Genomic DNA, 141724 nt, shown 5'->3' with positions numbered 1-141724 from the left:
CAGAGGCATTAACCCACTGAGCCACCCAGGCGCCCCCATCTGTCTGTCTTTTTTGTGCGAGTACCATACTGTGTAGATGACTACAGCTTTGTAATATAACTTGAACTCCAAATTATGAGGCTTCCAGATTTGCTATTTTTTTACTTAAATTTTATGAGGCAACATATAGTACATCATTAGTTTCTGAAGTAGTGTTCAATGATTCATCCATTGTGTATAACACCCAGTACTCATCACACCACATGTGTTCCTTAATGTCCATCAGCAGGTATCACATCCCTCAGCCACCTCCCTTTCTACAACGGTCAGTTTGTTTACAAGAGTAAAGAGTCTCTCATGGTTTGTGTCCCTCTCTTAATTTAATTAATTTCTTCCAATTTAATTTTCCCTCACTTGCCACATGATATTCTGCAATATTTCTAATGTTGCACATATGAGTGAAAGCATATGAATATTGTCCTTCTCTGATTGACTTATTTCACCTACCATAATACTGTTGAGTTCCATCCACAATGATAGAAATGGTAGTTATTCATCCTTTTGATGGCTGAGTAATATTCCACTGCATATATGGATGACACGTTCTTTATCATTAATCTGTTCAAGTGCATCTCGGCTCCTTCCACACTTTGGCTTTTATGGACATTGTTGCTATGAATATTGGGGTGCCTGTTCCCCTTCTTTTCACTACATCTGTATCTCTGGAGTAAATACCAAATAGTCCAATTGCTGGGTGATAGGGTAGCTATATTTTGAACTTCTTGAGGAACTTCCATACTGTTTACCAAAGTGGATGTACCAGTTTTTATTCCCACCAACAGTGTAAGAGGATTCCCCTTTCTCCACAACTTCTCCAACATTTGTGGTTTCCTGCCTTGTCAATTTTTGCCATTCTAACTGGTATAAGGTCTATCTCCTGTGGTTTTGATTTCACTTCCCTGACAAGTGATGTTGAACATTTTATCATGTGTCTGTTAGCCATTTATATATCTTCCTTGGAGAAGTGTCTGTTCATGTCTTCTGCCCATTTCTTGACCGGATTATTTGTTTTTTGGGTGTTAGTTTGAGAAATTCTTTATAGATCCTGGATATCAGCTCTTTCTCTGTAATGTATTTGCAAATATCTTCTCCTATCCCAAGGACAACCTCTTAGTTTTATTTTCTCTTTCATTTGCTGTGCATAAGCTTTTTACCCTGAAGAAATCTGAGAACTTCATTTTTGCTTTTGTTTCTCTTGCCTTTGAGATGTGTCTAGCAAAAAATGCTGTGGCTGATGTCGAAGAGGTTACTGCCTATGTTCTCCTCTAGGATTTTGATGGATTTCTGTCTCACACTGAGGACTTTCAACCATTTGGAGTTTATCTTTGTGTATGGTACAAGAGAATAGTACTGTTTCATTCTTCTGCACATGGCTGTCCAATTTTCCCATCACCATTTATTGAGGAGAGTTTCCTCAATAAAACTCTCTTTTTTCCATTGGTTATTTTTCATTTTTATTATTATTTTTTACTATGTTATGTTAGTCATTAGTTTTTGACTAATGACATAGAGTACATTATTGGTTTTTTATTTTTGTTTATTTTTTTGATTTCTTTTCAGTGTTCCAGAATTCATTGTTTATGCACCACACCCAGTGCTCCATGCAATACATGCCCTACATAATACTCACCACCAGGCTCACCCAACTACCATCATTGGTTTTTGAGGTAGTGTTCTAAGTTTCATTGTTCAGGTATAACACCCCGTTGTCTATGCAATAAGTGCCCTCCTTAATATTCATCACCAGCTAACCCAGCCCCCAACCCCTCCCCTATAAAACCTTCAGTTTGTTTCTTGGAGTCCACCAATGCATTGAAATAAACATAAAGAAAAAGGTAAAGGAGCGATACTCAAGGAAATACAGAACACTCATGAAAGAAATTGAAGAAGACACAAAAAAGATGGAAAAGCATCCCCTACTCATGGATCAGAATACTAAACATTCTTAAAATGTCTACACTGCCCAGAGAAATCTATACTTTCAATGTCATCCCAATCAAACTTCCAACATTTTTCAAAGTGCTAGAACAAATAATCCTAAAATTTGTATGGAACCAGAAAAGACTCCAAATCACCAATGAAATTTTGAAAAAAAAAAAAAAGGCTGGGGCATTACGTTGCCTGATTTCAAGCTTTATTACAAAGCTATCACTGCCAAGAAAGCATGGTACTGGCACACAAAAAAACAGCAACATGGACCAACGGAAGAGAGTAGAGAGCCCACATATGGACTCTATGCCCACATATGGACACATATGCAACTCTATCAACAAATAATCTTCGACAAAGCAGGAAAAAAATATCCAATGGTAAAAGGACCATCTAATCAATAAACAGTTACAGGAAATGTAATATATTTTCTCGCTTAGAACCACCTTTGCTGTATCCCATAGGTTTTGCACCAAAGTGTCTTCATTCTCATTGGTTTCCATGAATTGTTTAAGTTCATCTTTGATCTCCTGGTTGATCCAAGCATTCTTTTTTTTTCCGATTTTATTTATTTTTTTTCAGCGTAACACTATTCATTGTTTTTCCACAACACCCACTGCTCCATGCAAAACGTGCCCTCCCTATTACCCACCACCTGTTCCCCCAACCTCCCACCCCTGACCCTTCAAAACCCTCAGGTTGATTTTCAGAGTCCATAGTCTCTTATGGTTCCCCTCCCCTCCCCAATGTCCATAGCCCCCTCCCCTTCTCCCAATCCCACCTCCCCCCAGCAACCCCCAGTTTGTTTTGTGGGATTAAGAGTCATTTATGGTTTGTCTCCCTCCCAATCCCATCTTGTTTCATTTATTCTTCTCCTATCCCCCTAACCCCCCATGTTGCTTCTCCATGTCCTCATATCAGGTAGATCATATGATAGTTGTCTTTCTCCGATTGACTTATTTCACTAAGCATGATACGCTCTAGTTCCATCCACGTCATCGCAAATGGCAAGATTTCATTTCTTTTGATGGCTGCATAGTATTCCATTGTGTATATATACCACCTCTTCTTTATCCATTCATCTGTTGATGGACATCTAGGTTCTTTCCATAGTTTGGCTATTGTAGACATTGCTGCTATAAACATTCGGGTACACGTGCCCCTTCGGATCACTATGTTTGTATCTTTAGGGTAAATACCCAGTAGTGCAATTGCTGGGTCATAGGGTAGTTCTATTTTCAACATTTTGAGGAACCTCCATGCTGTTTTCCAGAGTGGTTGCACCAGCTTGCATTCCCACCAACAGTGTAGGACGGTACCCCCTTTCTCCGCATCCTCGCCAGCATCTGTCATTTCCTGACTTGTTAATTTTAGCCATTCTGACTGGTGTGAGGTGATATCTCATTGTGGTTTTGATTTGTATTTCCCTGATGCCGAGTGACGTGGAGCACTTTTTCATGTGTCTGTTGGCCATCTGGATGTCTTCTTTGCAGAAATGTCTGTTCATGTCCTCTGCCCATTTCTTTTTTTTTTATTTTTATTTGTTTATTTACAGCATAACAGTGTTCATTGTTTTGGCATCACACCCAGTGCTCCATGCAGTACGTGCCCTCCCTATTACCCACCACCTGGTTCCTCAACCTCCCACCCCCCCACCCCCCTGCCGCCCCTTCATAACACTCTGGTTGTTTTTCAGAGTCCATAGTCTCTCATGGTTCATCTCCCCTTCCAGTTTCCCTCAACTCCCTCTCCTCTCCATCTCCCCATGTCCTCCATGTTCTTTGTTATGCTCCACAAATAAGTGAGACCATATGATACTTGACTCTCATTGCTTGACTTATTTCGCTCAGCATAATCTCTTCCAGTCCCGTCCATGTTGCTACAAAAGTTGGGTATTCGTCCTTTCTGATGGAGGCATAATACTCCATTGTGTATATGGACCACATCTTCCTTATCCATTCATCCGTTGAAGGGCATCTTGGTTCTTTCCACAGTTTGGCGACCGTAGCCATTGCTGCAATAAACATTGGGGTACAGATGGCCCTTCTTTTCAGTACATCTGTATCTTTGGGGTAAATACCCAGCAGTGCAATTGCAGGGTCATATTGAAGCTCTATTCTTAATTTCTTCAGGAATCTCCACACTGTTCTCCAAAGTCCTCTGCCCATTTCTTGATTGGATTGTTTGTTCTTTGGGTGTTGAGTTTGCTAAGTTCCTTATAGATTTTGGATACTAGCCCTTTATCTGATGTGTCGTTTGGAAATATCTTCTCCCATTCTGTCAGTTGTCTTTTGGTTTTGTTAACTGGTTCCTTTGCTGTGCAAAAGCTTTTGATCTTGATGAAATCCCAATAGTTCATTTTTGCCCTTGCTTCCCTTGTCTTTGCCGTTGTTCCTAGGAAGATGTTGCTACGGCTGAGGTCGAAGAGGTTGCTGCCTGCATTCTCCTCAAGTATTTTGATGGATTCCTTTCTCACATTGAGGTCCTTCATCCATTTGGAGTCTATTTTCGTGTGTGGTGTAAGGAAGTGGTCCAATTTCATTTTTCTGCATGTGGCTGTCCAATTTTCCCAGCACCAATTATTGAAGAGGCTCTCTTTTTTCCATTGGACATTCTTTCCTGCTTTGTCGAAGATGAGTTGACCATAGAGTTGAGGGTCGATTTCTGGGCTCTCTATTCTGTTCCACTGATCTATGTGTCTGTTTTTGTGCCAGTACCATGCTGTCTTGATGACAGCTTTGTAATAGAGCTTGAAGTCCGGAATGGTGATGCCACCAACTTTGGCTTTCGTTTTCAATATTCCTTTGGTTATTCGAGGTCTTTTCTGGTTCCATATAAATTTTAGGATTATTTGTTCCATTTCTTTGAAAAAAATGGATGGTATTTTGATAGGGATTGCATTAAATGTGTAGATTGCTTTAGGTAGCATGGACATTTTCACAATATTTATTCTTCCAATCCAGGAGCATGGAACATTTTTCCATTTCTTTGTGTCTTCCTCAATTTCTTTCATGAGTACTTTATAATTTTCTGTGTATAGATTCTTAGCCTCTTTGGTTAGGTTTATTCCTAGGTATCTTATAGTTTTGGGTGCAATTGTAAATGGGATTGACTCCTTAATTTCTCTTTCTTCTGTCTTGTTGTTGGTGTACAGAAATGCAACTGATTTCTGTGCATTGATTTTATATCCTGACAATTTACTGAATTCCTGTACAAGTTCTAGCAGTTTTGGGGTGGAGTCTTTTGGGTTTTCCGCATATAGTATCATATCATCTGCGAAGAGTGATAGTTTGACTTCTTCTTTACCAATTTGGATGCCGATCCAAGATTTCTTAAGCAAGGTGGTCTTTAGCTTCCAGGTGTTTGAGTTCCTTCTGAACTTTTCCTTGTGATTGAGTTCCAGTTTCAAAGCATTGTGATCGGAGAATATGCAGGGAATAATGTCAGTCTTTTGGTATCGGTTGAGTCCTGCTTTGTGACCCAGTATGTGGTCTATTCAGAAGAAGGTTCCATGTGCACTTGAGAAGAATGAGTATTCTGTTGTTTTAGTGTGGAATGTTCTGTATATGTCTATGAGGTTCATCTGGTCCAATGTTTCATTCAATGCTCTTATTTCTTTATTAATTTTCTGCTTCGATGATCTGTCTATTTCAGAGAGAGGCATATTAAGATCTCCTACTACTATTGTATTCATATCAAAATGACTCTTTATCTTGATTAATAGTTTTCTTATGTAATTGGGTGCTCCCATATTGGGGGCATAGATATTCACAATTGTTAGATCATCTTGGCGGATAGTCCGTTTAAGAATTATTTATGTAGTGTCCCTCTGTATCTCTGACTACAGTCTTTAGTTTAAAATCTAATTTATCTAATATGAGAATCGCTACCCCGGCCTTCTGTTGAGGCCCATTGTCATGAAAGAGGCTTCTCCATCCCTTCACTTTCAGTCTGGGTATATCCTTAGGTTCAAAATGGGTCTCTTGTAGACAACATATGGATGGGTCTTGTTATTTTATCCAATCTGCAACCTTGTGTCGTTTTATGGGCACATTTAGGTCATTCACATTGAGAGTGATTATTGAGAGATAGGTTGTGATTGACATCGTGTTGCCTTTGAAGTCTTTCTGTCTGTAGATTGTTTCTATATTTCTGTTCAATGATATTCTTAGGATTTGTTTCTCTTTTATAGGACCCCCCTTAATATTTCCTGCAGTGTCAGCTTGGTGGTTGCATAGTCTTTTAAGCCTTGCCGGTCTTGGAAACTCTTTATCTCTCCATCCATTTTATTTATTTTTTTAAAGATTTTATTTATTTATTTGACAGAGAGAAATCACAAGAAAGGCAGGCAGAGAGAGAGGAAAGGAAGCAGGCTCTCCGCTGAGCAGAGAGCCCGACGTGGGACTCGATCCCAGGACCCTGAAATGATGACCTGAGCTGAAGGCAGCGGCTTAACCCACTGAGCCACCCAGGCACCCCTCCATCCATTTTAAATGTCAGTCTTGCTGGATAGAGTATTCTTGGTTGCATGTTCTTCTCATTTAGTACTCTGAATATATTTTGCCAGCACTTTCTGGCTTGCCAGTTCTCTGTGGAAAGGTCTGACGTTTTTCTAATGGGCTTTCCTCTGTATGTAAGGAGTTTCCTTGTCCTAGCTGATTTTAAGAGGGTCTGTCGTGAAACATAGTTCTTCATTCTAACTATAAGGTGTCGTGAGGACTTTAGAGAATCTAAAATCTTGGCAGGAAATCTCTCCGCCTCTAGTACATGAACGTTGTTTCCATTCGTGAGATTGGGAAAATTTTCATAGACAACTTGTTCCACTCTATCTTCTACACTTCTTTCTTTTTCCTCCCCTTCAGGGATTCCAATAATTCTGACGTTGGAACGTTTCATGGCATCGTTTATGTCCCTGATTCTGTTTTCGTGGCTTCTGAGCTGTTTGTTCCAGGCTTCCTCCTGATCCTTTCTCTCTATCTGTTTGTCCTCCAGATCACTAATTCTATCTTCTGTCTCAGTTACCCTAGCTTTTAGAGAATTTAGATTCGATTGGAACTCATTGAGAGCATTTTGAACATCATCCCTGGTGGCTTCAGTTCTTCCCAAACATTGTGAACATCATCCCTGGTGGCTTTCAGGTCTGCCCTAATCAATTCTGTTTGGTCATCCATGGCTTTCTCCAACCTAGCTATTGCCTGGATAATTGTTAGTCTGAATTCCTTTTCTGACATATTGTCTATGTCGATAGCCATTAGCTCTGTTGCAGAAGGCCCATTCTCTGTATTTTTCTTCTGTTGGGTATTCCTCCCCCTAGTCATTTTGGTAAGAGATGACTGAACAGATGCAGCTGGACGTATCGATTGTGGTGTAGTCAAGGTGCACCGTGGAACGCTTCTGTGCAATCAGGATTCCGCACCCAAATTAGAGAAAAAAGAAACGAAAAAGAAATATAGAAGAAGAAAGAAAAAAAAGGGAAAAGAAAAAAGGAGAGAGAGAGAGAGAGATAGGAAAAAAGGGAAGATAAAAGGGAAGGCTCAGCCCAAATGGGCCACAAGGTAAGATTTGTGAAGTATACAAAGAAAAACAGACAAACAAAAAGACTGATAAACGTATATGATAAGAGAAAAATATATATATGTATAAGCAAAAAAAAGGGAAGAACCTCAGCAGAAAGAACCCCAAGTATAAGATTTATATATTATTAGGACAAACACAACTTCACAGAAACACTGACAGAAGGAAAAATTGGGAAAGTGGTTATAAATTCTCAGTGTGGGTGAGGAAGGTTATTTTGATTCCTCCTGAATGTATCTTGATTTTTTGTTAAGGGACTCAACTTTCCAAAGTTACAGGGGGATTAGAAACTGGTTTGCCTATAGGGGCAGCATTGATTGGGGAAAGGGGATTACCTTGAAGTTTAACTCTATATGTATAGTAGAAAATAAAAATTAAAAAAGAATAAACTAGACTAAACTAAGTTAAAATTAAAAAAGAATTAAAAAAATAGAAAAGCAAAAGTTATCAAAAAGTTCAGGTTAGAAGGTTATTAAAGAATTTGATGAACTGGACATCTCAGTGTGGTTGTAAATAGGTTAAAAATTATCTGTATGTATAAAAAAAAAGAACCAGAATATTGGTAAAGAGTTAAAAATAAAAGTTGTATTTAGGAAGTAGTGGTGGTTGCTCTCTTGTAGTCTTTTTTTTTTTTTCTTCCTTCCTGGTTGGTTTTCTTTGGGAGGGGCCTGCCACGTGGGTTTTCAGACAATGATGTTCCCTGAGTTAGGTCCTCCCGCTCCCCTCAAGGGGGTGGGCTCTGAGGAAACTGTTTTTCTCAGGCTTCTGTTTTCTGGGGGTTTTTATGTTCTTTCATCTGCTTTCTCTCGCCTTGACAGCTTTTGATGGTTTTTGGAGGTTTAGAGGAGAGCAAACTGCACCCAGACCTCCCTCTCAGAGAGAAGCCTCAGAATGTTTTGCAAGAGCTGCTGGCAGAGTCGGTTCTGAGTCACTGTCCCTGGGGATGCATGAGCTCCTTCTTGTACCCAAAACCAGGGCAGCGGTGGCTGTCTAGGCAGCTCCAGACCCCCAGAGAGGTTCCGAGCAGAGGTCGCACACTGAGATTTTCCCGCTGTCCCAGGCAGGGAATGTCTGGATTTTCTGGATGCCAGAGCTCCAGGCTAGCGCCTATGAGCACCTATCCCAAGGGAGGGTGTGGGACGTGCGTGTTTCAGGATTGCCATCTGGCCAGGCTCCCTGCCCCTCACGGGAGCCAGACCCCACTCGTTCTTGGGCGCACTGGCTTTCAGGTGCACTGGCGGCTCAGGGACGGAGACCTGATTTCTCCGCCGCACTCTCTCTGGCTCAGCACCAGGGGAGGCTGTCCTGGGTCCGGGAACTTAGGTCCCTGACCCTAACCGCCCAGGTTCCCACTATTTCCCCCCGCGATCCTTTGCTCTTTGTTTTTTGAGTGCTTTCAACCAGACTCCAAGTTAATGCTGGTCCCCAGACGCAGGGCACTCTCGTATTGGGGTATTACTTTCCAATCAGTCACCTCTGGTGGCTCCCTCCCCCTTTTGTTTATCTTCCGATATCAGTCCGATGCTCCCAGTCTGCTTTACCTAACACTGGCATCTTCTGCTCCTGTAGAGATCCAGACGTGTATAATTTTGATCTCAGGCTGATTTCATGGATGGTCGGAGTTCTTTGGTAGGTAATCAGTTCACTTTAGTGTACAGGTTGAAATGGTGCCTCCTCCTACTTCCCCGCCATCTTGACTCCCCCCTCAAGCTTTTTTTTAAAGATTTTTTTATTTATTCGACAGACAGAAATCACAACTAGGCAGAGAAACACAGACAGAGTTAGGGGGAGGCAGCCCCCTAGGGAGGGGCCAAGCAGTGAGCCTTTGTGGGGCTCGATCCCAGGACTCTGGGATCATGACCTGAGCTGAAGGCAGAGGCTTTAACCCACTGAGCCACCCAGGCGCCCCTGTATTCAAGCTTTTAAAATTTAGGACATTTGCAACACCAGACACCTAGGAGAAGGTAAAGATGCTACAGGTTTTCTTTCACCTGCATAATGGTATAGAATCTTTTTTTCCCATTTACTTTTTTTTAATTTTATTTTTCCGGTGTTCCAAGATTCATTGTTTATGCATCACATCCACTGCCCCATGCAATACGTGCCCTCCTTAATACCCACCACCAGGCTCACCCAAGCCCTCATCCCCCTTCCCTCCAAAACCCTCGGATTGTTTCTCAGAGTCCACAGTCTTTCATGCTTTTTCTCCCTCTCTAATTTCTCCCAATTCACTTTCCTTTCCTTCTCCTAATGTCCTCTGTGTTATTCTTTATGCTCCACAAATAAGTGAAGCCATATGATAATTGACTCTCTCTGCTTGACTTATTTCACTCAGCATAATCTCCTCCAGTCCCGTCCATGTTGATAAAAAAGTTGGGTATTCATCCTTTCTGAGACTCTTTTTAAGTGTGTATTTGGACATGACAAAAACAGGAGAAATAAAAGAAAAAGTTTCTCATTATCTCATAACCTAGAAATAATTACTGCTAACATTTTAGCTGATTTCCTTTTAAATTATTCCTTTCCATACTAAATTTTGAGTCTCACTGGGTAAGCTGATTTATTTCTCCCATTAATATCAGTTGTATCACTCCCAAGGGAGAAAAACTTGGCCCCTACAGGAGTGGAAAATGTCTCAGCTAGTACAATGATTGGTGGTCCTCCAAAGACTACTGTACATGAACAGAGACACCATATAACTGTGATGTGAAAAATGTCACTGGGAGGAAGATACTGACAGTGACAACAAGACTAGAAAACCAATGTCTCAGTTTTATAGAACATTCTTGTCCCTGTCTGCAAAGATAACTGAGCTCTCCCTTGAGCCAAGACAATTCACAAGGAAACATTCCCAGGTTCTAGCACCTGAAGAAAGCATGAATGGTGTTATAGGTTGGTGACTGGTAGCTTGGGCCCAAGGATGGCCTCAGTCAAACGGGTTCAAATTCTGGAGATTGCCTGGAATACCATTAAAAAGTTTGGTGACACAATGTACTCTCAGGAAGATAAATCACTCTTTCCTGTGTATTAGTTTTCTTACTGCTACATAAACATTTTTTAAAGAAACAAACAGGACTGCTAGAAATGACAAACATAGATTGAAAATACCTTATCCAGAATTCTGTATCTTAAAGTGTTAATAACTCTGCTGGCAACAAAGTGTCCTAAGTGGATGTGAGGCTGTTTCTGCTTTCAGTTCTTTAAAGAAAAGATGGGGTGGGGGGATAGAGTTGTATTACAAGAAAAAAGATAAAATCACAAAGCAGACTTTGCTTTCAGAACCATTAAACAAATAAAAATAAAAATAAAACTAGTTCCTTCTTCTTAAAAAGGAATTCCTCCGTAAGAGCAAATAATATAAGCTATTTGTCATTTGTCAGAAACAGTAGCTCCGTTTTAGGGAGGACACTCACTATTACCATACCTACCATACATGTACTACCATAAAACTATACATTGTCTTAGGAGTTAAGGATTCAAGAAAAATTAAATTCCTTTAGGAGGCAGTGGCGGCATCAAAGGAAATATCCTAAAGAATAAGTTATCTTTCACATATTTTTATCAACAGTTATAAAAGTCCACATTTATCATAACCACATGAAAATGATGGGTCATATTTCGTGTTCCTGTTGTCAATGAAAATATCAAAACAAAAGTTTCTGTTCCTCATATCATTGTATCTTGCTGACAAGAACTGTCCCATGAACAGAAACAGATGTAGTGAAGAGAAGGGCCACCTGTACCCCAATGTTCATAGCAGCAATGGCCATGGTCGCCGAACTGTGGAAAGAGCCAAGATGCCCTTCAACGTAAGAATGGATAAGGAAAATGTGGTCCACATACAGGACGGAGTATTATGCCTCCATCAGAAAGGATGAATACCCTACTTTTGTATCAACATGGACGGGACTGGAAGAGAATACGCCGAGTGAAATTAGTCAAGCAGAGAGAGTCAATTAACATATGGTTTCACTTATTCATCGAGCATAAGGAATAACACAAAGGACATAGTGAGATGGAGAGAAGAAGGGAGTTGAGGGAAATTGGATGGGGAGATAAATCATGAGAGACTGTGGACTCTGAAAAACAACCTGAGGGTTTTGAAGGGGCAGGGGGTGGGAGGTTGGGTGAGCCTGGGGGTGGGTATTGTGGAGGGCACAGATTGCACGGAGCACTGGGTGTGGTGCAAAAACAATGAATTCTGGGACACTGAAAAGAAATTTTAAAAATTAAATTTTTTTTAAATTTAATAAATAAATAAATAAGAAATGTCCCATGAACTCTGAGTACAAATATGGTCTCTTGATTTTCTCTATTCCCATCATCCCCAATTCATGCATCAGCCCCACTGTAGTACTACCATACAACCTGTGTCTGCATTTTGGGCCCCAACCGTGAACGACCTCCAAATATCAAATTCCAAAACTAAGTGCCTATCAGAGGGCTTGATAACCCATAAATTTACCCTGTATTAAGTGCCCTACTGCCATGTCGACTCAGTGCCACACGTGCCAGCGCTCCGATTTGGGGATGATGCTACAGGAGCTGCAGGCACTATGGGAGGCGATAGTACTTCAGGTATAGGCCCTGATCACCCGTATCATAATGAGGGCTAGTATTTGAGATCTCTGCCTTGGGAGGCACAATCCCCTCTCTGCTTTTTCGTGACAGATGGGTTGCTGTGAGCCCTGCATTTAATCTCTCAGTTGGTTGATACCACAATATTTATTTTTTTAACATGTTAGTTAGTTAGCTAGCTAGTTAGTTAGTTAGTTGAGAGAAAAAGGGAGAGAGAGAGTACACAGGAGTCAGAGGGAGGGTCAGAGGGAGAGAGAGAGAGACAGACTCCCCACTGAGCAGAGAGCCTGACATAGGACTTAATTCTGGGACCCTGAGATCACGACTTGAGCTGAAGTCAGACACTTAAACCAACTGAGCCACCAAGGCACCCCAGCACCACAACATTTAAAGGCCTATGTAATAAGCCCACAGCAAGCATCAGATTTGCTGGTGGTTGTCCCTCCTCACCACTTCAATTCAGCACAGTACTAAAAGTCCTAGCCGGAGCAGCTGGGCAAGAGAAAGAAATAAAGGCTTTGAAATCAAAAGGCAGAAATAAAAAATGTCTGTATATGCAGATGTCATGATATCATATACAGAAAATCCTGAGGGGGGAGCCACGGTGGCAGAGTACAAGGATGACCCTAGGCTTCCTTTTCCCTTGAACACAGATGGAGAGATATCAAATCAATTACAAAAACCAAGAAATCTACCTGATGGCTGACAGAACAATCTGCACAACTAGAGGGAGAAAAGAGGCCTTATCTTTGGCATTATCTCACTGCCAGATCCATGGGGGTTCGTGGGTACTGTGAGGTACTGTGGGTACCATGAGGGTTGCTGTGAGAGGATCGTGGGTACTGTGAGAAAAGGGAGCCCCATTCACAGAGAGAGGTGAGAGAGAGACAGAGAGACAGAGAGACCACACAAGTAAAACACTTCCCCCCAAAACAAAGATTTTTGTGAGTTTTTACAAGAAGTGGGGCTGTGAGACTGGAGTTTTAGAGTCTGTGGCATGTCTGGTGTGGACCCCTGAGGGTGCTGAAGTGCTCCTGTGGAGGACAGCAGACAGCAGATAGCCTGGGAGCAAACTATGTGACCTAAGGATCCCCTGGGACAAACTGGGAGGGACAGTAGCCCCTCTCCATAAAGTGCATCTGGAGGACTTTGCAAAGTCTCACCATGGACAAAAGAGCTGGTGGGTGCCATTACCTCCCTGCCCCACACAGCATAAGCATGAAGACACCTGCTGTGTGTGGCTAACCTGACTCTTCGCTGGGCTTTACTCCATGCTCCCAATACCTGTACTCTGGTGCAAATGTGGGCAGTGAGACCCACCCCACAGAGGACCAGTATGGGTCCAGCCATGCCAGATCCCTGAAGTTTGGAGTTTTAAAACTCAGCCAGCCTGCCTGAGAGAGAAGACAAGTACACTGTGCTGCCAAGCAGGCAGATGGCCGGGACACAGACAGGGTGAAGGTATGGATCTGAGGGATGCCTGGGACACAAAAGGGGAGACTGCTCACTCCTTGGGAGGGTTTCCTGGATACTGGTGGGTGTGAAATCACCTCTCCAGGACAAGGGAAGGGGCTGGTACTATTGCTCTGCCCTGCCCCTTAGCATAAACTGACTTCAGTAAGCAGCAAGCAGCACAACGCCATGAGGAGTGGCCTAAACCACTTCAATCAAACTCAGCCACCCTGAACTCTGCAGGTGCTGCTTTTCCCAGGCAAGTGTGCCTGAGAACCACAGAAGTGGGCCACTCCCCCCAGGATTCCAGCACGAATCCCCTGCACGCACCACTTCTACTGACCAGGGCTCTACAAAGCTTCAGCTCTAGAGGAAATAGCACCAGATCTCTTTTAACAAGCAGATCAAAGCACACATAATTAAAATGTGCCACACCCTAGCCAAAGTCCAATATACGCCCCACTGCCGGCAAAGAGAAACTCTGCAGGTGACTGACCTGAGGGAAAGAACAGCCAAAAACAGCAGCAGAGTGCATGCAGCACACAACCCACACACCCCGAAGTGCCAGGCCCTGGACCATATATGACCTCTTCCTACAAAGCCATTACTCTCAGGAGCAGGGAACATAACAGGCTTTCCTAACTCAGAGAAGAAAACAAAGACCTAGACAAAGTACAAAGACAGGAATTCAATACATACACACACACACAAAACACACACAATGAAAGAGAGAAGGCCACAGCCAGGGATCTAATAGAACCAGATATAAGCAATATGCTGATACAGAATTTAAAGCAACGATCATAAGGATACTAGCTGGGCTTGAGAAAAGTATAGAAGACATCAGGGAGTCCCTTATCACAAAGATAAAAGACATAGAAACTAGTTAGACCAAAGAAGAAATGCTACAACTGAGACTCTGAACTGACTGGATGTAATGACCGCAAGGATGGAAGAAGAACAGGAATGAATAAGGGATATTAAGATAAAATTATGGAAAATAATGAAGCTGAAAATAAAAAGGGAAAAGATATTGGATCATGAATATAGACTTAGGAGAGTCAGTTACTCCATAAACCAAAATAACATTCTAATCACAGGAGTCCCAGAAGAAGAAGAGAAGGAAAAGGGGATAGAAGCTTTACTCAAGGAAGTTATAACTGAAAACTTTCCTAATTTGGGGAAAGAAACAGACATCCAAATCCAGGAGGCACAGAGATCTCCCAACAAAATCAACAAAAGCAGGCCACCAGTGAGACATATTATAAATCAAAAGTGAAATATAGAGATTTTAAAAACCCCAAAAGCAGCAAGATATCAGCCCCAACGGAGAAAAGGTGAAAGTTTCCCTCTGTGCTCAGGAACAAGACAGGACTATCCTCTGTCACCATTGCTACTTAAGAATACTGAAAGCCCTAGCCTCAGCAATCAGACAACAAAGAGAAATAAAAGGCATCCAGATTGACAAGGAAGTAGCCAAACTTTAATTATTCACAGACAACATGATACTCTATGTAGAAAATGCAAGAGATGGGGCACTTGGGTGGCTGTCAATTAAGTGTCTGTCTTCAGCTCAGGTCATGATCCCAGGGTCCTGGTATTAAGCACCACATTGGGCTCTCTGCTCAGCAGGGAGCCTGCTTCTCCTCTCCCCCTGCCTCCAGCTCTGCCTACTTGTGCTCTATCTATCTATCAAATGAAATTTTTTTAAGGAAGGAAGGGAGGCAGGGAGGGAGGAAGAGAGAGAGACAGAAAGGAAAGAAGGAAGAAAGAAAAGGAGAGAAAAAAAGAAGGGAAAAGAAAACATTAAAGACTCCACCAAAAACTTGGTAGAACTGATAAACTGAATAACACTACAGTTTGCAAGATCAAACTAAAGAAATCTATTGCACTGGGTGTGGTGCATAAACAATCTTGAAACACTGAAAAAAATAAAATTTAAAAAAAGAGAAATATATTGCATTTCTATGTAGCAAAATGAAGCAGCAGAAAGAAAAATCAGGGAAATTCAAATCAAAACCACATTGAAATACCACCTTACACCAGTTTGAATGGGAAAAATTGACAAGGCAGGAAACAACAAATTTTGGAGTTGTGGAGAAAGGGGACCCCTCTTACACTGCTGGTGGGAATGCAAGTTGGTGCAGCCACTTTGGAAAACAACGTGGAGGTTCCTCAAAACATTTTAAAAAAGAGCTACCCTAGGACCCAGCAATTGCACTATGGTGTGTTTACCCCAAAGATACAGATATAGTGAAAAGTAGGGGCATGTGCACCCCAATGTTCATAGCAGCAATGGCCACAGTCGCCAAACTATGGAAGAAGCCAAGGTGCCCTTCAGCGGACAAATGGATAAAGAAGATGTGGTCCATGTATACAATGGAATACTACTCTGCCATCAGAAAGGATGAATACCCACCATTTCATCAGACATGGATGGAACTGGAGGGGATTATGCTAAGTGAAATAAGTCAAGCAGAGAAAGACAATTATCATCTGGTTTCACTTATATGTGGAACATAAGGAATAGCACAGAGGACATTAGGACAAGGAAGTGAAAAATGAAGGGAGGGGAAGTCAGAGGGGGAGACGAACCATGAGAGACTATGGACTATGGGAAACAAGCTGAGGGTTTCAGAGGGGAGAGGGTGGGGGGATGAGTTAATCCAGTGATGGGTATTAAGGAGGACATGTAGAGCATGGAGCACTGGGTGTTATATGCAAACAATGAATCATGGAACACGACATCAAAAACTAATGATGTACTGTATGGTGACTAGCATAACATAATCAAATTTTAAAAATTAAAAAGAAAGAGGGGCGCCTGGGTGGCTCATTAGTTTAAAGCCTCTGCCTTCGGCTCAGGTCATGATCCCAGGGTCCTGGGATCGAGTCCCACATCAGGCTCTCTGCTCAGAAGGGAGCCTGCTTCCTCCTCTCTGTCTCTGCCTGCCTCTCTGCCTACTTGTGATCAAATAAATCTGTCAAATAAATAAATAAAATATTTATTAAAAAATTTAAAAAGAAAGAAAAATCAAGGAATTGATTCCATTTACTGTACATTAAAAAAAACCATAAGACTGCTAGGAATAAACCTAACCAAGGGGTAAATGATCTGTACTTTGAAAACTATACACTTATGAGAGAAATTGAAGATGACACAAAGAAATGGGAAAACATCCCATGCTCATGTTCTGGAAGAACACATATTGTTAAAAGGACTATACTGTCATAAGCAATCTACACATTTAATGCAATCCTGATCAAAATACCACTAGCATTTTACAGAGAGTGAGAACGAACAATCCTAAAATTTATATGTGACCACTAAAGATCCCAAATAACCAAAGCAAAATTTTGAAAAAGAAAAGAAAAGCAAATCACAATTCTGGACTTCAAGACACATTACAGAGCTGTGGAGATCAAGACGGTAGGATACCAGCACCAACACAGACATATAGATCAATAGAACAGAATAGACAGCCCAGCAATGAATGCACAACTCTGTAGCTAACTTATTTTTGACAAAGCAGGAACATCCAATGAAAAAGGACACTCTTGTCGAAAAATGGTGTTGGAAGAACTGGATGACTTCTTACACCATATACAAAGATAAACTCAAAATGGATGAAAACCTCAATGTGAGACAGGAATCCATCAAAATCTCAGAGGAGAACACAGGCAGTAACCTCTTTGACCTAAGCTGCAGCAACTTCTAGCAAGACACATCTCTAAAGGGAAGAGAAACAAAAGCAAAAACGAACCTTTGGGATTTCATCAAGACAAAAAGGCTCTGCACGGTAAAGGAAACAGTCAACAAAACTAAAAGGCAACCTTAGGAATCGGTGAAGAGTTTTGCTAATGAGATATATAAAAGGGTTAGTATCCAAAATATATAAAGAACTTGTCAAAATCAACACCCAAAAATAAATAATCTACTTAAGAAATGGGCAGAAGACATGAATAGACATTTTTCCAAAGAAGACATCCAGATGGTTGACAGACACTTGAAAAGATGCTCCACATCACTCAGCATCAGGAAAATACAAATCAAAACCACAGTGAGATACCACCTCACACCAGTCAGAATTGCTAAAATGAAGAAGTCAGAAAACCACAGATGCTGGCGAGGATGCAGAGAAAGGGAACCCTCCAACACTCTTAGTGGGAATGCAAGTGGTGCACCCACTCTGGAAAATGTTATGGATGTTCCTCCAAAAGTTAACAGCAGAACACAGCAACTGTGTTACTAAGCATTTGTCCAACGGATACAAAAATACTAATTCAAAGGCATACATGCATCTTAATGCTTACAGCAGCATTAGCTGCTATATTTAATTTAGATACAATAGTTAAATTATGGGAAGAGTCTAAACATCCATCAGCTGAATAGTAATAACCCATGAAAAAGAATCTTACCATTTACAATGACATGGAATGAGGTAGAGCATATTGTGATAAGCAAAATAAGGCAGTCAGAGAAAGACAAACACCACATGAGTTGATTCATACGTGGAGATAGGAAGCAAACCAAATGAACATAAGGGGAAAAGGGGAGAGAGAGGCAAACCAAGAAACAGAATGTTGACTACAGAGAACACACTGACGGTTACTATAGTGGTGGTGGGTGGGAGGATAGATTAAGTAGGAATATGAAGGAGGGCACTTGTGATGAAACACACTTGATGTGTGTTGTATGGAAGTGCTGAATCACTAAACTGCACACCTGAAACTTATTGCAGTCTAAGTTAATTAGATGGAATTTAAATACAAAATTTTTTGAAGAAAGAAATAAAGGGGAAGAGGCAAGATGGGAGAAGAGTAGAGGACTTCATTTCAACTGGTCCCCAGAATTTAGCTGGATATCTACCGAACCAGTTTGAACACCAACAAAATCATCCTGAGATGCAAGAATACATATCTTGATCTCTACAAACAGAAAAGCGGTTGTGTTTTGCAAGGTAGCATGTGCAGAGTCGTGAATCTGCGGGGAAATATTGGAAGATAAACAGAAGAGGGAGGTAGCCTTCATAAGCCGGCTCCTGGAAAGTGACAGAACACCAGAGCGCAAAATCAGAGCCCATAGACATCTGCTCTAGGACGGACATCCCTCTCTGAAAGGGGCTCTGGAAATGAAAAAGCAGAATTCTAGATAGAGCACTGTGGTCTCAGGATACCAGGAGCCACAGAGTGGAAGGGGGTGTCTGAACCAGTGCACTGCCCCAGCAGACAAGCCAGGAAGCAGGTTGTGGTCAGTGAGCCCAGGAGGGGGCTGTCAGCTCAGACTGCCATAAACCTCGAACTGCACTGGTGGATAATCACCCTTTTCCTGAGCAGCCTGAAAAAGTCAAGAACCTGTGCCCAACCAGGCAATAGCTACCAGGTGGTAGCAGCCCAGACAGGACATTAGAGAGGCACCCAGACATGCTCCAGGAGTCAAAGGTGCCCATGCACGCAAGCCCATTGCCACTCATGGTTTCAGAGTCACAAAAAGCAATGGCACTCCCAGGGCCCTGGGACTACCTCTGAGGGAGTTGCAGTGGGCACGCACTACAAGAGGCTATGGTTTGGAGCACCTACAGCCGTGGAGACTGTTGGCAGACAGAATTTTCGGCTCTGGGCCAGCGGTTTGGTTATGGCCACCCTTGTTCTGATCTCTAAAGAAGCTCAGAAAGACTCCAGGGAACAAAAGCCACACAGAGGACTGGTTTCCACTGAGCCCATCCCCTGACACATCCCTGACAGGGTGTGGGGCAACTCTGCCCAAGCAGGGATACCTGAGAAAGAGCGAGGTAGGCCCCTCTCCCAGAAGACAGGCGGGAAGAACAGGTTGACAAAAATCCAATGGATCCCATAAGACTGTAAAATTCCAACACCATGGGAAAATAGTATATTGAGCTCCAGGTCTTGCCTCACAACCCATTTATTTTTCAGACAAAATTCTCCTATTCTTTTTTTTTCTTTTTCTTACCATTTTCTTTTTCATTTTTACATTTTTTCTCATTTCAACTATTTCTCATTTCAATACTTATTATACCAAGTTATATTTCACAGTAGATTTTTAATTTGTATTTTCTCACACTTACATTTTTATAGATATATGCTTCATTAGTCTTTTCTTCACTCTATTCAATTTTATCCATATATATATATATATATATATATATATATATATAAGTTTTACTTTCCTTGCAATTTTGGGATGTAGTGCCTTCTGACACACAGACCAAAATTCACTCAGGAAAAAGTGGAACACCCTTCTTTGTTCACACTGTGAGATTATAGTTGCTCTTCCACTCCTTTTTTTAAATTTTATTCTTGTGTTTCACTTTGGCTTTATTATTCTGTGATGGCGTCCGACCACTCTGGATTTTGCTAGGGTGCATCTTGCTTGGGTCATGGTTAATATATTGGACTCATTCACCCACCCATCATTCTCTGGACAGAATAACAAGAGGGAGGAGCTCACACCAAAAAAGAACCAGAGGCAGTGTTCTCTGCCACAAAGCTAATTGATATGGATATAAGCAAATGTCAGAGAAAGAATTCAGGAGAGCAATCATAAAGTCAATAGCTAGGCTTGATAAAAGCATTAGTGACAATACAGGGGCGCCTGGGTGGCTCAGTGGTTTAAGTCTCTGCCTTCGGCTCAGGTCATGGTCTCGGGGTCCTGGGATCGAGCCCCGCATTGGGCTCTCTGCTCAGTGGGGAGCCTGTTTCTCCCTCTCTCTCTGCCTGCCTCTCTGCCTACATGTGACCTCTCTCTGTGTCAAATAAATAAATAAAATATTTTTTTTAAAAAGCATTAGTGACAATACATAATCTCTAATGGCACAAATGAGACCTAATCAGGCCAAACCTAATAACTCTATGAATAACCTGGTTACCCAGAGCCCAGAGTCTCTCACGGATTGTCTCCTTCTCTGACTTCTTCCCATTCAGTTTTCCTTCTGTTCCACATATAAGTGAAAGCATATGATAATTGTCTTCACTGGTTGACTTATTTCACTCAGCATAATCCCATCCAGTTCCATCCATGTTGATGCAAATGGTGGGTATCCATCCGTTCTGATGGCTCTGTGATATTCCACTGAATATATGGACCACATCTTCTTCATCCATTTGTCTCTTAAAGGACATCTCGCCTCCTTCCCCCATTTGGCGATTGTGGACATTGCTGCTATGAACATTGGGGTGCACGTGCCTCTTCCTTTTACTACATCTGTGCCTGGGGTAGATACCCAGTAGTACAATTGCTGGGTCATAAGGTAGCTCTATTTTTAAGTTTTTTTAAATTATGTTCAGTTAGCCTCTATATAGTACATCATCAGTTTTTGATGTAGTATTCAACAATTCTTTTGTTATGTATAACACCCAGTGCATATATTTTTTAACTTTTTGAGGAACCTCCATGCTGTTTTCCAGAGTGGCTACACCAGATTGCATTCCCACCAACAGTGTAAAAGGGTTCCCCTTTCTCTGCATCCTCGCCAACATTTGTTGTTTCCTAGCTTGTTAATTTTTGCCATACTGACTGGTGTAAGGTGGGATCTCATAGATGTTTTGAATTGTATTTCCCTGATGGCTAGTGATATTGAACATTTTTCAATGTGTCTGTTAGCCATTTGATTGTCTTCTTTGGAAAAGTATCTGTTCGTGTCTTCTGCCCATTTCTTGACTGGATTATTTTTTTTAAGTGTTAATTTGAGAAGTTCTTTAGAGATCTTGGATACCAGTCCTTAATCTATTATGTTATTTGCAAAAATCTTCTCCCATTCCGTGGGTTGCCTCTTGGTTTCTGACTGTTTCCTTTGCTGTGCAGAAGCTTTTTATCTTGATGAAGTCCTAAAAGTTCATTTTTGCTTTTGTTTCCCTTGCCTCTAGAGACATGTCTTGAAAGAAGTTGCTGTGGCTGATGTCAAAGAGGTTACTTCCTATCTGATGAGCACTGGGTGTTATATGCAACTACTGAATCATTGAACACTTTATCAGAAATTAATGGTGTACTATATGTTGGCTAACCGAACATAATAATAAAAAAGAAAGTTATAAACTGTCCAAAAAATTTAATTAATCAGTTAATTATTTATATTTTTTAAAAAGAAACAAAAAATTAGAAAAATGTTCTATGTTTATGGATTAGAAGAACAAATTTTGTTAAACGTCCATAATATCCAAAGCAATCTACACATTTAATGCAACCTCTATCAAAATATCATCGACATTTTTCACAGAGCTGGAACAAACAATCCTAAAATTTGTATGGAACCAGAAAAGACCCCAAATAGCCAAAGGAATGTTGAAACAGAAGCTAAGCTGTAGGTGTAACAATTCTGAACTTCAAACTATATTATAAAGCTCTAGTCATCAAGACAGTATGGAACTGGCACAAAAACAGACACATAGATCAATGGAATAGGATAGAGAACCCAGAAATGGACCCTCAACTCTATGGTCAACTAATCTTCAACAAAGCAGGAATGAATAGCCAATGGGGGAAAAAAACAGTCTCTTCAATAAGTGGTGTTGAGAAAACTGGACAGCCACATGCAGAAGAATGAAAGTGGACAAACTCTCAAACACACAAAAAAGTTAATATACAAAAAATATATTCAAACGGGGTGAAAGACCTAAATGTGAGACAGGAATCCATAAAAATCATTTACCTCTTTATCCCAGTCACACCAACTTCTTTCTAGACACATCTTCAGAGGTAAGAGAAACAAAAGCAAAAATAAACCATTGGGACTTCATCAAGACAAAAAGCCTCAGAATACCAAAGGAAATATTAAACTTAAAAGGCAACCTACTGAATGGGAGAAGACATTTGCAGATGTTTTGCCAGATAAAGGCTAATATCCAAGATCTATAAAGATCTCCTCAAACTCAACAACCAAAAAACAAAAAATCCAATCAAGAAATGGGCAGAAGACATGAACAGACATTCTCCAAAGAAGACACTCTGATGGCCAACAGAAACATGAGGAGATGCTGAACATCACTTGGCATCAGGAAAATATGAATCAAAACCACAGTGAGATACCACCTTACACCAGTGAGAATAGCTAAAATTAGCAAGTCAGAAAGCAACAGATGTTGGTGAGGATGCAAAGAAATGGGAAACCCTTACATTGTTAGTGGGAATGCAAGATTGTACAACCACTCTAGAAAACAGTATGCAGGTTCCTCAAAAAGTTAAAAATAGAGCTACCCTACCACCAAGCAACTGCGCCACTGGGTATTCTTCCAAAGCATACAAAAATAGTGACTTGACTGGGCATATGAACTCCCATGTTTATAGGAGAAATGTATATAGTAGCCAAAATATGGAAAGAGCCCAGAGGTCCACCAGCAGATGAATGGACAAAGAAAATGTGGCATACGTATATACAATGGAATATTATAAAGCCATAAAAAAGAAAGAAATCTGGTCATGTGCAACAATTTGGATGGAACTAGACACTACAATGCTAAGCGAAATAAGTCAGTCAGAGAAAGACAAATACCACATATTTCAATCATATGAATATAAAGGAAGGGAAGGAAAAATAAAATAAGATGAAAACTGTAAGGGAGGGGGAGTCAAGATGGCAGGGAAGTAGGAGGAGGCGCTGTTTCAACCTGTACCCTAAAGTGAGCTGATTACCTACCAAAGAACTCCGATCACCCATGAAATCAGCCTGAGATCAGAATTGTACATGTCTGGATCTCTACAGGAGCAGAACATGCCAGTGGCAGGTAAAGCAGAGTGGTAACATCAGACTGATATCGGAAGATAAACAAAAGGGGGAGGGAGCCACCAGAGGTGACTGATTGGAAAGTAATACCCCAATACGAGAGTGCCCTGCGTCTGGGGACCAGCATTAACTTGGAGTCTGGTTAAAAGCACTCAAAAAACAAAGAGCAAAGGATCGCGGGGGAAATAGTGGGAATCGGGGCGGTTAGGGACAGGGACCTAAGTCTGCGGACCCAGGACAGCCTCCCCTGGCACTGAGCCAGACAGATTGCTGTGGAGAAATCAGGTCTCGGTCCCTGAGTGGCCAGCGCCACCGAGAACGAGTGGGGTCAGGCTCCCATGAGGGGCTAGGAGTCTGGCCAGACGGCAATCCTGAAACGTGCGCCTCCCACACCCTCCCTTGGGAGAGGTGCTCATAGGCGCTAGCCTGGAGCTCTGGCATCTGGAAAAACCAGACATTCCCAGCCCGGGACAGCAGGAAAATCTCAGTGTGCGATCTCTGCTTGGAACCTCTCTGGCACTCTGGAGCTCCCTAGACAGCCGCCACTGCCGTGGTATTGGGTACAACGAGGAGCTCCTGCATCCCCAGGGACCGTGACTCAGAACTGACTCTGCCAGCAGATCTGCAGAGCATTCTGAGGCTTCTCTCTGAGAGGGAGGTTGGGGAGCAGTTTGCTCTCCTTTAAAACTCCAAAAACCATCAAAAGCTGTCAAGGCAAGAGAAAACAGATGAAAGAACATAAAAACCCCGAGAGAACAAAAGCCTGAAAAAAACAGTTTCCTCAGAGCCCACCCCCTTGAGGGGAGTGGGAGGACATAACTCAGGGAATATCATTGTCTGAAAACCCACGTGTCAGGACCCTCCCCCAGAAAAACAACTAGGAAGGAAGAAAAAAAAAAGAAGACTACAAGAGAACAACCACCACTACCTCATAAATACAACTTTTATTTTTAACTCTTTTCCAATATTCTGGTTCTTTTTTTTTAATACATACAGATAATTTTTTTTAATTTTTTTTTCTTTTTTACAGATTGAGAGAGAGAGAGAGAGATTACAAGTAGGCAGAGCAGCAGCCAGAGAGGGGAGGAAGCAGGCTCCCTGCCAAGCAGAGAGCCTGATACGGGGCTCGATCCCAGGACCCTGAGATCATGACCTGAGCCGAAGGCAAAGGCTTAACCCTCTGAGCCACCCAGGCGCCCCCATACAGATAATTTTTTAACCTATTTACCATCACACTGAGATATCCAGTACATCAAATTCCTTAATAACTTTCTAACCTGAACTTTTTGATACATACACCCGTGTTTTTCTTTTGCATTTCTTTTTTTTTAATTTTAACTTAGTTTAGTCTAGTTTATTCTTTTTTAATTTTGCTTTTCCAATATACATATAGAGATAAACTTCAAGGTAATCCCCTTTCCCCAATCAATGCTACCCCTATAGGCAAACCAGGTTCTAATCCCCCTGTAACTTAGGAAAGTTGAGTCCCTTAACAAAAACATCAAGATACATCCAGGAATAATAAAAAAAACCCTCCTTGCCTGCACTGAGAATTGAAAACCACTCTCCCAACTTTTCCTTCTGCCAGCGTTTCTGTGCATTTGTGTTTGTCCTGATAATATATAAATCTTACACACGGGGTTTTTTCTAATGAGGTTCTTCCATTTTTTTTTTTTTTTTGCTTATATATATTTTTTTTCTCTTGTCATATACTTTTTTTATTTTATTTTTTTTATTTGTTTATTTGCAGCATAACAGTGTTCATTGTTTTGGCATCACACCCAGTGCTCTATGCAGTACGTGCCCTCCCTATTACACACCACCTGGTTCCTCAACCTCACACCCCCCCCCGCCCCTTGAAAACACTCTGCTTGTTTTTCAGAGTCCATAGTCTCTAATGGTTCATCTCCCCTTCCAATTTCCCTCAACTCCCTCTCCTCTCCATCTCCCCATGTCCTCCATGTTATTTGTTATGCTCCACAAATAAGTGAGACCATATGACACTTGACTTTCTCTGCTTGACTTATTTCGCTCAACATAATCTCTTCCAGTCCCGTCCATGTTGCGACAAAAGATGGGTAGTCATCCTTTCTGATGGAGGCATAATACTCCATTGTGTATATGGACCACATCTTCCTTATCCATTCATCCCTTGAAGGGCATCTTGGTTCTTTCCACAGTTTGGCGACCGTAGCCATTACGGCAGTAAACATTGGGGTACAGATGGCCCTTCTTTTCACTACATCTGTATCTTTGGGGTAAATAGCCAGCAGTGCAATTGCAGGGTCATAGGGAAGCACTATTCTTAATTTCTTCAGGAATCTCCACACTGTTCTCCAAAGTGGCTGCACTAAAATGCATTCCCACCAACAATGGAAGAGGGTTCCCCTTTCTCCACATCCTCTCCAGCACACGTTGTTTCCTGTCTTGCTAATTTTGGCCATTCTAACTGCTGTCAGGTGGTAACTCAATGTGATTTTAATTTGAATCTCCCTGATGGCTAGTGATGATGAACATTTTTTCATGTGTCTGATACCCATTTGTATGTCTTCGTTGGAGAAGTTCTGTTCATATCTTCTGCCCATTTTTGGATATGATTATCTGTTTTGTGTGTGTTGAGTTTGAGAAGTTCTTTATAGATCCTGGATATCAACCTTTTGTCTGTACTGTCATTTGCAAATATCTTCTCCCATTCCGTGGGTTGCCTTTTTGTTTTGTTGACTGTTTCCTTTGCTGTGCAGAAGCTTTTGATCTTGAAGAAGTCCCAAAAGTTCATTTTCGCTTTTGTTTCCTTGGCCTTTGGAGACATATCTTGAAAGAAGTTGCTGTGGCTGATATTGAAGAGGTTACTGCCTATGTTCTCCTCTAGTATTCTGATGGATTCCTGTCTCACGTTGAGGTCTTTTTTCCACTTTGAGTTTATCTTTGTGTACGGTGTAAGAGAATGATCGAGTTTCATTCTTCTACATATCACTGTCCAGTTTTCCCAGCACCATTTATTGAAGAGACTGTCTTTTTTCCATTGAATAATTTTTCCTGTTTTGTCGAAGATTATTTCACCATAGAATTGAGGGTCCATATCTGGGCTCTCCACTCTGTTCCACTGGTCTATGTGTCTGTTTTTATGCCAGTACCATGCTGTCTTGATGACCACAGCTTTGTAGTAAAGCTTGAAATCGGGTAACATGATGCCGCCAGTTTTGTTTTTGTTTTTGAACATTTCCTTAGCAATTCGGGGTCTCTTCTGATTCCATACAACTTTTAGGATTATTTGCTCCAGCTCTTTGAAAAATACCGGTGGAACTTTGATCAGAATGGCATTAAAAGTATAGATTGCATGTCTTCATTGGAGAAGTGTCTGTTCATATCTTCTGCCCATTTTTTGATATGATTATCTGTTTTGTGTGTGTTGAGTTTGAGAAGTTCTTTATAGATCCTGGATATCAACGTTTTGTCTGTACTGTCATTTGCAAATATCTTCTCCCATTCCGTGGGTTGCCTCTTTGTTTTGTTGACTGTTTCCTTTGCTGTGCAGAAGCTTTTGATCTTGATGAAGTCCCAAAAGTTCATTTTTGCTTTTGTTTCCTTGGCCTTTGGAGACATATCTTGAAAGAAGTTGCTGTGGCTGATATCGAAGAGGTTACTGCCTATGTTCTCCTCTAAGATTCTGATAGATTCTTGTCTCACGTTGAGGTCTTTTATCCATTTCGAGTTTATCTTTGTATACGGTGTAAGAGAATGGTCGAGTTTCATTCTTCTACATATCGCTGTCCAGTTTTCCCAGCACCATTTATTGAAGAGACTGTCTTTTTTCCATTGGATATTTTTTCCTGTTTTGTCGAAGATTATTTGACCATAGAATGGAGGGTCCATATCTGGGCTCTCCACTCTGTTCCACTGGTCTATGTGTCTGTTTTTATGCCAGTACCACGCTGTCTTGGTGATCACAGCTTTGTAGTAAAGCTTGAAATCGGGTAACGTGATGCCGCCAGTTTTGTTTTTGTTTTTGAACATTTCCTTGGCAATTCGGGGTCTCTTCTGGCTCCATACAAATTTTAGGATTATTTGCTCCAGCTCTTTGAAAAATACCGGTGGAATTTTGATCGGAATGGCATTAAAAGTATAGATTGCTCTAGGCAGTATAGACATTTTAACAATGTTTATTCTTCCAATCCAAGAGCATGGAACGGTCTTCCATCTTTTTGTGTCTTCTTCAATTTCTTTCATGAGTGTTCTGTAGTTCCTCGAGTACAGGTCCTTTACTTCTTTGGTTAGGTTTATGCCCAGGTATCTTATGGTTCTTGGTGCTATAGTAAATGGAATCAATTCTCTAATTTCCCTTTCTGTATTTTCATTGTTGGTGTACAAGAAAGCCACTGATTTCTGTACATTGACTTTGTATGCTGCCACATTACTGAATTGCTGTATGAGTTCTAGTAGTTTGGGGGTGGAGTCTCTGGGGTTTTCCATATAAAGAATCATGTCATCTGCGAAGAGAGAGAGTTTGACTTCTTCCTTGCCAATTTGGATACCATTTATTTCTCTTTGTTGTCTGATTGCCGTTGCTAGAACTTCTAATACTATGTTGAACAAGAGTGGTGAGAGTGGGCATCCTTGTCGTGTTCCTGATCTCAACGGGAAGGCTGCAAGCTTTTTCCCATTGAAGATGATATTTGCTGTGCGTCTTTTATAGATAGATTTTATGAAGTTCAGGAATGTTCCCTCTATCCCTATACTTTGAAGCGTTTTCATCAGGAACGGATGCTGGATTTTGTCAAATGCTTTTTCTGCATCAATTGAGAGGACCATGTGGTTCTTCTCTCTTCTCTTATTGATGTGTTCTATCACACTGATTGATTTGCGAATGTTGAACCAACCTTGCAACCCAGGGATGAATCCCACCTGGTCATGGTGGATAATCTTTTGAATGTGCTGCTGGATCCTGTTTGCTAGGATCTTGTTGAGAATCTTTGCATCCATATTCATCAGGGATATTGGTCTGAAATTCTCCTTTTTGGTAGGGTCTTTGCCTGGTTTGGGGATCAGGGTAATGCTGGCTTCATAAAAAGAGTTTGGAAGTTTTCCTTCTGCTTCAATTTTTTGGAAGAGCTTCAGGAGAATTGGTGTTATTTCTTCTTTGAAAGTTTGGTAGAATTCCCCAGGGAATCCGTCAGGTCCTGGGCTCTTGTTTTTTGGGAGGTTTTTGATCACTGCTTCAATCTCGTTACTAAATATCGGTCTATTCAGGTTGTCAATTTCTTCCTGGTTCAATTTTGGGAGTTTGTAGCTTTCCAGGAATGCATCCATTTCATCTAGGTTGCTTAGCTTATTGGCATATAACTGTTGGTAATAATTTCTGATGATTGTTTCTATTTCCTTGGTGTTCGTTGTGATCTCTCCCTTTTCATTCATAATTTTATTAATTTGGGCTTTCTCTCTTTTCTTTTGGATTAGTGTGGCCAATGGTTTATCGATCTTATTGATTCTTTCAAAAAGCCAGCTTCTAGTTTCATTGATACATTCTACTGTATCTCTCATTTCTACCTCATTGATCTCTGCTCTAATCTTGATTATTTCCCTTCTTGCATGTGGAGTTGGTTTGATTTCTTGTTAATTCTCCAGTTCTTTAAGGTGTAGAGACAGCTGGTGTATTCTGGATTTTTCAATGTTTTTGAGGGAGGCTTGGATGGCTATGTATTTCCCCCTTAGAACCGCCTTTGCTGTATCCCATAGGTTTTGGACTGAAGTGTCTTCATTCTCATTGGTTTCCATGAATTGTTTAAGTTCATCTTTGATCTCCTGGTTGATCCAAGCATTCTTAAGCAAGGTGATCTTTAGCTTCCAGGTGTTTGAGTTCCTTCTGAAATTTTCCTTGTGATTGAGTTCCAGTTTCAAAGCATTGTGATCTGAGAATATACAGGGAATAATGTCAGTCTTTTGGTATCGGTTGAGTCCTGCTTTGTGACCCAGGATGTGGTCTATTCTGGAGAAGGTTCCATGTGCACTTGAGAAGAATGAGTATTCTGTTGTTTTAGGGTGGAATGTTCTGTATATGTCTACGAGGTCCATCTGGTCCAATGTTTCATTCAATGCTCTTATTTCTTTATTAATTTTCTGCTTCGATGATCTGTCTATTTCTGAGAGAGGCGTATTAAGATCTCCTACTATTATTGTATTCATATCAATATGACTCTTTATCTTGATTAATAGTTTTCTTATGTAATTGGGTGCTCCCATATTGGGGGCATAGATATTCACAATTGTTAGATCATCTTGGCGGATAGTCCCTTTAAGAATTATGTAGTGTCCTTCTGTATCTCAGACTACAGTCTTTAGTTTAAAATCTAATTTATCTGATATGAGAATCGCTACTCCGGTCTTCTTTTGAGGCCCATTGGCATGAAAGATGCTTCTTCATCCCTTCACCTTCAGTCTGGGTGTATCCTTAGATTCAAAATGGGTCTCTTGTAAACAACATTTGGATGGGTCCTGTCGTTTTATCCAATCTGCAACCCTGTGTCGTTTTATGGGCGCATTTAGGCCATTCACATTGAGAGTGATTATCGAGAGATAGGTTTTTATTGACATCATGTTGCCTTTGAAGTCTTTCTGTCTGTACATTGTTTCTATATTTCTGTTCAATGATATTCTTAGGATTTTTTCTCTTTTATAGGACCCCCCTTAATATTTCCTGCAGTGTTGGCTTGGTGGTTGCATAGTCTTTTAAGCCTTGCCAGTCTTGGAAACTCTATCTCTCCATCCATTTTAAATATCAGTCTTGCTGGATAGAGTATTCTTGGTTGCATGTTCTTCTCATTTAGTACTCTGAATGTATTTTGCCAGCCCTTCCTGGCTTTCCAGGTCTCTGTGGAAAGGTCTGACGTTATTCTAATGGGCTTTCCTCTGTATGTAAGGAGCTTTTTTGTCCTAGCTGCTTTTAAGAGGGTCTCTCTTGAAACATAATTCCTCATTCTAACTATAAGGTGTCGTGAGGACTTTCGAGAATTTAAAATCTTGGGAGGAGATCTCTCTGCCTCCAGTACATGAACGTTGTTTCCATTCGTGAGATTGGGAAAATTTTCATAGACAACTTCTTCCACTATATCTTCTAGACTTCTTTCTTTTTCCTCCCCTTCAGGGATTCCAATAATTCTGACGTTGGAACGTTTCATGGCATCATTTATTTCCCTGATTCTGTTTTCATGGCTTCTGAGCTGTTTGTTCCAGGCTTCCTCCTGATCCTTTCTCTCTATCTGTTTGTCCTTCAGATCACTAATTCTATCTTCTGTCTCAATTACCCTAGCTTTTAGAGAATTTAGATTAGATTGGAACTCATTGAGAGCATTTTGAACATCATCCCTGGTGGCTTTCAGTTCTGCCCTAACATTGTGAACATCATCCCTGGTGGCTTTCAGTTCTGCCCTAATCAATTCTGTTTGGTCATCCATGGCTCTCTCCAACCTAGCTATTGCCTGGATAATTGTTAGTCTGAATTCCTTTTCTGACATATTTTCTATGTCGATAGCCATTAGCTCTGTTGCAGAAGGCCCATCCTCTGTATTTTTTTCTGTTGGGTATTCCTCCTCCTAGTCATTTTGGTAAGAGATGACTGAACAGATGCAGCTGGCCGTATCGATTGTGGTGCAGTCAAGGTGCACCCTGGAACACTTCTGTGCAATCAGGATTCCCCACCGAAATGAGAGAAAAAAGAAAAGAAAAAGAAATAGAGAAGAAGAAAGAAAAAAAAGAGAAAGAAAAAAGGAAAAAAAAAGAGAGCGAGAGAGAGAGAGATAGGAAAAATAGGGAAGATAACAGAGAAGGCTCAGCCCAAATGGGCCACAAAGGAAGATTTATGAAGTATACAAACAAAAACAGACAAACAAAAAGACTGATAAAAGTATATGACAAGAGAAAATAATATATATATAAGCAAAAAAAAAAGGGAAGAACCTCATCAGAAAGAACCCCAAGTATAAGATTTATATATTATCAGGACAAACTCAAATTCACAGAAACACTGAGAGAAGGAAAAATTGGGAGAGTGCTTATAAATTCTCAGTGTGGGTGAGGAAGGTTATTTTGATTCTTCCTGAAGGTATCTTGATGTTTTTGTTAAGGGACTCAACTTTCCTAAGTTACAGGGGGATTAGAAACTGGTTTGCCTATAGGGGTAGCATTGATTGGGGAAAGGGGATTACCTTGAAGTTTAACTCTATATGTATAGTAGAAAATAAAAATTAAAAAAGAATAAACTAGACTAAACTAAGTTAAAATTTAAAAAGAATTAAAAAATAGAAAAGCAAAAGAAAAACACGGGTGTATGTATCAAAAAGTTCAGGTTAGAAGGTTATTAAAGAATGTGATGTACTGGACATCTCAGTGTGGTTGTAAATAGGTTAAAAAATTATCTGTATGTATTAAAAAAAAGAACCAGAATATTGGTAAAGACTTAAAAATAAAAGTTGTATTTATGAAGTAGTGGTGGTTGTTCTCTTGTAGTCTTTTTTTTTTTTCTTCCTTCCTGGTTGGTTGTCTGGGGGAGGGGCTGGCCACGTGTGTTTTCAGACAATGATGTTCCCTGAGTTAGGTCCTCCCACTCCCCTCAAGGGGGTGAGCTCTGAGGAAACTGTTTTTTTCAGCCTTTTGTTCTCTGGGGGTTTTTAGGTTCTTTCATCTGCTTTCTCTCGCCTTGACAGCTTTTGATGGTTTTTGGAGGTTTAGAGGAGAGCAAACTGCACCCCGAACTCCCTCTCAGAGAGAAGCCCCAGAATGTTTTGGAAAAGCTGCTGGCTGAGTCGGTTCTGAGTCACTGTCCCTGGGGATGCGGGAGCTCCTCATTGTACCCAAAACCAGGGCTGCAGTGGCTGTCTAGGCAGCTCCAGACCGCCAGAGAGGTTCAGAGCAGAGATCGCACACTGAGATTTTCCTGCTGTCCTGGGCTGGGAATATCTGGTTTTTCCGGATGCCAGAGCTCCAGGCTAGTGCCTATGAGCACGTATCCCAAGGGAGGGTGTGGGAGGCGCACGTTTCAGGATTGCCGTCTGGCCAGGCTCCCAGCCCCCCCCCCCGGGGAGCCAGACCCCACTCGTTCTGGGGCGCGCTGGCGTTCAGGCACACTGGCGGCTCAGGGATGGAGACCTGATTTCTCCGCCGCACTCTCTCTGGCTTAGCGCCAGGGGAGGCTGTCCTGGGTCCGGGGACTTAGGTCCCTGTCCCTAACTCCCCAGGTTCCCACTATTACCCCCCACGATCCTTTGCTCTTTGTTTTTTGAGTGCTTTCGACCAGACTCCAAGTTAATGCTGGTCCCCAGATGCAGAGCACTCTCATGTTGGGGTATTACTTTCCAATCAGTGACCTCTGGTGGCTCCCTCCCCCTTTCGTTTATCTTCCTATATCAGTCTGCCGCTCCCAGTCTGCTTTACCTGCCACTGGCGTCTTCTGCTCCTGTAGAGATCCAGACCTGTATAATTCTGATCTCAGGCTGATTTCATGGGTGGTCGGAGTTCTTTGGTAGGTAATCAGCTCACTTTAGGGTACAGGTTGAAATGGTGACTCCTCCTACTTCCCCGCCATCTTGACTCCTCCGATGTACACTCTCCTGGATAATCTTTTTAATGTGCTGCTGGATCCTGTTTGCTAGGATCTTGTTGAGAATCTTTGGATCCATAGTCATCAGTGATATTGGTCTGAAATTCTCCTTTTTGGTAGGGTCTTTGCCTGGTTTGGGGATCAGGGTAATGCTGCTTCTGCCCATATTTTGATATGATTATCTGTTTTGTGTGTGTTGTGTTTGAGAAGTTCTTTATAGATCCTGGATATCAACGTTTTGTCTGTACTCTCATTTGCAAATGGTTAACTTTAAGTTATTCTTTCACATATTTCCTTTGATTCCACCAGTGCATTTAAAACAGAGTCTATTTTCTTTTGAATCCTCCAAATAAAATGTATAGTTTTATAAAGTGTTAATAATGAGTATTCTCTGAAGAAAATGACAAATGACATGTAGCTAGTATTATTCTATATTTCAAAGGAATTGTTTTAACACTGATCTGACTTTGTTTAACAGAACTGAAAGCTGGGAGCTGAAATAGGCTCATATCTTGTTAGGACAGGTTTGCTGCCAATAGAGTTATGAACAGAATTTTAGTTTCAGAATTGTGGGGAAGGGATATTCAACCTATTCTGTCATTGCTTTTTTTCCCTAATTAAAAAATTATTTTAAATCCAGTATAGTTAATACCCAGTGTTATATTAGTTTCAGGTATACAATATTCAACAATTCTATACATTCCATAGATTCAAAAATTCTATGCATTTCTCAGTGCCCATTAAGACAAGTGTACTCTCCATCTCCTTCACCTATTTCACCCATCCTCCCCCCTCCTCTCTAGTACACATCAGTTTGTTCTCTATAGTTTGGTTCTTAAATTCCACTTCAAGTGAAGTCATATGGTATTTGTCTTTCTCTGACTCTCATTTTGCTTAGCATTATACTCTTGAGCTATCCACATCATTGCAAATGTCAAGATTTCCTTCTTTTATATGGCTGAGTAATATTCTATTACATATGTTGTATGTTATAACATAATACTAATATATAATAATATATTTCTAGCAGTCCTGCTTTATCTTTAAAAAGTATTTTTGTGGCTCATAGAGTAGCTCTATTTTTATCTTCTCGAGGAACCGCCATGCTATTTTCCAAATAGAGCTACCCTATAACCCAGCAGTTATACTACTAGGCATTTATCCGAAGGATACAAACATAGTGAGTTGAAGGGCACCTGCACCCCATTGTTCATAGCAGTAGTGTCCACTGTAGTTAAGGTATGGAAAAAGCTCAGATGTCCATTGAGATGAACGGATAAAGAGGATGTGGTGTCTATAGATAATAAAATATTACTCAGCCATCAAAGAGAGTGAAATCTTGCCATTTGCAATGATGCGGCTGGAACTAGAGAGTATTACTCTAAGTGAAATAAGCCAGTCAGAGAATGACAAATACCATATGATTTCATTCATATGTAGAATTTAAGAAACAAAACAGATGAACATAGGAGAAGGGAAGGAAAAATAAAATACAATAAAAATAGGGAGGGAGTGGTGCAGCCACTTTGGAGAACAGTGTGGAGATTTCTCAAGAAATTAAAAATAGAGCTTCCATATGACCCTGCAATTGCACTACTGGGTATTTACCCCAAAGATACAGATGTAGTGAAAAGAAGGGCCATCTGTACCCCAATGTTTATAGCAGCAATGGCCACGGTCACCAAACTGCAGAAAGAACCAAGATGCCCTTCAACGTACAATAAGGATAGATAAGGATAAGGAAGATGTGGTCCATATACACGATGGGGTATTATGCCTCCATCAGAAAGGATGAATACCCAACTTTTGTATCAACATAGATGGGACTGGAAGAGATTATGCTGAGTGAAATAAGTCAAGCAGAGAGAGTCAATTATCATATGGTTTCAATTATTTGTGGAACATAACAAAGAACATGAAGGACATGGGGAGATGGAGAGGAGAAGGGAGTTGAGGGAAATTTTAAGGGGAGATGAACCATGAGAGACTATGAACTCTGGAAAACAACCTGCGGGTTTTGAAGGGGTGGCAGAGGGGTGGGGGGGGTGGGAGGTTGAGGAACCAGGTGGTGGGTAATAGGGAGGCCACGTACTGCATGGAGCACTGGGTGTGATGCCAAAACAATGAACACTGTTATGCTGTAAATAAACAAATAAAAATAAAATAAAAAAGTATAGATTGCTCTAGGCAGTATAGACATTTTAACAATGTTTATTCTTCCAATCCAAGAGCATGGAACAGTCTTCCATCTTTTTGTGTCTTCTTCAATTTCTTTCATGAGCGTTCTGTAGTTCCTCGAGTACAGGTCCTTTACCTCTTTGGTTAGGTTTATGCCCAGGTATCTTATGGTTCTTGGTGCTATAGTAAATGGAATCGATTCTCTAATTTCCCTTTCTGTATTTTCATTGTTAGTGTATAAGAAAGCCACTGATTTCTGTACATTGACTTTATATCCTGCCACATTACTGAATTGCTGTATGAGTTCTAGTAGTTTGGGGGTGGAGTCTTTGGGGTTTTCCATATAAAGAATCATGTCATCTGGGAAGAGAGAGAGTTTGACTTCTTCCTTGCCAATTTGGATACCTTTTATTTCTCTTTGTTGTCTGATTGCCATTGCTAGATAATACTATGTTGAACAAGAGTGGTGAGAGTGGGCATCCTTGTCGTGTTCCTGATCTCAACGGGATGGCTGCAAGCTTTTTCCCATTGAGGATGATATTTGCTGTGGGTCTTTCATAGATAGATTTTATGAAGTTCAGGAATGTTCCCTCTATCCCTATACTTTGAAGCGTTTTCATCAGGAACGGATGCTGGATTTTGTCAAATGCTTTTTCTGCATCAATTGAGAGGACCATGTGGTTCTTCTCTCTTCTCTTATTGGTTTGTTCTATCCATTGATTGATTTGCGAATGTTGAACCAACCTTGCAACCCAGGGATGAATCCCACCTGGTCATGGTGGATAATCTTTTGAATGTGCTGCTGGATCCTGTTTGCTAGGATCTTGTTGAGAATCTTTGCATCCATATTCATCAGGGATATTGGTCTGAAATTCTCCTTTGTGATAGGGTCTTTACCTGGTTTGGGGATCAGGGTAATGCTGGCTTCATAAAAAGAGTTTGGAAGTTTTCCTTCTGCTTCAATTTTTTGGAAGAGCTTCAGGAGAATTGGTGTTATTTCTTCTTTGAAAGTTTGGTAGAATTGCCCGGGGAATCCGTCAGGTCCTGGGCTCTTGTTTTTTGGGAGGTTTTTGATCAATGCTTCAATCTTGTTACTAGATATCGGTCTATTCAGGTTGTCAATTTCTTCCTGGTTCAATTTTGGGAGTATGTAGTTCTCCAGGAATGCATCCATTTCATCTAGGTTGCTTAGCTTATTGCAATATAACTGTTGGTAATAGTTTCTGATGATTGTTTCTATTTCCTTGGTGTTAGTTGTGATCTCTCCCTTTTCATTCGTAATTTTATTAATTTGGGCTTTCTCTCTTTTCTTTTGGATTAGTGTGGCCTATGGTTTATCGATCTTATTGATTCTTTCAAAAAACCAGCTTCTAGTTTCATTGATACGTTCTACTGGATCTCTCCTTTCTACCTCATTGATCTCAGCTCTAATCTTGATTATTTCCCTTCTTGCATGTGGAGTTGGTTTGATTTGTTGTTGATTCTCCAGTTCTTTAAGGTGTAGAGACAGCTGGTGTATTCTGGATTTTTCAATGTTTCTGAGGGAGGCTTGGATGGCTATGTATTTCCCCCTTAGAACTGCCTTGGCTGTATCCCATAGGTTTTGGACCGAAGTGTCTTCATTCTCATTGGTTTCCATGAATTGTTTAAGTTCATCTTTGATCTGCTGGTTGATCCAAGCCTTCTTAAGCAAGGTGGTCTTTAGCTTCCAGGTGTTTGAGTTCCTTCTGAACTTTTCCTTGTGATTGAGTTCCAGTTTCAAAGCATTGTGATCAGAGAATATGCAGGGAATAATGTCAGCCTTTTGGTATCAGTTGAGTCCTGCTTTGTGACCCAGGATGTGGTCTATTCTGGAGAAGGTTCCATGTGCACTTGAGAAGAATGAGTATTCTGTTGTTTTAGGGTGGAATGTTCTGTATATGTCTACGAGGTCCATCTGGTCCAATGTTTCATTCAATGCTCTTATTTCTTTATCAATTTTCTGCTTCGATGATCTGTCTATTTCTGAGAGAGGCGTATTAAGATCTCCTACTATCGGTGTATTCATACCAATATGACTCTTTATCTTGATTAATAGTTTTCTTACGTAATTGGGTGCTCCCATATTGGGGGCATAGATATTCACAATTGTTAGATCATCTTGGCGGATAGTCCCTTTAAGAATTATGTAGTGTCCTTCTGTATCTCTGACTACAGTCTTTAGTTTAAAATCTAATTTATCTGATATGAGAATCGCTACCCCCGGCCTTCTTTTGAGGCCCACTGGCATGAATGCCAATGAAAGATGCCAATGAAACATGAAAGATGTGTCTCCATCCCTTCACTTTCAGTCTGGGTGTATCCTTAGGTTCAAAATGGGTCTCTTGTAGACAACATATGGATGGGTCCTGTCGTTTTATCCAACCTGCAACCCTGTGTCGTTTTATGGGCACATTTAGGCCATTCACATTGAGAGTGATTATTGAGAGATAGGTTTTTATTGGCATCGTGTTGGCTTTGAAGTCTTTCTGTCTGTACATTGTTTCTATATTTCTGTTCAATGATATTCTTAGGATTTTTTCTCTTTTATAGGACCCCCCCCTTAATATTTCCTGCAGTGTCTGCTTGGTGGTTGCATAGTCTTTTAAGCCTTGCCGGTCTTGGAAACTCTTTATCTCTCCTTCCATTTTAAATGTTAATCTTGCTGGATAGAGTATTCTTGGTTGTATGTTCTTCTCATTTAGTACTCTGAATATATTTTGCCAGCCCTTCCTGGCTTGCCAGGTCTCTGTGGAAAGGTCTGACATTATTCTAATGGGTTTTCCTCTGTATGTAAGCAGCCTCTTTGTCCTAGCTGCTTTTAAGAGGGTCTGTCGTGAAACATAATTCCTCATTCTAACTATAAGGTGTCGTGAGGACTTTCGAGAATCTAAAATCTTGGGAGGAAATCTCTCTGCCTCTAGTACATGAACGTTGTTTCCATTCGTAAGATTGGGAAATTTTTCATAGACAACTTCTTCCACTATATCTTCTAGACTTCTTTCTTTTTCTTCCCCTTCAGGGATTCCAATAATTCTGACGTTGGAACATTTCATGGCATCGTTTATTTTCCTGATTTTGTTTTCGTGGCTTCTGAGCTGTTTGTTCCAGGCTTCCTCCTGATCCTTTCTCTCTGTTTGTCCTCCAGATCACTAATTCTATCTTCTGTCTCAGTTACCCTAGCTTTTAGAGAATTTAGATTAGATTGGAACTCATTGAGAGCATTTTGAACATCATCCCTGGTGGCTTTCAGTTCTGCCCTAACATTGTGAACATCATCCCTGGTGGCTTTCAGTTCTGCCCTAATCAATTCTCTTTGGTCATCCATGGCTTTCTCCAACCTAACTATTGCCTGGATAATTATTAGTCTGAATTCCTTTTCTGACATATTGTCTATGTCGATAGCCATTAGCTCTGTTGCAGAAGGCCCATCCTCTGTATTTTTCTTCTGTTGGGTATTCCTCCTCCTAGTCATTTTGGTAAGAGATGACTGAACAGATGCAGCTGGACTTATCGATTATGGTGCAGTCAATATGCACCCTGGAACGCTTCTGTGCAATCAGGATTCTCCACCGAAATGAGAGAAAAAAGAAAAGAAAAATAAATAGAGAAGAAGAAAGAAAAAATGGGGAAAGAAAAAAGGAAAAAAAAAAGAGAGAGAGAGAGATAGGAAAAAAAGGGAAGATAAAAGAGAAGGCTCAGCCCAAATGGGCCACAAGGGAAGATTTGTGGAGTATACAAACAAAAACAGACAAACAAAAAGACTGATAATAGTATATGACAAGAGAAAAAAATATGTATATATAAGCAAAAAAAAAAGGGAAGAACCTCATCAGAAAGAACCCCAAGTATAAGATTTATATATTATCAGGACAAACACAAATTCACAGAAACACTGACAGAAGGAAAAATTGGGAGAGTGGTTATCAATTCTCAGTGTGGGTGAGGAAGGTTATTTTGATTCTTCCTGAAGGTATCTTGATGTTTTTGTTAAGGGACTCAACTTTCCTAAGTTACAGGGGGATTAGAAACTAGTTTGCCTATAGGGGTAGCATTGATTGGGGAAAGGGGATTACCTTGAAGTTTAACTCTATATGTATAGTAGAAAATCAAAATTGAAATAGAATAAACTAGACTAAACTAAGTTAAAATTTAAAAAGAATTTAAAAAAATAGAAAAGCAAAAGAAAAACACGGGTGTATGTATCAAAAAGTTCAGGTTAGAAGGTTATTTTTTTTTCCATTTTATTTATTTTTTCAGCATAACAGTATTCATTCTTTTTGCACAACACCCAGTGCTCCATGCAAAACGTGCCCTCCCCATTACCCACCACATCTTCCCCCAACCTCCCACCCCTGACCCTTCAAAACCCTCAGGTTGTTTTTCAGAGTCCATAGTCTCTTATGGTTCGCCTCCCCTCCCCAATGTCCATAGCCCGCTCCCCCTCTCCCAATCCCACCTCCCCCCAGCAACCCCCAGTTTGTTTTGTGAGATTAAGAGTCATTTATGGTTTGTCTCCCTCCCAATCCCATCTTGTTTCATTGATTCTTCTCCTATCCCCCTACCCCCCCATGTTGCTTCTCCATGTCCTCATATCAGGGAGATCATATGATAGTTGTCTTTCTCCGATTGACTTATTTCACTAAGCATGATACGCTCTAGTAGGTTAGAAGGTTATTAAAGAATTTGATGTACTGGACATCTCAGCGTGGTGGTAAATAGGTTAAAAAATTATCTGTATGTATTAAAAAAAAGAACCAGAATATTGGTAAAGAGTTAAAAATAAAAGTTGTATTTATGAAGTAGTGGTGGTTGTTCTCTTGTAGTCTTTTTTTTTTCTTCCTTCCTGGTTGGTTTTCTGGGGGAGGGGCCTGCCACGTGGGTTTTCAGACAATGATGTTCCCTGAGTTAGGTCCTCCCGCTCCCCTCAAGGGGGTGAGCTCTGAGGAAACTGTTTTTTTCAGCCTTTTGTTCTCTGGGGGTTTTTATGTTCTTTCATCTGCTTTCTCTCGCCTTGACAGCTTTTGATGGTTTTTGGAGGTTTAGAGGAGAGCAAACTGCACCCCGACCTCCCTCTCAGAGAGAAGCCTCAGAATGTTTTGCAAAAGCTGCTGGCAGAGTCAGTTCTGAGTCACTGTCCCTGGGTTAGCAGGAGCTCCTTGTTGTACCCAAAACCAGGGCAGCGGTGGCTGTCTAGGCAGCTCCAGACCGCCAGAGAGGTTCGGAGCAGAGATCATACACTGAGATTTTCCTGCTGTCCTGGGCTGGGAATGTCTGGTTTTTCCAGATGCCAGAGCTCCAGGCTAGCGCCTATGAGCACCTATCTCAAGGGAGGGTGTGGGATACACGAGTTTCAGGATTGTCGTCTGGCCAGGCTCCCAGCCCCTCACGTGAGCCAGACCCCACTCGTTCTGGGGCGCGCTGGCGTTCAGGCACACTGGCGGCTCAGGGATGGAGACCTGATTTCTCCTCCGCACTCTCTCTGGCTCAGCACCAGGGGAGGCTGTCCTGGGTCCGGGGACTTAGGTCCCTGACCCTAACCGCCCACGTTCCCACTAATACCCCCCACGATCCTTTGCTCTTTGTTTTTTGAGTGCTTTCAACCAGACTCCAAGTTAATGCTGGTCCCCAGACGCAGGGCACTCTCATGTTGGGGTATTACTTTCCAATCAGTGACCTCTGGTGGCTCCCTCCCCCTTTCGTTTATCTTCTGATATCAGTTGGATGCTCCCAGTCTGCTTTACCTGCCACTGGCGTCTTCTGCTCCTGTAGAGATCCAGACGTGTATAATTCTGATCTCAGGCTGATTTCATGGGTGGTCGGAGTTCTTTGGTAGGTAATCAGCTCACTTTAGGGTACAGGTTGAAATGATCCCTCCTCCTACTTCCCCGCCATCTTGACTCCCTAATCTCATTTTTTTTAAAGATTTTATTTATTCATTTGACAGACAGAGATCACAAGTAGGCAGAGAAGCAGGCAGAGAGAGAGGAAGGGAAGCAGGCTCCCCGCTGAGCAGAGAGCCTGATGCGGGGCTCGATCCCAGGACCCTGGGATCATGACCCGAGCCGAAGGCAGTGGCCTAACCCACTGAGCCACCCAGGCGCCCCCCTAATCTCATTTTTTGTATAGGTTTTATTTTCTTTAAAATTTTGGCATACAGTTTCTTCTAATAGATCAAAATATACCCTAAATCTAGTGCACAGCTCTGTTCTAGTCCAGCCTGATCACATGCTTTCCTCTCTTTTTTTATTCTTTTTTCAACCAACTTATCAATTCCTTTTTCAGAATCTTTTTAAATTTTCATCTTTACAGTCATATTCCATTGCTTCATCACATTCACCCTTATTTTTGTGTGTGAGTGTATATATACATCTATAAGTTTTTCTTTCTTTAAAATTTTGGGAGGTAGTTTCTTCTAACAGACCAAAATACACCCAAAATCAAATGTGTGGTTCTGTTCTATTCACTAGTCTAATATATATTTTTTTTCTTTTTTCCCCCTTTCTTCTCCACTCAGTTTTGGGTCTCTTCTGATTTAGTTAGTGTATATTTTCCTGGGGTCATTGCTATCCTTTTAGTATTTTGTTCTCTCATTCATCTATTCATATCTGGATAAAATGACAAAGCAGAAAATCTCACCTCAAAAAAAAAAAAGGACAAGAGGTAATACCAATGGCTAGGACCTAATCAATATGGATATTAATAAAATGTCAGAACTAGAGTTCAGAATGATGATTATCAAGGGGCTAGCTGCACTTGAAAAAAGCATGGAAGATACTAGAGAATCCCTTTCAAGAGAAATAAAAGAACTAAAATCTAACCAAGTTAAAATTTAAAAAGCTATTAATGAGGTGCAATCAAAAATGGATGCTCTTACTGCTAGGATAAATGAGGCAGAAGAGAGAATTAGGGATATAGGAGACCAAATGATGGAGAATACAGAAGCTGAGCAAAAAGAGACAAACAACTACTGGACCAGTAGTAGTAGTAGAGTAGTAGAGTAGACCAGTCCTCTCTGGGGAGATAATTCGAGAGATAAGTGATACCATAAGTATTAGAATAATTGAGATTCCAGAAGAAGAAAGAGAGAGCGGGGCAGAAGATATATTGGAGCAAATTATAGCAGAGAATTTCCCTAATTTGGTGAAGGGAACAAGCATCAAAATCCAGAAGTCACAGAGAATCCCCTTCAAAATCAATAAAAATAGGTCCACACCCCATCATCTAATAATAAAACTTACAAGTCTTAGTGACAAAGAGAAAATCCTGAAAGCAGCTCAGGACAAGAGGTCTGTGACATACAACAGAGAAATATTAGATTGGCAGCAGACCTACCCACAGAGACCTGGTAGGCCAGGAAGGACTGGCATGATATATTCTGATCACCAAATGAGAAAAATATGCAGCCAGGAACACGATATCCAGCTAGGCTGTCATTGAAAATAAAAGAGATAAAAAGCTTCCAGGACAAACAAAAATTAAAGTAATTTGCAAACACCAAACCAGCCCTACAGAAAATATTAAAAGAGGTCCTCTAAGCAAAGAGAGAACCTAAAAGTAACATACCAGGAAGGAACAGAGACAATATACAGTAACAGTCACCTTCTAGGCAATACAATGGCACTGCGTTCATATCTTTCAATAGTTACCCTGAATGTAAATGGGCTAAATGCCCCAATCGAAAGACACAGGGTATCAGATTGGATTTAAAAAAAAAAAAAAAAGACCCAGGGGCGCCTGGGTGGCTCAGTGGGTTAAAGCCTCTGCCTTTAGCTCAGGTCATGATCCCAGTGTCCTGGGATCGAGCCCCGCATCAGGCTCTCTGCTTGGCAGGGAGCCTGCTTCCTCCTCTCTCTCTCTCTCTGCCTGCCTCTCTCCCTACTTGTGATCTCTGTCTGTCAAATAAATATATAAAAAATCTTAAAAAAAAAAAAAGACCCATCAATAGCTGTCTACAAGAAACTATTTTGGACCCAAAAACACTTCAGATGTAAAGTGAGGGTGTGAAAAACAATTTACCATGCTAATGGACATCAAAAGAAAGCTGGGGTGGTGATCCTTATATCAGAAAATTAGATTTTAAGCCAAAAACTATAATAAGAGATGAGGAAAGACACTATAACATATTTAAAGGGTCTGTCCAACAAGAAGATCTAATAATTTTATTTTTTTCAAAGATTTTATTTATTTATTGGACAAAGAGAGATTACAAGTAGGTAGAGAGGCAGGCAGAGAGGGGTGGGGGAAGCGGGCTCCCTGCTAAGCAGAGAGCCTGATGCAGGACTCTATCCCAGGACCCCGAGATCATGACCACAGCCAAAGGCAGAGGCTTAACCCACTGAGCCACCCAGGCACCCCTAAAGAAGAATTTTTAAAATTCACAGAAAGAAATGAAAATGAAAACACAACCGTTCAAAATCTTTGGGATGCAGCAAAGGTGGCTAAGAGGGAAGTATATAGCAAAACAAACCTTTCTAAAGGAACAAGAAAGTTCTCAACTACACAACCTTAATAAGTAATAAAGATTAGAGCAGAAGTCAATGACATAGAAACCAAAAGAACAGTAGAATAGATCAATGAAACTAAGAGCTGATTCTCTTTTTTTTTTTTTTTTTTTAGGATTTTATTTATTTGACTAGAGACAGAGAGCACAAGCAGGAAGAGCAGCAAGCAGAGGGAGGGGGAGAACCAGACAACCCACAGAGTAGGGAGCCTGATATGGGGTTCGTTCAATCCCAGGATCCTGAGATCATGACCTTAGCTGAAGGCAGACACTTAACCAACTGAGCCAGCCAGGCACCCCTAGGAGCTGGTTCTTTGAAAAGATTAAGACTCACCGTTTAATCCCAGCCAGCTCCTCTAGATCTGAGGGAGACTGCTGCAGAATCTCATTGCACACACTCCATCAGAAATAATCTTTTCGGGGCGCCTGGGTGGCTCAGTGGGTTAAAGCCTCTGCCTTTCGCTCAGGTCATGGTCCCAGGGTCCTGGGATCGAGCCCCGCATCGGGCTCTCTGCTTGGCTGGGAGCCTGCTTCCTCCTCTCTCTCTCTCTCTGCCTGCCTCTCTGCCTACTTGTGATCTCTATCTGTCAAATGGATGAGTAGAATCTTAAAAAAAAAAAAAAAGAAAGAAATAATCTTTTCCTTCAGCATAAACAAAGCAGCCCAGTAAAATGTGCCTTTGCCTTTCTGGGACCAGAAAGCTGATTCTCTGATTTAGTTCCCTCTTGCTACGACATGTTTATATATTTGTGGGAGTTTTTGGGGGTGGGGGTGAAATCATATTGGGTATAAGGTGTGCAGAAAAGTGTGCAAATGGTTAAACGTCCAGCGGGATGAATATTCATGAAGCAGAAGCACCCACGTGACTACACTCTGTGCACCTCGGTTGCTTACTCCTCTGTGCCCCCTTCAGGCAGTGTCTCCCTGCCTCCCACCTCTACCTGAGGTAGTAATTTTCCTGGCTTCTAACCCAATTGGCTACTTTTGCTTGTTTCTGATCTTATATGAAGGGAACAAAGCAGTATACATGCTTTTGTGTTTGGCTTCTGTCACTAGTCACAGCTATTTGTGCATGTGTTGTGCCACGTGGTAATATTACACTTTGTTATTTCACCGATGGACATTTGAGTTATTTCCCGTTTTGCTTATTAAAAGGGTGCTGCTGTGAACGGTGGGAACCTGTCTCGTGGTGAAACGATGTACGCATTTCTGCTGTGCTCGTCACTAGGAGCTGTTGGGCTGGAGAGGGTGGGAGTTTCCCGAAGCCGTTGTATGGTTTGCAGTCCCAGCAGCCATGTTAAAATATACCATTGCTCGGCAAGCCTGCCAACACTCAGAGCGCCCTGTTCCTTTTAGACACCGCAGTACGCATGCAGTGAGGGCTCCTGAGGTTTTCACTGGCACTTCCCTGTTCACCAATGCAGCTGAGCCTCTGGAAATATTCTCTGGCTATTTAGATTACTTTGTGATGTGCCTCTCATTTTGCCACACTTCTACTCAGTTGTCTGCCTTCTGGTGATTAATTTGTAGGAGTTATTTATAAGTTTTGGATACTCAGAATATTTTAAATCCATCTGTCATTTTGTCTCAGCTTATTTATTCCCCCTGATCTCTATGGACCTCTTACTGACCAGAAGGGTCGGACCAGGCTTTGAGGTGGCTTTATTTTACTCTCTAGGTAATCATGCCCCATTCCCTTCCCTACAAGGAGCACTGCAGTTTCCCAGACATACTATGACCTCCCCAATGGAGTGAGGTCAGAGGTCTTATGTTTCTGATCCGTGAGCAGCAGATTTGAGAAAGCCCCAGAAGCTTCTGTGCACCAGGTGAGTCCTAAAGACTCAGAGTTTCTACTTTCTGTTGTCTTCTTTCTTTATCTTAGCAACTTCAGGACATTTCAAGAGTACTCCCAACTATGAATCTTAACTTAAAATCTTCCAGAAGAAAAAATACAGAAAAACTGCACACCAGATTACAACCTATCCTTCAAAGAGCATGTGGATCCCTTCTACTTGGATCCATTTTATTTTTATCACCATAGATACAAGTGTGCAATCCCCTCTTATCACACTCTTAACCCACAACCTTCGTCTTGCCACAGGCTTGGTCAGTCACTGTGGTACAGTGGGAGTTTCATGCCAGTCTTCCTTGATGTCCTCTTGGCTTTGTTTTCAAAAGGCATATTGATCAACTGGAGAGTATTTCCCTAGTGATGTGGAAAGACCACTTGAAACTGAGTCAGTGGAGTGCTCATCACAAATACAGATTCCTGAGCAGCACCTGGACCTCCCAGTTAACACCAGGGCAGGACTGAATCTGCACTCTCAGTAGCACCCCAGTTCATATGCCCACTAATGTTTAGGAAGCACTGTACTAGACTGTGAGCTTCCTGAAGTGAGGGACTAGTTATCCCTAGAACACAGTGGCGTGGACTTCATGATACATAAATATTTGTTATGTGAGCTCTGAAAAGCCCAGGGTATACTATTCCCTTATTTCAGTTGGCACGACTGTATCACATCTACTGACAGCTTCCTCACTGGGGGATATATTTTATATCATACAGATACTGAAGGTAAACTCTATTCTGGATTTTGATGAAGACATTATTCATAGAATAGTGGAATCTATGCTAGAAAAGACTTTGCATTCATGTTAGGGAGACAGAACAAATATATTCTCACCTGATTCAATGAGAATTAACAAAATAGCATCTGTAAAAATTCAGATATTAGTGCAGAGTGAACAGTAATTTCTTTTTTTCTTCTTGGGGGGAAATCATTTTTAATTTAAATTCAATTAATTAACATATAACATATTATTGGTTTCAGAGGTAGAGGTCTGTGATTCTTCAGTCTTATATAACACCCAGTGCTCATTAGTACATCAGGTGCCCTCCTTAATGCCCATCACCCAGTTACATCACACCCACCACCCCCCCTCCTGCAACCCTTAGTTTGTATCCTGTAAGAATCTCTTATAGTTTGTCTCCCTCTCAAGTTTCAACTTGTTTTTTTTTCTGTTTCCCTATGATCCTGTTTTGTTTCTTAAATTCCACATATGAGTGAGATCATATGATAATTGTCTTTCTCTGATTGAGTTATTTCACATAGCATGATACCTTCAGTTCCATCCATGACATTGCAAATGGAAAAATTTCATTTTTGATGGCTGTGTGATATTCTACTGTGTGTGTGTGTGTGTGTGTGTGTATGCGCGCGAGCACATCTTTATCCATTCACCTATCAATGGACATCTGGGCTTTTTAACAGTTTGGCTATTGTGGACATTTCTGCTATGAACGTTAGGATGCATGTGCCCCTTCTTTTCACTACATCTGTATCTTTGGGGTAAATACCTAGTGTAATTCCTGGGTCATAGGGTAGCTCTATTTTTATCCTCTTGAAGAACCTCCATACTATTTTCCAGATTGGCTGCACCAGCTTGCATTCCCAGCAACAGTATAGGAGGGTTCCCCTTTCTCTGCATCCTCGCTAAAATCTGTTGTTCCCTGACTTATTAATTTTCGCCATTCTGAGTGGTGTAAGATGGGATATCACCGTGGTTTTGATTTGTACTTCCCTGATGCCAAGGAATGTGGAGCATTTTCTCATTGTCTGTTGGCCATTTGTATGTCTTCTTTGGAGAAGTTTCTGTTCATGTCTTCTGCCCATTTCTTGATGGATTATTTGCTTTTTGGATGTTGAGTTTGAGAAGTTTTTTATAGATCTCAGATACGAGCCCTTCATCTGTAATGACATTTCCAAATATCTTCTCCCATGCATAGGCTGCCTTTTAGTTGTGTTACTTCCTTCACTGTGCAGAAACTTTTTATCTTGATGAAGTCCCAGTAATTCATTTTTGCCTTTGTTTCCCTTGCCTCCAGAGATGTACGTGTCTAGTAAGAACTTGCTATGGCCAAGGTTAAAGAGGTTGCTGCCTATGTTCTCCTCTAGGATTTCAATGGTTTCCTTCTCATATTAAGGTCTTTCATCCATTTTGAATTTATTGTTGTGTATGGTATAAGGAAGTGGTCCAGTTTCACTCCTCTGCATGTGGCTGTCCAATTTTCCATACCATTTGTTGAATATCCACTGGATATTCTTTCCTCCTTTGTTAAAGACTAGTTGAGCATATTAGTTGTGGGTCCATTCTGGGTTTTCTATTCTCTTCAATTGATCTTTGTGTCTGTTATTCTGCCAGTACCATACTGTCTTGATGACTACAGCTTTGCAATAAAGCTCTAAGTCCAGGATTGTGATACCTAATCTCCTCTGTCTGAATAAACAGAAACCCTGATTGGGTTGGACAGACTCTGTTTCTTTTTTTTTTTTTAAGATTTTGTTTATTTATTTGACAGACAGAGATCACAAGTAGACAGAGAGGCAGGCAGAGAGAGAGAGGGGGAAGCAGTCTCCCTGTTGAGCAGAGAGCCCAATGCAGGGCTCAATCCCAGGACCTTGGAATCATGACCTGAGCTGAAGGCAGAGGCTTTAACCCACTGAGCCACCCAGGCGCCCCTAGACTATATGCAAAATAACCTAGGTTTGAGATCCGAGACTCTGGAGTCATTGGTTTCTCTTCTTTTCTTTATCCTCCTATGTAATTTTTGAACATTTTTTAATGTCTTGAGCCTCAATCTTCTCAAATGTGAAACGAAGGAATTGTACTTATTCTTTTTTTGTGATCACTATGTACCATCCAGACTTGCAATTCTATTATCCTAATCATTAAATTTGATGCCAGGCAACATATTAAGTGATTTCAGTACATGACCTCATTTAGCCTTCAGAACAACTCTAAAAGTTAGGTACTTAGACAGGATCCAGTTGACAGATGAGGAAACTGGGACATGAGGTACAACTTGGTCAGGGTCTCCCACACACAGGAACCAAGTGCGTTAACCTGAATTCAGTCCCATGGTTAAGTAAATTTGGTTCAATTTTGACGTGCTTTAAGTGAAGTTAATTGTGACCATTCACAAAGATATGCAGTCATTGGACCCACTGAAAGGAACAAAGACTCCTAGAGAAATTGATTCTGCCTTGGAGAAATGAGGCAGGAAATATGCCAAATAAGTTTGAAGTATCTTGTCCTGCTACAGAATAAAAAAGCTAACAAAGGCTTTCAGAGTTACATAAAAAGGACACAGGAGACAAAACAGAGGCACTCCCACACGCCAAAGAGGAATCATCTGAACATCAAAGATAATGACTCGAATGTGTTTTTTTAAAAAATCCATGAGTTTGCAGGGGCACCTCGGTGATTCAGTTGGTTAAGTGGCTGACTTTGGATTTTGGCTCAGGTCACGATCTCAGGGTCCTGGGATCAAGTCCTGCATCAGGCTCTGTGCTCAGCAGCAAGTCGGCTTGAGGACTCTCTCTCTCTCTTCCTCTTCCTCTGTCCCTCACCCCTGCTCGTGCTCGCTCTCTCTCTCACTCTCTTCTTCTCTCTCTCTCACACATAATTAAACCTTTTTTAAGATAAATAAGTAAAAATTAAAAACCCATGAGCTTGTAATGAGGTTCAGAAGGAGAAACCAAACCAAAAAAATTAGTTATCAATTGCTGCATAAAACCGTACCCTCAAAGCTTAGAACCAGACATCGACTATTTATGACCTCCCAGTGTCTGTCGAGCAGGAACCTGAGAGCAGCGTAGCCGTTGGTGCGGGGTCTCTGCGCTGGGCTGCGGTCATCGGAAGCCTTGCTGGGGGCTGGAGGATGCAATCCTCAACTCGCTCCTATGGCCGCTGACGGGGGGCTTCAGAGGGAGGGAGGGAGAGAGACAAAGCTGGAAGCCACAGTCTCTTTCATGACTTAACGTAACGTCACTTCCGCCACAGTCCGCTGGTCGCACACAGCAGCCCCGGCCGCGTGCACGGGAGCGACACGGACGGAATCCTGAAGGCTCGTTGCTGGCCACCTCCACGGAGGGCCAGCCGTGGCTGGTCACGGCCCGCGGGGCGAGCGACGACTGACTCTGAATCCCGGCAATTAAACTGAAAAGGAAACATTCATTGTCCTTCTGTTCGTACTACATTTCAGGACAACCAAATAGCCCTCCACTTGTGTGTGGGTGAGGAAAAACCCCTTCAAAAGAAACGCCTGTTCATCGATAAGACAAAAACCACCAACGAGAAACATCCCCATTTTGCAAACCCGAATGAATGGCTGATTTGGGCAAAGATCCGTGGGCGAGCCCCGCCGATGAGGGGGTGGTGGGGACTTCTCCGCAAGGGTGCGGCCGTCGCGCGGGGCTTCGCGGCGCACGGAGCGAGTCAGACGTCCTGTGCCTCCGACGCGCAGCGAGGACGCGCCGAAGGGCAACCCGCGCCCGTCGCGGTAAACCGGCCTCGAACCGAGCTCTGGGGCCGACTTCTAGTTCACGGGAAACTCAAGGCTGGCGGAGTAAGCGAGGATGCAAACGGACAACACCGGCCCGCGCGATTCAGGACACACCGCCCAGTCTGTTCCCGGGGCAGGAGGAGCTGTTCCAGCTCTGAATTAAAAGATTACGAGAAACGACCCCGAACAAGCACGGAGACTGTGTGTCTTGTTCGGAGACGCGTGTCGCGTGCGTCTGGGGCCCGGCGACAGCGGCCCCGCTCCGGGCCCTCGGCGAGCAGTACGCCCGCAGGACTGGGGTCGTCAGCGCCCAGGTTTAGTGGAAACGGCCGGAGAGCGCCCATGACGCAGTCCGGGGCCACGACGCCGGGACCACGTCTCCGGGTTTGCGGTCAGAGGCTCCCGCCCGAACCCCGGGGCTGCGGGCGGCCGGCGGGCTGACGGGCCGCCTCTCCGCGTTCGTGTCGGCGGCAACTGCTCGGAACCTCGTTTATAACTCCTTAGAAAGCACTGCGTCATTTACCTCGCGGTTTGGGCTCACATTTAAAGTGACTTTTTCCCGTATTTACGTCAGAAAACCCCGCGCGCCGCAGCGGGAACGCGAGCCCGCGCTACAACGGGCTGCGGCGCTGACGCACGCACGCTGCGACCCCGCGCCCCTCGCGCCCTCAGACACTCGCGCGAACTCCCGGGATGTGCGCGCGCGAGAGCCCGGAGGAATTTCCGGGGAGGCCCGGACCAGCGAGGGGTCGCGTTTCCTAGAAAGCCACCGGAAGTGGGTGGTGGAGGACTGGGAAGCGGCGCAGGCGCAGAGGTCCCTGGTTTCTGGTTGCTTGAAGGAGGAGGGGCGGGAAGGCCTGTGCCTGCAGCCGGTGCGCGACGGGCGCTCCCCCGCGGGCTCGCGAGCGGCCAGCGGGCACCGCAGGGTCTTCCGCGGGAGGGGCGGGCTCCGCGGCGGGCTCGCCCCGCAGATCGGGCTTTCCCGCAGGTGCTCCGGCCCGCCCCCTCCCTTCTTTCATCAGGTCGACTGTCCCCCCCCCCCGGCGTCCGCGCAGGCGCTCATTCCTTGAGCCGCTGGTGCAGGCGCTGTTTGGGGCGTTGCAAGCACAGCCGTGCACACAGTGGCCAGAACTCCCTGCCCTCCAGAGCCTAGGAGCCTAGAGTTAGCGAGGGAGGGACGGACCAGACGGAACAGACGCGGGACTAGAGTAATTTACCGTGTTGGGAAGTGGGCGAGCGCTGTTGGAAAAGAGAGAGGAAAGGTAAAGCCAGGTAAGGCGTCTGGGTTGGAAAGAGAGAGCAGGTGGCGACCTTAATAGGGCACCTAGAGTCGATCTCGGAAGAAGACAGACCATTCGCCATGAGGATTGCTTGAGGTGCAGGGACAGCTGGTGCAAAGGCCCTACGCTGGAAGCCAAGGGTCTGTGTGCGTGAGGTCGGCTGAACAAGGAGACTAGCAGGACCATCTGTAGACGTGTATGCCCCTGGAAGACCAGCTTTATTCTGAATAAGCGACAGAGATGGCCAGAAGGAATGGGCGCATTTATACAGCTTTGTACCACTGCTTTGAGTAAACTGGAGACTGGGAGGCTTTAAACAGAGATGAAATAATCCAGCTTAGTTTTAAGCCTACCCGTCCAACCGTTGTATTGAGAAGAGGCAGCAGGGAAGGACAGACGCAGGGAGACCAGCTAGTAAGAATGGAGAGCAAGGCAGTGGGTGGCGGCCTGGACCAGGATGGTAGCTGTGGAGGTTCTGTTCCAGATACGTACCATTTTCCGCTTGTCTTCCTGTGCTCCCTCTTCCACAGATAATCCCCGGCGACTCCTCCCTGTGTTCGCGGGCCTCTCTTTTCCTTTTCACGGAATATTCAGGAAGACAAGGTGTGAGACCACAGCTAGCTCAATGCTGCTGAGAAACTCCAAATCCAGGGCACTGTGTGACACATCGGGCCAAATAGCAGCTGCCCTGTGGGTCAGCAGGGCCACTGGCATCCCACAGGCCACTTCCAGACTTGTCTGGGCAAAGCCAGAACTGACTCGGATTTTGACCCAAACAGCAGGGAAGAATCTGGACTGTGGTGGAAAACTAAAGAAAGCTGAGTAAAAAGATGCAGCAGGTAAGGAAAGGAGGATCTGCGACACTTCTCCAGGAGGAGGAAGGAGAAGCGAGTACAGAAAAGGAAAGCAGTGGGGGACGTGGTGGAAGTTTCCCGCTTCAAAATATTTTTGCTGGACGGCCTTGTGACCATGAGAGCTTTCGAGTGATAGAGAGGAATTGGAAGTCTTCTCTGTTTTTCATAAAGTGTATCAGGGACTGAGTCCCTGAATTTCTCTCCCCCTCCCCTGCCCGGAATGTCTGGGAGTTGATTTCCACGGACAAAGCTTCATAGTTGGTTAGAGCTTGTTTTCCTCCCATCTGTAACTTCCCTGAGTTTTTCTGTGCTTTGTAATAGGTGATGGAGTCACATGAGAGTCCAGGCCCTCCACGCCAGCTGCCTGGGACCCCTGATGCTGAGCTCCTGCGGGAAAGAGGTGAGGCGCACAGGGTATTGTGCCAGGAGGACGGCAGCTTAAAACAGCTGGGACGTGGCCTGGGCGGTGGGTGGGGGGCAAGGAGGACATGCTTCCTGGAGTCTGGAAATCCACTCATTACTGAGCATTTGCTGGACATCTTCTCTTATTTCTAGGCTTGGGTCAGTATTGAGAGGAACTATATTCCGTTTCTGCCCTCATCCTATATCCAATTTGGAAAAAAATCAGAATCATAAGAAAAGATCCTATAAAGCAACTTACCAAAGAATAGTATTCCTTATTATATATACTTAACGACATGTACAACTTGACACGTATGATAGATAACTTACATGTGTGTACATGTGTGTACATACATGAAACGTATGGTATCATTCAGTAACTCCTACCCCACCAGTTTTGCCACCATGTCCATGTTAAGCGTATATAATTTTACTTCTGTAGACCTTTTTGGAACCTTGAGATTTTAAAAGTATAGAATGAGTCCCTGAGAAACAAGATAAAATAGCGGCTTTAGAGCAAAGGTTTAGTCGTGAAGCTTTTGGAAAAATAAAGGAAGATGGGGAAAGGTGAGGCTGGGCTTTAGAGGTGCTGAGTGGTGACTTGTGAAAAGCAAAGTGGTCTAGACTGTGGAGAAGTGGCTGATGGAGCTAAAACCCAGGAGACGCCATTCAGCAGTTCTGGAGTCCCAGTCAGACCCTAAAAGGCACAGACTTTTGGGCAGAGGACTAGGCACTTGGGAACCCCAAAAGTAGGCTTTTAGTATATATTATCGAAAAAGAAGAAAAGTATATTATTGGAACTTCCAGAAGAGATATCCTGAAATTTCCACCGTATAAGGAATCATAAATGAAAATTAAAAATACAGAACATCTTCAATATAAATTTAGGTAGAAGATAATCAACATTGCTTAACTTGGGTATTATTTCTTTTTTAAAATATAAAATTATACACACTTCTTATGGTTCACATCAGACCTGAGTCTCCCGGTCCTCCTTTTTCATAAGATCTTAAATTTTCTTCCCATTGGGAATTGCGGGGACCATAAAGTTCACAGTCATCTGACATAAAACATAAGTGGATGAATGTCATCCTAGATTATATCCATACACTGCTTTAACAAATAGTTGCCGACTGAATGTTTGTGTCCCTCAAAATTCACATGTTGAAGACCTACCTCCATTGCGATATTTAGAGGTGGGGCCTTTGGTAAGTAATTTGGTTGAGAGAAAGACATAGGGGTGGGGCTGCATGAAAAAATTAGTGTCCTTGTTAGAGGAGGAGACCAGAACTCCCATGGGGTCCCCCAGGTGAGGACAGAAGGATAGCAAGCCAGGCAGAGCCCGTGCCGGCTCCTGGATCTCAGGCTTGCAGCCTCCAGAACCATGAGCACTAGGTTTCCAGTATGTAAGCCATGCATTCTGGGGTATTTTGTTATGGCAGCCTGAATTGGCAAAGGTAGTTTTATGCCATTTGAGCACATAGCCTGTCTCCCAAGTTCATGTTTAACTTGAAAGCAGAAACTGACCTTTCAAAATCTGAAGCTAAAGAACAAAGCCTAAGAATCACTGTAGTGACCAGGGATTGAGGAGGGACAAACAACGACTATGTAACGGGTATAGAGTTTCAAGTTTGTTTTTCTTTTTAAGATTTTATTTATTTGACGGAGAGAGATCACAAGTAGGCAGAGAGGCAGGCAGAGGGGGAGGGGGAAGATCCCAGGACCCTGAGACCATGACTTAAGTGGAAGGCAGAGGCTTTAACCCACTGAGCCACCTAGGAGCCCCTAGAGTTGCAGTTTTGCAGGATGAAGAAGTTCTCGAGATTACACAACACTGTGAGTGTTGTCAACGCTGCTCAACTGTACACTTAAAAATGGTCAATGCAGTAAAATTTGTTACATTTTTTCCCCACAATTCAAAAGAATTCTTAGTGTGATGAGCACTTAGAAAAGAAGAAAAAGAAGAACCACTGAGCACAAAACTCCCAGTCTGTGAAGGGGGTATAGTAGAAATGCTCCTAGGATATATCCCAAGGGCAGTTTGGGTTACATAGGGGTGTTGGTCAAAGCTCATCCAATGGGTTACTCAGGACTTGTTTATTTTACTGTAGGAACTTTCTCCTCAACAGGAAGGTAAACAGATAATGAACTCTAGTTCATGGTACGTGCCATAAAGTGTTTTGGGGTGCAGTATGCTGGTATCTTCAGTTACTTTGAAATGCAGCAAAAAATAAAGTGGGCTAATAGAGGGCTAGTTAGATGGACAGATGTGTGATCGAGCACGCACTCTGAACATTTAGGTGAGTGTGTAGCTGCTTACTAAACAATTCTTTCAGTTTTTCTCTATACTTGAAAATGTTCGTAACAAAATGTGGATCGAAAAAAAAAAAAAATACAGTTGGAGGGTTTCTGTTTTTGATGCCACGAGGAGCCGAGCAGAACGAGCAGCTGCCAAGAGCTGTGCACAGGCCTGGCGGGTGTGGGACGGTGTGCGACCAAGAATTGCAGAGCGAGTGACGGGGGCACCCACAAGGACTAAAACAGCCCAGGTCTTGGTCAAAAGCTGAGAGTAGCCTAAACCGAAGAAGAATTGTGGGAAGTTTCTCTGGGGAAAAAACCAGTTTGCTCCCAAATTGAAGTTTTGGTAAAACTGGAATGAAATTTGGGGGACCTAAGGCCACAAGGTAATCCTCAGTTCTCACCAACTGGTGACTAACCCCACTGGAACCTTCCGACCCGGATTTGGGATGTGCTGATGAAGGTTCTGGGAGGCGTGGTTGCCGCCGACACTGAAGCCGGGGAAAGGCCGAGCTCGCCCCGGGAAGGACTGAGGGCCGGGCAGTGGGCTGCGCTGCAGTGCTCTGGGCGGGAGGGCTCCTGCTCGGGGGTTGCTAGGACAGATCCCGTCACGCAGGGGGAGGCGGTGTCCCTCTAGGAACTGACTGCAGGTGGAGCAGCCGTTAAGTTAGTGAAAGGAGTAAGCTTCGGGCCTGCCCCGGGTGCGGCCGCTCCACACCTTCCTCCTTTCCGCTGCCCCGCCCCGTCCGCGCCTCAGGTCTCTCTGGAAGAAGTGACTGGAACGTTCAGATACTAGAAGAGAGGTTATCCCACGAGCCAAGAGTCAGTGATGTGCTCGGGGAGGGGTGAGGCCATTCTAGGAAACGCGCAAGGTGAGGGTGGGCGCTGGCCATGGGCCCGACTTGGTGCCACGGCCCGCTGCCCAACACCGAGCCGAGGCTGGAGAAATAACGCGGAAAACGGAGCTTGAGACGCTTCTACGTCGGGGAAGACGGGAGGAAAGCGGAGGTTTCGAGATTACTGCGCCGCATTGACCCGCCTCCTTTCTCTCTCAGCCCCGCGGGCGCGGCAGCACCGGGCGTCTGCCCTGGAGGGAGGCCGAGCAGCCCCGCCAGGAGCGAAGAGCAGCGCACGGGTGAGCCGCAGCCCTCCCCGCCCTCGCCCCTCCTGACAGCGGGCATCCACGGGGTGACACGTGTTTCCCTCTGGTTCCTCTGCCGTGTGTGGCCTGTCCTCTCACCTCAGCCCGGGTGCACGCACAGGCATCAGCTCTCGTTTCTGCGAACCCTCTCGCGCAAGGCCTCCCGTGTCCGTGTCTGAGTGCACGCGGGGTTTCCTGCAGGACCGCCGGCGCGCGCGGCCTCGGGACTCGGTGACGTTTGAGGACGTGGCCGTGCGCTTCAGTGGCGGGGAGTGGCGGCGTCTGACCCGCGCTCAGCGGTGCCTCTACGCGGCAGTCATGCTGGAGAACTACGGGCTGGTGGTCTCGCTCGGTAAGGACGTCCCCGCGGGGCTCGGCGCCGTTCCCTCTCCTTTCCCTCCAGTCGCGTTGTTGGGCGACGCCTGTCGGGCCCCCTGACCCGCCTCTGTCACCGAGCAAGACAATCGCCAGGGCAGGGACTGCTCCCCGGGGTCTCCCCCTCTGCCTCCTGAGAACGACTCTTTGTGAGCGTCCATACATGCGTCTCCATGTGACCAGACCCCTGAGAACCTGCTCTCCACACCAGTGGCCATTTCTTTCCTGTTTTCCCTGCACACGCAGAGGGGTCAAGGCTGGGTGCTAGGACCCTTGTCATGCCGCTCTACGCGCTCATTCCTTCTCCACAACCAGGCTTTGCCGGCCCCAAGCCGCCTCTCATCTCCTGTCTGGAGCGGGGCACTGAGCCCCGCGTTCGGGATCTGCAGGACTGGGGGCTCCTGAGCTGCTCCTTCCCGGGTGAGTGATGGAGGCGCTCCGGCCTCCTGCTGGGTGCCCTGGGGACGATGGTCAGACAATGTTCTTGGTGCTGGGTCATCCGTCCCCACCTGCCCAGGCACCCGAACACAGAGAAGACGAACAGCAGCAAACTATTCAAGCAGTTACTCTGTCCGTCATCTAATTGCCTCTTGGCACCTATCTAAAGGCCGTGCAGTTTGGCCCCAGAAACAGCTCAGCGAATTCATCTCCCTGCTGGGTATCAGTCACCCCAGTGCTCAGGGAACGCTGCTTTTCTGCGCTGAGTTTTTGCTCAGGACCTTCCCTACATTGAGCCTCGTGCCTCTGACCCTTTTCCCTTTTCTGTTCCCTCATGGCCCCAGCTCTTAGCTCCGCATGGACACGGCTCACTTCTCCCCTTTCCCGGCCAGCACTCTCGCTAACCCCTGGTGTTTACTGGATAGCGCATTGCCCTCTGAAGAGGCAAACTCGTCTCTCCCCGCAGCCGGTCTCCACGGAGCCCTCCCTGTTTCTGTACTTGGGTCTACCTCCTTCTCATGTTGCCTCTCACACTCCCTGACCCGCCTACTGGGTCAGCTGTGAAACAGTACCAGCTCCTCATTCAAACTGTTTCCCTACTAGTCCATCAAAAAAGCGTCCCTTATTTGTAGACCAGCCCAACTGCCCTATCACAATAACGGCTCTTCCTTTCTCCTCCCTCCTGCCATCCTGCAAACATTTACTGAGCAACTACTGTATACCAGTCACTAGATAAGGAACTAGAGATGGCGGCAATGTTATTGCCTAGTAGGGAAGGCAGGTAGTGAGTGATGGCACGGCACACAATAGTGAGAGCCACAGATATGTGCCTGGGACATGGAACACAGAAGAGAAGCATCTGTCCCTGACCTGGGGCCCAATGACTGTGGAAGGACGGACCATGAACTAAGCGTGCTGCATAAGTGATATGGTTTAGTGGAAGAAGGGGAGAGGCATTCTGGGAATGTGGGCCGGTGTCGAGGAGGGAAGACATGAGTGTGAGCTGCATGACCAGAGCAGAGGGCCCTGGGAGGCCAGGGTGGGGAGCCGTGATTCAGAGGGGTTTTTGCAAACTGCCAACTTTGAACTTCATCCTGACAGCCGTAGCTGACGCTGCTGAAGCATGCACGTCCTTGTGGCAGTGCTTCACACACATGAGCTTCGGTACTGATCCCGTCTCACAGACGACTGCTGAGGCCCAGGGTCCTGCAGTCGTCCTCCCAGGTTGCACAGCCAGTAGGAGTCAGAGCTAGGATTTCAGCCCGGAGGGCCACTCCAGAGCTGGGACTCTGGCCTACACACGGCTAACATACAGTGCCATTGAGATATTTAAGCTGAGGCATGTCATAAGAGGATTTGATTTTTAGAAAGAAAAATCTGGAAGCAGAGTAGAGCATAGATTCAAAGGGAGCCAGGTTAAAGGACACTTAAAGGGGGTGGGGTGGCAGTTAGGGAGCGAGAATGCCCTGGCAGGAAAAAGAGAGGAAGGGGTAGAGCTGAGATTAAGAGAAGACTGATTTAAACTCTGGTTGCCGGCAGTAGAAATTGACTCAAGCTAACTTGAGCAAAACAATGAGAATTTATTATTTGGGATGTCCTGGAAGCTAAGAGCAGGGGGACATCAGGCCCCTCACCCCACCGTCCCCTCTGCCTCTTGGTAGGTCTGCTGTCTCGCTGGCTGCTAGGCTGCTAGGGGCTGGGGCAGAATGTTCCCTCCCCTGAGCCGTGTGCCATCCCCCCAGCACCGGCTGTTGGCAGAACCTGGGTCCAGAGTCTAAGCAGAGAGAACCTGGCCTGTTTGGGGGAGGGACAACCCAGACCAGATGTGCCCTGCACCCCGGTGGGCAGAGCTACACTGCAGAGCAGGGCAGACGGGTCCCTGGGGTGCTAGACCGGGTCCCTGGGGTGCTAGACCGCAGGCCATGTCTCAGGTGGAATTTGTGAAAGGTCAGCTGAGCAAATCTGAGGGAGGGAGAGGGTTGGGTGTGACTCAGTCTCCTGACCCGGGTGACCAGGGTATGAATTTGCCATTCACTACCCCAGGAGAGTCTCGAGAACATGCAGGTTGCTAGGGGCGTCTGTAAAGTCTGCAGAGTCCGAGCTATCCTGTTACTTCTCACTATGCCAGCTGCCCTGGCCTTTGGCCATGACGTAGGGCTCTTCCAGCCTGGGAAAGTCACGAACTCTTCCAAGGGCTACACCCTTTCCCCTCCCCGATCTGCCGTGTTTCTTTCCTTAGTGTCAGCGGACGGGACCCAGCCCGGGACTGAGAGGGCAAGTTCAGAGCAGGAGGTGTCTGAGGGTGGGGAAGTCGGCGGCGTCCTGTCCAGGCACCCTGAGGCTGGAGGAGCTTGTGTCCAGGATGTCAAGTCGGAGAATGCACGGGACCCGGACGGGGTGGAGACACTGGGAGAGAAGAAGGGGACCCGCCAGGAAGGAAGGGCCCGGGCGGTGCTCACCAACAACTTGAGCGCAGACTCCAAGTGCACCCCGCGCCCCCGAGGCCTGCCCGCACGGAGCCCCCGCCCAGGTGCCGCGCGCAGCCAGAGCTTCCCGCTTCTCCACGGGCGCGTCTGTGCTGGCGAGAAGCCCCATGCGTGTCACGAGTGCGGGAAAGCGTTCAAGACTAGAAAGCAGCTGTGTGTGCACCGCGTCACGCACACGGGGGAGAAGCCCTTCCGCTGCGCGCAGTGCGGGAAGGCCTTTAGCAGCCCGTCGGCGCTCTGCCGGCACCGCAAGGCGCACGGCGGGGAGAGGCCGCACGGCTGCAGCGCGTGCGGGAAGGCCTTCAGCAGCGCTAGCCGACTGCGGCGGCACCAGCGGGTCCACAGCGGCGAGCGGCCGCACGAGTGCGCGGTGTGTGGCAAGGCCTTCCGCTTTCGGCACTGCCTTACACTGCACGGCCGCACGCACACCGGGGAGCGGCCATACACGTGCGGGCAGTGCGGCAGGGCCTTCCGCGGCAGCTCGGACCTCGCCAAGCACGGCCGGATCCACAGCGGCGAGCGGCCGTACCCGTGCCGCGCGTGCGGGAGGGCCTTCCGCCGGAGCTCCGACCTGCGCAAGCACGTGCGGACGCACGCGCGGGAGCCGGCCGCGGGCTGCCCCCAGTGCGGCGGCCGCGCGGGGCCGCGCCGCCCCCCAACAGCCCACGCCCCCGAGAAGCCCTATCCGTGTGGGCGGTGCGGCCGGGCCGGTCGCCCCCGGGGCCGGAGCAGGGCTCCCGGGCGCGCGCGCCGCAGCGAGAAGCCGCACCCGTGCGCGCACTGCGGCAAGGCCTTCCACGACCGGCACGGCCTGGCCGTGCACCAGCGGCTGCACACCGGCGAGAAGCCGTTCGCCTGCCCCGAGTGCGGGAGGGCCTTCCGCGGGAAGTCCAACCTGACCAACCACCGCAGGATCCACACTGGCGAGAAGCCGTACGCGTGCGAGGCGTGCGGGAAGGCCTTCCACCACCGCTCAGGCCTGACGCAGCACCGCCGGATCCACAGCGGGGAGAAGCCCTACCCCTGCCGCGAGTGCGGCGCCGCCTTCCGCCAGCGCGCCGCCCTGGTCGGGCACCAGCGGGTGCACACGGGGGAGAAGCCCTACGCGTGTGAGCAGTGCGGAAAAGCCTTCAGGGTGAGCGCGAACCTCACGGGACACAAGAAGAGGCGACATCGAGGATGGGGAGGGTGGGAAGGCCCCCTCCCCAGGACCGGTCCGACCTCCTCCGTAGGCGGGGTTTGACCCGCAGGCCCTGCGGATGCCGTCTGTGTGGGCGCTTTCCGTTCTCCTTCCGCCCCGGAGCCTGGTTCTATCCGGCTTGCTGCCTCCGGCTGAGCTCCCTGGAGCCTGACCGCCCTGGGTAGTGCTGGGGCGAGCACCTGCACTGCCAATCGGGAATGCCAGTCAGTGATGATACCAGATCCCTCCTGGCCTCGGAGCATGCCAGCCACTCTTCTAAGGGCTGTGCAGTGCTAACTCGTTGACTGCATAAAACAGCCCTACAGGATGGGGAAATTAGGGCCTAAAAAGATGAAACCTGCTCAGAATCACTTAGCTACTAAGTTCTGCACACACACCTCCAAGCCCCGCCAGGCTCCAGCCTGCACCCCTCCAGTACGCCTGCGGTACATCTCTTAGATGTGAGGTTACAGCTCAGTTCAGCACGGAGCACGTTTTAGTTCATAAAATATTGATCAATTTTAGCAAGGTTTTGGTTTGGTTTTAACTTAAAGACTGAACAGTACTTTTCCATGTGGGATCAGAATTGCTGAGACCCGGATGGGAAAGGAAGACAGGATGGGGCAGATTTAGAAATCAGGTAAGTGGGATCTAGCTATGCGCTGCTCCAGTAACAGTTTACATATGGAAAGACCATGAAGCCCATCTCACTTTGTTATAAATACATCAAAGTGCCAATGTGTTGATTTCTTAAAATTTGCTGTATTTATTTGCATGACATATGAAATGCTCTTTCAAATGTATGAGAAGTTTGCATCTATCTTTCCAGGTCTTTCAGTATCTCTTAGCAGACACCCTTTCTCTTTCAAACATTACAAGTATTTTTTACAGACAGAATTAAAATAAATAACCACAGCCAACAAGGCTGTTAGACATTGAAAATCCCAGGGGCACCTGGGTGGCTCAGTTGGTTAAGTGTCAGACTCTTGATTTCAGCTCAGATCACGATCCCAGGGTTGTGAGATTGAGTTCGCTGCTGGTGGAGAGTCTACTGGAGATCCTCCCTCTCTCTCCTCTCTCTCTCCCTTCCTCCCTCCCTCTCTTAAAAAAAAAAAATTGTAAATTTTTAACCTCATCACCTTAATGCAAAATCTGAGAAATATGTCATTCTGAACATTGATACAATGAGACTGTTTTCACTTTATCTTCACAACTGAAGTAGGGAATGTACACTTCATTCAGTTTTCAGAAGTGGAATAAGATCCAGGTGTCAGATTTTGAACCACCCATGAGCAGAGATGTGTCCTACAGCTTCTACACGCGGTGCAGTTGGGTGCCCTGCCATCCCCACAGAGCGAGTTTCACTCACTGCCCACAAAACAGTCTTTCAAAATTTTTAAGACAAATCAAGCACTTCTTTTTCCACAAGGCAAAATACCTGAAATTTCTTTAATGCTTCCTCACTGTTTATTTTAAAATGTTCAGAAAACAGCTGAAGATTCCTGGAGCTGAAGCTAGCCATCTGGGGTTTCTCACTGCAGACCCGGGAGCCCACTGGCAGTCTCCCCGGCGGGTGTCTGGGTCACAGCAGTGTTCTAGGAAGACAGTGGCCAAGTGGAAGACGGGTTTGTGAGGGTCATGTCTCGAAGTTGGCCTTTCCTTCTGTTCCCTTGGTCTACTGTCTGTCCTTACATGGCGCCAACCTGGTTAATTACCACAGCTTTAAACTCTGTAAGTCCTATTTCTTTTTCTTCAAGACCGACTCTACTGCTCTTATCAAGGCTGTATGTGTCTGTGCAGGGGAAGACTCGGTGTTATAAGGATGTCAGTTCTTCCCAGAATTGATCAACAGCTTCATTGCAACCTGAGTAAAAAATCCCCATAGCGCATTTTTGTGGACAATGACAAACTGACACTAAAATTTATTTTGCAGTGCAATTCCTAGCCAAGACCTACAAAAGGCAACCTTTTATCCTTCTATGAGTAAACTCTGGATAATATTTGTACCTTCAGGCTAAGAAAAGATTTCTCAAGACATCAAAAAAGGTTAATTTTAAAGAAAATTTTCTGATAAATACAGCTAGATTAAAGTGAATTTCTTTAATCAAATTCACCACAAAAAAAAGGGAAAATACAATTTTCTCATGACTTGAAAAAAGATATTTTGAACACACACACTTGGCAAATAATTGTCATCTAAAATATTTTAGGTTGGGGTGCCTGCCTGGCTCAGTTGATTATGCGGCCCTGGATTTCACCTCAGGTGATCTTGGGGTTGGGAGAGACACTCCTGCATCAGCCATTGAGCTGAGCACGGAGTCTGCTTAAGATTCTCTCTCTCGGGGTGCCTGGGTGGCTCAGTGGGTTAAGCCTCTGCCTTCGGCTCAGGTCATGGTCTCAGGGTCCTGGGATCGAGCCCTGCATGGGCTCTCTGCTCAGCAGGGAGCCTGCTTCCCCCCTCTCTCTCTGCCTGCCTCTCTGCCTACTTGTGATCTCTCTGTCAAATAAATAAATAAAATCTTAAAAAAAAAATTCTCTCTCTCTCCCTCTGCCTCTGCCCCTCCCTCCCCACTTCACAGTCTCTCAAAAATAGGTAAATAAATATTTTAGGTTGAGTCTCATGACTTACTGTATCTAAAGGTTGAGTTGTGGCAGTTTAATATGATTTGACCTTATATAAAAATTCTTTTAGGGGCACCTGGGTGGCTCAGTGGGTTAAGCCTCCGCCTTCAGCTCAGGTCATGGTCTCAGGGTCCTGGGATCAAGTCCCACATCGGGCTCTCTGCTCAGCGGGGAGCCTGCTTCCCCCGACCCTACCCCACCCCGTCCCCTGCCTCTCTGCCTACTTGTGATCTCTGTCAAATAAAAAATTTCCCAAAAAAAATTCCTTTAAATCGACAAGCAAAAGACAACCCCAAAAAAGGCAGAAAGCATGAAGAAGTACTTCACAGAAAATTTAAAAACAGCAATGACTAAACACAGAACAGAGTCCAGTCTCCATAATAAGGAACTCGGCACAGTGACAGCGTGAGACTCCTGCTAGACTGAGAAAGACGAAAACAACGGGCCTCGCCAAGTGTTGGCCTGGACGTGAAGCTGCCATATGTCCGGCTGAGGCTGTGAACTCGTGCAGCCGCTTTGGAAACGAACAGATGCTGTGGCATAAAGCTGACCAATCCCCTACCAGCTTACAGATCCATCCCTCGGGATACGGGCAGAGACATGCTCGCGCGCTCGCACTCACAGCCGGTACAAGGGCTTCCCCGGAGCTGTCGCTCGTTATCGCAAAACCCGGCAACAACCCAGATGTTCAGCAACACTAAGCAGAAAAACGTATTTTGCCATATTTAGACAATGGATGCCTTACAGAAACGAACGTGAACGACCGAATCGCATTATCCACACAGGAACGTGGGTCGAGAGTGGACAGTCCAGATGGGAAGAGCAAGGCCCGGGAGACAACGTACAGTTTGGTGCCGTTTGTATGAAGTTCAGAAGGGAGGAAGACAAAGTCGTACATTGATTGGAGAGCTATTCGTAAGTGCATTATTTGTGTAAGTAAAACAACAATAAACAGAATTTAGCATAGGGGTTACCTCTGAAAAGGAGTCACAGTGATGGGATAGGAGAGAGGCACATAAGTTGATGCAAATTTCTTAGTAATATGCTAGCCCAGACCTGTCCAATAGAAACGTAATGCCAGCCACAAACATAATTTAGAAAAAGAATGAAATTAATTTTAGTAGTGTATTTCAAAGTGGCCGACTATGTTCAAACTATCATTTCAACATACAGTCAAAAACATATTAATGGGGGCGCCTGGGTGGCTGAGTGGGTTAAAGCCTCTGCCTTTGGCTCAGGTCATGATCCCAGGGTCCTGGGATCGAGCCCCACATCCGGCTCTCCGCTTGGCGGGAAGCCTGCTTTCTCCTCTCTCTCTGCCTGCTTTCTTCTCTCTCTCTGCCTGCTTGTGATCTCTGTCTGTCAAATAAATAAAATCTTTAAAAAAAAAAACATTAATGAAGTACTGTATTTTTTGCTGTATTCTATATTTACAGCTACATTTTCATTAGAAATACTATACTTAGGTCTGTACTTCGATTTCATAAAACTTACAGTTGAAAAAAATAAATTCACAAATCAAGTTGTCCCAAACATACTAAGAAGTTTTCTGATAGGCTGCTGGGGCTGGGGGAGGGCCGGGGTAGCTAGGGGACGGGCACTGGGGAGGGCGTGTGCTATGGTGAGTGCTGTGAACTGTGTAAGACTGATGATTCACAGACCTGTACCCTTGAAGCAAATAATCCATTTCATGTTACTAAAAAAATAAATACATAAAAAAGGAAGTTTTGCAGTAACAGAATGCAGAATGCTCTTTTTAAATTTAAATTTTAAATAGAATTAAAAATTCACTTCTTCAGTCATGTGAGCCACATTTGAAGTGCTAACTCACCACCTGGAGCTTGTGGGTACCATATTGGACACCGCAGCTCTGTATTTTGAGTGATCTGTTCAAAAGTGCTCATTTTGATATTGTGCTTCAAAATGTTTATACTTGCATATCTTGTCAAAAGTATAAAATAAAAGGGAAACAAAAAAATCTAGAGAAGGAATCCCATTTAGCAGAAGTTCCAAAAGAATGAAATGATCAAAAGAGACAGAAAATTATCTAATCCTGTAAGAAAATCAGTTCCTACAGGGAAAGGCCTGCCAAGCACGTGGTTCAATGAATGGCAAAACATCTGCCCAAGATACTGTGGATAAAAGAAAGACGTCAGAGTTTTCAGGCAGGAAAAAGAAAAGTCAAAGATAAAGGATGAGAAAATAAATTACCATTGGAATAATCAAGAAGAGCACTTGAAGATGACAGACAGCAGAGTAATGCCTTCAAAATCCTAAGGGAGGGGTGCCTGGGTGGCTCAGTGGGTAAAGCCTCTTCCTTCAGCTCAGGTCATGATCTCAGGGTCCTGGGATCAAGCCCTGAATTGGGCTCTCTGCTCAGCAGGGAGCCTGCTTGCCCTTCTCTCTCTCTGCCTGCCTCTCTGCCTACTTGTGATCTCTGTCAAATAAATAAATAAAATCTTTAAAAAAAAATCCTAAAGGAAACAATTTAACTTAGATTTCTATAATCAAATGATTAATCAATTGTTAGGTAAAATAAAGGTATTTTAAAGACATGAAAGGTCTCAAAATTTTATCTCACGTGTTTATCTTATCATAAACTCCACTCAAGCAAATCAGTGAAATCAAGAATTTACAAAAAGAGAGATGGGACCCAAGAAGCAGACTTTACAGCAAAAGGAAGGAGGCGTCAAAGGCAAACCCCCAGTTCTGTGCAGTGGATCCTGACGAACATGATGGAGAAGCAGTCTGGGAGGAAGGTCTCCAGGGAAAATAACACCCGATGCACTGACCAGATAGAAAAGAGCATTTAGGAGTTTCACTGTTATTTTGAAGAATTAGGGAATAATATCAAGACTGACAGGAAACTAATCAAGTGACAAGATAAGGCAACCAGTAAATCCAACATGTTCAAATTTTACAAAATGGAAAATATCCGGTAGTTCATCCGTATCAACATAATTTCAGACATGTCTCAGCATGAAAAAATGCATTGTAGCGGGAGGACAGAAGCTGGGAATGAGTTGTGGGATAATGAGCACCAGAGGGCAACTCTCAAATTTCAAAGTGGAAAGAAAGGACAAGTGACTAAAAGGGCAAATAAGGAAATAACAATAGGAGTGTGATTTTTTGGCTTTATGCAGTCCCCTATGCTGCCTCCCTTCCTAGCAGTGTAATTCTTAAATTTCAGTTGTGACTTACACATAACTGGTAACAATTTAAACACCTTTCCTTTTCTCTGCCTGTTGACAACATGTGTCTATCAAGAACTGTGAATATTCTGATACTTCACTCTGTTTATAAGGTAACTAATTAACCTGTCAGTTTCGAGGTGGCTGGTGGAACACAAGAGACTGCTGAGTCAGAGATGGAAGGCAAACATTTACCTTACCCTCTCAGGATTTTCATCGGGGCCTGACAAGGGACATGGACAAGAGAAAACCATACAATCTTACTTCATGAAAGTTTTACATGACAAGGGAACCCTCAGAAGGAAACGAATATCCAGAAAAGTGGCAAAACTGAACTGCTTTTACACAAGGTTGGACAAAAGAGAGGCAATGGTGGACAAGTAAAACAGATGAGGAGGCTAATGGGAGAATTATTTTAACAAGATGGGTACAGAATCCTTCCAGCTTCGACCTCCTACCCTGGAGGTTAAGAAAATTACTTTCATCTTGGTACATAAGGAGGATATCTTCCACATAAGGGTTATCTCCTGCTTTCCAGAAGAAAAAGGAGAGGGTCAGAGCACCCTTCTTGCACCTGTATTGTTAAGTGCCTTTAGTTCGGAATAATTCTTATGCCAAAGTGACATATTCCGCCACCCTTCAGAGATAAAGGACATTTTATTCTCAGGTAAGAGCAGGAGCCACATTATCAGCCTCCCTGCAGGTGCTTCAAAAGCACCCATTCCCACAAGGTGGCTCGGATGGGTCAGACGGATGCTGCACAAGGAGTGGGTAGTGTCGCAGGACAGGAAGCCTGGGCACAGGGAGCTCAGAACTCCTGTCCTTTGCACCAGACAGAGACACCATCTCTCTCTTCCAAGGCTATTCTTTATTTGCATATCTTTGGAAGGCAGTCCAGGCAAAGGACAGTTACAGACTCTGTGGAATAAGAAAGATATATTTTGTCTTTGTCCCCAGCTGCTGACATAGCCTCTACCTCTCTTGGAATTTCCTGCGTGCCAGCAGCGTCTTTTATTCTAACAAGGCCATGCAGGGTAGATTCCCACACACTTCCAGAACAGTCTAGTAACTGAAAGACCAAGTCATAGTTAGAAGCCTAGAACCTCCAGTCACCACCTCCTTCCCCAACCTTCCCAGGCCGGGGGGAGAGGCTGGGGATTAGAACTTGTCGTGCCTACATGATAAAACTGCCCATTAGAAAAATAATAATAATCTAAGTGACAGAATTAGGAGAGCCTCAGAAATGTTGAAGGCATGCTGGTGCTGGGAAGGCGGCCCAGCTGTGGCCGGCACCGAAGCTCCAGATCCCCCAACCCCCGCCTAGCTTGCCCTGGGCCTCTTATCCAACCGGAGGACCGGGTCTCTGGAAGCCCGCATTTACAGCTGCTCAGTGAGAAGTAAGGGAAATCTGGGACTTGTAAATGTCATCTAACGTGGGTTGCAGTTGGGGTGTCCGGCTGGATCAATCCCACAGCCTGTGCCTCTTCATCCTGGGGTTGTAAGTTTGAGCCCCACCTTGGGTGTAGTGATTGCTTAAGAAGTAAAAATCTTTAAAAATATAAACAAAGTGGGGTACAGTCTTGTGCGATTTGTTGGTGTCTGCAGAGAATCAGAGAATTGGTTTCGGTGAGTGAAATGATAAGGACTCGGTGAAGACCTGCGGCCATCCCACCAGTGGTAACCACGGGAACACGGGCGCGGCCTTCCAGCCAGCCTGCGGCGGCCCGTGCTCTCTCTAACCTCTCCATCCTCTCAGTCTGGAGCTTCGAAGTCCACACGCAGAGAACGATCTTCTTTGGCAGAAATTATACCGTGTTTGCACAACAACTTACCTAATGCTGAGCTTCATGGTGAGGGCGGCGTACTCTGAGCTCCCCTCCTCCCTTACCCCTCCCTACCCCTCCCTGCCCCTCCCTACCCCTCCCTGCCCCTCCCTGCCCCTCCCCGCCCCCTCCCTGCCCCCTCCCCACCCCCTAACTGTGACGCTGGAGCTGGTAGGAGGGAGAGGGGGAGGCCAGGGAAGGCTTCCAGGAGGAAACAGCCTCCACGCTAAGGGCTGGAAGATGAGAAAGAGACGCCCTGTGTGCCTATGGTCCGCTCAGGGCGGGAGCCCCCACCGCCGGTCGCAGAGACTGCCGCAGGCGAGTGCAAGCAGAAAAGCACGCAGAGGGCGAGAGAACCCGCGACAGACGGAGGCGCGGGAGCGCACCCGACTCTGGGGGCCCCCGACGCTAGAGGGCACCGAGGGCACCTGACGCTGGGAGTTGGGGGGGGGACCCGAGGCCGGACGGCGCCCGAGGCCGGGGAGGCACGACGTTGGCGGGGACCCGGCGCTGGCGGGACGGGGGAACCCGAGGCCGGACGGCGCCCGAGGCTGCGGGGACCCGGCGCTGGCGGAGGGGTGGGGGGCCCGAGGCTGGACGGCCCCCGGCGCTTGGGGGGTCCGCAGTCGTGGGCCCAGCACTGGCGTCTTCCGATCTGCAAGTGAGGCCGCGGCAGCAGGAAGACGAGCGACGGCGAGGGCGCGGGCGGCTCGGTCCGAGCGCGGAGAGGGTGGCCGCCCTCCGAGGTCCTGGGACCGCGCCCCCGCCGCCGCTGCCCCGCACTGACCTGTCCTCGAGGCCGAACGTTCCCGGGCGGCCCGCTCCGGCCTCTGCGCAGACAGCGGTCCCTGCAGGACAACCGACCGGAGGACGCGGCCGCCCTGGGCGCGAAGGAAAGAAAAGTCTTGGCAGCGGTGGGATTCGAACCCACGCCCCCGAAGAGACTGGAGCCTTAATCCAGCGCCTTAGACCGCTCGGCCACGCTACCACTTCCGGTACGGGGCCGCCCTCTCGGCCCCCTAGAGACCGGAACAGCGCCCCGCCGGAACCCCGCTTCCGACCCGCCGCCGGCTTCCGTCACTGCGCGCCGGGAGCCCCGCCCACCCGAGCCGCCCGGCGGCCGCGCACAGTCCCTTGTGTCGTCACCGCGCAGGCCGTCGGCCGCACGCGTCGCGACCCCTCTGCGCAGGCGCGGGACTCCCCGGCCCGACGGCGGGAGGGGTCACGGGTGCTCGGACGCGGGCACGCGCGCTGCGCGTTTTCCGTCAGAACTAAGGTCGAGGTAGCGTTAGCGGCCGCCGTCTCTGCTCGGCGCTCCACCGTCAGCTGTTCAGGGCGCGGAGCGAGCGGGCCTTGCGGTGAAGACCGGCCTTCCTCACAGGCCCCCGAACGGCTGGTGGGGGGCTCTGCGCGGTCACGGCTACCGCCGCCCCGGGCCGCCCCTCACGGTCAGCTCCCGCAAAGCTCTCCCCGCTCGGCCTTCGCAGGCCTCCCCTCGTCTAAAACGGCGCACACGGCTGAGGGGGTTCGCCGGAGCTCCTCCCGCGCAGCCCGAAGCGCCCGGGGCTCAGCCCACTTCGACCCCCGCTGGAGCCGCAGGCCGCGGCGGAAGGGGGGTTGGGTCACGGGGCTTCCCTGGAGGGCCGGCTTCGGGAGACGTGCACAGCCCGGGCCGGGCCAGACCGCCTGGCGTAGGGAGCCAGAGACGCCCCCGAAGTGTCGGCCTGACGCGTTGGCTGCGGAGCCCCCAGCAGGCCCGAGAGCGCCTGCCCCACGGTCGCAGCGCTCGTCCGCCTGCGGAGGAGGAGACTCCCGGATGGCCGAGCCCCGGCTTTGCACCCTGTGGATGGCGGGACTGTCTCCCACCAGCGCCAGGAACTCCCTTACTCCCAGCCCAGGACAGGGCCTCTTGCTGTGTTCACTTTAAAAGAGACATTACCTACAATTTATTATTTTAACCATTTGTAAGTGTAGAGTTCAGTGGCATTGGACCCGTTCACAATCCTGCTCGTGGCGTTCTCTCTTCCCATTTCCATTTTTTAAACAACTCCGGGATCACAACTCAGAGCCCAAAGAGAGCCCCACACACCCCTCTGTGTGGGACTGGTTCGTGTTGTCCATCGTCCACCCTCCTTTTAGTGGAGAGAAGGTGGCCTATGAAACAGCCCCTGGCTATGTGGAATGAGACTGAGGATTTCCTTGGGAAGCCGGTGGGAGGGGAAGGACAGATGGATGAATACTCAATCAAGTGATTGTGTTGCTACAAAAAACAAATAGATACGTAAGTAATGTGAAAGGTCACAAATGATTCACGGTGTCTCATCATCCTTAGTTGCAACACTGTAGCAATTCCCAATGTTCTTAACTGGGGAGAGAGAATCTTCTATCAAGAGAGCAAAAGCAACACTGTCACTCCCTTCCAGATTTCCTTGCCAAAGCCTCACTGTTCCCTGTTTCACCATGCATCCCCGGGTGGGAGCCTCCTTCCTCGCCTGCGGTGTCTGCTGTCCTCACCTGGGCGCTGTCTGGTTCTCCCTCAATCCCTCATCCCAGCAGCAGACTCCTCTCCACTGTTGGGACTGCGTGTTCCCAGGGGTTCTAGATCTCTGAGAGCAAGATAGCCAGAGCTTGGTACAGACCAGGCACTTGGTGACCATTTTAGGCTTAGAGACACAGAGCAAGAGTACCCTCCTGGGTGTTGAGTCAGTGGTCCCTCAAGACATCAGTCCAGGAACCAGTTTTCTCTTTCTCTTGTTTGCATTCCTGCATGATGAACTCAGGGGGAAATGTACAGAACGATGAGGACATAAGTTGAAAGTGATTGTATGGGCAGTCCACTCACTCATTCAGCAAGACTGACCCAGTGCGAGCTACAGACAGTATAGTCTGTCAACTCGCCATATGTACTGAAGCTGTTCTGTGCCTTTCTGCCTAACCTCTCACTGGAAAGCAGCACTCCAGGCCTGATGGCAACTGCTTCCTGAGCGCTGCCATATTCTGTGTTCTCTGTGTTTACAACAGTCCTTTGCTTCATTTCTTTTTACGTCTCTTTTTAGGGAGCAGTCTGGATGGGACCCCCGAATGTGGGTAATGCTTTTTTTTTTTTCTTTTTGGTAACTCCTCCACATAAAGCTCATCAGATTAGAGACAAGGGACTCTTCTTTGTAAGCTGTATGATTTTTCTCCTTCTCTAATAAACTGGTACTCTTTTCCACAGAGAAAAAAAATGTCCCTAAGCTGTATCTTAGCACAGTGGGTCCTGGCCATGTTCGCCCACCAGACTGCTCCTTGTGGACTTTGGTTTCCTACATATACTCAGTGCCAAGCTAGTGTCCAGGTCCATACTAGGCAAATTTCTTACACGTGTGTCAAAGTTACTAACTGGAGGAGAGGATTGACCAGATGACCAAGGAGTGTCCCAGCTCACAGAGGTTTTGGAAATCATTAATTTTATATGGGAGTGGGGGGAGGAGGGAGAAGGCAGGGGATGTGCAGTTAACCAGAAGACTACAGCTTCATTTCATAGGGTCAGGTACAAATCACGTCCCCATCTGCTGGTGACGCGCGATGAGACGCATCACGGTGTTTGTGTGGCGGGTTGCAGAGGTCCGACGTGCTTGGAACTTTTACGAGAAATGAGAAGGAAATAAGCAATACAATGTGACCCCTGCTGAGACGGACCGAGTCTCAAAGACTCCGGCCGGGGCGCTCGGCCGGGACCCAGGCAGCACAGAGACCAGGAGTCTGCGCAGAGTCGGCCGGTGACAATCTGCGTTCGCGGGTGCGCGGTCCGGGATGCTGGGGCCGCGCGCGCCAGCGTCCGGGGGTCCCCCCGGCAGTTCCCCGCCCCGGACCCCTGATCCGACAACTACAGCCACCGGCAGCCGGGACTGGGCTGGGACCCCGCGGGGCGGGGACCGGGGTGGGGGCGACCCCGCGCGCACCTGCGGCGGCCGCCACGTGACTTCCCGGCCCCTCCTCTCCTAACCGTCCTGCGGGTGCTCGGCTGGTGAGGAACGACCCTGCGGGTGGCCGCTTCGGTCCGAAATCCCCCGGGGGGCCATCAACCGACCTGAGATGGCCCGACACGCCGCCTCGCGGTCCACGGGGGGGGGGGGGGGGGGGGGGTGTTCTGTACAACTCCGTTGCCTGTCGTTTACACTTGCAACATCAATACTGCCGGAGAATTTCTAAGCAAAAGGCACCTCGTGTGAAAATGACGATTTTACTCTTCCAGAATTCAAGACCGAGTCTTTTATAGGATCCTCCGGGCCTGGCAGCGAAAACACCCGACGAAGCGGGAAGAAAAGGGCAACCATTCCCTGACCGGGAATCGAACCCGGGCCGCGGCGGTGAGAGCGCCGAATCCTAACCACTAGACCACCAGGGAGGTTGAGACACGGCCTTCTGAAGCAGACTATGGGGCTGGACGCTCCTGGCCCGCCCTCCAGCGCCTGCAAGTGGCGGCCGCACTGCACCTCCCGGCGCCCATCCTGCCGGGAGGACCAACAGCAATGACAGGCCCCAAGCGGTCCTCCTGTTTGTCGTGGACCCTGCGCGTCCCAACGCGGAAACAGCCGTGGGACTGACCCTGGGCTCCCTCCGAGCGCTCGTCGCGCTGCGTGTCAGGCGAGCACGTACCGCGGGGCGCGTGGAACGACTCCGGCGACGAAGTCATCTGCGTTACGACGGGGCCGGGGGCGGAGCCGAAATAGCTCAGTTGGGAGAGCGTTAGACTGAAGATCTAAAGGTCCCTGGTTCGATCCCGGGTTTCGGCAGGAGAAGGCCCTCTTTTAGAGCCTGTAACCGTGAAAATACTGAATTCGCCTACAAATATGAAAATATTCGTTGACCCGAGAAAAAGCGCGGCCTTTTTCCCAAACAAAGACATGGGAAGGCCGTGCGGTACGAGGGTGGCCCCGGGGCAGGGGCGAGGCCGCGAGCGCGCGGGGATCCCCTTTCCGTGGGCAGCGGCCCCGGCTCCGGCTGCGGCCCCGCGCGCCCGCCCTGGGCTCCTGCGCACCGACCCGCGGGTCTCGCTCGCACGGAGCTTTCCCAGCCGCCGGGGGCCGCAGTCAGGAGCCGCACGGTCGTTCCGACCCCACCCCCGTGCCCCAGTCCCCTGCGCGCGGGACCGGTGCTCCGGGGAGCGGCCGAGGAAGGTCACCGTGAAGGACCCCGCACCCCGCGGCGTCCCGCACCCCACGTGCCTTCAGCCAGCGGGTGCTGAGTAGGAGGACCCCGCAGCTCTGACGCGCGGCAGAGGCCGGCCAGGGGGACGGCAGGGCGGGGGCCCGGGCCGCGGAGCCGTCGGAACTGAACCCCGCGGGCCGGCGGCAGGGCGGCGGGAGGGGAGGGACAGGACACTGCCCCGGCCTCCCTCCTCCCCGTCCTCCTCATTCCCCGGCTCTGCGCACATCCCAGTCTCGCCTTCCTCCTACTCGAAGGAGCAGTGCTCCCTCTTCCAGGAGTCAACAGTGCTCCCTCTTCCCAGGACGCCCTCCCAGTTGTTCCGACCTGTCTGTGAGCGCTCTCCCTTCGCTGCCTGTCTTCAGAGTCCGGAACGCCTAACCGTCCCTCTTCAGATGGCAAAGACAAGCCCTCCTGTCCTGCCCTCATGACTCTTGCCCAGACGTCTTCCACCCACCACCAAGCTTGTTGCAGGAAAAGCATTTTTCTCCCCTCCGCTCCTTCCTGGGTGGCTCATCCGCTGAGGTGTGGCTTCCAGTCCCAGGAGACTAGGACCCTCCACTTCCCAGCCTTCAAATGCCGTGGTTCTTGGTAGTCCTAAAGTTAACTGTGTGCAGGCTGCAAAGGACAGACAACCCTTCCCTCCTGGAGCAGTTCCTGTGCTTCTCCGGCTGCTCCTGCCACTCTTCTGTGCGCTCTGGCCCTCTGTCTCTGACTGTCCTCTCCCCCTCTTGTATGGATCCTTTAGAAATGGCTCCTTTTCAGTTCCTGAACTCCATCTTCTTTAAATTAAATCTTTAATTCTGTATTCCAACTAGGCCCCCTTTGCCTCGGGGTCCCCAGTGGTGACATCTGCCAAACGTCAGGGCACCAGCACTTCCAGGATACAGACTCTGATAAAGTCAAGGTACAAAACCCATCCTTCACCACCATCACAGATCCCTGATTCGACCTTTCCTAGCCACGTCCACTTTGCTCCTGCCCCTCTTCCCCATGTGGCAATCCCTGATCTGCTTTCCATGTCCATAGCTTGGCAGTTTCAAGAGTGGGGTGTAAATGGATTCGCCCAGCATGTCCCCTGTTGAGATGTGCAGGTGGGCTTTGGCTCTCGCCGTAGTTTTCTGGGGATCTGGCCAGGTTTTCCACGGCAGGCGTCCCTCCCTTCCTCTTGATGGGTCTTGTTTTGTGCTATGCATTTACCACTGTGAACATCCTCTCACTGAGAGACATCGGGGTCATTTCCAGAGTTTTACTATTGTGAATAAAGCTGTTGTAGACCGCTGTGTACAGGATTTTCTTGTTTTGTTTTGTTTTTGTAAATACCAGCCTGCGTTTCTCTGGAATAAATAGGAGTGCGACTGCTGAGCGGTATGGTACTTGGATGTTTGGTTTTTAAAGAAACTGCCCGGCCGCTTTCCAGAGAGCCTGCACGGCTTCAGACTCCCAGCGGCCACGTGCACAGCCACAGCCCCAGCGGGCTGGCAGGAGCTGTCTCAGCCACTGATACGGAGACATTGACCTGTCCTTGTGCTTGTGATTTGCCTTTTCCTAGTGGCTAATGATGTTGAAACCTTGTGCCATCTCTGTACCTTCTTTGGTGAGCCATCTCAGGTCTTTTGTCCAATCCGGTAAGAACATTCACATCCAGGTTTTTGTGTGAGAAGTCCCTGAAAACACTTGAAGTTCAGACCCGTTGCAAATCTGTCCTGGATTATACAGTCCTCGCACTGTGCAATTCCTCCATAGCAGTATTTACAAAATGTGATACAGTCTTACTGTTTACAAAATGTGATACAGTCTTACTGTTTTGGGAAAGGCCCAGGGCAGAGTGCAGAAATCCCCAGGATAGTAGGCGAGTAAGAAGAGTTTCTTCCAGTCCCAACCGACTACACCGCCCTTCCCCGCGGGCAAAACCCAAAGGCCAACCATAGGATAGTGGTTTTTGTTTTTTTTTTAAAAAAAGGCCCAAAATGGAGTCACTTATGTTAAGCCCATGTCACCAAACCAAGACTTAAGGACAGTTGGGCTCTCCCAGAAATGGAATCTTAAACCAAACAATTGAGAATCTCCTGACCAGCACTAGGGAGGTAGCCTGCCTGAGAGACACCCGCCCAGCCCCCACAGAAGTCAGCCTTCCCAGAGGAGAAGGGGCCTGTGGGTCGTAATTGGTGGATGACCTCACCTTCCTTCGAGAGGCTGGAGAAGGCCCATGCGACAGATTATCTCTTTGGTACAGATCAGAAAATTCCCCACCGACCTGTTAAGGCTCATTTCTGGGGGAGGTGGACATTGTAGTCAGGTTAAGTATTAAGCCCAGGTTAGGTGACTTGGCCTCAATGACACCATCTGGAGCCTGGGGTTGTCATTTTTAACAATGATAAATACGTATTCAGTCTTCATGGTGTTCCTGGAGCAGAGCTCCGACAGTCCTTGGAATTTCCTCAGTGAGGAGAGCCACAGAGGTGCCTTTGTTATGTTAATGAAGTGACTTTGGAAAGCTCTAGGTCCTCTGTGGAAGGACACCGGTTGCCAGGGAAACCAACCTTGCAAATCACTACTTACTAGTTCAGCTAGACCCGAGGAGAGAGTCAAAGGTGCACGGGTTGTGTAACAGCCCCGGAGACAAACCCAACGGTCACATCCTGTGGCCCAGTCCCAGTGGATCTGAGCTCACCTAATGGAATGTCACTGAAGTGACCCTGTGACAGTTCTGCTGGACAGGACAGTTACTGAGGCTCTAACAGGATGCCCAGAGGCCAGCAAGGAGGCGGCCACGGCCTGCTGTGGGGAAGGTCAGAGGCGGGTCCTGGCAGCACTCCAAAACAAAGCAAGAAACTGGATTAACCCAGACCAGCTCAGGATGGCTGACAGAAGTAGGCCGCAGTTCCGTCTCCCTTGATTGTGCTATATTAACATACTAAAATCTCCTCCCTAGGGTGCCAGGACTAGAAACCCCTAACCAAATAAGGGGGGGGGGGGGGCAGTAACCAGAAGAAAAGCAAGTGAGCTTGTTTTCAAAAAATCCCTCCTCTCAGGTAATGACTATGCTGCCCCCTCGTGAACAGCTGTGCATTAAAGAAAGCAGCCCAAACCCCAGGGAGGGCAGCTCTCTGTCCCATGACCTGCCTGCTCTCAGCTCTGCAGACAATAAACCTTCTTGCCAGGGTGCCAGGGGGCTCAGTCCTTAAGCATCTGCCTTCGGCTCAGGTCATGATCCCAGGGGCCTGGAACTGAGTCCTGCTTCAGGCTCTTTGCTCTGCGGGAAGCCTGCTTCTCCCCGGTGTCCCCCTGCTTGCGCTCTCTCTGTCCCTCAGGCAACAGTTCCAGGCTGACTCATAAGGACTCTCGCAGCTTCTAACACAGTGTCTTGGAAAGCTTCCCTCCTGGACAGCTCCCTCGGAGAGCACAGCTCTCCCAGACTGCGAGAAAACCTAGCTGGGAGGGGAGGCCCAGGCACCCCAGGCAGCAGCCCCAGCTGAGCTCCGAGCACATCAGATGACCAGCGTCAGCCAGTCCCGAGAGCAGGCCCTCCGGGACACCCCAGCCCAGTCAAGCCCTGCGGGCTGGAGTTCTTGCTGACTCCCTGGGACCCAGCTCCGAAGGCGGCTGTGGTCTCACCGTGCTGAAATCCAGGCGGTGGCGGGCTGCATCCCTCTCCAGGAAGCTTGCAGAAACTGGGTCTTTGTTTCCTGCGGGCTGGAAGCGGGTAGTCAGTCTGGCTCGCACAGGCTGCTGGGGGCCGTGCTCTGGGAGCCATCAGTCGTGGGCCTTCCGACATCACACCTCTCGTTCTGGCTCTCTGCTTCCCCCGCCACTTCCAAGGACTCCTGTGACTAGGATCACCTCCGTGTCTCACAGTCCTTAACCTTCCCGTCTGCAGAGTCCCTTTGGCCCATACCATTCACAGGTTCCAGCAATTTGTGGGTGTCCGCGGGGGGCATCACCCTGCCCACCACAAGCCACTCTGCTTTGGAACCCTTCGTTTCATTGTGGTAGATCGTCAGAACACCTGTGAGCTCTACCCGACAAGGCTCAAGACTTTGGGCTTGACCTCAGAGACCCTCGGAGCCAGAGAAGTGTCCCTCTGAACACGGAGGTCAGGGGAGCCGGTATTATCATGCCAGCACTGTGCAAGGGTGACCACAGCCAGCACGCAAGGTGCCTTTACGCAAATCATGCAATAATGACCCACTTGACAGATGAATTCCAGAAAGGCAGCCCTCGGTCCTGATGAAGTTCCAGAAGGGGGAAGGCCACCTCTCTTCAAGGACTCCCGGCTTGGCTCCCAGGGCTCAGGCCGACCTCAGCCCCCATACCCTGGCCCTGCCAGCATCTTGCAGGGCACCTCCTGGGAGAAACGGTGCAGACACCCAAGAATAGAAGCCAAGAAACCAGACTGGAGGAAAGCCCTGGGGAGGAGGAGCAGGAGGACACAAATTTGGCAGCGCGAGAAGACAGATCCAGGGAGTACAGAAGAGGGAGAATTCCCGGGACTGGCAGAGTATGGCAGGTACGACCGAGCCGGCACGCTGGCACGTGGACTCCCCACGATGGGGTCCAGAGCTGGAGGAAAGGAAGCCAGCAGAGCTGATGAGGAGCGTCGCCAGCAATCAGCTCCTAAACCCACTGGAGCATTGGCTTGGAACGGGGGTCCCAGCAGGGGAGGAGGACAGGGGAGGAGACTGAGAAGAAAAAGGAGGAGAAAAAAAAAGGATATTGTTGGGGCCGGGCAGGAAGGGAAACTCTTCAAGATGGCGGATACCCCAAAATGGCCGAGGTTCCCATCATCACCTCCTCTCAGGACGCCAATGGATTGATGACCTGCTGACAACTTGACGCAGACCCCTACACCTCCCCTTTGGACTTCCCCAACCAAACCCAATACCCCTCAAACCCCAGAAAGGGAAGTAACTCTGTCTGGTCAGACTATAACCCTTCCTTTGCATAGAGGAAGCCACTCTGACTGGTCATATCACAATCCTTCCTTTGCATAGAGAAAGTAACCCAGACTGGTCGGATTACAATCCTTCCTTTGCATAGAGGAAGTAACTCTGACTGGTCGGATTTCAATCCTTCCTTTGCATAGAGAAAGTCACTCTGACTGGTCGGATTACAATCCTTCCTTTGCACGGAGAAAGTAACCCTGAATGGTCGGATTACAATCCTTCCTTTGCATATGACCCGACCAATAGGAAACAGTTCTGCTTTCCAACTTTCCTAAACTCCTGCCACCTTGTCTTGGGCGACTTCCCCGAATCACCACCCTCTTTTGAGTCGTGGAACCTCGCCCGAGGGTGCCCACAATAAAGATCTGTTCTCGAACCCTCGCTTGTCTTGGCGGTCTCATTTCCATTTAGTTACCAAGAAACCTGACATTTGGTGCCGAAACCCGGGAGGAGATCAAGCCCCTGCAACAGCACGGAGGCTCTCTCCTCCTTCGTCGGACTGGGACTCCGCTCTCTTTCTCTACTCGGGTCACGGAACTCCTTGCCGTGAGTGTTCCCTGGTCTCTAACCCTTCCCCGGGGCACCCTGTCCTAATCGCGGCCGCGTCAGGGCAATCCCTCCTCCGCCACCTGGTGGCTCTGCGGTTCCGGGAGTAAAGGAGACGTCCTCACTCCACGGTAACCATTTCCCTAAGCTGCAGCTCAATTCACCGCCGAGGGGACGCCCTCCTCCAAGTCTAGAGCTGATAAGGGAAGGAGCCATGGGAACCTCCCAGTCCAAATTCGATCCCAAAACGCCTTTAGGATGCCTCCTGCCTAATATCTGAACTCTGGAGTTAGACCAGGACCTACAAAGGCAATGCCTTATTCATTACTGTACCATCGCTTGGCCTCAATATCGGCTGGACAACCAATTGTAATGGCCACCTGAAGGCACTTTTGATTATCAGATACTTATGGACCTTGATAATCTCTATAGACGCCAAGGCAAATGGTCTGAGGTGCCTTATGTCCAGGCTTTCTGGACCTTGCGCTCCAGACCAGAACTCTCTCTAGCTGCTCAACCTCTCAAGGACTCCTAGCCTGCTCTCCCCCGCCAACTCTTCCCCACTCCACCTCTAAAGACTCTTAACTCGGCCTCTCTATCTCCTCTCGCCGAGCCTCCTGAAAATCTCTCCAGGCCCCCTGTAAGGGTCCCACACCTGCCTCCTCCTCCCTACCAACCCGCTCCCCAACAGCCTATGCCCCTGACTCCTTCTCCAACCCCCGAAGCTCCAGGCACAGGCTCGAGCACACCCTCTTCCCCTCCCAGCCCCCTCCCTTCCCCTCCTATCTCCACCCATACCAGATCCAAAAACCCTTCCCTGGACCTGGTCTGCCCCTTGAGGGAGGTTGCAGGGGCTGAGGGGGTTGTCCGAGTCCATGCGCCCTTTTCTCTACAAGACCTATCCCAAATAGAAAAATGCGTAGGTTCCTTTTTGGCCAATCCAACAGCTACATCAAGGAGTTCCAGTATTTAGCCCAGGCCTATGACCTCACCTGGCATGACTTACATGTCATCCAGATGACCACCCTCACCACAGAGGAAAGGGGACACATCCAGGCTGCTGCCCGAGAACACGCAGAGCAGGTTCACCTGACTGATGCTACGATGCCAGTCGGGGCTCAGGCCGTCCCAGCCGTGGAACCAGGCTGGGACTACCAAAATGGCCAGAATGGTCGTTGATGCCACGACCGCATGGTCCAATGCCTCATTACCGGCATGCGGGTGGCCTCTAACAAGGCTGTCAACTACGACAAAATTAGGGAAGTCATACAGGCCCCAGACGAGAATCTGGCCATGTTCCTTAACCGGCTGACTGAGGCATTAACCCAATACACGTGCCTAGATCCGGCCTCCCCTGCGGGGGCGACAGTCCTAGCCACACATTTCATCTCCCAGTCAGCCTCAGATATCCGAAGAAAGCTAAAAAAGGCCAAGGAGGGCCCACAGACCCCCATTTCAGACCTAGTGAGAATGGCCTTTAAAGTCTTTAACTCCCGCGAGGAAGCCGCTGAACTTAAACGGCCCGCCAGGCTCCAGCAGAAAGTCCAACTACAAACCCAAGCCCTGGTTGCAGCCCTGTGGCCGGCCGGCTCCCGGAGCCAGCAACAAGGGGAACCAACCGCACCCCACCGGGGGCCTGCTTCAAATGCGGGGCTGAAGGTCATTGGGCCTGTCAATGCCCTAACCCGAAGGCGCCAACCCGACCATGCCCTCTCTGCCATTTGATGGGCCATTGGAAATCCGACTGCCCTAGCCTCGGGGAATCCTCGACGCCTCAACGCAGGGGAAGACCCGAGACGGTAAGTCCAGCCTTCCAACTGCTCGGGTGGGAGGACGACTGATGGAGCCCAGACTCAGCCACCCCTCTCACCCAGGCCGAGCCCAGGGTCATGCTCCAGGTAGCGGGTAAGTCCGTCTCTTTTCTGCTGGATACCGGGGCTACCTATTCTGTTCTACCTTCCTATGCAGGACACACTCGACCCTCACAGGTCGCTGTTATGGGGATCAGTGGGAATTCCTCCACTCCTAGGGTCACCCCTCCCCTTATCTGTAGCCTGGATGGGTTCCCCTTCTCCCACTCATTCCTGATGATTCCCTCATGCCCAGTGCCTCTGCTGGGTAGGGATACCCTCCAAAAGCTAGGGGCAACTATCCAGTTGTCTCCCTCTCCTCCCTCCTCACCCTCAGCTCGTCTTATCCTATATCTCTCCACTCCATTTACTCCTGCCCCCGATCAATTACCCCTCGTGAACCCCCAAGTATGGGATACCTCGGAACCCGTAGTGGCCTCCCACCACACTCCCGTCAAAATACAACTCAAGTATGGTTCCAAGTTCTCCTCTAGACCCCAGTTCCCTATCTCCCTCCTCCATCGCCATGGTCTCAAGCCCATCATAGAACGGCTGAAACGTCATGGACTTCTGATTCCCATAAGTTCTCCTTATAACTCCCCCATCCTGCCAGTCCATAAACCCTCCGGGGCTTATCAACTGGTTCAGGCCCTCCGACTCATCAGTGAGGCAGTAGTCCCTCTCCATCCGGTGGTTCCTAACCCTTATACCTTGCTATCCCATATCCCTCCAAGCACCACTCACTTTACGGTGTTGGACCTGAAGGATGCCTTTTTTACTATCCCCCTACACCCCGATTCCTATTTTCTTTTCACCTTCACGGAAGACCCAGACACACATACCTCTGGACAGTTAACCTGGACTGTCCTACCCCAGGGGTTCCGCAACAGCCCCCATATTTTCAGTCAGGCCTTGGCTGCGGATTTACAGCCGTGCATCCTTAAGGCTAGTACCTTACTACAATATGTAGACGACCTCCTCCTCTGCAGCCCTTCCCGCGCCACCTCCCAGGACGACACCTCTCCCTATTTAGCTTCCTAGGGAGCAAAGGGTATCGGGTCACACCCTCTAAGGCACCGCTCTGCACCCCCAAGGTCACTTACCTAGGCATCCACCTGACCCCCACCTCCAAGTCTCTTACCGGGGACCGCATCCGCCTCCTACGAGAGGGGACTCCAACCCCCTCAGACGGCAGATGAGATGCTCTCCTTCCTCGGGTTGGCTGGCTTCTTTAGGCACTGGATTCCAAACTTCTCCATCCTGGCCCGCACCTTGTACCAAGCGTCAAAGGATACTCCCCAGGGTCCACTCAGTGATCCCTCTTCGGTCCGCCGCCTGTTTTCCAAGCTAAGAGACTGTCTCACCGCTGGGCTGGTACTAACTTTGCCTGACCCTTTGAAACCATTCCACCTGTACACTGATGAGGGGTTGGGTTCAGCTACTGGCCTCTTGGCCCAACCGGTGGGACCTGCTTACCGGATTGTAGCCTATCGATCTAAGCAGCTAGACAGCACCGCCCGCGGATGGCAGCCCTGCCTCAGGGCGCTAGCAGCTGCTGCCTCCTTGACTAAGGACGCTGTCACATTGACTTTGGGACAAGGCCTCATGGTTTACTCCCCCATCGACTTGGGGATCTTCTTCGCCACCGATCCCTGGCCCACCTAACCCCCTCTCATCTCCAAGTCTTCCATCTGCTATTCATCGAAAACCCTCAAATCACCCTCACTACCTGTCCCCGCTTAAATCCTGCAACTCTGTTGCCTACACCCTCGCCTACCTCCGAACCCACTCACTCCTGCCCGCAGCTCATGGAGGATCTCACCCCTCCCCATCCTGGACTCTCCGATCAGCCACTCTCCAACCCTGACCGTATACGCTTTGTAGATGGCAGCTCCCTCCTGGCTGCAGACGGTCAGAGACATGCCGCCTACGCTGTATCACCTTGGAATCAATTGTTGAGGCAGCTCCCCTCCCGACGGGGACCACATCCCAAAAGGCAGAAATTACAGCCCTCACTAGGGCATTACATCTGTCCAAAGGACAACAAGTCACCATCTACACTGACTCAAAATATGCCTATCTCATTACTCATTCCCACTCTGTCCTCTGGAAGGAGCGGGGATTTCTGACCTCAAAGGGAACACCCATAGTCAATGGACCACTCATTGCTGAATTACTCGAGGCCCTCAGTCTGCCCACTGAAGTCGCGATCGTTCATTGCAAGGGCCATCAGGCCTCCAACGATATGGTCTCCATGGGAAACAACAAGGCGGACTCAGTGGCCAGGCAGATGGCTCTGAATAGCCCCATATCTCCCATCCTTTTTCTCAATACTCCTCACCAACCATCCTACTCAGAAAAAGAGACCCAAGCCCTTCACGCCCTGGAGGGAAAAACAGGAGATAAAGGATGGGTTTACATTCAGAGCAAAATTGCCCTCCCAGAGAACCTGGCCCATACCCTAATTACTGATATCCACCAATCTCTCCATATTGGCCCAAGGGCACTGAACCAGTTTCTCCAGCCCCTGTTTTACTATCCATCCCTACCTAAGGTGATTGAGGCCGTCCATAGGGCTTGTAAAACCTGCTCGGCTATAAATGCACAAGGAGGAATCCGCTGGCCAGGGCCTAACCATCAACTCTGAGGCCATCAGCCGGGGAAGACTGGCAGCTGGATTCACTCACATGCCCCGCCATAAAACCTTTCGTTATCTCCTGACTTTGGTTGACACTTTTACAGGATGCCTTGAGGCGTACCCCGCAGCCAGAGAGACTGCAGACGTGTGGCCACAATCCTCATCGAGCACATCATCCCGAGGTTTGGGTTACCCCGGACCTTCCAGTCGGACAGCAGGCCGGCATTTATCTCCAGCGTGACCCAACAGGTGGCCGAAAGCCTCAACATTACCTGGAAGCTGCACATCCCCTCAGTCTTCAGGTAAGGTGGAAAGGGCCAGCGGGCTACTTAAGGCTCAACTCACTAAACTTACCCTGGAGACTCGCCTTTCGTGGCCCGCATTGTTACCTCTAGCTCTCACCAGACTCTGGGCGTCCCCCCGAGGACCATCAGGTTTGAGTCCCTTTGAGCGGCTGTATGGTCAGCCTTTCCTTATCGACCACAACCTCCCGGCCATTCCTCCACCTCTCTTATCCTATCTGCCTTACCTTACCCTCCTCTGGGCCCTCTTGAGAGCCCATGCCCATGCTGTCATACCGGCCCCGAACGACAATACCTCCGAGGAAGCCTGCCCATGAGACTTATCCCCAGGGGACCAGGTCCTTCTCAGAAATCTGCCAGGCCAGGCTCCCTGCAGACCCGATGGACTGGGCCCCACACGGTCATCCTCACCACCCCGACTGAGGCAAAATTGCTGGGACATACCGCATGGGTGCACATCAACAACCTTAAGCGGGCACCCACAGGTAACGAATGGACCTCCCAGATGGTGGGACCCACCAAACTCCGCCTGGCTAAGACTCCTTCTCATATTCCTCCTGAGCCCCCCGACCCAAGCAATAGAATGTGAATGTATGAGGAGCACATCCAGAGACTCAAAATATCTCCCTCAACTCGCCTCCCGGTCCACCACCTACTTCTCCTCCTATACCCATATGCCCGCTACCTGTTACTCGGGGAAAACCCCAACTACCTGTACTTCAAAACACGCCCCGGGAAAAACCTTCTGGACCTCTGAACTCTCTCAAACTAGTCAATCCCCTTGCACCCAGTACCCCAAAACCGGTAAAGTTTGCTGGAACTATCTGGGTCATGCCGGTCTCACTGACGGGAGAGGAGTCCAAGACCAGGCGGCCCGGGAAGTAACCAGACGAAAAGTCATTCAATTAAATAACCGACTCCAAGCCTCAACCCAGCTTACCTATAAGGGTACTTCCCTTGACAGCATAAAGAGATCCCCACCGCCGAACAACTAACAGTAACTCTCCTAAATGCCAGCTGTCGCTTATGGCGGAATGCCTCTGGCAGCGGGGACAGCAGCTGCTGGATCTGTCTTCCGTTCTCTACACTCTCTAACTTCGTAGGATCCCTCTCTCAACCAGCTGGCCACTCCCTAACAACACGATCATCAACCGGCCCGTCCACATCGGACCTGTTGGGGGAAAAATACCAATCATCAATTCCTCCAACTCTCTCACCTTCAACCTGACTAACTCCTCCCTCCCATATTGTACTCCCTCAGGTGTATTCCTCTCATGCCCTCAGGGTACCTATCGTTGCTTAACTATCAATGACTCCCTAGACTGCACATTTATCTTACTATCCCCCTCAACTAACATCTGTTCTGATCCTCAACTCCAGTCCATACTATTCTCCCAGCACCGAACCAAAAGGGCTGCCTTCCTCCCCTTCTTGATAGGCGCTGGTTTAACTATGGGAGTTGAGACCAGAGCAGCGGGGTTGGGGACTTCCATGGACTTTTACTATAAACTTTCCCAAGCTCTTAACGATGACATGGAGCGGATCGCTGATTCCCTCACAGCCCTACAGACTCAGGTCACCAGTTTGGCAGCTGTCGCCCTACAAAATCGACGGCTCTTGACCCCCTAACCGCTGAAAAAGGTGGAACATGTCTATACTTAAATGAACAATGCTGCTACTTTGTTAATCAGTCAGGTATAGTTACTTCCAAGGTCAAAGAACTCTGGGACCGGATCCAGACCAGACGCCAGGGCACGTCTTTCTGGGGCTTAGACCCCCACACTTGGGTAACGTGGTTACTCCCTTTGGCGGGACCCCTATGCCTAATCCTTCTTCTCATCTCTGTCGCTCCTTGCATGTTTCGATGTTTACAGGAACGCCTGCAAGAACTCACCTGGGTATCTGTCAACCAACTTTTTCTTCAGCCCTACTCTCACCTGCCCACCTCCAATTACCCCTAACAATGCCCCACCGTCAGCAGGAAGTAGTCAGAGCAGAGTCGACGCCCCCGACACCATTATATAAAACAAAAGATCGGAATGTTGGGGCCAGGCAGGAAGGGAAACTCTTCAAGATGGCGGATACCCCAAAATGGCCGAGGTTCCCGTCATCACCTCCTCTCGGGACGCCAATGGATCAATGACCTGCTGACAGCTTGACGCAGACCCCTACACCTCCCCTTTGAACTTCCCCAACCAAACCCAATACCCCTCAGACCCCAGAAAGGGAAGTAACCCTGACTGGTCGGATTACAATCCTCCCTTTGCATATGAGCCGACCAATAGGAAACAGCTCTGCTTTCCAACTTTATGTAAACCCCTGCCACCTTGTCTTGCGGGCGACTTCCCTGACTCACTGCCCTCTTTTGAGTCGTGGAACCTCGCCCGAGGGTGCCCACAATAAAGATCTGTTCTCAGACCCTCGCTTGTCTTGGCCGTCTCATTTCATTTAGTTACTGTGGAACCTGACAGATATGAAGATGGTAACAGGAAAATATTTCAGGATAAAATCTAGGCTAGTCTTTTTGTCAAAAGGAGAGAAATCTTAACACGTCCCTTAATCTGAGAACTGTGGTTTCCTCCTGCTTACAAGCCAGTTTCGGTACATTTGTCCGAATCGCTCTGTCAGGACCTGAGCTGCCTGTACGTCTCACCCTCTCCAGGTATATGTGAAACTCGAGAGGAAAAATCCTGCCACGTGGTCTTCCTTCCCCTTGTTGAGCAAACGGGTCCAGGTGTGCACACGGGGTGTGGGTTCCCTCAGCCTTTGCTGTCAGTCCCACCCCATTTCTAAAGATTGTTTCCTTCCCCTTCCTGCCCTGATGTATCTCAAACTTTTCTACTGGGATCCATAATTAGAAATACCATTCAGGTCACAACCCTCACTTACCTGTAATGACGCCGACATTTTGTACTCAATTCTTCATCTAAATGAAATTCTACTTCCGATCCATTGACGTGATTTCCTGACACACAAAGGCACCCATAACCTGCAATTTGAAAAACACGCAATCTTTGACCTTACACTTAATTTGAATTTCCAGTAGCAGCCCAAGATGCGCATTTCAGTCGTACCTTATACTGACCACTTCTGGTCTTTTTAGCTCTTTTTCTCTTGACCACTGGCAAATGATTTGATGCATCCCCTTCCTCTTCAGCTCTTTCCGCCTTCCCTCTGCAGCAGAGCTCTCATGGGTCATCACCAGCATTTCTAACTCGGGCAGCCTTCGTGTCCTTCGTCCCACTCCCAGCCCCTGGGCAAATCAAACACAGCACCACTTTCTCCACAATCTCCGTGTCTTCGTGGGTAGAGTCCCCCTAACTGTGCTCCTGTCTTTAACCCATATCTCCTCTCTTTGAACCAAACCGCAGCCTCCACGGCCACAAACCCAACCAAGTCCGAGCAGACTCCATCTTGAGAAACCCGGTGGGCGGTGCTTAGTGTCAGTTTGCTCTGCTTCTCAGGAGCATCTGGCCAGTCGGTTTTTCCTCTTTATGGCAGACGCATTCTTCCCTTGGCTTCTGGAACACCCCACCCTCTGTTTTCTTTCTACTTCATTGTAGTTCCTCCTTTATTTCCTCCTCTTCCCAACCTCTACGTTTTGGAGTTCTCCAGGGCTCTGACCTGAGTTCTCGTATATTCTGTACATGCACCCTCCGCCTGCCCAAGCTCACCTGATCATGTGACTGTAGGTACCGGCTACACCCTGATGATTCCCATGACTCACGCCTCCAACCCCATTTCCCACCGAGCACAGCCACGGCTGGGACTGCCATCTCCACTGAAGGGTCAAAAGGTGCGAACGTGCTCACAGAGGCCTTGATCTCCTCCCCAGCCCACAGACCTGCTCCTTCTCCAGCTCTCCTCGTCTTGATAAAAACACAGAAGGAATTTGAACTTGGGAAATAAAACCTGGATTTAAATAAGTTACACGTTTAGTAAAGAAATGAAGGGGGCGCTAGGGCGGCTCAGTGGGTTAAGCCGCTGCCTTCAGCTCAGGTCATGATCTCAGGGTCCTGGGATCGAGTCCTGGAATCGAGTCCCACATCGGGCTCTCTGCTCAGCAGGGAGCCTGCTTCCCTCTCTCTCTCTCTGCCTGCCTCTCTATCTACTTGTGATCTCTCTCTGTCAAATAAATAAATAAAGTCTTTCAAAAAAAGAAATGAAGGAAGTCCTTTCACTTGGCTGCTTGGCTGTCCTTTCCTGGGACCATTGTTTTTTCTTTCTGAAGCAATCTTATTTCCACCAAAAAATGACTCTTTCACGCACACACGTGTATGTGTGTGTGTAAGCCTTTGTCACAATCTACATCACATACCGTTAAACAACGTTGGAGAAAGAGCACACACATTTCTGTTTTACTGTGGTCTTTTTCACAATCCTCATTCTCCAAGTGTTTCTAAATTCAAGAAAGACATTCTTTTTATCCTGTACTTTGGAAGTAAAGATTTTACAGAAGGCCGATGTTTTAACCTTTTCCTACAGCCCGCAGTAATGATAGCCATCATTGAGACACACACCTAAGAAGGCTATTTCCTTCCATTTCTATAAAGTCAGAAATCTCATGTGCATATGCACATTTTGAAGAAAGTAAACAGTGACCATAAAGCTCCATAAACCATGACGGCCTCAATCATGAGTCAACAACCACATTTGTTTTTATCAGTGCTGCCTATAGGATGCGTGGGACATTCACCAGATAATATCTTCTCATTCTCTTTGGTAAAAAGTTTATCGGCTAAATGGAATTTGGAGCAAATTCCCATTTGTATTTGAACAAGACACCAACAATCATTTGTTTTGTGTGTCTGATAGTTTCATTAAGTGTACACACTGATCAGGAAGAAGGTTTTCCGTGCTCTGCACCAAGTAAAAGTCGGTCGGAGCTGGGAGGGTTTCTGCTGCTGCTGCTGTGTTTTGACACATGACTCAAGTTGACATTATATCGTAGAGAGCAGTCATCTGACATCATATTGTAGAGAGCAGTCATCTGACATCATATCATCGAGAGCAGGTCATCTGACATCATTCTGTAGAGAGCAGTCGTCTCACATCATATCGTAGAGAGCAGGTTATCTGACATCATATTGTAGAGAGCAGTCATCTGACGTCATACTGTAGAGAGCACGTCATCTGAGGTCATATTGTAGAGAGCAGGTCATCTGCTGGAATCAGCTCCTCCCTGCAAGAGGCCAGTAGGCCCTATGGAAATGCTGCGATGCTTGTCCACACAACCTCGGAATCAGGAAATAGAACCATCAGTAAGATAATGCCTGGGTGTTTTCTAGTATTAGACCCAGCGCTATTTTCAACCGAGTGTTGGTGTCATTTAGGGAGAGAAAAAAATCCTTGATTCAGAATGTCCTGGACTTGTAGGTTCAGTTTCCCTGTGCAAGTCCACACTTCCTTCTCCCCCAGGTCAGGTCCCAAACCCTCTTCTGCATACTGTGCCCTCCCCTCATCCACATCCCTCTGTACCTGGTCGTCCATCTGGCTTTGAAATAACACAGTGGCTTCGACTTTTTCCGTGACGTCTGGGTCGTGCTGGCGTTCCTACGGCGATCGTTCTCATTTGCCCGATCTAAACCCTTAGACAGTGCAGTCACGCTACTCACAGGAAAACAATGAAACTAGCTTGGGAACGACCAAGTCGGGGGGTGGCAGGTACGAAGCTCAGGGAATAACCAAGAGTCCCGTAACAGCGCAGCGCGGGGACAGCGGAAGGCAGACTTGTCCAACACCCGAGGCCGCTGTCCCACCGCGGGTCAACCGCACTGCAATCAAAAGTCGTTAAGCTGCACGACTTGAACTCAGAGCACAGCGGTTCGTCTCCAGGCAGAATCACGCTTGGTGCTTGGCGCAGCAAAGTCACGGAGGGCCGCAGCTCCGAGCGCGCGCCCCCGCGAACGGCAGACCAGGGCTCGCCAGCGACGGCAGGTGCAGAAGCGGGATGACACAGGGCAGGTGCTCTTGACAGTCCCGGGTTGGCTGGAGGGGCGAAGCCTTGCAGGATGTGACACCCCTGCGCGCTGAGCTCCGAACCGAGGGGGTCTCCGGGCAGGTGGACACCCGGGGGGACCCTCCTCCCGTCCCGCACCCCAGCCCGGGAGCTGGCACACCTCGACGTGCGCTCCGGACGCTTCCCCCTAGGGACCGTTCACAGTCCCGCGGGTCCTCGGGCCGGACTCCTGCGGCCCCTGGACTTGGGGCTGTCTCCTGAAACGGAGGGCCGCAGGCCGCAGGAGGAACTTGGCCGTGTTGTGCAAGGTGGTCGCACGCGAGCGCGTGGACTGCTGGTGCGCAGGCGGTCTCCGTGCAGGGCGCGCGCGGGTCTCCCGGACTGACATTTGGGAAATGTCCTTCTGGGGCCGGGGGCAGGGTCGTAGCTCAGAGGAAGGGACCCAAGGCAGGAGCGCCAATGGCTACTTTCTCCTTCTGACTGGGGTTTTAGAAGCTGTTGCAGCAGAACCTTTCACTTTCGAAGTGTGAGGGGAAAGAAACCTGGGACAGAGCGATGTTGAGACAACGTAAAATCCACTGTTAAATTTATGTACTTAGAAAATTTTCTCATCTGCCTCCTTAGCGCAGTAGGCAGCGCGTCAGTCTCATAATCTGAAGGTCCTGAGTTCGAACCTCAGAGGGGGCAGTTCCACCTTTTGCACTAAGTCGGGAAAGGGCAACCTGGCCACTGGGCCTGACCTTCCGCTGTCGGAGGGCAAGTCCCAACTTTCTTCTTCCTGATTGGTAGATCAGTACACACGGAGACCCTTTTTTCCTTCTATACCTGCAATAACTTCATCTCTTTCCAATGAACAAGTTCCTCTGATTTCTATCCCTTCCTGGGAGGTTATTCCTCTATTGATGCAAATTAATTTATTGGGGAGGGGGGAGAAAATGGACAAATAAATGAAAACCTGACACTGAATTTTCTCAGCAAGTGTTGTGGCTTCCTCTTCTTAGATGCATGCTATCTTCGTGCCCTGGCCTCCCTGTCTAATCTGGTCCTAACTAGTCTCCCATCTGTACTGCAGCGGTCAGTGAGCTACAAAAACACATGTCCAAGGATTGCCAGCAGCCACCAGAGCTGGGAAGAGGCAAGCATTCTTCCCTGGAACTGTCAAAGGCAGCACAGCCCTGTCGATAGCCTGATTTGGGGATTCTAGTCTCCAAAACTGGGAGTAAGTTAATTTCTATTGTTTTAAGCCACCTAGTTTGTGGCAACTGGTTAAGGCAGCCCTAGGAAATTAACACTCCATTCTACCTCTCAGCCACCAACCTCCCACTACATTGATGCCTCCGTTTTTCTTCTTCTTAGCGCTTACTACTATATGAGGTTACCTTCTCCTTTTATTTAATACCAGTATTGTCTATTACCCATCTCCCTGCTTAGACTGTATATTCCATGAAAGTCATTCCTGGTCTGTCTCATCCACTCCTGTATACCCAGTGCCGAGCTCAGCATCTGACAAGGAACACTTGTCAACTAAGTCAATGAATTCATTAGAGTATTAAATCTTTTTCTTCCACATTCCTTACCACTCTCTTACTCAAGGCAACGGACATCTCAAATCTGGATTTTTGCGATAGTCCCCGCAGGAGACACACCTGCTGAAGTTCATCCTGCAGGCCATACCTCTCTGATTCAGTCAGTGTTGGAAGGAGTGGGTAGTACTTGAACGGCTCCTGCAAAACGTCTGGACCTGAGAACTTGAATTTCAGGGGAGCTCTCTCAACAGTTCATTCTGATGCAGACTCAAAAAGGCATATAACATGGCTCATCTTAGTGTCTTCCAGACCCTCAGCCTCTGGTTCCAGAAGCCTCCATCTGCTGCAGTTTAAGAAACGTGCTTAAAGATTTGGGAGAGGCCAAAGAACTGGATGGGCTATTCAGCCAGGTGCTTAGAGAATGCTTGATCCTTGTTGGAGCCATTCCAAGCAAGAATGTGAATATATTACAGTCATATTTGTGGTGTATTAGCATATTCTCACCTGTATAAAATAAACTCTCCAGTGGAAACCGAATCTGTGCGGCTGTTGAATGGACAAAGAAGTTGTGGCGCGCGCGCGCGCACACACACACACACACACACACACTGGAATATTATGCAACCAACAAAAACCCCAAATCTTGCCATTTGCAACAATGTGGATGGAACTAGAGGGTATTATGCTAAGTGAAATAAGTAGATCAGAGAAAGACAACTACCATATGATCTCCCTGATATGAGAAACCTGAGAAACAAGACAGAGGATCATAGGGGAAGGGAGGGAAAAATGAAACAAGATGAAACCAGAGAGGGAAACAAACCATAAGAACCTCTTAATCTCAAGAAATAAACTGAGGGTTGCTGGAGGGGATGGGGGGGGCCGGGGCGGCTGGGGGATGGACGCTGGGGAGGGTCTGTGCTAGGGTGAGTGCTGTGAACTGTGTAAACTGATGAACCACAGACCTGTACCCCTGAAGCAAATAATACATTTTATATTAATAAAAAATGTAAAAAACTGTGCATCTGTGATAGAAGTGGAAGTAATAAAATATCGATGACTATGATATCGAGCAATAATGGCTGGTACGTTCACCCCCAAAAACGGGGCCAAGCTGATTTAAAGTTGTGTTCGCCCATGGAGTTGGCCCCGGCAGACACAGAAACGCGGAGTTCTAATCATAGCATGTTATTTTCCTAAACAAGATTACAATGCCTTTAAAAGGTATTTTACAACGCAAGGTTAGGTGGGAGTCTTTAGTTCTATTTAATTTTTATGCTTGTCACCCTTATGAAACTTGAATGTCCAAAAAAGCCTCCACAGCCAATCACCCCAGGAGATTCTAGAAATGGCCAAACACATCCTGTGCAAAGGGGGTGTAGTAACTTCACTCTGGCCCAATTTGTTTTAGTTAAATGAGGTCAAAGGCAAAGTTTACGTCTCTGGGACCATACGCAGTTAGTTCTCTTCACAAAGTTTTGGGCCATCTTCCTGTAAAGCTCCCACTTTTTCACCACTATCTTTTTTCACTTACTTACCCATTTTGTGGGCTAGAAATATTTGACCCTACAGGTTTTCTGTTGGTGTTGCAACCTGGGTAAATCTGTCCTTGTCCTGCATAAAACAGACAACCTAACAAAGGTGTAGCTAGACCTAGACACTGCAGATCAGGAAATACACCTGAATAGGGGGCTGGAACCTTGGACCCTTAGATTAAAGGTCTGATGCTCTACCAACTGAGCTACACAAGCCCCATAGTAAGACTGCTTCCTTTTGTGTCCTAATGTGAAAAAAGTGTATGTCCTGAATGCAAAAGCTTTCTTTTTTTCTTTCATTATTAATATTTTTAATGTCTCTCTTTTTAAATTTTGTTTGTGTTCCTTTTCCTTATTCCCAACTCCATCTGTTGCGCCTTTGAATAGGGCTCCAGACAAGTTCTGCCCCCAGGTCACTGGGGAAAAGTAACTTACAGCCTTGTTTTAACACCATGATGGTCATGTGGTTCATTTCCAATTATGCATTTATTCATGCCACCAGTAAAGGCAGATTTGAGGTGGTCTTCACAACTTCACTATAATAAGATTAAAGTGGGAAAAGTTAATAGACTTAAATCAGGATAAAGGGAGAACAGAGGTAGAAAATTATTTTAAAAATTGCATATTATCAATAATGCTCCCAACACCCTCACACACAACTCCAATAGCTCGGAGTGTAAAGGGAGGTGACCCCTTCAAGGGGGTGACAGGAGACTTCTCCCAGGAAGTGTTGTTTAAACGGAGAACTGAAGGCTTGGTATAATAAGTTGGAGAGAAGCCAGCAGTCCCGGAAGAGCCGAGAGCACAGCACCCCCTCAGAGAGCTGAAGGCAGGCCCCAGTGCCGGCAGGAAGAAGGCTGGGGGGAGCGCTGAGGGCCGGGAGCGGGGACAGGAAGGCCTGATGGCCGGAGCGGGGACAGGAAGGCCGGGGCCTAGCAGAGACCGACAGGTTCTGAGGTTATTGTGGCAGGTGTGCGGAGTAGGGACCTCACCCTTGCAGCCATGCAAAGTCACTGGGGACTTTAAGCAGGGAGAAACGACATGACCGGAAATGATCTTGGAGAAACTGTGCTGGTCTCACACACAGAAGGGCCAAGACGTGATGGGAACACAGAGTAGGCCAGTGAGCCATAGAAGGCCGCACGGATTTGACCTAGTGGCCGTATGGCGGGAGGACAATGGTGCAGAGCGCGTCCTAGGCCCAGTATTCCAACATGTGGTTCAGCTGATCGCATTCAAGTCCCCTGGCAAAGCTTTGGGAAATGTAACTGGCGGAGGCCCAGCCCTGACGTCACAGCGTAGAGTATACAAAGATGGATTTAAAGCTGTAAGAGAGCGGATTCAGACGGAAGGACACAGCATGGACTAGTGCCTGGTGTATACTCGGTTCCCTTACACTTACTCTTCCTGAGTAAATGCTTGCTCCAGAAGCTGCGATGTGAAGAGCAAGGTATTAAATATCCATCGTGTTCGCTTTTGTCTGAGCCAGGTGTTTTCCTTGACTCGGAACATCATTCCGTGTTTCTCTTTGGTGACTTAGAGTCTGGTAAAGAGTGCCAGGCACAGGAAAAGAGGGACAATGTGAGGAGACTGAGCAGGATAATTTTTTTCACATAGGATGTCACGGTGATCTGGCGGTAAGCAATTTCAGAGGAATGATAAGAGATGACGAATGCGTAATAATAAAAATGTGTTGCACCCCAACCTGCATCCCCCCATCCCCAAACAGCCTTCTGTCCACCCCTGTTCTCAGCACCCCAGAGCCAGTTAGTTTCTGACCCTGGTGTTTTTGTTACAAAAACAATTGCCAAGCCTATCTGAAAGGCGTTTTGAAAATCCTACTGCATCAGCAATTGGTATAAGAAAGAACCGGAAGAAGTTTGGAATATTGAATGCTTAGTGGAAAATCGCTATTTTGTAACTGAACATTACATGGTTCTGTTGAACAACAGCAAATTGCCCTTCAGTCTTATGAAGCGATTTCCTCGAATAAAAAAATTATATATATAGTACAGTTTGGGGCGGGGAAAAAGATTAAAGAACAAGATTAGTCAACCTTGAAAGCAAAACTTGTGCCCCCTCTGAGGTTCGAACTCAGGACCTTCAGATTATGAGACTGACGCGCTGCCTACTGCGCTAAGGAGGCACCTGTGTCGCTGGTCTGGCTCAGTGGGTTAAGCCGCTGCCTTCGGCTCAGGTCATGATCTCAGGGTCCTGGGATCGAGTCCCGCGTCGGGCTCTCTGCTCGGCGGCGAGCCTGCTTCCCTCTCTCTCTCTCTCTGCCTGACTCTCTGTCTACTTGTGATCTCTGTCAAATAAATAAATAAAATCTTTAAAAAAAAAAAAAAAAAAAAAAAAAAACCGTCTACCAACATCACTATGCGACCTAATGGCCTCCAACTCCGCGAACCAGGGTTTCAGGACAGCTCGCGCGCCGGGTACCCAGTTGGGAGCTGGGAGCTGCGCTGGACAGGGCGGCCGGCCCCTCGCGGCCCTTCCCGCGGAGACGCGGCGGCGCGCGCACCTGAGCCGGGCTGGACCGTAGTCCCGCCGCCGCCCCACCTGGGGCACGGGGACCTGCCCAGAGGCGGGACGCAGGGACCGGTCCGCGGGACTCCTCGCTGGCTTGCGCTCCTCCTTCGCGGCTCCGAACCGCAGGACTTGCTCGCTCCTGGGGTCGGGGGGCTCCCTTCCCGCCGACCCAGCTCATCTGCAGCCACACCCTCGCTGCAGCGCCGGTGCCCGGCGGGTGGGGGGCTCCGCCCGCGGCGTCGGGTTCAGGACCAGCCTGGAGTCGCGAGGAGACCGGCCCGTCCCCGCGGGAGCTGGGGCTGGGAGCTACGAGGGGACGCGAGGAGGGCCGGGGACGCGCGCCCTTCGGGTCGGAGAAGCGCAGGCGGCGGGGGAGGCACAGGCGGTAGCGTGGCCGAGCGGTCTAAGGCGCTGGATTAAGGCTCCAGTCTCTTCGGGGGCGTGGGTTCGAATCCCACCGCTGCCAAGATGTTTTTGACGGCTCTCCGCGTACAGGTCATTTCTCGCTCGCAGTGCGGACAGTCACCCACAGGCTCCGAGTCCAGGAAGCGGCCTCTCTGTTTTCCCCGGGCCACGGAGCGCTGCCGTGCTCAGCGCCCCGAGTGCGCGGCGGGTGTTCAGTCGACAAGAAGGTAGTGAGCATCTACTGCCTGCGCTACCGACGCCCCCACCCGTGTTTTCGCCCCCCAGCAGGGTCCGACGTGCGTCCGACCTCCATTCAATACACTATGGAATCTAGACGCTATTCGTTCGGCACCTTCTGTGTGCCGGGGGCTTTCTTGGGCCCTGCAGACACAGCAGCACTCACTAATTATTCCATAAACGCCGGACGAAGGAACCGCGGTCGGGCCGCCGGAGTCCGCCGTCCTGGGCCTGCCCGCAGCCTTTGGTTTCACTCTCTGAACCTTCGCGGCGCGGACTGGAGCCGCGGCGACTGCGCGCACCGCCTCGCCTCTGCCGCGCTCCTGCCGCGGAGCAGAGGCGCCCGCCCCTCCGCGTCCCTGCGCGCGCGTGGGCTCCCTGTGTTCCTGCTCCAAGCACTTCCCTGCGCCCTAGGTCTCAGCTTGGAACGCCTTCCCGTGAAAGCCTCCCTTGATCTCCCCCTCCAGAATTACAGTTAGTCTCTGAAGACGTGGGGAGGAACAACAGCAAGGTTTGGTGACAAGCATTAGACGCAGGACGCCCCAACGCGACGCGACTTCTACCGTCCCGAGTGCGCTTCGACTCGGAATGCGAGCTCGGTGATCGCGTTAGCGGAGCCGGCAGCGTAGGCGGACACAGAGCAGGGTGGAGGACACACTTGTTCTGCTGGTAACAGTGTCCAAGGACGGAAATGGGGGAGATTATAAGTTCGATTTGTTAGAACGAGTGCACACTTGTTTCATAAATCAAATGAGTGGATTCATGACTTTATAGGTGAATTTTTGAAAATCCCAGTCTCACAGCAAAGGAGAAAAGCCGCGAGCTGGGGAAAGTGAAGCAGGCCTCCGCGCGCCGGCCTGTCCCCCGCCCACCCAGGCTGACCTCGTTTGCTCCCTGCCCTTCGCTGGGTATCGCTGTCGGTCTGTGCAGGCATGCTCTAATTGTCGCTCTAGCCCTCACGTGGCCTTTACTGTAACTTTTGGTAACTTTTGTGCAATTGCCTGCTTTCCCTTGTGCATCATAACCTTTCTCAGATACAGAACCACGTTTCTCTGGCTTCCCATATCAGGAAGACTGAAGAGATGTTTGTGCTAAATGCCAATGAATAAACATACCAAAGAACAGCTTTCTCGTGTGTGGACTCCTGGTTCTGCCACAATGACTCGCTCTTTCTGGATTCAGTTCTGCTACCAGGTGCCTGCAAGTAGATTAGCAGACAATAGGTCGTTTCTTGCATTCACCATGCAGTATCTGTGAGCCCCCACTGGGCAATCCAAGGGAAAGGTGCAGCCTTTTGAATTCCGCCCTCCCAAATGAACCAACCCGTGGCCGTCTGCCCCAGTTTCCAGGTCTTTAGCCACTGTCCTTTCCTGGGGAATAAATGTGCGAAGGTTGAAAAAGCAGTCATTCATGCCTTCCCGCTTGCCCGTCCTCAGAGAGGAGCTGAAAACCTATAGTTAAATACGGGACTTTGGATGTGCTGGTATCCTTTTAAAGCCAGTGGACATTTTTCTGACTCTTTAAGGAATAAGGTTCTGGCTCATGGGAATACAAAGGACACCACCTGTACTGGGGGAAGAAGAGGTGGTTCATTACTCAGATCAAAGATTAAATTAGAGCTTCTTCTAAGGCCAGGAGACCCGGCCTTGGAATGCAGTTGTGTGTGTAAATTCGTGGACTTCGGTCACCCCGCCCGAAGTCTTCCAGTTCCACGGCTCCCATCCCTCCACCGTGTTTGCTGAGCCTCCGTTTTGTGACAGGCACCTTGCTGGGTTGGAGATCCAGCAAAAGGATGACTCACAATGATCTGAGATTCCTTAGCAATTCAGCCTTGGGAGACCATCAGAGCACAGTGAGAACAGAGGGTCAATGCTTAATACTCACATTGAGTGAAGGGTGATTGACACCTGAGTATTTCCTCCAGCCACGCTGTATATACAATCTCTCTGTTGTGTGCTGCTCTGACAGTTACTCGTAAATAATCATGTCATCCCACCGAAGTTAAGATTTTGGAAAACTTAATGAGAATGCCTAGCATTCTTAATGAGGATGCCTTCTCTTGGCCGAGGACACCCGAGGACATCTATTTGTTTCCAAATGAATACTGGAATGTCCACCTGGGAGCTGGGACCTGCAAAGGACAAACCAAACCAAAACCAAACACAGGATGCAACAGTCACCCGCTCGACCTTGACCGATTCAGCCTATGGAGACAAAGAGAAGGAAACCCTCCCCAAAGTCCATCGCTGGGCTTTCCCCCTGAATATTCCTGCACGCATCCTTCTATGTCCCCAAGCAGCGCGTTCAAAGAAGCTTCTAGCAGTACCAGAGCTGCGGTGTCAGGAAGAAAGAGGCGCGTCCGACGCTGGAGACAGTTTGGAGCGGGACCACAGATTTTCCGATTCCGAGCCCATCGCCCTAGAGGCGTCTGCAGACACTTTGATGAGCAAGTGCAGCTGTAGAAGGGAGATGTTGTACTTTCCTTTTCTCTCTTTTGAACGGTGAGATGAAAATGCAGTTTGCCTTTGCGCGAGTCAGAAATGAAGGCAAGATCAAAACCCCCAGAAGAACACCCTCCGGGACTGCGCCTGCCTTACATCGAGGGAAAGAAACTGGGAGTCAGGCGGGGTGAAAGCGGTCGGGAGGGCCCCCTCCCACCACCTGCCACCCACCTGCCACTCCGGTATTTGACTGGTCCATAGCCCTGAGGCTGGGAAGTACAGGGACGTTCCATCCCTCCGCCCCCCACCCCATGCCCTCGTAGATGTAAAATAAATCAGTTAGACCGTCGTTTAAAGTGGCGCTTCTTTTTCGGCTGTATTCTATACAGCACTCATTTAAATTTAAAAAAAAAAAAAAAAGCCCACGAAGGAAGAGATCTCAGATGGACAGTGCAGAGATGTGCCACCAGGCGGGGTTCCATGGTGTAATGGTTAGCACTCTGGACTCTGAATCCAGCGATCCGAGTTCAAATCTCGGTGGAACCTTCCTATTTGCGGCCTTTTTGCCTGACCTCCCCGCTTCTCTTTGGGCCGGCGGATTTTTGATGGGCCGCGGCAGGACCCACGCGCGGGCCGCCACCTCTCTCGCCCTGGGTCCACGTGCGCCGGGGGACGGCGTGTGATGCACAAACAGGGTACAGGGGTCGGCGAGGGCCCTGGTCGACTGCAACCAAAACGGGGGGAAGAAGGCGACCGACCTCCCCGAGGCCTACCGTTTGGGTCGCAAAAGGAGAAGCAGAGAGAAGCCGGGAGAAAAGCGGTTGAGACGAGAGGCGGGGAAAAGGGTGTGTCAGAAGTGGGATTCGAACCCACGCCTCCATGCGGAGACCAGAACCCTCTGTCGGAGGAAGCGGAGCTTGAGTCTGGCGCCTTAGACCACTCGGCCATCCTGACACCCGCGGGCGCGGCCCCCAAATGAGTAAACTCTGTCGTTGTTACGAACGAACACCCACTCGGAGTCGCTGGGACTTCCTGCCGCCTAGGGCGCATCTGAGAAGCGGAACGAACGGAACCACTTTCTCGGCAGATCCGGAAATCCGAGCGAACGCGCGAGGCGTGCTCTGGCGCAGGAGGCGATTCGGGATCCCTCCGCCGCCCTCCGCCTTCCCCGCCCCGCCGGACCCGGGGCGCAGGAACGACCCCGGCTGACCCTGGAGAGCCCCTGTGTCGCCCCGCGGCGCAGCTCGAGAAGGACGCGCGCAGCCCAGCCGGGAAATGGGCGAGCGGTTGTCGACTGGGACAACACGGGCGCGCGGGTGTAGACCGCAGAGGCGCGGGGTGGGGGGGGGAGGCGCGGGGCGGGGGGGGGGGGGAGGCGCGGGGCGGCGGGGGGGCGCGGGCCCGGTAGCCGCAGGCGCACTGGACTGCGCGTTCAGGAACCTGGCGCGGCGCTAAGGAAACGTCGGGCCGGGTCCCGACCCCCTTCGCCGCGGATCCCGGAGCCCGAGGACAGGTCCGCCGGTTGGGTGTGCTTTCCGCGGGAGCCGGGGTCCACGGGCGACCAAGGACACGCACCTTGAAGTCCCCTCAAGTCTCCACGCGTCCGCAGACACTCCAGCCAGGACCTTGCTCCGCGCGCACAGTCCCAGAGCCGGCCTGCGGGTGCTTCAACCACGAACCACGAAAAAAACTCATCAGATGCTTGTGAAAATGTTTCTAGGATAAAGACCAAAACTCACAGACAGGACCAGGGAAAAGAACTAAAGCGAAACAAACACATGCGGGAAACTGAATTGTAAAAAATTAAAATTAAGTCCTCAGGTAAAAGAAGATACGGCATTCCTGGAACAAAGAAGGGGGAAATCTGAAAATTAATATTATGATGGCAGAAATGTCTTTTTAATAATTTCAAAATAAGATTGCAGAAAGTTCCTTTGAAGTGTAGGGTGGAGAAGGAAAGCAGGACAGATTCCAACAGAACATAAAAGGGTGTTTGGTAGAGGTGTGCCATCAAGCCACCGGGGTGTCCAGGGAGAGAAAAGAGGAAAATGAAGGAAAGGGGATACAAACATGACACAAGATTATTTTCCAGAACCGAAGACCTTAAATCTCCAGGCGAACACAGGGTCCATCAAACGCCCTGCGCCACGTGTGAGAAAATCCCCACATCATGAAATCAGAACCTCAGGGATAAAGTGAAGATACTACACGTTTCCAGAGAGAAAAGAAAAACGTGGCACGCAAAGGGCTAGGATCAGGATGGCATCTTCTCCACAGCTGGAAGACAGAGCAGGACGTTGGAGATCACGTCCACGAAAGAGAACCCTGCACCTGCGGGTTCAGAACCCAGCCTCGCGGCCAATAAAGCGCAAGCGGGCCTTTCCGGTCTTGCAAGGTTTCAAAAAATAAGAAGAAGAAATAAGATATTGCCTCCCATGTCCTCTTTCCCAGGACACTTCTGAGGAACTGTTCCTCCAAACATGGAGTTCCAGTAAAAAAAAAAAGATGTGAAATCTGGAATAGGGACTCAGGTGCGGACCCGCTCCTGGGTTGGGGCGCGCACGGGAGCAGCAGGTGCGGGCCCGCAGCAGGCATCAGGGATCACAGCCCAGGAAGTTGCCCCGCGCTTGGCGGTAACAGGGTCAGAAAGCTGCTGTCGAATTAGGAATAAACACTTAGAAAAGTAAGCAAAGACAGAGGGGGGCAATTAGGTCTGGGAGGAACAAAGGTTGTCAGAGGGAGGAAAAGTAATTATGGTAGATCATGTAGCCCCGCTCTGCAAACTATTATGAAGTCATAAGGACGAGAACTCAACGCTGATTAAACTAAAAGTGAAATACATATTTGAGAATTTATTTAATAAATATTTGTTGAATTAATAAGGAAGTGAGTAAATAAATATATCCACAAAAAGCAATTCATAAAGAACATATGCTTAAGTATGAAAGATTCTTATGGATATATTCTTATCATAAATATGCTTTCAAGAATATATGCTTTTTACGTCCCTCAATCTGTTCTTTCTCTGCTCAGCCAAGGACAAATTAAGTCTTCCCTAAAATGCCATTATTAAGACAAATAATGATCTTAATGGTCAAGTATAACCTCACAGAAATCTTTAAAAGCTGCTAAAACCTCCCCAATGTATATGAATTGATGTAAGTTTTATAATTAGTTAAAGGAAACAAGTAAATTTGGTGAGCTGGTTTTCCATTAGCACATCTACTTTCTGGTCTTAAGGACACAGTGCTAAAATGAAGTGAACAGACATATAAGCATTTGCAAATTTATGATCCAGCTTTTCATTAACTGGTGCTGGACCAGCTGGGGAAAAATGGGCCTAGACCCCTATCTCACACCTGTTAAATAACACAAATTCAACTGACTAAATTTTAAGGATCTGTTGGCTTTGTTAATCAGCTCGTGAATTGGGCAGCTCCCCATCTGGCAAGTAGAGGGTAGCTCCCAAGGGCTACAGAAAGGGGAAGGTTTTTAAAGGCAGGACAAGAAAGTCATCAACGGAAAAGAAGGATTATTTCAGGTTCAATCACCTTCATTTGGGGACAAAAGGGTTTAGTAGGCGGATGACTTTTGGGGGATGAAGAGGGCCCATGTGACAGGTTAAAGGGCACTGACCAGGATATTCCCTGTTGACCAGTAAAAGCATGCATTCCTGGGGGCTGAAACTGCATTCCGGATAGGGATTAAGTCTTGTTCATGACTTGGGGCCTTAACCTAAGTGGTGCCATATTGGGATTGTGGTTTTCTTTTTAACATATCAGACACGAAAATGAACTCAAACTGGATCATACACCTAAGTACGAAAGGCACAGTAAAGCTTCTAGAAGAAGGAGGATATCTGAATGAACTTGGGGTAGGCAAAGATTTCAGGAACAGCTGTAGTAACCAAAAAGAAAAAAAAAAGTTGATAAAGCGGAATTCATCAAAACTTAAGGACTGCTCATCAAAAAAAGATCGTTAACAAAGTTAAAAGGGAAGCCATAAACGGGGAAAAAATATTTGCTATATACATATCTGGCAAGGGACTCGTGCCGAAGCACTCCTATGAATCAACAAGAAAAAGACAACCAAAAAAAGACAAAAAAAAAATACCTTAACTTTTTAGGGCAAGACTTTATCATGCACTTCCCTGAAGAGGCCATTCAATGCTTGGTAACCCTATGAAAAGAGGCTCAAGACCGTTAATTATCAGGGAACTATAAATTAGAACCACAGTGAGTTACCGTTACAAATCGACCTGAATGGCCAAACTTTAAAAAACAAAGCAAATATACCAAATGTTGGTGCGTACATAGAGCAATTAAAATTCCCATATATGACCGCTGGAAATGTCAATTAGTACCTTCCCTTTGGACTATTGTTCGTCACTGTCTAAAAAACTGGACATAAACCTACCTTTGACCCATTGATTCTGCTCCTAGAAATGAGTGCATCTGTCCATCTACAGACATGTGTGAAACGTTCAGGGAAATTTTATTCACAACAGAACAGAATTCTTTTTTTTTAGGTTTTTTTTTTTTTTAGTTTTTTTTTAGAATTTATTTATTTATTTGACAGAGATCACAAGTAGGCAGAGACAGGAGGAAGCAGGCTCCCTGCTGAGCAGAGAGCCCAATGCAGGGCTCGATCCCAGGACCTGCTTGATCCCAGGACCCTGAGACCATGACCCCAGCCGAAGGCAGAGGCTTAACCCATTGAGCCACCCAGGCGCCCCACAACAGAACAGAATTCTTAATACAGCACAATACCCACCAGTGGGAAAATGATCAAATAAATCGTGATATATTCACATAGTGAATGCCTACAGCAGCAGACATAAAAATTGAATTACTGCTATAGATAAGACTATATCTTACACTATGGACTCTGAAAAACAACCTGAGGGTTTTGAAGGGTCAGGGGTGGGAGGTTGGGGAAACAGGTGGTGGGTAATAGGGAGGGCACGTTTTGCATGGAGAGCTGGGTGTTGTGCAAAAACAATGAATACTGTTACGCTGAAAAAATAAATAAATTTTTAAAAATCTAAAACAAAACAAAAACCAAATATGCATTATGTAGGATGTTACATTTTAAAATACTAACATATTAGATTTATAATAACATATAGATTAATTTGAGAAAACTTAATTTCTGCTGTATTACCAAATAAAAAATGTATGAGTTCTGTAACTAAAAAAAAAAAAAAAGACTATATCTTACAAAGGTAATGAGTAAAAAAAGAAAACAAAGGGGAAAAAAGGCCAGACACCACAAAATATTCATTGTGTGATTCTATTTATTTTTAGTTTTTTAAAATTTTTGATATATAATTCACACAATGATACATATTAGTTTCAGGCGTACAAGGTAATGACTCAGTATTTGTGCACATGGTCACCACTCTAAGAGGTGACATGATCTTCTTCAGGCCCAGCCGACTCTGGTCCTTCCGTGATTTCCTTCTTGCTTTCCAGGATGACACTCCCACCCCCCAGGGTCACAGTTGTAACCACATGCTGATTTAGGCATCACCCAAGGCCGCTCCTTATTATAACTCTTTCAAACGGGTAACAAAGTACACCCCAACGAGGGCTCCCTGGGGTGACCCCTTCTCTCCGGGAGGCATCGACTGGTCAATCAGAAGGCAGGTGCTCTCTGTTCACCTACAGCCCTGTCAGGGAATGGCTGGAAGGAAGGGCCCAGCGGAGCCCTCTCCCCTGCTGCAGAGCTGCCACACATGGTCACGGACTGAATCGTGTCTCCTCGAAGTTCACATGCTGACGCTCTAACCCCCAGTGCGACCCTATTGGGAGACAAGGCCTTTATGGAGGTAGTTAAGGTGCAGCGAGGCCATGAGGGCACACCGAGTGTCCTGAGAAGAAGAGGAGGAGTTCCAGGAGCCAGTCACAGGGGAGAGGCCCTGAAGGACACACCGGGAGAGTGGCCACCCGCACATCAAGCAGAGAGGCCTCAGGAGAAACCGACTCTGTGGACACCTTGATCTTGGACTTCTAGTTTCCAGAAAACAAACTGAGCAAATGAACTTCTGCATGTGCAAACCAGCCAGTCTGGTATTGTCACGGCAGCCAGAGAAGACTAAGACAACTTCCCTGGTGGCTGGTGGCCCCAAGACGCCACGGCAGAGGATGTCAGTCCTCCTCAGGCCTGCCCGGCACAGGGGTACCACTCTGCCCTACTCTGTTCACAGGCCAGCCCAGACTCAAGAGGGTGGAATACAACCAAACATCTTTTTTTTTTTAAAGATTTTATTTATTTATTTGAGAGAGAGAAAGCACGGGAAGGGGTAGAGGGAGGGGGAGAAGTAGACTCCCCACTGAGCGGAGAGCCTGGTGTGGGACTCAGGACCTGGGACCAGGACCTGAGCTGAAGGCAGACACTTAACCCACTGAGCCCCCAGGCATCCCTAGACCTCACAACTTCGCGGCACCGGGTGCACATGGGGAGGACAGAAGCTGAGGGTGAGCACCCTGGGGGTCGCTGCTGCCCCTGCCCCCACCCGGCCCCCAGCGGTCTGTGAGCTCCCAAGGGGTGGGTGTCTTGGCTGGGCTGTTCAGCAGGCCCTGTACTCACATCAGTGTCTATGCAAAATGCTCCCGGCTGCTCTCCCGCTGAATGAGGGCTAATCGGAGGTTTGTCATACACGTCCCTCAACCTTCCCGTATGCTGGAAAATTCTTATAACATACATTTTGGTTACGATTGGTGGCTTAGTTATATGTCTTCTCTACTTGAATATAGAAACCATAAGGGCAAGGAACATGGCTTTGTTGTTTATCGTTGTACCCCAGGGGCTGTATTATGGTGCGTGCTCAAGAAATATGTAATTAACCATGAAAAGAAATAAATAAAACTAACAAGAAAACAAAACTGAAAAATCCCCCAAAACTCTAACTTCTCAGGGGCTTGCACAGACTTCTCCCTAGTTCAAGAGTCCCTTTTCTTCCTTATGATTATCCTTTTGAATAAAGTCTCTGCTAAGTCCAGATTTGTTTTCATTAGACAAATGTTTCTGGATAAACATTACTTACAAAAGTTAAAATACTTAAGGTTAACTTCTTTTATGCCACAAAAAAATGTCTATACTAAAGAATTTCTGTACAGTGGCAATAAAATGTAAACAGGATAAAACTATGTTCCCATCATCTGTCAGGAAATCATAGCAAATGTAATGCCTTCCATTACACGTACTTTTGCTTCTTTTGTTTCTGTATTTTGTCTTTTTTTTCCTTTTTATAAACAATAAAGTTTTTTTTCAATTAAAAAAAAAAACCCAAGTGCCCGCACTCAACAAAAATCCCCCAAACCCTTGCTGTCTAGAAGGACAGTTCAGGGGCGCCTGGGTGGCTCCGTCAGGTAAGCTGCAAAGGATTTGAGCAGAAAGAGGAAGAGTTTTAAGTTTTGAGGGAAAAAAATCTGAGAAGAGAGAATGCCTCAACTGCTTGGCTTGTAACCCTCTGGTCTCTTGCCTAGCTCTCTAAAATCCCTCCCCTTTTATAACCTTTAAATCATCTGTACTGAACAGTGTTTGCTTGTAGTAAAATAAAACATATATTGTAGAAAAACGCAGCCTAGACAGTAGACTTCACTCATCTCCTCCTCCCGGTTCTTCTGATACATCACACCCATTTTTTAAAACTTTATTTATTTATTTTAGAGAGGGAGCGAGAGCAGGGGGTACTAAGGAAGAAGGAGAGAGAATCCCAAGCAGACTCCACACTGATTGATCTCACAGCCCTGAGATCATGACCTGAGCCGAAACCAAGAGTTGGACGCTCAACCCACTGAGCCACCCCGGCACACACAATGCATCACACCCTTACAAATTTGGGTTATATTCCTCTATGTATTTTTTTAGTGTGTACATTTGTACATTATTATCTTACCCAAAAAATTCATTCTAGGGGCGCCTGGGTGGTTCAGTGGGTTGGGCCTCTGCCTTTGGCTCCGGTCATGGTCTCGGGGTCCTGGGATCGAGCCCTGCATTGGGCTCTCTGCTCAGCAGGGAGCCTGCTTCCTCCTCTCTCTGCCTGCCTCTCTGCCTACTTGTGATCTCTCTCTTTCTCTCTCTCTCTCTGTCAAATAAATAAATAAATCTTTAAAAAAAAGATTCATTCTACACAAGATGCTGCAACTTGCTTCTAACAAAACTGAATGTGGTGTCCTTTCACATCAGTACATACATTCTTTTTTTTTTTTAAAGATTTATTTATTTATTTATCTGAGAGAGAGAGGAAGGGAGAGTGTGCATGCACGTGGGGAGGGGCTAGGGGAGGGAGAGAATCTCAAGCAGGCTCCCCGCAGAATGTGGAGCCCAATCTCAGGACTCTGAGATCATGACTTGAGCCAAAACTGAGTCAGATGCTTAACCCACTGAGCCACCCAGGCGCCCCGGCCAAGGAAATATTTTGTAATTATTTTAGATTTACTTGTATAAGATTTAAGATTAACTGAACCCATAACTATCATAAAAAAACCCAACTTTTTTTAAAAATTTCTTTTCAGGGTAACAGTATTCATTGTTTTTGCACCACACCCAGTGCTCCATGCATTATGTGCCCTCCATAATACCCACCACCTGGTTCCCCAACCTCCCACCCCCCGCCCCTTCAAAACGCTCAGGTTGTTTTTCAGAGTCCATAATCTCTCATGGTTCATCTCCCCTTCCAATTTCCCTCAACTCCCTTCTCCTCTCCATCTCCCCATGTCCTCCATGTTATTTGTTATGCTCCACAAATAAGTGAGACCATATGATACTTGACTCGCTCTGCTTGACTTATTTCACTCAGCATAATCTCTTCCAGTCCCGTCCATGTTGCTACAAAAGTTGGGTATTCATCCTTTCTGATGGAGGCATAATACTCCATTGTGTATTTGGACCACATCTTCCCTATCCATTCGTCCGTTGAAGGGCATCTTGGTTCTTTCCACAGTTTGGTGACCGTGGCCATTGCTGCTATAAACATTGGGGTACAGATGGCCCTTCTTTTCACTACATCTGTATCTTTGGGGTAAATACCCAGTAGTGCAATTGCGGGGTCATAGGGAAGCTCTATTTTTAATTTCTTAAGGAGTCTCCACACTGTTCTCCAAAGTGGCTGCACCAACTTACATTCCCACCAACAGTGTAAGAGGGTTCCCCTTTCTCCACATCCTCTCCAACACACGTTGTTTCCTGTCTTGCTAATTTTGGCCATTCTAACGGGTGTCAGGTGGTATCTCAATGTGGTTTTAATTTGAATCTCCCTGATGGCTAGTGATGATGAACATTTTTCATGTGTCTGATAGCCATTTGTATGTCTTCATTGGAGAAGTGTCTGTTCATGTCTTCTGCCCATTTTTTGATATGATTATCTGTTTTGTGTGTGTTGAGTTTGAGAAGTTCTTTATCGATCCTGGATATCAGCCTTTTGTCTGTACTGTCATTTGCAAATATCTTCTCCCATTCCGTGGGTTGACTCTTTGTTTTGTTGACTTTTCCTTTGCTGTGCAGAAGCTTTTGATCTTGATGAAGTCCCAAATTTCATTTTCGCTTTTGTTTCCTTAGCCTTTGGAGACATGTCTTGAAAGAAGTTGCTGTGGTTGATATCGAAGAGGTTACTGCCTATGTTCTCTTCTAGGATTCTGATGGATTCCAGTCTCACGTTGAGGTCTTTTATCCATTTTGAGTTTATCTTTGTGTACGGTTACAAACATTCTTTTTAATGACAGAATCACATTGTAGTGTGTACCATCAGTTTTAAACTAACATATTTTTTTATGATTTCTTTCTTTGCTCTTTTTTTTTTTTAAAGATTTTATTTATTTATTTGACAGTGAGAGAGATCACAAGTAGGCAGAGAGGCAGGCAGAGAGAGAGGAGGAAGCAGGCTCCCTGCGGAGCAGAGAGCCCGATGCGAGGCTTGATCCCAGGACCCTGAGATCATGACAGCAGCTTAATCCACTGAGCCACCCAGGTGCCCCTGCTCTTTTCTGCTCTTTTCTTTTTAACTACTTCGGTTCTCCTCATTTTTCTCACTAGACCCCCCCAAAAAAGATTTGAATAGTAAAAGAACTTGAAAATAGCAAGATGGATGATTTCTTATGACAGAAATTTTGAGAAGCTGAGGAATTGAGAGACTGTTATCTCAAAATGAAATACTTTGTTTCTTTTACTGTTAGAAGAAATTTCAGAGCTTATTTGTAAATGGACCAATACTTCTCAAAATCAAAAAGGCAATTTCTGCAACAAAACTCATTCCTTTACTCAGGCAAAGCCATTTTGACAGGTCAAAATTTAAAGCAGAGTACCCATTTTCTGTGCAGAATGGAGTGCCTTCTATCCTTGAGAATTCGTCTGTGTCTTTATTTTCTTTTAATTTGCCTTGGATAATGAAGGCATGCACATGGCACAAAATTCAAAAGATACAAAGGGTCCATCAACTTTTCACCCCAACGCAGAAATGTGGAAATGCCGCCAGATTCCTGGGAGTCTGATCACTTCTCGGCAGGATTTTAAACTTGTGGACCTGGCAAGCCCCTCCCTCCACCTTGCTCTTTGCACCGCTCTCCCCTGCCTACCCATCCGTCCCTTCCAGAACAGCAAGATGGCAAAGGAAACGAGAAGCTGACGAGGGGCTGTAGGGCTCCCGACTCTGTCCCCTTCTGCACACTGCCGCGAAATGCTCATCTGTCTGGGGTAAGATGAGCGATAGAGGAGTAGGCTTCTTACCTTGACTGCACTAGAGATGGTTCCAATTTTGTTCTGAAGGTTTTCTCATCTTGCGTTCACAGTTTTTGTGCCGTCAGGAACTGGGCCTTGGCTAACGACAGGTCTGGCCTTCATCTTCTCCGGAATGTGGATTCCCCCCAGCAACAGTGGTTTCCGTTATTCCGTGGGCCCTCCCAGCGCCCATGACAGCTTGTGTGGCCCCCGTGACTCAGCCTGCATCGCACACACACCCCTCAGGCTGTCTTCCTGCGGACGTTTGGCTTTGGGCTGAGGGAAGATGCTGGAAGATGAAGGAGACAAGGACGAGATGCGGAACAGGGCAGGACTGGCTCTGGTCATATTTCACCTACTATTTTGAGTGACGTCAGAGAGATGGAGGGAAGGGAAGAGGCAAAAGAAGGTGTTTCCTAGACACTGAAGTTAGGTCACAGACATTGCTGACTCGGGGTTTGTGACGGAAACTGCTAATACTCACATTCACCTTCCTCCTTCTTTGCATAGGAACCCCGGTGTTCATACTGGTTAGCACTGTGTGCTCAGAAAGACTTGCCCTTGCTGACGTCCTTCCACAGGGGCCAAAGACATTTCAGGGAAAGTGGCTGTAAGTAATTACTTTCTGAATAGGATTTTCAAGACAGTGTGATGATTTGTCTCCCTTTACTGGGACGATGTTGACAAGGGAGCAGGAGACTGGCTGAGGACAAAGCAGAAGCTGACACCCTGTGACCTCCCCTAGCCCCTCTTCCTGGGTGGGACAAGAGCACATTCCTCTAGGATCTCCCAGCCTTCTCAAATGTAATACCTTGCTAGAGGCAAAAACAACCTTCACGTGACAATGGCAAGGCCTCCGGTATCTTTCAGGTCCTCTTTAGCATATGAAAGTTCTTTCAAACCGCCCCTTTTCCTTACCTCCCCCAAACTCCCTGGTATATAATCAGCCACCCCCCACAACCCCCAGGCAGCAGCTCTTTCTGCCCACAGGCCCGGTCCCCATGCCTTAATAAACCACCATTTTGCACCAAAGATGCCTCAATAGTTCCTTCTTGGTCATGGGCTCCAGACTCCATCCCATTGAACTTCACATGTATTCCAAAACCGCATCAATGTGGTATGATGTTGGGGTCTGACAACAATAGTCAAGAAGGATTTCTTAAGATATTTTCAGTACAAGAAAGATGGTTTTATTAGAGCGTGGGTGATGGGGTCGATCCTGCTCAGTTTAGTGCCCTGGGGATGAAGGGTCCAAGGAGGAAGGGGTCAAGAGTGTCAAATGTCCCCAAACCATTAAGATAAAGACTGCAAAGTGCCCTCTGGATTTAGCTAAGACTAGTAGAAATTACTGTACCCTTAGGGTAGCTGGATTGAGTAAAGCGAGTAGGTAGGAAGGGGCACCTGGATGAGCATCTGACTCTTGGTTTTGGCTCAGGTCATGGTTTCAGGGTCAGGGGATCAAGTCCCACCTCAGGCTTCATGCTCCACACAGAATCTGCTTGAGATTCTCTCTCCCTGGCCCTCTGCCCCTCCTCCTGCTTGTGCACACTCTCTCTCTATAAAATAAATAAATAAATCTTTAAAATGAAGTAAAATATTTTATTAATATAATACTTGTATTTTCAATCAAAAGCACAATGAGATACCACCTCACACCCATCAGAACAGCTAAAATTAACAAGTCAGGGAATGACAGATGCTGGCGAGGATGCGGAGAAAGGGGAACCCTCCTACACTGTTGGTGGGAATGCAAGCTGGTGCAGCCACTCTGGAAAACAGCATGGAGGTTCCTCAAAAAGTTGAAAATAGAGCTACCCTATGACCCAGCAATCGCACTACTGGGTATTTACCGCGAAGATACAAATGTAGGGATCCGAAGGGGCACGAGCACCCGAATGTTCATAGCAGCAACGTCCACAATAGCCAAACTATGGAAAGAACCTAGATGTCCATCAACAGATGAATGGATAAAGAAGATGTGGTACACACACACACACACACACACACACACACATATGCGCGCACATACATAGTAGAGTATTACTAAGCCATCAAAAATTGAAATCCTGCCATTTGCAATGATGTGGATGGAACTAGAGTGTTTTATGCTAAGAGAAATAAGTCAGTCAGAGAAAGACAACTACCACAGGATCTCACTCACACGGAATTTCAGAAGCAAAACAGAAGAGCATAAGGGAAGAAAGGGGAAAATAATACAAGATGAAATCAGAGCAGGAGACAAACCATAAGAGACTCTTAATCATAGGAAACGAACAGGCTGCTGGAGGAGAGGTGGGTTGTGGGAATGGGGGATGGACATTAAGGAGGGTGCCAGATGCAATGAGCAATGGGTTTTATATAAGACTGATGAATCAATGACCTCTACCTCTGAAAGTAATAATACACTACATACTAGTTAATTAAATATAAAATTTTAAAATACGGGAAAAATTTTTTAAATAACTGTATTTTATTAGTTAGGTTTAGTTTTTTGTTGCATATGCAGACAAACCAAATAAGTGGCTTAAACAAGACACTGGCTTTAGTCCCACTCACATATACGAAGTCTGACGCAAGCCCTCCGCAGTGCATAAGGACCGGCTTATTTACCTTTCACTACACCATGCTAATTGGCTCCCGGTGTTCAAGACTGCTTCATGGTCCAGGGCAGCTGCCCAAGTTCCAACCATCCTGTGCACATTCCGGGCTGAAAGAAGAAGGAAGGACAGATGTTAATCCCAGTGTTAGAGCTGACAGTTAGTTTAGGCTCTAACAGGAGGCCTGGAGGCCAGCAAGGAGGAGGCCATGGCTGGCTGCGGGGCAGGTCAGAGGCAGGTCCGGGCAGCACCCGAGAGAAGCTGGATCCCACCAGACAGGCCCAAGATGGCGACGCCACAACAGGAAACCCTTCAGCAAGTGAGGAGGAAAAAGCGTCGAATCCCTGTTTCCAAGAAATCCTTGCCCTAGTTCACAACTGTTGGTAGAAGACAGAAGGTGAACCCCATAGGCAGGCGGCTCGCGGGCTTGCACACTCCCTTGCCCTGTCCCTCTCCACCCCTGTAGCCCACTCCATCTCTCTGTCTGTTTCTTGCTCTCACATCTTGAGATGGTACTTTCACTGCTTTTTAAAAAGAATTTATTTATTCACTTGCCAGAGAGACGGAGCACAAGCTGGCAGAGCGGGAGACAGAGGGAGAAGTAGACTCCCTGCTGAGCGAGATGCCGGAGGCAGGCCTCCATGCCAGCACCTGGGATCACCACCTGAGTGAAAGGCAGGTGCCCAGGTACTTTCACTTTAGTAAACTTACCTGGTTGTGTCTCTCATCCACTATGTTGTGTGTCTGTCCTTGAATTCTGTCTCCTGATGAGACCAAGAACCTTTGGTGACGTTGTTGGGCCAGGCTGGATGGAGGCCTTGGGACCTGCGCAATGGACCAGAAGCAGCCAGACATGGTTCCGCCGGCAGCGTTGGCTTCGTGAGCCTGCCTGAGAGTTGGCCACAAAGGGCAGTACCTTTGAGCTGAGTACATCGCTATCTGGAATAAAATTAAGGAAGGAGTGGAGATTGGCAATATAATAGTGAACAGTCCTTTCTATGCTGTATTAATTTTGAAAAGAACTTATTAAAACAAATATGTGTACCAGAGGTCCCAGGCTGGAGGCCAGGAGCTCGACCTTGTCTGCACAGATGATTTTACAATTTTTAGTTTTCAACACTTAAAAGTCAATAGGTTTCATATAAAACTCCAGATTTCTGGGAGGCCTGGGTGGCTCACTTGGTTAAGCTTCCAACTTGGTTTTGACTCAGGTTGTGACCTCAGGGTCCCAGCATCATTCCAGCATGGGTGGCTGCCCGCGGCACGGAGTTGGCTTGTCCTTCTCCCTCTGCCCCCGCCCCCAGCGCATGCTCTCCCAGCCTGTAAGGGTCTACTTAGCCAGAGTGAGCCATTTTGTTGTTTATGCAGCAGACTTGGATTTACCCTGCCCCCCGCCCAGGAACTTACTTAGAAACAAGTCTGGGAAAGCAGTAAAATATGACTGACCAGCCCCTGATATCAGAGCCCACATACCCGGACGTGTCAGGTCAGGGGGAGATAACAGAGCCCAGAATACAAGGATGAGTCAAGCCAGGTGGAGACATCCAGTCAGGAAAGCACCTCCCTAACCACCCAAGAATGTGGGCCCTGCCTTTTGGGCGCCAATTCTGACCAGAGTGATAGGCTAGTTCAAATAGCTACTATAGGGTGAAATGTAATTCAACACCTGTGTGTGGCCAGGCTCAACCACATGGCCTTTGCTCTATGAAAGTTAGTCTGTGAGGCTGGGAGGGGTCGCCTCTTTGCAAGAGACGGCCCTGGCCAGGCAGTTTGATTCTTGATGCTTGGCGTGAAATAAAGCTTTGCTGGACCTTCGCTTTATATCAGTCTTGCTCCTTTCACCATGGACCCAAAGCGGCCCTCTAAAATAAATAAATAAACCTTTAAGAAAAGAAAAACCCTCCAGATTTCTGCCTTCTCTTGACTGAAAATCTGGCAGTATGTGGGCCCAGATTCTCAATGGCAATCTGTAGCGAGAGAAGTAACTGCCTCTGGGGAGGCACATCCACCCTACAATTAGTCACTGTCCTGTCTTTCCCTATTTGCCCCCAGTCTAGATGGCTCATTGCAGTTCCCCCTCTTGTTTTTAACCAGCATTTATGTTTGCATGCTGGTCACATTACAAATAGATAAATAATAATGATTACTTTCAGTGTGATGAGAGGTACGACAAATTGAGATCAGAGAGAGAGTCTGGAGAGGAGTCTCTGTTTCCATGTAAGCATCTGATACCAGTTTCCTTATTTATTCATTTGTTTGTTTGTTTATTTGTTTTTTACGATTTTATTTATTTTTTTGACAGAGAGAGACACGGCGAGAGAGGGAACACAAGCAGAGGGAATGGGAGACGGAGAAGGAGGCTTCTCGCTGAGCAGGGGCCCCAATGAAGGGCTCAGGGCTCGACTTCAGGGCCCTGGGATCATGACCTGAGCAAAAAGGCAGACGCTTAATGACTGAGCCACCTAGGTTCCCTGTTTATTCTTTTTTAACAGGGGAAAGGGTGAACATAGTCCCCCACTCCCACAAATTATGTGGTCGAGTTTCCCACATTTGGGGAAATCTCAGGCGTTAGCAAGATGTTGAACTACATGGAAACCAAAGACACTTCCTAATTTAAACATATGGCCTGATGGAGAACTTTGAGAGAGAGGTTAGTGTTCTATACACAGTAAACAAAGTCCTCCCCCAGAAAATAAGTACTCAGAATTTGAGGTCCTATGTGAACATGGGAGGCTGACTGGAAAGGAAAGAGGTCAGTGTGGTCATTTGTTTAGGCTATGCTCACAGGAAGGAGCAGGACTGCTGAGCAGGCCTTGCAGAGGACTGTGGTGGGCACAGCCCAAGCCCCACCAGGCTGGGTTGGGATGATGGCTTCCTAGGAGGAGAGTGAAGGCGTTAGGTTCATGCTGGAGGCCAAAAGTGCTAACCCCATGCTAAAGGGTTTGAACAATGTCCTGGAGGCCCAAAAGGCTATGAAGATTTCTGAGTGAGAAGGAAGAGAAAGAAAGGAGCATTTTAGGGGTTTTCTAAGGATGACTCTCACCCTGCAGGTGTTCTATAAAGAGGTTAGAGGGAAAGACTTGCAACCGGAAAATGAGTGCACATGCTCACAGCCAGCCTGCTACCAACTCATCTAAAACACACCTGCAAACTGACACGTGTTGAAATCATTCCCGTCAAGGTGTAATAATGGAAATGACAGTACCTAGAGGCAAGTTGAGAAATAAAGCAAGGCAAGGCCCTCTGGATTCAATGAAATTAAGAGGATGAGGTCAATACTGAGGAAACAGCAAAGGAAACCTGGAAATGTCAAGGTAGGAACGGTGGGTCAATCTACTGGATCGTATTGGAGTGGGATTGTCGCTCTCCTGCGCTTCGGGAAGGAGCACGCGCCAGCTGGGTCCTATTCAATGCCGTACGCACTGTGTATTTTCTACGCTAACGGATGAACACCGGCTGGTTAAAAACCTCAAAGATGTGATGAGGTCTCCCTCCTTGTTGGACTATAATGCTCATCCCAGTTTCTCGGGAGAGGAGAAACCAGTGGGCTCCGGTACAGTGGAAGAACCGGAACAGGGCTTGTCTGACTCATTCCGTCTTGCAGAAATGTTGCCATCAGGTAATTAACTTTCTTTTTCGAAACAAAATTGCGAGGGCAAGTAGGGATGTTGAATGGTGCAACTCAGTTGGCTACTACCCTCCTCCGGCCTCCTGGGGAGGCCAGGCGTCTCCGGAGCCGCACCCACATCAAGCCCGCGCTCTGGGGCGCCGAGGCCTGGGCGCCCGGCAGGACACCCAACAAAAGCCTCGGGGTCCAGGCCCAGGCCGCGGGAGCTCGGTGCGGGGCTCGCCGCGCGCAGGCGGGGTTACCGCGTCCCCGCGGGACACCGTCGGCCGCGGTCACCGGACCCCGAGGAGCTCGCCCCCGCGCGCCGCGCCCGGGGCGCTGGCAAGGCCTCCCATTCGCTCCGGGAAGAACCGTGCGCCACCGACGCCGAGAAGGCGCGTCGCGACGGGGGCCCGCGCCAAGCCCCGCCCCGGGGCCGCCCCTTCCGCTCGCGCCGGGATCCGCTCGGACGCGGCCACGTTGTCCTGCGCGCCCCGAGCGCCGGTTGCGCGAGTCCGGCCGGCGGCGCCCCTCGGCGGCCCCTCGCGCAGCCGCGGGGCTTGGCGGGGCCGCGCGACCCCCCAGGCCCGGTCGGCGTCAGCGGGGGCACCGCGGCGCAGGGAGGCCCGAGCCACGCCGGGGACCCGCACGCGCGCGCGCGCCCGAGATCCGGGCCGGGAGGCGCCGCCCTCCGCCCGCCCGCCTCCCCGCGCCGCCCGGAAGCTGCGAGCGGGAGGGCGCGCGGTAGAGTTGGGCTCCGCGCAGAGCTGGGCGCCGGGGCCCATGCCCGTGCGCCCCCGCGGGCCCGCGCCATGGCCTCCGGGAGCGTGGCCGAGTGCCTGCAGCAGGAGACCACCTGCCCCGTGTGCCTGCAGTACTTCGCCGAGCCCATGATGCTCGACTGCGGCCACAACATCTGTTGCGCGTGCCTCACCCGCTGCTGGGGCGCGGCGGAGACCAACGTGTCGTGCCCGCAGTGCCGGGAGACCTTCCCGCAGCGGCACATGCGGCCCAACCGGCACCTGGCCAACGTGACCCAGCTGGTGAAGCAGCTGCGCACCGAGCGGCCGTCGGGGCCCGGGGGCGAGATGGGCGTGTGCGAGAAGCACCGTGAGCCGCTGAAGCTGTACTGCGAGGAGGACCAGATGCCCATCTGCGTGGTGTGCGACCGCTCCCGCGAGCACCGCGGCCACAGCGTGCTGCCGCTCGAGGAGGCGGTGGAGGGCTTCAAGGTGAGGGCGGCGCGGCGCGGGAGGGGCGGGAGCGCGAGCGGACAAAGGGAGGAGAGAGCCAAGGGGCTTCCTCTTTTCCGCCTAGAAAATGGCTGAGCCGGACGTGTGGTTCACAGCCGTCATTTCCTTTCTGTCCGCTCCAGAGCCTCCGCACTCAGATTTGGGAGAACCTGTAGCTGGTGAGGAAGCCAGAAGTGTCCCCACCCCCACTCCCACCCCCAGGGGCCCCTGGGTCTCCCGGCTCTCCGGCACGTTACGCACCGAGAACCCGCCCGCTCCCTGACGGTGTAAAGGATGTGCGTAAAAGCAGGCACCCACCGCCACGCTCGTGCTCCTATCGGATCACGGGTGATCTCACACAAAACACACTCGGACGTCAACTGGCTGTGTGCCCCGCCCGCAGGTGCCCATCACTTAGTCTGTGAGCATTTCCCCAGCGCTTCCCTGTGCTCCCGCCTGTTCTAGAAGCCCATGGAAAAGAGCAGCTCTTTCCGGCTGAAGTCCTTTAACCAGATACACAGTTACCATGAAGATTACACGAAATCAAATGAGTGGGTAGCTCTTTGTGAACCGTTGGATCCGTGGAGGCGCAGGGCCAAACAATGACATGGAAACGAAGTGTTGACTAGAACAGTTGTAAGGCAACATTCTGTTATCTGTGATTTCCCCGCTGGAGGACAGAAATGTATACAGTTATGTTTAAATGTGTGTACGTTTGTGCATAATTAATCACTTAGTATTCATGGTACTTTCGGATATATTGTTTTACGCTGGCAGTAACCTTGGTAGTAGTAGATGCTGGAGTAGGTGTTCGCCTATGCCACAAGTGAGGAAAATGAGAAGTTAACTCATTTTCTCTGTATGCGTCTGTGGAGAGCCACAACCTAGCTCTAAGCCTCACAGTCCATTCACCTTTCCACTGAGCCCTGCGGTATCCATCCAGGGATGGGCAGGTGACCCACCAGTTTAAGATACACACAGACTGCCATGGAGAGGTGTGGAGACCCCCGTGCCCTGCCGAGGGCAAGAAGTCCAAGGACAGGCGCTAGGCAGGGACGTGGCCTCAGGAGTGGTTGCACGTGATAAGGACATGAGCCATGCTCATGCTAAGGTCTGCCTCATCTTGAACTGTGCACCTGTTTGTGCTTTTCTCAGGAGCAAATCCAGAACCAGCTGGATCACCTGAAAAGAGTGAAGGACTTAAAGAAGAGACGTCGGGCACAGGGGGAGCAGGCACGGGCTGAACTCTTGGTAAGGGGATTTGGAATTCACAGATGACACCGCTTTTGTGGGCCACTGTGTGTTTTGTAAGGCTGATGTTACTTCCCTTACCCGTAGCCCGTGAGGACGCCCAGAACTTCAGGTGTGGGTGAAACAGCCCCAGCTGGGAGTGGGGAGCTCACCCGGAGAACCAGAGGTGTCCCATGTTCGGGGGGAAGAGATGGAGGAGCTGAGTTGGAACCTGTGGGGATCTGACCGATCGGAAGTTTATCCCGCTAGTCTTGTGTAGATAGGGCTGATCCTTGACGACACTGATGTAGGGTAAGTTCTTGGGCACAGGTAGCCTCCTTTGGTACCATTCTGCAGATGGCTGCTGACGGTGGCTGACGAGGGGATGGATGTGCCCATTTGTGATAGGGATATATGGGGCTTTTGTTCTGACAACCAAAAAATTAAAAAAAAAAGTATGGAGACTTTTATAATAAATCCTTATATCCACCACAGAGGTGCTCAAGCAGTTTTGTTTTTTTTAACAGTAAATAAAATATGAGAAATTCTCAAGAGAAGCAAACTGTTAACAAACTTGTGAGATTTCGTCAGTCCTGGCCAGGGTGTCATAAAGGACTTTTGGGCAGGGAACGTCGGATTCCACCATTTGTTCTGCCCCCACACTCCCCCCTGAGACCTTGTCTCCCCGAGCATGAAAACAGGGCTGCCGGTTGGACAGTCTCCTGGCGCGCCTGCGTAGAATCCCCACGCACACAGCCGTTGTGTCCCCTGTGGGAGGACTCTTGGAGGAGAAAAAGCCCTTCCCTGAGACTCAGGACAATTGGACATACTTCCTGGCTCCGACCCTCCCTGCTGGATAGACGGGGAGAGTGGTGCACCGTCTCTGGCCTGCTTCCTCCTCTGTGGAATGAGGACATTAGACTCGACCTGTGGTTTTTCGGCAAGGCTGGTGCTGCCCTCTCCTTCCCTCCCGTGGCGTGTGGCTGTTCCTTGGGTTGTCACTCGAGGAACTGAGTCACTGGGGAGGGAGGGCAGAGATGCCAAATGTCCTGCCATCTAAGGGAGTTCCATGCTGGGCAAAATTGTTGTCCCGTTGTCCCGCCCCCCCCCCCCCCCTTGCCCCAACGAACCTGCCCGCCAGGAGCGGCTCCTTCTAGAAGATGAGAATCAGTTGTTCTTTACCGCCAATTTCAGCTTTGGTTTTCCATTTCCAAGGTTACATTGTATCATTTGTGTCTTTGAAAGGCTCTGGCTGAGGGAAGCTGTAACCTTACCAGAGCGACTTGGAAGGAAGGTGTGTGCTGCCCCGTGAGTGCTCAGGAAGGGCTGCGAGAGGGACGGAGAGGACCGTTAACGGGAAGATTCTCGGGGAGGGGAGCTGAGGGCAAGTGTCCACCAGCTTCCGGAAAGGGCCGGACAGTGTCTTTGGCTCTGTGGGCCACATGTGGCCGTGCCCCCCAAAATCTTCCTTCCCCAGGAGTAAAGGAAGGGAGTTGCTGACGAGTTCTTGAGCACAGAGCCCTAGAGTCCTGTCCGGGGTGCGGGGGGGAAGGGAGGGCACCCTGGCTTCGGAACCAGATCTGCAGGAGAAGGAGCCGCACCCGCGACTGTGAGGGGTGGTTGCAGAACACTGCCGGGAGCCAGAAACGGGGTCCAGGCTGCACAGGAAGGGCCTCAGGGCCGTGGTCCCGGTCCCAGTCCAAGGATGGAGTGTCCCTACCCCCGCCACACGGCACCTGGCTGACCCCGTGGCTCCCAGTTGCCTCAAGTCTGGCCCCACCTGCCTGCCGGGTGTTTGACCCGTGTACCTTCTTTGGCTTCCCCTCTGCGCTCATGGCTCTGCCGGACGGAGGCGTTGCCTCTGCTCGTCCTTCCAGCGTCATTTCCCCTGTCAGGAAGCCCTGTCTGCTCTCCGACCCCAGGGGACAAGACTGCCCAGTGCTCCTGTGGAGGATGTACCAGCTGTCGCAGCGCAGCCGTCCTGGCTCACATCTGGGACGGCTGTCACGGGACTCATAGCTTTATTATCCCTGGGGCCACTCGCCTCTCGGCTGCTGTGTGTCTCGTCCGTAAAGCCTGGCACCGGGAGCGAGTGAACGGGATGCTGGGAGGAGGTGATAAGCTCTTGGGCTGGGCAGTCGGGAGCAAACACGAAGGTCAGTGCCCTTCCCTGTCGTCCACACAGAGCCTGACCCAGATGGAGAGGGAGAAGATCGTCTGGGAGTTCGAGCAGCTCTACCACTCCTTGAAGGAGCACGAGTACCGCCTCCTGGCCCGGCTCGAGGAGTTGGATTTGGCCATCTACAACAGCATCAACGGCGCCATCACCCAGTTCTCCTGCAACATCTCCCACCTGAGCGGCCTGATCGCGCAGCTGGAGGAGAAGCAGCAGCAGCCCACCAGGGAGCTCCTGCAGGTGAGGCTCGAGGTGCCCCTGCCCGAACGTCTCCCTTCTCGCTTTGCAGGGCGGCTCGGGGCCCCTCCTCCCCTGTCTGCTCCTGCACGGAGCGGGCCCTAGCTCAGCTCTTGGCTTGTCGGAGGGAAGACGTGCCTCGCGGAAGCTCTGGTCCCCACGGCTTGGATCGGGCGGTTGTGTTGTCTCACAGAAAGGGCAAAAGGAGGACCGTATGCCCAGGCCCGTCCTGTGCCACCTGGTCCGATCACACGCAAGACTCTTGACCTCTCTGGGCCCGGTGACCCCATGGAATGAGGGGTTCGGCCCCCATGCCATTTAGAGACTGTCTCAGTGCATTATCTTGTAATGTGAACATCTGTGTATATACCGGCCCGGCCACGAAACAGCGAGGCCTTGAGAGGGAGCGGCTGGCTGAGTGGTCCCTGCTTGCGGCTCCCTGTTGTGCAGGCGATCCCAGGTGATCCCAGGTGATCCGGCTGCGCTGACCTCAGCAGGACCACAGGACACGAGCTGCTGTGCGTTTGGTGCATGTGAATTGTCTGTTCTGGGTCAGCCAGTGTTCCAGGCAGTGGGATTAAGTGGTGAGGAAGCCCTCCTGGAATGTATGATCTGCTGTGGAGGGCAGACGGGAAAGAAGTGAGCCGTGGGGATGACCGGTGTTGATAAATGTCCTAAGAAGGGCCTGGTAGGCCTAGGGCAGGGGTCAGCAAACTGCCTCACCCTCCGCTTCTGTATGTCTTGCAGGCTAAGCATGGTGTTCACAGTTGGGGGGTTTTTTGTATGTGTTTTTTGTTTCTTTGTTTTCTCGGTGTTTCTCTTGTTGTTTTTAGTGGGGAAGGGGCAGCGGGGGTGAGGGGAAGAGAGCATCTGAAGCTGGTACCACACTCCGTGCAGAGCCCGACGGGGGCTCGATCCCACTACCCTGAGATCATGGCCTGAGCTGAAGTCAAGAGTTGGACGCTCCACCGGTTGAGCCCCCTCGCCCCGGCACCCCTGGTTTTTACAGATTTATTTGTTTAGATTTTATTTCTTTGCGAGAGAGAGGGAGAGAGCACAAGCAGGGGAGCAGCAGCAGAGGGAGATGCAGGGTGCCCGCTGAGCAAGAAGCCAGGTGCTCAGCGGGCACCCTCAGCGGGACTCGATCCCAGGACCTTGAGATGACCCGAGTCAAAGGCAGGTGCTTAACCGACTAAGCCACCCAGGCACCCTGATTTTTATTTTTTAATGATTGGGAAGAATCAGAAGCGTTTTATCTCACCATAAGTGAAATCATATAAAACTCAGGCTCCGTTGTCCGTCCGTCGGCATTAGCCACACGCGCCCCCGGACGTACCGTGCGCTCTTACCTTCCCCCCCGCAGCCGGGCAGAGTTGCACCTGTCAGATGGCGCGTGGCTTACGAAACCCAAAATATGGACCATCCAGCCTTTAGGAAAAAGTTGCCTGGCTCCTGCTTCAGACTCCCAAGAAGGCCTAGCCTTGAGCCTTAGTGAACACCAGTATTTAATTGCCAGGGAGAAAAGGAGGAGTTTGCAGGGGGAACACTTGTCCAGAGACGCAGAGTATGACCAGGAAAGGGAGCGGACAGCAGAGTCTCGGGCCCGGGGGCTGGCATCCGAGTGGTTTAAAGCCGAGGGCGTCACTGATGCGGGCAGAGGGACTGCCGCGGTGCGCAGTTTGGGCAGGGGCTGCGGTCAGGGTGGTGGGCACTGGCAGGGTGAGGGCCCGTGCGGGAGGAGGTGACTGGGTCAGGCCATGAGGACGGGTGGGCCGGTGGGGCTCCGGGGAGGGACGCTTCAAGAAACCAGCTGAACTTGCTGGAAAAGAGTCCGCAGAAGAGTCTGGGGGTCCAGTGCAGAGTGTCACTGAAGCTGTGATTGATGAACTTGGCCCTCCCGGCTGTGTGGACAAGACAGGCAGGAAGGGGACTGAGGCGCATCCAGGAGGTGGTTTTGGGAGATCCTGTGCGGGAGGCAGGGGGTGCGGTGGCAGGCAGGTGCGGCAGTCAACGTTGGGTGGCAGGAAGCGTTGGGGGCAGGAAGCGGCTTCTGTTCTCCCGCGGCTTCTGTTCTCCCACCGTGGGAAAGCAGGTTCCATGGGGCCGGTGAGCAGGAGTGAGGAGAACGTTTGCTCTGAAGACGGGGGCGGTTCGCAGGTAGCTTGTGAGACACGGGGGTTCCCCGGGCAGCCAAGTGCGTGTGTCCCGGGGCGGGCGGTCGGCCTCGTTGGGGTGACGCTCGCTCTCACGGGACTGCTGTGGTGCAGACGGGGGACGCGCAGGTGCGCCCACCTTTGGGCTTCGTCAGATGGAGCCGAGGGCTTGGGTTTGTTCTGTTCTGATCATGAGATAGGTGCGGCCGTACTTTGTCGTTTCAGCCGTTTCAGGGTATGCGACTCAGTCGCGTCCGGCGGGTCAGGAAGCGAGCATTCGGTCACCACAGCTGTGTCGCTCTGGAACGTGGGGCTCGCCGCAGAAGGACACCTTGTGTCCGCTGAACAGTCGCTCGTTCCGGTCTGCCTGTGTCCCCCGGCTTTGCCTGCAGTACGTCTCCTTTTGCCTGGGATTTCTTTTTTTTTTTTTTTTTTTTTTTTAAAGATTGTTTATTTATTTATTTGACGGAGAGAGAGATCACAAGCTCAGGCAGAGAGGCAGGCAGAGAGAGAGGAGGAAGCAGGCTCCCTGTGGAGCAGAGAGCCCGATGCGGGGCTCGATCCCAGGACCCTGAGATCATGACCTGAGCCGAAGGCAGAGGCTTAACCCACTGAGCCACCCAGGTGCCCCCATAAGTTAATTTATAAACTTAATGCAATCCCAACAAAAACACAACACACTTTATCTGGAGCTAGACGAATGGATGGTACATTTCAGATAGAAAAATAAGCCCAGGGGCGCCTGGGTGGCTCAGTGGGTTAAGCCGCTGCCTTCAGCTCAGGTCATGATTTCGGGGTCCTGGGATCGAGTCCCACATCGGGCTCTCTGCTCAGCGGAGAGCCTGCTTCCCTTCCTCTCTCTCTGCCTGCCTCTCTTGTGATTTCTCTCTGTCAAATAAATAAATCTTTAAAAAAAAAAAAAAAGAAAGAAAAATAAGCCCATAAAAATAGCCGGGAAGCACTGAGAACGAAGAGCTGTGGGTGGGAAATGGCCCTGTTAGACACGGAAACATACTGTGATGCCGGCGTAACTAAGACAGCTCATGACAGCACCACAGAAGAACACACAGACACTGTAACCATTCAGAAGACCAGTGTCACAGGCTGCCTGGGTGGCTAAGTCGGTTGAGCGTCCAGCTCTTGATTTTGGCTAAGGTCATGATTTCAGTGCCCTGGGACTGAGCCGCATGTCGGCCTCGGTGCTCAGCAGGAGTCTGAGATTCTTCCTCCCTCTCTCTATGCTCCTGTGTACACACAGACCGTCTCTCCCTAAAATAACAAGTAAGTCTTCAAAAGACCAGTGCCAAATTGAAAGAAAATTGCATCAAATATCACAAATAGGGACCATAGAAATAGTATATAAAGAACATTCAGAAAATTGGGGGGGGGACAAGTTCTATAGAAAAATGAGCAAAAGATATGAATAGGTGCTTTGCAAAAAAATATGAAATTGGACCATGACTTTGTGAAAAAGTATTCTATTGTACTTTTAATAAGATGCTAATTAAAAACCATACTGTAATACCCTTTCTCCCCCATTAGAATAGCAAAATTTTCTTAATTCAGTACACTGTTAGCAAGGATGTGGGAGAGAGCTCTCATATTCCGGTGGGAAGACAGATTGTTTGGCAGCATTTAACAAAAGTATACATGCAGTTAGAATTTGGCCAAGAGTCCTTTCAGGAATTTACCTTGAAGATATACTCAAGTATGAAAGTAGGTACAGAAATATATATGTACAAGGTACTCGGTGTAACACTGTAACTGCAAAATATGGGGGGAAACCACCTTCCAAACCAAGAAAAGTGGTTGGACCAACCGTGTGTGTATACAGTGGAATACTATGCAGCTGTGTAGAGGAGTAAGGAAGAGAACCTCTGAACTGAGCGTGGTTTCCAGGAGTGTGCTGTTAAGTGAAAATCATGGTACACAATGTAGAGTGTGCTACTTTTTGTGTAAGAAAAAAGATAATTGGAACATCATGTATCTGGTTATTTTTGCAGGGAAATGGGAAGGATAAACCAGATGGGAATGGGGAAAATGGGGTGGGAAAATGTAGGATAAAAAGTGACAAGAGACTCTGACCCAGTTTCAGATTTCTTGCGCACCAAAATAAATAAGAACAGTGATGGATCATAATCTGTTAAATAAGAATTTATGGGTCCATGCTAATAATAAATGGGGAAATTACTCTAGGTAAAATGTCGATTAATATAGAAGGAATTTTGAAGGTAGCCAATGATCCTTTAATAACCATCATAGTAAGGTAATTCAGGCAGTGATTATCAATGGATGCTAAATCTGGTAAGGAAGTCTGATAAGGGTTGGAGTATTAACATAATTTCGAAGTATCACTTTTCGATTGGTTCTTAGTTACAAAAGGAAAGATAGTAGCTATACAGTGATCAGAATAGAGCCAGTCAGGGGCACCCGAGTATCATGTACCTTTCGAAGGACATACCATGCACTAGTCAAAGATGATACAGCCTGGCCTTAGTCACGCGGGGAAGAGCCGACAGACGCTGTGGAGGGATGGCCGCCTGTAGACGACACAGCGTGTGTGAAACCAATGGCGCCGCCACGAAAGACAGATCGGTGCGAAGGGACTGTTCCAGATACGTGTCGTGATGCTAAGTGTGGAGAATGGTCATGGAGGGGAGCAGCTGCGAGGAGCTTCGTTAAGATTTGGTCAAACTGGGCTCTGGACAGTGGGTTAGATAAAGGTTCATTTAGACTCTTGATTCATTGATCTTTAGATCACTGTTGCTTATAACTACTGTAGTTGTGTAAGAAAATGTACTTGGCCTTAGGAAATACAGAAGGCTAAGGGGGCAGGGATGCATTATAGAATGTAAAGAGTGATCTCTCAAATGGTCTGAATATAAACGTGGGTATAATAACCTGGTAAGTCTGGGAGGAAATATACAGGAGCTCTGTGCTAGCAGCTTTTCTGTGTATTTGAAAATTATTTTACAATAAAAAGTCAAAGCAAGCTGGACAGGTAGGCTGTTGTGGTTCACAGGTGGAGCGCTCATTAGGAAGTTTGAAACCGTGAGATCCTTGGCTGGTGGGGCAGGAGCAGGACACGGGAAATACTGGCTTGCCTCCCAGATTTCTTGCTCCTGGACTGCGAGTCCTGTTCCTGTTCCTTGTCCCCCTGGCTTCTCGCAGGAGGGTCAGGTTAGCTGGGTTTCAGCAAACAGCTGAAAGAGAACTGAAGTTACGACTTCTCATGGTCATCCTTTTCCTTTCTCTTGTAGGACATCGGGGACACACTGAGCAGGTACCGTATCCTCCTCCCCAGTGTTAAAGCAAGTGAGGAGGCTGTTTTTGCCTCATGCTCAGGAAGCCTGGAAGGAGCCCATAGCCGGAGAAGGACAGCTTACCAGAGCGACATGTGCCCTGCCCGCCTCTGCACAAGTCACTCGTGTGCACAGAGCTGGATGGACCAGTTCTCCGTAAAGCCCAGGACTTCCAGACAAGCCGGGAGGGGGTGCGGGCGGCTGGGCTGCCATGGTTCGTGAGGACATAGCCGTGGTGAGAGTGAAGGCTCCTACACATGTGGGCACAGTGCAGGGTTTCTTGTGGTCATCGCTGCCTCCGGGTTTCAGAATCCTCTCCCGACGACCCCCACCCCCCGACCCCAGTCCCTCTGTGGGGAAAATACGGTCTTAGAAGAGTGTGACTGGCTCAGAGTTACCGAATTCGCGTGAGTGTCCTGGGTCCTGGCCCTTGTTCTCGTTGTTGCACGGCGGCATCAGCTGCGGAGTGAGAAGAGCTCCAAGTGTCCCGGATGCCGGGCTCCCTTGTTGGCAGGGCGACCAAGTGGGCCGGCGGGGCCGGCGTGGGGAACGTGCTCCCTGTGCAGGAGTGGCCACAGGGCAGAGACTGGCTTTGCAGCTGGCTCACGTACTGGGCGGGGAAGACCCTCCAGAGGCGGGCAACAGGGCTGCATGGGAGCGTTTGATGGGCCGGGCCAGGCATGGAGGTGGAGTAGGTCGGCTGCACCGTGCGGGGATAGACCGTGTGGGTAGAGTTGAGGGTTTTGAGGGAGAGGAGTTAGTGCACGTCCGTCCCAGCCAGATGGCCCCAGCGATTACTGCCCTAACTTGTCACTTTTGCTTTCTGAGGCCAGTCTGGTTCTGGTCCAGCATGGGGATACAGATGTCCGAGCCTCGCACTCCGTGACGTTCGTGTTTGGCTTTGGCTGTATGAGAGAGGAATCCCAAAATGTCATTGGCTTAAGGCTTAAACATAAGTTAAGACTTTGTCGCCATGTAGGAAGTGTGCAGGTAGGGACCCCTGGGCTGGGCTGCTGGTCTCCTTCCCTTCACTCTCCTGCCTCGATGTGACAGCCCGAGATGACAGTGTGATGGTTGCTGGAATGCGACCCGGCACGGGAGAGAGAAGTCACAGCACAGTCCTTTTTTCAGCAGGCTTCTCAAACTGCCACAAGACACTCCTTACCTCTTACTGGGCAGAACTCAGTCACAGGGTCACATCTAGACTGGGCAGCCACGCACCCTGTAGAACTTGGATGATGGGAGACGGGATATTGGGGAGGCAGCCAGCAGTCCATTTTCGCCATGGACCTGAGCAGGGCGGGCACCTGTGTGGAGGGGTTCTCACCGTTTTGGGAACCTGAGGACTTGGGTTGTTGCCCACTAGGGATCTCTAGGATCTTGTCTAGGAATCCAGGGCTTTCTGGCAAGGTCAGCCTTGTGTTCAGTTTGGTTCTGTAACCCTTTCTGAGGACGAGCGTTTGAAAATCCATGAGCTAGGGGCTGTGGGGGTAGTGAACATGAGTAAGCTGCTTCTCCTGCTCCCGCGTAGAGCAGTACAGTCTAGGAGGAGGTGTGGGGAGCTGGCGCGGCTGCTCTCAGAGACTGCCGGTTGGCTTAACCGGGCTTTGTCTGGACTCCTCGAGGTGTGGGGTTGGGGGAGGGATTTACTTTTTTTTTTTTTTAAACTTAGAGCGGAAAGAATCAGGATCCCTGAGCCCTGGATCACGCCTCCAGATCTGCAAGAGAAAATCCACATTTTTGCGCAGAAATGTCTATTCCTGACCGAGAGCCTAAAGCAGTTCACAGGTAATAGGAGAAGAGGCATCCATCAGGGGAATGCATTCGTGCTCTCGATGTCTGTCTTGCCTGAGAGGAGGGTATATTTTTCAGCCAGGCGTGGGATGAAAACTGATTGTCTTCTTTTCTCCCCTTAGAAAAAATGCAGTCAGATATGGAGAAAATCCAAGGTAAATTTATGTACTTACTGGGCTTTTGATGTTGAAATTTTCTGGGAAGATAGACATCTGCTTTAAAAGTGGGGGAGACAGGGTGACACCCACTGGCAGCCTCTTTGGTCTTCTGAGTCTTCCTTTTCTTTGTTTCAGTTAATGGCCTCGCATGCACTCAGTTCTCAGTCTCTATTATTGGGGCTGAAAAACAGGCAATCCGAAAATTAATCCAGAATTTGCTTAATTCTTTTTTTAAATGGGAAGAAGAATGAACAGAAACTATCCTAGCTGCATTTCATTTGAGGCAGTATTTAAAGTTGTAATTCGCCGAGCTCCTCCCGCTCATGGACATTGGTGCTGGCCAGGACGGGGGGATCAAGCAGCGCTTACTAAATACAGTGGCTTAGGTATTCAAGGGAAGGCCTTCTAAATGTAAAATTTTCTGTTCATGAGCCACATTCAGTAAAGAGTTGGCTGTATCCCAAATGCTAAAATTCCTGGACGGTGTACTGGGATCTGAAATAGGGAAACCCTTTTCTTCTTTGTTACACATCACAAATCCCCCTAATCTCAGGCGATTTCCTGTGCAATGTATCCTAAGACTTTGTTTGGTTTTATCGTTCCAGATACATATGTAGGAGACACTCCGATGTCTTCCACAATCACACAAATAGGGACAGGCTGCCCTAGACACTGCGGGTGACACGGGAAGGCAGGACTTTCCTTGACTGGTTCACACTGATTTCTCCTTCTCTCCTGCCACTTAAAAGGCTCATGAGAGCTTGTTTGTGAACATGCTTTGTCCTCTCTTAAGTGCCTCTCAAGAGAGTGGTCATGTTTGCCCCTGCATGGTGGTGGACAACCACGCGTGGAGCCCCCCAGCCGTGGAACAGAGGTAGCTTCGGAGAGCCGAGAGTGCGCATGACTGGGGATGTGGAACCGTGTTTCCCGCTGCAGGGCTGGCTGCTGGCTGGAGGGCGGAATCCGTGATCTTGGCTCAGTTTGACCCCATTTGCTCGCCGTCTCAGGCACATGGTTCTCTTCCACCCAAAGTTCCCAGTCCCTGTTCCTTTAGGGCTCTTGGTGGAATGATGGAGTCAGGTGTCGGTAGGGCCTGTAGCCACGGCCGACAGCAGCAGTCCCAGGCTGTCTCCTGAGACCATGGCTTTATGCGGGCTCTGGCGGCTCGGTTCGGTAGTTCTTGGAAACACTCACAAGTCCATAACTTCTTCTCTCTTGTTCTTTCAGAATTGAGGGAAGCTCAGCTATACTCAGGTAGGTGATGCAGACAAGAAGGTGATGGAAACAGGAGGAAAACTCCTAAACACCTAACTGCTGTTGTGAATGATCTTGGAAATTGTCTGAATTGGGGTTCTTAGATGACGTGTATCAAAGAGATAAACAGCAACCATGAAAAAAACCATTGATTGTTTCTATGTGTTTACAGTATCTTTGCCTCCTAAAATGCCTCAGAGCTGAAGCTGGTGGCCTTTGGAGTAGGAGGAAATCAAGGTCAGGTGCTTGAGTAGAAAGTGCAGTCCCCAAACAGGGGTTCTGACTGCCTGCCTGCCTGCCCTCCGGGCAGCATGTGCTCTGCAGAAAGCAGTCATCCTTCCAGAAAGAGTTAGGGCGTTCGGCTCTTCTCCTGAGTCTGGGGAGTGTTGGGATCTCGGGTCATGCCTTCCCTGTGCCAGGGCAGGAGTGGAAACTGTCCTTGACCGTCACCATCACCGAGGGGTCGGGGACTGGGTAGTTCTGTGGTCCCCGGGGTGTTCGCATCTTGGGTGTGTACTTCCCATGGTGACGCGGCACCCTCCCCGTGGAGAGAGGCTGCAACAGGTGTTCTTCCCATGGTGTCCTCCCGTGTGGTCCATGTTTCGTTCTTTCAGCAAGTGTTAGCTGGAGACCGTGTGCATGTCCCACACGGTCGAACATTGTGTGGGCTTTTGTGGGGGCGCAAAAGAGCCTGGAGTTCGCTGTCTGATTGGGGGAGCACACCCATGGCCTGGGGGACAGAGCGGTACTGCTGTGCACGGTGGGTGGGTGAACCACGAATCTAGGACCTGGCGCTCCTGGTCCCCTCCACGGTTGCTCATCATGAACCTTCCGTGGGAGTCCTTCAGTCCGCCTGAGCCGTGGTCTGGGGACATGGTGTTGGGAGTTTTTAGCCTGAGCAAGATTGGAAAGCCAGGACAGGGAAGATGGGTTTAGGTTCAGGAGAGGGCGAGGGTGAAGGTTGGTGAGCAGCGGCGCTTGGAGGGGGATGCAGGGGTTGCATGGACCTTAGAAAAGGATGAAGGAGTTTGCAGGTGCTGAGTAAGATCTCATGGAATGGAGAGTATAAAAGAGTGATTTGGGGGTTTTTTTGTTTTTAAAGATTATTTATCTTAGTGTATGTCACAAGTGGTGGGGATGGACAGAGGGAGAGGGAGAGGGAGGGATAGAAGCCCGGGCAGACCCCTCACTGAGCACAGAGCCTGTCACAGGCCGGTTCCAGGACCCTAAGATAAAGACCTGAGCCGAAACTAAGAGTGGGAGGCCCAGCCGACTGCACCCCTGAAAGAGTCATACAGGTTCGCAGTTCCCTGTTCACATACCCAGACTGCTAAAATTTAAGTAGGGAATTCAGTTTATAATGGATAATGTGGCTTAAGGTGTTTTTGAAAAAGGGAGCAGAGGTGAAATCAGTAGTTTCCACGTTTGTTGGCTTAGAAAGGCAGTCGGCCAACACAGTTTCTGGAGCGTGACCTCCAGGTTGACCTTCATGAGAGAACGTAGCTTCTCGGGGGGAGCTGGGCCACGAGCTGGGTGTCCTCCGCTAGGCGCCCAGCCCTTGGCTGACCGCCCCGTCCCCCCCGTGTCTCTGCAGTGGATGTGACCCTGGACCCAGACACGGCCTACCCCAGCCTGATCCTCTCTGATAACCTGCGGCAAGTGCGGTACAGTTACCTCCAGCAGGACCTGCCCGACAACCCCGAGCGGTTCAATCTGTTCCCCTGTGTCCTGGGCTCTCCGTGCTTCATCGCTGGGAGACACTATTGGGAGGTGGAGGTGGGAGACAAAGCCAAGTGGACCATAGGTGTCTGCGAAGACTCCGTGTGCAGGAAAGGCGGAGTCACCTCGGCCCCCCAGAACGGATTCTGGGCAGTGTCCCTGTGGTATGGAAAGGAGTACTGGGCTCTCACCTCCCCGATGACGGCCCTCCCCCTGCGGACCCCCCTGCAGCGGGTGGGCATTTTCTTGGACTATGACGCCGGCGAGGTCTCCTTCTACAACGTGACCGAGAGGTGTCACACCTTTACTTTCTCTCACGCTACCTTCTGTGGGCCTGTCCGGCCCTACTTCAGCCTCAGTTACTCGGGGGGGAAGAGCGCAGCCCCCCTCATCATCTGCCCCATGAGCGGCATCGATGGCTTTTCTGGCCACGTTGGCAATCATGCTCATTCCATGGAGACCTCCCCTTGACGCGGCGAGGTCGGGCCGGGAGGGCTGTTGGCCGTGACCGTGCCCCAGGCCTAAGGCATCTGGCTGCCTTGCCTCTTCCCACGTGTCACAGCTGGATGTCCTTGCCGTTCCCCGTGACCCTGCCATGGGAGACGGCTGTCCGCTGCCCTCTCCCTTCCCATGCACACTGTCAGAAGATTGCCCAGACATAAACACCCGACATCCACCTCCGGTGTTTCCACGCTTTGGTTCTGTGCGTCACTGGCGGGGTAAAGAGCAGGGATGACCTTGGAGAGCCAGACCAGATTCCTTGCTGCGGCTCACCTGGCTCCCCCCAGTTCCGCCCCACATAGTAATCGTGGATGTTCGCTGTTTCCGGACCAGGGCTCCTTTCTGAGGACTGGACCTACCTGGCCCTGTGAGCATGGCTCCCCCGTCCCAGTATTTCCTTTGGGAATAGGACCTCCGCCCTGACTCCCACTCTGCCGTAGTTTGATTAACTCCAGTAAAGAGGCCTCTCTGTGTTTTGATGCGTTACAGTTACTTGACGGTAACGGTGGGAAGTGGCCCCACCTCTGTTCCGGGATAATGTTCTAATCAATGTGCTCTTTGCCTCTGCATCTTTTCCGAGGGCTTTGTCTGCTCCCTTCACGCTAACGGAAGGTGCATCCTGGTGTTGGGCGCCCCTCCCCCAGGATAATTTTCTGCCAACACCATCCATGGTTCCTGGATCCCCTCCCGCTCACGTTTGTGGACTGACGGTCAGTCGTACGCCGTCCCTGGAATGATTCTGAGGCAGTATTGCGGGGGCCCATTGACTTTGTGCCCCCACTGGGGAATGGGGGGATTGACCTTTCTGAGACGTGTACCATCAAGGGGCAGTGCCATCCCCACGGCCACCGGGTCACGAGGTGTTCTGGGGCCAGAAGGCTAAGGCAGATGACTTCAGGCCCCCACAGTGGTTCTTAGTCCTGCTTCTCTTTGGATACATGCCCTCTGTTTGAAAATAAAGTGAGTATGGATGTTGTTTACATTGCTGTTTTCTGAGTCTTGGTAGGACTGGGTTGGTGGAGGTCGGGGTGGGAGTGAAGGCCTTGGTTAAGGGTGTCGATTTCCCTTGTGGGTCCAGAATCCTGCTCCGGCCAATCTTTTATGTCAGACTGGACGATAAAACTGCTGGGTGGTACCATGTCGCGGTCTCAGGGAGTGGAGAAGCCTGCGGTTCTGTACTGGCTGATCTTGTAATCTCAGTAGGAAAGGGTTCTCTCGAGCCCTTTTTATAGCTGGCAGTGGGATAACGCAGCAGCGCTTGGCATAGATCAGAGGGCCCAGAGCCACCAGCCTCCGCCTGTGGGGGTGCAAAGGTCGCCCCGTGCTGAGGAGGCAAGACCAGGCTGAGAACAGCTTCGTTCCAGGGTTTTGGATCTTTTCTGCATCTGGACATGGCCTCAGAAGACAGCACTGTGTGTTCTGTACTTAGTCCTATCAGAGCATTGAGGGTCCGTATTTGAAGATCATGAATAAGGTCCTAATGCATTCATTTCATCCTGTTAAAGGGAGTAATACACCCAGGGCCTGTGGAGAGGGCTGTTTACATACATACGCCGTGTAAAATACTCTAACAGATACGGACCAAGGCACACAGTAGTTTCTAGGGCTGCCCTTAATTTACGGATGCACAAACGGAAGCACAGGGGGGCACCTGGCTCATCCATGCATAGCCCGGAAGCAGCCGAGCCAGGAACCCAACGAAGATGGAGCACTTGACCACATACACCTCGCCCCTCCCCTCAGGATATGCTGACTGTGCGCTCGTGTGCGGGAAGGCAGAGCATGGGCTGGAAGCCTCCAGAGCTGGTCCATTGACCGGGCCCCCTGCCCTTCCCAGGAGCTGTCTGCTCCATGTAAGGGTCTGCCATTGGGTGAGAGTCCCAGTCCACGCTGCATTGCAGGCTCACCTAGCTTAGTGCAGGGGGCAGGGAGGAGGAGTAAGAGTTTGCAAAGAGGACGCCCTGCGGGTGTTGGAGCAAATGTCCTTGGCGTGAACGCCCAGTCCTTGGGGCCAGTGTTGGAGCTGTCTGCAGGCTTCCAGGGTCTCCCCAGGACACCCAGGGCTCTGGGAGCAGCATTTTTTCTAACAGCCACAGCAGCTAGAGCAGTGATGAGTGTCGAGTTCAACAACACGACTCCCGGCACGATATGGATGTGCTTTCAGGAGTGAGTGTTCCCAGCCATGCTGGGGGAGGTGTCGGGGGGTGTCAAGAGACCAAATACCTCATGATACCTTTTTTTTTTTTTAATTTGACAGAGATCACAAGTAGGCAGAGAGAGAGGGAAGCAGGCTCCCCACTGAGGAGAGAGGCTGATGCGGGACTCAATCCCATAACCCCGAGATCATGACCCGAGGGAAGGCAGAGGCTTAACCCACTGAACCACGCAGGCGCTCCATGATACCCTTTTTATAATATGAGCAAAGGATTGTGGTTACCAGTAGAGTGTGGGAGGATGGCAAAGAGGTGAGGGAGAGGTTGGTATGTTACTGGTTAGCTTCTGGTTCTTGTGGGTTCCTAAGTATTTAAGCATTATTTAAATTTTTAATTAAAAAAAAGCAACCCTGCCATTTTGGACGAGGTTGCATGAACTTGTGATTCTAAATTCACGCATCTGCCAAAAGGTACGCAGCATCTGAGTTCGTTGAATCAGGATTTGGGCCCTCAAGGCAAACACGGGGCCCAGTACCATCCTTTTGGCTCCTGCCCTTTCCTCAGAACGCCAGAAGTTGTTGATTATGCAGCAGGACTTCAGCTACTCGCTGGTTAGACCTTGCTGCCCCAGGATACTTATTACCGTCTGTCTCCAGCTGCCCCTGTTGTGTCTGATACTGGCCTGGCAGGCTGAGAAGAGCATATCGCCCTGGAAGAGGCCGGGGCAGAGAACAAGAGGAAACAACGTGGGTCCTGCCGCCCTAGGATGTGCAGTGGAGAAGATGAGAAACACTTGGGATAAGTGCCTAACACCGGTGCTGTGTAGGAGATGGAAAGCTAATCGCTGTCCCGACAGCAAATGAGCCATTTGTCCATTCCCCCCGTGTCTGCAATCCCAGTCAAAGTCACACACCTTCCAGCAAAATCAAAAAACTTCAAAGGTTCTCTCTTTGTGCACTAATGCTGGGTGACAATGATTCTTTGATTCAAATGACACAATTACCCAGTGTTGGGGACCCCAGCGGAACTTGACTACCCAGGAGGGGACGAGAACATGGCTTCTGTTCCTGGAGAAGTTCATGAAGTCAGGTAAGAGGAGAAAAAATAATGAAAATGCAGTGTCGACAGAAGCTGATTTGTGGGCGAGTGCAACGTGTGACACAGATGGCCCTGGTCTGAGGAGGCCGCAGTCCCACCGCCTAGCTCCGAGGGTGAGGGGCGGGTGAGGGAGCTCAGGCCTGCGGTAGAGAGACCCAAGCACCTCCCCTAACCCCGGATGTCCCCTGCGCGGGGTCTTGGGAACAGGGAGTGAGCCCAGGCACGCTGGGGTAGATCACGGGCACTGGCCTTGCTAGTGTGTGACTCGGGTAGCTCGGATTTCAAACTCCACACCGTAACTGACCATGATAGTATTGGCCGCCGCAGTTCCTTTTTCCCTATTGGAGAGAAAGCACAAATACCTCAGGTTTGGCTTATTTGTGGGCTTAATTTCATCCTTGAAATTTGAATGAAACCAGGGCATTTGAAGGTCACTTTTTGAGGTACACTCTTCCCTGATGCCTCATTCAGAAGGCACAGGATGTGTCTGGATAATAGTCCGGGACGCAGTTGCCAAGTCTAGTTTGGGACTTGTGATGCACGACAAGAATGTAACAGATTTTTATTTTCATGTAGAGATGCCACATTTCTCAACCTACATTTTTTTAAAACCATAAAGAAATATGCCAAAGTATTAACAGATGCTTTTGATGAGATTATGAATGATCCCCCCCCCCCCCATATTGAACCTTTCACTATGGAAACCTTTAAGCACACACAAAATGAGGGAACGATTTGGAAACTCCCTATAGCATCCCCTAGCTTCAACAATCAATTTATGGCCAGTTCCATTTCCAGTATAACCTCCTTTGAATTTCCGCCCTATCCCTGTTTTTTATTTTTTTTAAAGATTTTATTTATTTATTTGACAGACAGAGATCACAAGTAGGCAGAGAGGCTGGCTGCGCCAGTGGGGCGGCGGGGGAAGAGAAGCAGGCTCCCCACTGAGCAGAGAGCCTGATGTGGGACTTGCTTGCTCCCAGGACCCCAGGATCAGGACCAGAGCTGAAGGCAGCGACTTAACCCACTGAGCCACCCAGGCACCCATCACCCTATCCCTGTTACTCTAAAGCCAATCTTGGACATGATAATCAAAAATTCAGATGTGTTTTTATTTTTTAAAGATTTTATTTATTTATTTGACAGGCAGAGATTACAGGCAGGCAGAGAGGCAGGCAGAGAGAGAGGGAGAAGCAGGCTCCCCACTGAGCAGAGAGCCCGATGCGGGTCTCGATCCCCAGACCCTGAGATCATGACCTGAGCCGAAGGCAGAGGCTTAACCCACTGAGCCACCCAGGCGCCCCTCAGCTGTGTTTTTAAATCAAAACATTGATTTAGAGGTTGGGAATTAAATTATTTTTTTTTAAATAGGTATAGACCACTGTCAGCTTGTTTTCTTTTTAGTTCCCTCTACCCTTTAAAATTTTCAGGTCCTTCAAAGTCCCTCTTGTGGAAGATGTTTTCATAAAAACCTAGGATGGGCGGGTCCTATTGCACAGCAAATAATGTTAGTAAATAATAAAATATTTACATATTTAATTATACCTCACCTTATTCCCAAAAGGAGCAGGAGTTTGACATGCCATAAAAGAAGAAAGAGAAATAAGGATGGGACAGAAGTGACCAGGAAAACAAGTAAATGTATAGCATGATAACGAGAAACAAATATGACCCACACCTTGGTTTTTAAAGATTGTTAAGGGAACTTTGTTAATTTTATAGCTCATAGTTTCTATGAGATGAAAATTGAGTGAACAAGGGACAATGAGATTAAAAGATAAAATATAGTAAAAGGAATTTCTGCCTGGGTTCTTGGTAAATAGAACCTATCACAAGGGTTTATCTTTCATCTAATGAGTCTTGCAAATGAATAAGGAAAGATGAACACCTCGATAAGAATTGGATAAGCAACTAACTGCAAACATGAATGCTGAACCTCACTAATAAAGTTCTGGAACAATGACTTGCCACCTTTCACCCATTAAAATGTTATGCTGTTGGGTGCCTGGGTGGCTCAGTGGGCTAAGCCTCTGCCTTCGGCTCAGGTCATGATCTCAGGGTCCTGGGAACAAGTCCCGCATCGGGCTCTCTGCTCGGCAGGGAGCCTGCTTCCCTCTCTCTCTCTCTCTGCCTGCCTCTCTGCCTGCTTGTGGTCTGTCAAATAAATAAATAAAATCTTAAAAAAAAAAATGTTCTGCTGCTTAAAAAAAAAAAAAGAAACAAAAAAAAATGTTCTGCTGCTTAATCATAGTATCCTTTGTTGGTCAGGTTTGCCGTATCTAAATTGCTTCAGATTTTCTGGTAGGCAGTTGGACAGTATGTATCAAAAGCTTTTAACACTGGATAAACTTTAATCTAGGGAGTCTACTTCTAGAAATGTAAGGAAATAACTAGACACATTTGCAAATATTTATCTACACAAGAATGCTCTTTTGAGTGTTGCTGACAAGAGAGAAATTAGAAATAATCCGGTGTCCAACCTGCCGGTTTGATACGGGGTGTCTGCAGTAGCTTGCAATCACAAGAGCAGGAGCAATCATGTTTCTAAGAGGTTACAATTGCCGCCTCTAGAATCACTTCTGGGGTAACTTCCTTCCCATAGAAATATCGCTTATGAAAGAAAGTACAGCAAATCTCTCATCTCTGAGGGAGGGAAATTAGGAAACCATTGTTTCCTGTCTTCCTCACTACCATTTTCTTTCCTTTTTTTTTTTTTTTGAAAGACAGTATTTATTTTAAGAAAAAATGAGCAAATCAAACTCGTAGGAGGCTCGATTCTGAAAGTCATCTATTTACTAGAATACACATAAGACAACCTTAAAATTGAAGTATGAATGAGGCTTACAACATAGACCAAAAAATGTGCTCTTTCCTACAGAAAAATATAATAATGAAAAACACATGTTTTTTTCTTCCCCTTTCCAGAAAAAAATGGCATGGCTTGATAATAAATTCTAAATGAAGCCTAAAAATATTTACCTGTGCCACCAATTATGAAAATTTTATCCCATAATGTAGTGTTCTGGTTGTATCTTCACTAACAAAATGTTTAACTCCAAAAGCAGCAGTCATGTATGGTAAATCTGGTACCAATATCAAAAGAAAAAATTTTTTTAAAAAATGGTGCAAAAGCATTTTAAGTACAACATATCACAGAAAAGAATATGAATTCAAATTTGCAATTTTATACATACACACTCCAAAGAGGCTGTCAGTACCCAAAGTATTTTATTGCTACATTAGCAGTGGATTTTCCGATGTTTTTAAGGGCTACATAAAAATAGATTCAAGGAACATATTAAACTGAAGTCCTAGATCAAAGTGTTTGGAAAATTTGGAAATTTGGAAATTTGGAAAATTCTTTAATTTTCTACAACAAATTTTATGTTTATGTAGGAAAAGTTATATAACCTTATATGAAAATGTCATTAAGCATTTTCTACACCATATTAAATGTATTCCCCTAGAGGAAAAAAAAATAAAATAGCTAAAATATATTAGAGAAAGATTACAAAACCATCGTAGAGCTGTTGAACATGCATCTGTTTACAGAATTAACAGTCTACAAGATGTTTATTTCATTATGGGCCATAAAGAAATGACCTGGTGACAATTATCGTTTGCATAACATTATCAACTCACTTCAGCCACGAGTATATCCTTGTAGGCGTGTAGAAAACACATGTCCGCTTACCCCGCACTAAATCATGCGTTTATTTAGAAGATGAAGGCGCAGAAATACTGCAAGTTATTTTTCTTTCTTTCAAACAACATCCCAAGCATGGCATAAACAGCCTAAAAGGATAAAATACTTAACGGGGCTTTTAGTTTTCTACACAGATGGCTAAAGTGTGAATTAAGTTGCCCAAATTAGTACATCAAGTAACAAAATCAGCCATAAAGCATTAAGGCTGAAAAGCGGGTTTTAAAATTATTTAATGTCTAGAGAAAAATTTCATTCACAATATAGCGTGAGAGAAAGCGCCAGGGAAATGCTAGACTGGTGGCAAGAAGGTTGCGCGCCACAGCAGCTTGGTATTTTGTAGCGATTTTTGTTGATGAAAACCAAAGCTCTCCAGCCCTGGTTCCCAGGCGGCCTTAGGTTTGGGGGAGGAACGGGTGAGGCCGCGGAGCCCGGACCGCCAACGCACGGCCACCGAAGCCCTCAGTACTTCCCTGTCCTGGAGAGGAGACCCGGCCTGTGCCTGCACAAAGAAAAACGTTTCGCGTGAACGCAGAAAACAACCCACCGGGACAAAGTCTCAAACCCGTCTCCGCGCCCTGAGCGTGGCCCCCGGCAGAGCGGCCGAGGCCTGGGGACGGACCCCTGCGGCGCCCCGGGTGCTGGCCGGCCGCGACCCCCCCCGCAGGCTGCGCGGTCTCCTCCGCGGCGTCCCCGAGCCCCCGCGCTCGCGTGCGGCCGGAGGACCGGCTCCCGTCGAGGCTCGCGGCTTCCGTCCCCGAGCCCGGAGGACCCGCGCACAGCGGGCAAAGCGGGGAAAGCCCGCGTCGGGGGCCGAGGCGCCGGGCCGCAGCGGTCCCCCGCCTGACCCGGCCGGAGGGCTCGGATCCCCGCGCCCGAGAGCGGCCCGAGGACTGGGAGGAGGGCCTGTGCCGCTCCCTGACCCTCCCCCTGCCCCTGCCGCTCCCCTGCCCCGCCGCTGCCCTGTCCCTCTCCCTGTCCCCTGTCCCTGCCCAGGCGGGCCGGGACGCGGGCGCTGCCGAGCCCAGCAAACTCCCTTAGGCGTGCGGGGCTCTCCTGCGCAGGCGGGCCGTGCCCCCGGGGTCTTCCGTCCGGGGTGTCGTCGCTCCCTTCTCGTCAGAGGAACGCCGCTAGCGCCGGGACGCGGCTGCGCGCGACAGGCTGGAGCCGAGCGGGGGTCGGGGAACCCGGCGCTCGGTCTTCCAGGCGCGCCCGCCGCCGTCCCGCCCGGGAAGCTGCGTCCTCCCGCGAGTTCCCTCCTGCGGCGGCCGCGCCTTGTCGTCAGCGCTCCCGCCCCTGCGCGGGAGTACGTCACAGCCGCGTCACTCCCCCACAGCTACTTTAGCGGAAAATCTGCCGCCTTCTGCAGGGTGTCAGGATGGCCGAGTGGTCTAAGGCGCCAGACTCAAGCTTCGCTTCCCCGCGCTGGGGATTCTGGTCTCCGAATGGAGGCGTGGGTTCGAATCCCACTTCTGACACATCATTTTTCTCCACCTCCTAATTTCGTACACAACGAGACGGATCGGATCGGCGGGGATAGAGGTCTTACCGACCGACATTATTAAAAATTGACTTAAACTTTTCTTATACGGACTCTTAAAACACCAAAATTAGCGGAAGCGAAAATATCGCGATACGTTCTGAAAGCCGAGCGATCTGGCGCCGCCTTAAAGAGGAGCCGCGACCCTGGAGGATGGCATCGCGAGATGTCTGGAAAGCGCGAGACTCGGGGCCGGCGCCGGCTTCGCGCGCGGGAGGGGCGGCGTGATGGCGGGTCTCTCCCCGCGGGTTCGCGCGGCCGGGTTTGCTCCGGACCGCGTCCCCGCCCGGCACACCCATGCGGCAGTTTCCCGCCGCCGCGGGCCCAGGAAGGCCTTCACGGTCCTCCGTGCCGGTCGGCGTTTGCAGCAGCCGAGGAGCCCGACGCCCCTCCCCGCCGCAGCGTCCGGGTCCGCGTGCTCGGTGCACGCCGTCCCTTCTGAGCGACCCGGGACAGGACGGCTGCCGCCCGCTCCGGCCCCGCTGGTCGTGTCGGCTCGCCGTCTTCTCGCGGAGCGCCCGGCTGCCCCCGCGGCAGCTTCCCCGGACCACCGCGGGCCGCAGGTGCCCCTGCGCCCCGCCCCGGCGGCGCCCGTGCGTCCCCGAGGGAGGAGGGCCCGCGTGCGCGCGGGGCTGCGGCGGGGACGCCACCCGCAGGGCAGCGTGAGATAGTTAGCATAAAGTACATTCCTGCCCTTGTGCCTGTGTCACCGTTGGAGGACCTCGGCTGTGCCTCCGGAGCGCAGGCCCGCGCGTCCTCGTCTCCCGGAGCAGCGTCCGCCCCAGTCGGGATTCGGCGCTGAAGGCCGCTCTGGACACTGGACACTGGGTTTGGGAGCCCGAGCGCTTCTCGGCGGTGACGAAGCCGAAGCTGGCGCCCCGCAGCCCCCGCCATGGGTCCGTGCGCCGTCCTCAGGGACTCGGCCCTGAAGGAAGAACCGACAGCGCCTGGGAGAGATCGCGATCCTGCGAGACCGGAGTCTCCCTCGGTTTGCGAATGTCCTGGTGATTCACAAGGAAGAGGCTTTCTCACTCCTTCACTTCACTTTCTCACAACTTCCAGAGACCCAGAACTCCGTTCCTGATGCCCTGACACCGCCCTGCCCTCCCTAAAATGGAGGGAGACCTAGGCAGAAAGAAGTATAAATAACACTGAATTTGTTTTAGAACTGCAGCCCCTTGATAGGACGTGGGATAGGAGAAGTGGAACATTCCTGCTCCCGACGGTCTTACAGTGACGGCCCGACTGGAGGGAAAGCCACCTTAACGGGACAGGAGCAGGCCCTGGTGTCCTGTGAGCCCCCCTGAGCACCCGGCAGGCTCTCCGGACTCCCTTTTCCTCACCTCCCAGCCCATCGTAGTGCAGCCACCGCACAACGGAGGCCACCCCCCACCCTCACCTGCATTCCAGGAGCGCAGCATCAGGACCACTCAGGACCCTACTCCTCTCGTTCTCGATTTTACAGGAATCGTGGAAATGGGAGAGAGGGTGCGGGTGAAGAGACAGCTGTTCTATTCAACAAGGGAATTCTCGGGAGACATTCGTCATGGACGAGATCCAGCTGTTCCCTCTACTACCAAACAGGCTCACTCCCTGCGCTGCTTAAGTTAACTGTGCTCAGGCGAGATGTGCGGTAAAATATAAGACGAGGGGAAATGAAACCAGCTCTGACAAGGTTTCTATTATTATTAAACACCCGTACAGCACATACCATATCTTATGCATGTATGGACACTGTCCTCAAAATCATTTTCAGAGGAGCCGGTAAATGGGTTTCTGAAGACCCTGGAAGAATGTGTAGCTTCTGACTCACTGGGTGAGTTACAAAAAGGCAGGAAGATAATGTGAGGGAGAGGAGATAGTAGCTGTTTCACCTGGAAAATTCTAGAAGGAAAAAAATAAAGATGCTTCTAACTTTTCATATCTCTGGCATATTGGATTTTATTTTTTTTCTGGCATATTGGATTTTTAAAAGGTTGACTTTTGTTTTATATTTTTGAACTTTAAAAAAAAGATTATTTATTTATTTATTTATTTGAGAGAGAGAGACCATGAGAAGAGGGAGGGTCAGAGGGAGAAGCCGACTCCCTGCCAAGCAGGACTTGATCACAGGACTCCATGATCATGATCTGAGCTGAAGGCAGTCGCTTAACCAACCAAGCCACCCAGGCACCCTAATTTTAGTTTTAAAACAAATACCAAAAAATATGATTACAGAATTTTGACAAAACTTCTTAAGAGGAATTTTCCCCTTTCTGTTTCACTCATAAATGCCTCTTGGAATTATAAGGGAAGATACTTAACTGTCTTCATCCTCTTCTTTGTCCTCTCCATAGGAAGAAAAATCTGAGTGAGAATAACAGTTTTTCCCTCTTGGGTTCACATTTTTGGGTGGCAGTAATATTCAGCTG

General features: G+C 48.3%; 2 protein-coding genes, 1 long non-coding RNA gene and 9 other non-coding genes across 17 annotated transcripts; 7 read left to right on the top strand and 5 right to left on the bottom strand.

Annotated features, from left to right (window-relative positions):
- The first annotated feature begins 50785 nt into the window (after window positions 1-50785).
- Window positions 50786-60909, top strand: ZNF311 (zinc finger protein 311). Of its 6 annotated transcripts, none has more exons than XM_046004744.1 (7): window positions 50786-51215; window positions 51754-52062; window positions 52399-52477; window positions 55833-55912; window positions 56023-56270; window positions 56609-56713; window positions 58971-60909. In XM_046004744.1, the coding sequence occupies exons 3-7, from the start codon at window positions 52412-52414 to the stop codon at window positions 60458-60460; spliced, it is 1989 nt and encodes a 662-aa protein (XP_045860700.1). In that variant the 5' UTR covers window positions 50786-51215; window positions 51754-52062; window positions 52399-52411; the 3' UTR covers window positions 60461-60909. The 6 variants fall into 6 exon arrangements, with proteins under 6 accessions (XP_045860700.1, XP_045860699.1, XP_045860702.1 ...); XM_046004743.1 differs by having other exon boundaries at window positions 50786-51637; XM_046004746.1 differs by adding an exon at window positions 54591-54640 and having other exon boundaries at window positions 50786-52062.
- An 8030-nt stretch (window positions 60910-68939) lies between these two features.
- TRNAL-AAG lies at window positions 68940-69021 on the bottom strand. Its single transcript has one exon. It is a non-coding gene; the product is annotated as a tRNA-Leu (tRNA).
- A 3330-nt stretch (window positions 69022-72351) lies between these two features.
- On the bottom strand, window positions 72352-72423 carry TRNAE-CUC. Its single transcript has one exon. It is a non-coding gene; the product is annotated as a tRNA-Glu (tRNA).
- Window positions 72424-72738: 315 nt separating this feature from the next.
- Window positions 72739-72811, top strand: TRNAF-GAA. The gene has a single exon. It is a non-coding gene; the product is annotated as a tRNA-Phe (tRNA).
- Window positions 72812-90078: 17267 nt separating this feature from the next.
- TRNAM-CAU lies at window positions 90079-90151 on the top strand. The gene has a single exon. It is a non-coding gene; the product is annotated as a tRNA-Met (tRNA).
- Window positions 90152-94598: 4447 nt separating this feature from the next.
- TRNAM-CAU lies at window positions 94599-94671 on the bottom strand. The gene has a single exon. It is a non-coding gene; the product is annotated as a tRNA-Met (tRNA).
- A 770-nt stretch (window positions 94672-95441) lies between these two features.
- Window positions 95442-95523, top strand: TRNAL-AAG. The gene has a single exon. It is a non-coding gene; the product is annotated as a tRNA-Leu (tRNA).
- Window positions 95524-98614: 3091 nt separating this feature from the next.
- Window positions 98615-98686, top strand: TRNAQ-CUG. The gene has a single exon. It is a non-coding gene; the product is annotated as a tRNA-Gln (tRNA).
- A 302-nt stretch (window positions 98687-98988) lies between these two features.
- On the bottom strand, window positions 98989-99094 carry TRNAL-CAA. Its single transcript has 2 exons — window positions 99057-99094; window positions 98989-99034 (listed from the first exon to the last, which is right to left on the bottom strand). It is a non-coding gene; the product is annotated as a tRNA-Leu (tRNA).
- A 12367-nt stretch (window positions 99095-111461) lies between these two features.
- LOC123941505 lies at window positions 111462-113039 on the bottom strand. Its single transcript, XR_006818298.1, has 3 exons — window positions 112930-113039; window positions 112168-112395; window positions 111462-111566 (listed from the first exon to the last, which is right to left on the bottom strand). It is a non-coding gene; the product is annotated as an uncharacterized LOC123941505 (long non-coding RNA).
- A 2504-nt stretch (window positions 113040-115543) lies between these two features.
- TRIM27 (tripartite motif containing 27) lies at window positions 115544-131799 on the top strand. Its single transcript, XM_046004761.1, has 8 exons — window positions 115544-116295; window positions 117451-117546; window positions 119711-119941; window positions 125352-125374; window positions 127066-127181; window positions 127310-127342; window positions 128573-128599; window positions 130194-131799. Exons 1-8 carry the CDS (start codon window positions 115876-115878, stop codon window positions 130787-130789), a joined length of 1542 nt encoding a protein of 513 aa, XP_045860717.1. The 5' UTR covers window positions 115544-115875; the 3' UTR covers window positions 130790-131799.
- Window positions 131800-139145: 7346 nt separating this feature from the next.
- Window positions 139146-139251, top strand: TRNAL-CAA. Its single transcript has 2 exons — window positions 139146-139183; window positions 139206-139251. It is a non-coding gene; the product is annotated as a tRNA-Leu (tRNA).
- Window positions 139252-141724: the final 2473 nt, after the last annotated feature.

This window comes from Meles meles, chromosome 5 (genome assembly GCF_922984935.1).
Source record: "Meles meles chromosome 5, mMelMel3.1 paternal haplotype, whole genome shotgun sequence".
NCBI lineage: Eukaryota > Metazoa > Chordata > Mammalia > Carnivora > Mustelidae > Meles > Meles meles.
Note: the sequence above shows the minus strand (reverse complement) of the source record. Positions and strands in the feature narration are given on the sequence as shown.

Excerpts from the sequence above, each read along its gene's own strand:
- ZNF311 (XM_046004744.1), top strand. The coding sequence starts at position 52,412 with ATGAGAGTCCAGGCCCTCCACGCCAGCTGCCTGGGACCCCTGATGCTG. Across the intron at positions 52,478-55,832 it reads TGAGCTCCTGCGGGAAAGAG|CCCCGCGGGCGCGGCAGCAC; the intron begins GTGAGGCGCACA and ends TTTCTCTCTCAG. Across the intron at positions 56,271-56,608 it reads CGGGCTGGTGGTCTCGCTCG|GCTTTGCCGGCCCCAAGCCG; the intron begins GTAAGGACGTCC and ends CTCCACAACCAG.
- TRIM27 (XM_046004761.1), top strand. The coding sequence starts at position 115,876 with ATGGCCTCCGGGAGCGTGGCCGAGTGCCTGCAGCAGGAGACCACCTGC. Across the intron at positions 119,942-125,351 it reads CCACCAGGGAGCTCCTGCAG|GACATCGGGGACACACTGAG; the intron begins GTGAGGCTCGAG and ends TTTCTCTTGTAG. Across the intron at positions 127,182-127,309 it reads GAGCCTAAAGCAGTTCACAG|AAAAAATGCAGTCAGATATG; the intron begins GTAATAGGAGAA and ends TTCTCCCCTTAG.